The sequence below is a fragment of the Diadema antillarum genome, unplaced genomic scaffold (genome assembly GCF_040938485.1).
Source record: "Diadema antillarum isolate AM-2024a unplaced genomic scaffold, OU_Dant_1.0 scf00000024, whole genome shotgun sequence".
NCBI classification, from domain to species: Eukaryota; Metazoa; Echinodermata; class Echinoidea; order Diadematoida; family Diadematidae; genus Diadema; species Diadema antillarum.
Window position 1 is genome coordinate 582,350 of NW_027270913.1, and position 101,011 is coordinate 683,360.

At 41.6% G+C, this 101,011-nt stretch overlaps 1 protein-coding gene across 1 annotated transcript; it reads left to right on the plus strand.

The window, feature by feature from the left end:
• Positions 1–6,943: 6,943 nt before the first annotated feature.
• Positions 6,944–62,643, plus strand: LOC139732319 (homeotic protein female sterile-like). The gene is made up of 24 exons (XM_071643191.1): positions 6,944–7,078; positions 11,158–11,293; positions 31,184–31,342; positions 31,797–31,943; positions 32,646–32,826; positions 33,471–33,742; positions 34,175–34,483; positions 35,052–35,153; positions 36,321–36,449; positions 37,471–37,665; positions 38,676–38,962; positions 40,712–40,842; positions 41,827–41,994; positions 43,059–43,187; positions 44,122–44,259; positions 53,216–53,277; positions 54,295–54,451; positions 55,325–55,471; positions 56,096–56,707; positions 57,302–57,399; positions 58,127–58,264; positions 59,349–59,440; positions 60,729–60,852; positions 62,500–62,643. The coding sequence occupies exons 2-24, from the start codon at positions 11,279–11,281 to the stop codon at positions 62,563–62,565; spliced, it is 3,858 nt and encodes a 1,285-aa protein (XP_071499292.1). The 5' UTR covers positions 6,944–7,078; positions 11,158–11,278; the 3' UTR covers positions 62,566–62,643.
• The last annotated feature ends 38,368 nt before the right edge of the window (positions 62,644–101,011 follow it).

Here is a 101,011-nt window from a genome sequence, read left to right on the forward strand (position 1 = left end):
TGGGAGGGGGGCATATACCCCCCCCCCCCCAGCTCGCTTCGCTCGCAATACCCAGCACAGCCCCTGAAACCCCTCCTTTTTGAAAAAGCCGCTAGATCCGCCCTTGAGATCTGTTGGCAGTGCACATGGTGCACGAGAAAACTCGCCACTTGCCCAGAATTGTATCCTGTATACTGCAAAGAAGAAAACATCACATGCACTCGCAGATACTTTATGCTCATTCCATATCCTGATATACATGTATTATACTCTCTTCTTAAGACTTTTTTGGTTATTTCGACAAAAATGCAACATTTTCTGGATCGATTCTTTTCTTTTTTAAGTTTTGCAAAAGACAAACTTGGTGATTTTGTATACGGTATAGAATTCGTTATCTTTTTAAACTTTTTATTGGATGTAAACCAACAGGTAAACAAACATATTTACAATATTTACAGAATGTACACATAAAGTCAATATCAGCAAGGTCTACATAATATCACATGGTAAGCATACAGAATATTAATTATACGGAAGTTTCAACTGTCAATATCTTGTGGGAATTGGGAGTTATAAACTTATCAAATATTAATATCATCGCATGAAACGGGAATACAATTTAAGAGCTATATTATGGAGGGTTAAGTTTGATTGTCCATTTATTCAAATGGTTCAGTAATTTGTCTTTCTTTTCTGCAATTCTCTTTTCAAAATTTTGTTTAATTTTTGTATTCGTTATTTGCTTTCTAATCATAAGGCCCTATACTTCATCAGTGGCGGATACACTTTATTTTTTGTTAAAACAAAAGAAATAAAAAGAAAAATGGGGGACGCGTGGGCCTCCCCCTTCCCCTATTAAGGAATTCATGGATCCGCCCCTGCTTCATTCAGGTAAACAGGATTTACAAAGACCGATGCATGTTTATTTATATTATATGGAAACTCTCGATGTGTTCAATAATTATTATCAATTCATTGATGAAATTATTCATCATACACTGAGTTGCTAAAGTATTTCTTTGCACTACATTATCATTTATGGGCCATGCACCTGCCCCCCCCCCAACACACACACACACACACACACACACACACACATCTCAGTAATAAGATAGATATTTCTTTCCAGCTCTGTGTAGGCCCTATGGTACCCGATTTATGTTAACATTCAAGTTTGATGTCTCATAGATATTTAACAGGGCACAATGTACAAAGAAATCTAAATTTGCACAATCTGCATTTCATAGCGCCCAACAATATCATATATACCTTCCACTGCTATAAGCACGGCATATTTACTCTTATAATTGCAATGTTGATAAATACGATTAATGGAAATAACCAACGTTGTTGTTTTTTTTCTTTCACCGTTATTGACGCTTGTGCAATCTTCTATAGCTCAATACTGACGACACTGATAGAACTGACATATCGCTTGAACTGGAAAATGATAGCCGATGATTTCTTTTTATATATAACGTAACAAAGCTCGTAACATAAGCCATTATACAACGTGAAAGGCATGATATAGGATTATGGACAATGATTATGGTAATCAGTGATATGAAATAGTGATGAAGTACCGCAGCGTGCCTGTATAAACAATAAAACATCGGCGCGGAGGCCAACATCATTCAGCACCCACTATTGAAATTTGTAAGAAGATTTCAGGAGAAAAACTGCATGCTTTATTTTATTTAAACCGTCAGGAATGATATAAACATACCGCAACTAAATGTTTGTGACTTAAAATTTCATTTCATTTCATTTCATTTCATTTCATTTCATTTCATTTCATTTCATTTCATTTCATTTTATTTCATTTCATTTATTTCATTCTTTCTCTTTTTAGCAAAACATAACACATGGAACCGAATACGTGAAGTTATCATGCATGGATCGCTGAGAAAGACAAAGCCTCTGTGTTAATTTATTAAGTAACGCAACAAATTAGAATATAGATATATTTTCTTATCCCCTGCAGCTGCAGTTCAAGACGCCCATTCTGAAACTATGCCGAATCATTATTTTAGTATACCAAATTTTTATGTCTGCTACGAGTATTACACACGGCCGGCGCCACGTACGTTTTTAAAAGTGTGTGTGTGTGTGTGGGGGGGGGGGGTAGGGAGTTTGTCATTTCTGGTGCCACTTCCGGGTTTCATCAGCTAACAAGCAAAAACAAAACAAAACAAAGCAAAAAAGAGGCCTTACTCGCACCACTTCCAGGTTTCTACAACTTCCAGTGGGCCCTCCAATATAGTTGTACACATTCATGCATGTTTGTAAAACATTGAGTTAGTGCGATATTGCGAGGGATAAACACGGGAGGGGAGCAAGAGGATATAGTTGGGCAATTTTTTAATATGTATATAATACATTATCGTCTGCAAAGAACAATTTATTTGGACTTTCTCATATAGTGCAGCGGCGGATCCGGGATTGGGCCCCCTTTTATTTTGTAAAGTCGCCCCTCCCCCCCCCCCCCTTTACGAATTGGATCTGCCCCTATAGTTGGTACAAGAAAATACAAGAAAATAATAACCGATACATTATCATGATATGCCGCGTGATTGATTTTCCGTCGTGAATTAAGAGGGATCAAACTTGTCACAGCCTTGTTGCACAAAGAAGTCGACATCTAATAACTAATAGACGTGTGATTTATTATAATGCCATCAGTCCATGCAGTAGGTGAAACGTCTTAAACGCGCAGTCACCTTTAATAATCCCAAATTAGAGTTTTTATTCTTAGAATATACTGCAATATGGAATAATAAATGATATAGAAAAGTACCTACAGTTAGCAATGTCTGATCTATGAGAATATTATATCGAATATCAAACAAAGTACATTGTATAAAGATAACTAATTTGATTGTGCAATCAAGACTCAGTGACATTGTAGTAGGCTAATATGGACAAAAACGTATACATGCTGTGCCTGTACGGCGCAAGAAATTGTATAGAAATTCTTACTTACCTCAGGTTCGAACATCCTCCTAATACAAAAAGTCAATATTTTTTCAAGGCCCTCAAATCTGGAATTCTATCCACTCTAATGTGAAATGTATTTTACTTGAAAGGTATTCTGGAAGTTACCAATATAATTTTCAGAATTTTTAAGAGATTAGCATGTTAGGGGTGTGTTTGTGAAAATGGCATCTTGTGTATTGTTAATGTGCTGGTGTATGTTTTTTGTCAGTGTATGCATGCGTGTGTATAATTATGTGTGAGTGTATGTATTATAGAAAGAAGAGACATGAGACTGTATTTACTTTCCGGGGTTAGTTTTAAATAAGGCCCATTGCCTTCTCACTAACCCCTTCACTTGATATGTTTGGTTGTTTGTTCGTTTGCTTTTTGTCACGTTGTCATGTTATACTGTCTTGTCATACCATTGGCACATTTTGATGTATGCATGTTTTATTAAAGGGGATGGCTAGTAACCGATCAGTGGGAATCAGTGGGAATGCTGAGGGATGATTGTTCCAATCCTTGTGGGATTCATTTAAGAGTACGTTATATATCTACTGTAGTGTGAAAATTATTTGCTTCAGAATGGTCTCATATTCAAGTAATGTGCAGATTAATGCCCCGTCACTGACCAGGCACCCTAACCTGGAAACATTAAACTGCACATTACTTGAATATGAGACCATTCTGAAGCAAATAATTTTCACACAACAATAGATATATTATGCACTCTTAAATGAATCCCACAAGGATTGGAACAATCATCCTCCAGCATTCCCACTGATTCCCACTGATCAGTTACTAGCCATCTCCTTTAAGTGAAAACAAATGAAATGAAAATGAAAAAATGAATGTTTCACTTCGGGGACCCCCCTCCCCAACACACACACACACACACACACACACACACACACACACGCACACACACACATCTTATATACACGCAATGTTTTTTTTTTATCTCTCTCTCTCTCTCTCGGATAAGAGAACAATTAACATTTATATAAATACCAAAGAGCTGTTTAAGAGTGGTCAGTGATCGTTGGTGAGGCCTATGTATACAAAGAGACCCTTTTCCCCTCCGAGTATCCTTATTCGCGCCGAAAATGAGCATGCTGCCCTCTACGGCGAGAGGGTAGTAGACAAAATTACTAGTAATAATAATGATAATAATAATAGTGGCTACTTGTATAGCGCACAGGTCCACTTTTCAGTGCTCATGGCGCTTCAAAAATGAAAAGATATCATATATTTACATGCATATACATATTCAAACATTTCAACAAATAAGAAAATGGTAAACAAAAACAAATATAGTAAAGGAAACTAAAACCCAAAGAGCAATGTGGATTGAGTGAGAGTAGCAACATTAGTAGAACATATCAGTGGAAGTTTGAGGAAAATCGGACAATCGATGCAAAAGTTGTTAAGATTTGGTCCACTTTTTCTAATTCCCCTGGGCTGAACTTTCCTAGTTGCGGGCCTGACAGTCAGAGTGTATAATTAAATTAAACATGCAGTCGCACATGAAAAAATTGGGATGATACCAGAAGGGCAACTATCCACATTTTGATGATAACGTAACGGATCGTCCAATTAGAAAAAAAAAAGTAATAAGTAATCAGTTACCGACATGAGCACCCTTTCTTAAATTTTAGACTCTTAATCAAAATTCAAAATTTGAACCGGCTATAAAAATATTACATCTGCAGTAATGTACTGCCAAAATCAATATCACCGGCATTTTATCTGATATCTACCGAAAATTTACCGAAATTAGAGATACGCGACGTGATAAGCGATACTGGCACACTACAAGATTTCGTGCAGTAATTATGAATACTTAGATTTTTCTTGTGAGTCGTGGTGTGACATTAAATATGCGACTTTGTCACTTGTCGCGGTACAAGTTGCAGAGAAAGTGCATAACGAGTTCAAATTAATGACTGGCTCGCCAACCAAATAAGGAATTGTAGTGTGGACAAATAAGAAAGTTACGGCAGCATGACAAAACAACGGTCAGATCGTGTATCTGAAGGAAGATGGCGTCGATTCAACGCTATAGTTTCACTGCATCGTCCAACCAAGGAGGTATGAGAGAACCTCCTTGGTCCAACTATAAGGCCCAGTCGGCCGATACAGTGGGGTGGGGTGAAGGGTTAATGGTCCCCCCCCCCCCCCTTGGGGCCAGTAATTCTCAATCGACGGGAAGAATCTGCGGGATAGTCATGGGTTTATTTGATTTTCAAATTATTATTTTTTATTCCCCCAAATTTTTCATTGCTTGTATAGGCCTTTAGCGAGTGTACATGACTGTATAGTGTAGAACCGCGGGGGGTGGGGTGGGGGTGGGGTGATGAGGAGGCTTGGACGTCTCCCCCCCCCCCCCCCCTGCACCCCCGAAAAACATTCGGCGGCACCTGGTGTGTGTGTGTGTGTGTGTGTGTGTGTGTGTGTGTGTGTGTGTGTGTGCATGTGTGTGCGTGCGTATGTGTGTGTGTGTATACTTCCATTTTTTTCTTCGGTAATTGCTGTAGGTCCTGAAACTTTGCCATTTTTTTTGTTAGGCCTATATTGAAACTTTAAAATGTATCATTATTTCATTTACCTTTAAATGAATTATCATTTTATGTTTGCACAGTACCAAAGCAAAGCCTAAATTGATGTTTCTTGTATTACATGATTGGAAGTGAATACTTGAAAAAAAAAATGCGTTCAGTTGGAACTGCAGACCCCCCCCCCCCTGTTCCGCTGCTCCGCTATTATGCACATCAGTGTCTTAATTCTATAAGCCTAAAAGAGTGCATCAGTAATCAAATAGGCTTGTATTTTATCATCCGATAACCCTTTCAAATTCTGCAATAAACCAGGGAGGTGAGACTACAAACCGTCAAAAATATCCTTTTTGTATAGTTTGGAGGACAACCGACGAACTGCAGCGCGGATTCAAGAGGCCTTCGAATACATGTACTAGTAGGTACATGTATTGGTGGCCCGGGTTGGTCCCTGTCGATTCTTCTACTCAGCTGCCCATGTGCAAATGCCAATGAGTGAGCATGCACTACTGTATCAGATTACAGGACTATATATTTGCATTTCCCTGGGGAAAGTGACTCGGGGAAGTACTTTTTAACGCCCCAATAAGTTCAACTTCAAGAGCATTATAATGATGATGAAAAGTTTTGGCGGCCTGTTCCATTGCCGTCTGTCGGAAATAGAAAGGCAGCTGGGCAACGGGCTAGATTCATGTAATGAAAATAAATGAAACAAGATAAATACATATGATCATAATACATTACATCATGTATTGTCAGATTGAAACATTTCGAGTATTATAGACGATTATGACCGATGTCCTATAGGCCTACCTATTGATACAACTATCTGCATTTTATCTTCATTTAGTGAGGCATCCATATATGAGTAGGCCTATGTACAATGATTCTGGCTTGTTGATTTTGTTAGCAATGAGTAAAAGGGAGAGTAAATGATAAGAGCAACAACATGGGAAGGAGAAAGGGGAAAGAAAGAGAGAGAGAGAGAGAGAATCATGGCAGTATTCAGCAAGCACAGGAATACTATGGCCCGACGAACGCGAACGGCCGTGGTTGCAATCAACCAATCAACTCTCAGCTACTAGTATTACTGCCAAAGCGTCGCATATTGCATCAACTATCGCCGGCTGGCTTGCCCCTTGCGAGGCGCGTGAGCTGCTATACTGCTGCTTGTCGGCAGTGTAGACGAACTTGTTCATTTCCACTGCCGATTTCCATCGTCTTTTGGATATTTTATCCTCATCCAAAATCTTCAGCTCAATCTTGATGACATTCTGAGAGTCTGAGTATGAAAGTATAAGAATAAATACTGGTTTAAAGCCAACATTTTAAAGCAAATTGTTAGCATAAAACTAAACAGGGAAGCGGGAGAAAAATGTCATGTGACCAACGTTAACCAATAGTGATTGCCGTTTGTCTGTCTAAAAGAATGAATTTTCTGCTGATCCGCCATTGCTGTCGCTCGGAAAGCTCGGTGGTGTGAATTTGAATCTTGACTGTGGAATGGACACCAAGAGCCATCCGGCGCTGCAGGGCTGTCAGCAGCAAGTGCAGATTTCTTCTTGAGGGTATAAAGCTAATATTTTTGCCTTTTGTCCTCGAAATATATGTAAAAGTAATGAAATATAACACCAGAATAATGTCGGACCATGTCTATGACTGTCGTAGCCATGTAGTCTCGCGTACATGATAACGGAATCTGTGCGAGGCGTTCTGATTCCGAGAGAAAAATCACGAAAGTATTCCGATTGGATACATATTTAGGTTACCTACATTTCTCAGTGTATTCTATGAATGTTAGACAATAATTAGGTGTACTGTGTCGATCGTATTTATTGTGATAAAGAAGGATAACTTCGTTATTGGGTCAAGTCAGGAGACAATAGCGCATAGCTTTTTCTCGCCGTATATTGTGAACGGCCGTTGGCGCACTATACATCACACACAGACGTAGACCCGTGGCCATTGCCACGCCAAGACACGCTAAACCAGTGCAGTGTAGCCGCTGTACAACCCTGCCTTACGTTCATGACCTGCCCCGTCTAACGTTAGATCTACTTCAGTGTGAAGCTGAAATTGGGTTGGTCCTGATTACCTACAGTAAATAGAATATCTAGAGAACCTCTACATGCTGACTTTGTGACAGCCTGACCACCTGAAGAACTTGGGAATTCGTATTAACTCTGGCATTGCACATGTGGTAATGTATTGATGTGAAGATAGAATAAGTGACAATGCAATGTTAATGAGAGGTCTGACAACATGCAACAACGTTAAATTTATTCTATCTTAAAGTCTTTGAAAATGGACCTGGCTACTGTGGGGTTCTCCTGCAGTTTCAGTGAAATTTTTTACTTTGAATTGGGTGTTACTGTAGTGTTAGATTCTACACATCGGTAGATGTGTGTGTCGTTACCAGCCAGGCGCAGGCCACACGTGCGTGTGTGGTTGTATGATGATTGAGAGGATACCACCTAGTAGTGGCACCTGTCGTCGCCCTATTGAAAGATCTGCAGCTTGTTCATTCCAAAAGTAGAAAAACAAATTCGCCTAAGGTTTGCCTCAAATATGCAATAAATAATACTGCAGTTTCGAATATCGTGACTGTCTTGTTGATTCTCATGTTCTGGATCTCCGTAGTGAAATAACGCCATTTTACTTTATGCACACCTTTGTCAATGTAATGAAGCACCCCACTACCCCCGGACATGGGTGCATCATGGTCATTTTTTGACTGACCACACAGGGTTTTTGACGCACCCTCACAGTCGCTTTTTGATGGACCACACGGGGTTTTTGATGAACACCACAGTCACTTTTTTGACGGACAACACAGGGGTTTTGACGAACACCTCGGTCACTTTTTTTGACGGACATCCTCGGTACATTTGACGCACCCCCGTAAATACTGAAACGATTTTTGCATATGTTTTGTTCAAGCAATTTCATTTTCTTTCGGTTCGTAAACACAATTTGTACAAGTTTCGGCAAGTTTCCCTCACCCTGGCCCTGTAAGTACCGTACCGTCATTCACCGTACATCACTCTGCTGCTACGATTTTATGTATGTACTATGTGCATGCAATCCATACATGACTTGTCTGCAGATGCGCCGTACGTGCGCGGCCATTGCTAGTCCGGTACACATGGACGATGCGCGATGTAGTTTACGCTGCTCACTTGCAAATTGCACAGCGTAGCGAGTCTAGTCACGCACGCACCACTCGACTTACCTGCTACTTACACTGCAGGTACACACCACGCCACGGCATTCCCGCGAGCAGCAACAGCTGGTGTCGGAAAATGGCGGCGCAGTACAGCGTGTCGGCGACCGGCAAGTCCGACCGGCAAGTCCGACCGGCAAAATGCGTGCAGTTTTCCATAGCCAAGTGACGTACCATGACGCACCCCTCGGTTCAGAATAATGCGTGTTATTTTCCATAGCCAAGTGACGTACCATGACGCACCCCAATGATGGGATTTTGACGCACCCCTCGGTCAAAAATTTGACGGACATAACTGGTAAAATGACGCACACCTGGGTCACAAATTTGACGGACCAAACGAGGAAATGACGCACCCATGTCTGGGGGTAGTGGGGTGAGTCATTACATTGACAAGTGCATTAGAGTGCGTGCGATGCATTTTCTTTGCGCAGCTTAAAAACTTTAGAAGGTACTTGGGCCTACCTTGACATCGGCACCCCTTTCCTCCATGGGTAATAACTAATATATAAATACACGTGAATTTCATAGTCATACATCGCATTCGCAAGTCAATGTAACTAGAGTTTGTTAGTTTGTTTATGAGTTTGTTTTTTGTGTCTTCATTATTATTATTTTCATAGCTTATGGCGCTTAATCCCATGGCCACGCGTACTATTTTGTTCTATACGCGAACAGCTAGGGTCTAGAGGTATGTATGATACGCAGGCTGCCGATGTTAAGGTACCCTGCCGATACGTGGTACCCTTTATACATAGGCCTACATGTACAGTACAGTAGCCATTATTGCCCGAGTCACTGGATACAGATTACAGCCACACACAAGTGCAATGCAATGTACTACGATGGAAATCGCCTTTTTTCTTTCTTTCTTCTGGATGACTTTATTTTCGTTAGGTGGTTTCAAATTTATTCTCATCTTTTTTCTTTGCTTCTTCCAATCTTGTCACAAATGGTCATCAGTTTTAACTAGTAGACCTCTAGTGATCTACATTGTAGGTGATTTTTACAGGTTTCTCGAAGAAGATCTTACTTTGCAACCAAAGGCCTCGGGGGGTTTTGTGCATTGTAATTCCACAATCAACAGGCAGCCAGCCAGCTGCGCCGGCTCACAGCTTCATACCGCAGCAGTGGCTTGATGACAGCGCTAACTTGTGACCCTTGTGCAGTACACATGCTGTACATACTCGTACATAGTACAAGTACTTGGCGTGTGCACGCTCTTCAATAGTTGCAATACCAGTAATAAATGCTCATCCTTGCATTTATGTGTAGTGTTGACTCCATCCCGGGATTGCGATTGATCCTCGACAATTAAGAGTCCCCCAATCAGCTGTAATTACCTCCGCCAAGGGAGGAGGTTATGTTTTCATTATACCGTTTGTTTGTTTGTAAAATAACTCAAAAAGTTGTAAACGGATTGGAATGAAACTTGCAGGAAAAGTTGTAAATGACACAAGGAACAGATGATTAAATTTTGGTTGTGATCTGGAAATTTTTATGGATTTTATGAAGGATTTTAGATATTTTGGCCGGTAGAGTCAATGAACCTTGGAGTTCAAGCTGCCCATTTTTGAGGTTTTCATACGTGCACTAAAGTGCGTGCTCTAGTTTCTGCTATAGCGAGGCGCGCCGCCCAGCTGAGGGTTGTATATTGGGAAATCGGGCGATTTTCAGCATGCTTGCGTATTGTTGGAAATCACTGATCTCTATGGAAGAACAAGAACATTGGTTTAAATTAGCTGCTTGGCGGAGGTCTGCGCTCTCAAGGGTGCTCTCTAGTTTTCTACTGATTTTAGATCCGTCTCATCAAATGACACAATGAGAATGGAATAAAAACAAATTGTAGCAAAATAAAGTTGTGTAGAACCTAGAAAGTAAAATTAAGTTATATTCATCACTTTGATTTGGGGAGATGGTGGTGTGGTATGTAATGTGTTCGTTTATTGCGTGTTACTGGGCAGGCCCCAGTGATTCCAATACGGCACAGCGGTATCCAACTTCTCTTGTGTGTATTATTTATAAATGTGTGTGGCTGTATCCTCCAGCTTGGGCCATGGCTGCTACCACACACGTGTGGCTGGATGTAAAAACCTGCACCTACAGTATACATACAGTAGGTTCGATCTCATGTGACACTGCACAGATATATAGATCTAGTGAGCAGGCGGTCAAATTTTTGACAATGTTGTGGTCAAATTATGGGCGACTTGCTTTACTAGCTCACTTGCATTGCAAAAGTCTTGTACATTGTATGTTTAGAACAATAGATGCCAATGTGAAAGTTTGTGATTATGATGTCCTAGAGTAGTAGAAAACTACACTCATAATACTTATCATTATGACTTAATGTTTGTACTACATTGTTAGGAATAGATGGTTTGAAATTTAAATATTTTCACTTGGCCTTTTCTTCATTTGTAGGTAGAGCTACAAACAAAGTGCAGAACTGGCTTCGTCGTGACGCAGGTTGTGACCTGCAACCTTGCCATCGTTATTGGTGTCAGCAAATTTGATGCTCCAATAGGAAGCTCATAGCTCCGCCATGAAAACCGATTCTGTGAGTACATATTTCTTTGGCTCTCTGATGAATGTTCTTTTGTTATCTCTGACATGATTTTACAAGTATCAATTTTTTATTTTATTTTATTTTTTTTTTAGGTTGACAGTCTTTGGTAAGTGTTGTTTGTTTGTTTTGTAACAGAGATTTATTCACAAGTTTTTAGGGAAGAAATTCTATGCCTGTACGTTTAATGTTTTCCCAAGTCACAGGAATGAGCTGGATAACAAGCTTCATGAATGGTAGGATTTTCAGCACATGTCACAACAAATAGATGAAAATAAAGTGAAATAGGATAGATACATATGTACAACTTGTAGGTGTACCTGGTCCTTGTATCCTTGTGTTCTCACCACCTTATGCACTTGTCAATGTAATGACTCACCCCACTACCCCCGGACATGGGTGCGTCATTTCCTCGTTTGGTCCGTCAAATTTGTGACCCAGGTGTTCGTCATTTTACCAGCTTTGTCCGTCAAATTTTTGACCGAGGGGTGCGTCAAAATCCCATCATTGTCGGTCAAATTTTTGACCGAGGGGTGCGTCATGGTACGTCACTTGGCTATGGAAAATAACACGCATTATTCTGAACCGAGGGGTGCGTCATGGTACATCACTTGGCTATGGAAAATTGCACACATTTTTGCACGCTACTACCGGATACACGTATCGCGAGTGAAATTACAGTGAGCGCTTTCCCGCGGCAAGTGAAATTCAAAGTCGGGAAGCGTTTTGGAATAATTAAGAGGGAAAAATGCTTGCCAGAATCTGGCAAGCAAATAATTTAAAAGCCACCCTTTCTCCTCACACTTTCCCTCCAACAAACCCATGAAATCATGAATACTCGATCTCAAACCAGGGACTGTTCAGCGATGTAACCAGTTAACAATTTCAACCTTACTAAGTTACTGTCGAACACTTAGTATAGGTAGTGCCTATTGCATATTGCGATGCAACACCAACACACATTGCTATCGAAGAAAGTTCGTTTATATTCCAATACAATGTGCGTCTAAATAATGTTCTGTGGTGACAAAGGCAAATTTTTGACAGTAAAAGAAGCGGCAGCAGAAGAAACTGCCTGCCGCATGCCATGTTCTCCTCGCGGGATGCCGACCAGACGCGCGATGCCGACCAGACGCGCGACGCTGTTAGAGTACGCTGTGCGAATCTCTACGTACAGCGACTGGGCCGTGTATAGTTACTCGCGGGAATGCCGTGGCGTGGTGTGTACCCACTGAACTCAAACGTAGTGTTTGAGTTCAGTGTGTGTACCTGCTCTGCAGTATGCATCCACCGGACTAGCAATGGCCGCGCACACACAGCGCATCTGCACACATGTGATTGTCATGTATGGATTGCATGCACAGAATACATACTCCCTTACGGAATATCGTAGCTAGCTGCAGCAGCGTGATGTATGGTGAATGACGGCACGGTGCTTACAGGGCCAGGGTAAGGGAAACTTGCCGAAACTTTTACAAATTATGTTTACGAACCAAAAGAAAATGAAATTGCTTGAATAAAACGTATGCAAAAATCATTTCAGTATTTTCGGGGGTGCGTCAAATGTACCGAGGATGTCCGTCAAAAAAGTGACCGAGGTGTGCGTCACTTTCAACGTGTTGTCCGTCAAAAAAGTGACTGTGGTGTTCGTCACTTGCAGCGTTTTGTCAGTCAAAAAAGTGACTGTGCTGTCCGTCAAAAACCCCGTGTGGTCAGTCAAAAAATGAACATGACGCACCCATGTCCGGGGGTAGTGGGGTGCGTCATTACATTGACAAGTGCATTATGTATGAACTACTAGTATTACAATGCTGTTGTACGTGGCTAAAGGAAGTGAAGGGCATACAGGTAGTTGTAGTTAGTTGAGAGAACACATGTTCAATACTCGGCTACTGTGTATTGTAATGTTCATATGCATATCAACTGATGTTTAACCCCATTTCTGTCACGTATGCCGTAGCCAGACTGCTCAGACATTTTGCAGTGCACAGACACAAGATTGTTGATGGCCATTTCTGATATTGACATTATTGTATGTGTCATGTTATACATCATTTAAAAGCTTATGGTCTAAACTTTCATATTACATAATGATCCGAGTGAGGGCGCCCTTAAATTTAAATAGGACGCCCTCTTATGTCACATAATTATCATTGCAGACTTAGTTCTTCATGTTACCACCTCATTTCTTCACACAACATGCTCTTGCATCACAAAAAGGTCTCACAGATATTGTAGAGAATTTCTTCAGCTTTCAGATGATATATTTTTTTTAATCAATAGCATCAGTACTTTTCAGTTTATGAACAAAAGTCTGTGGAAATTACAACCTAGATTTCACACATTTTGTGTAATTTCTGATTTTGTGAAAGATGTTGGCCTGAAAGTAGATAAAGCGTGTTTGTATCTTGTCAAGCTGATAATACAGATTGAATTGTGCTTATTATTTTAAATTTAGATTAATCTAGTCCTAGCCATCTAGCCATAATGATAAGATAATCTAAGGATAAAAATTGTTGTTGAAAATATTCAGACTTCGGAGTGTCCATTCCAGGTGATCATATGGTAGTCTACGACTTTCTGCACTCTCCTCATTGAAACAGAATTAACTATCACAGCAGTCATTTTCTTTATGATAAACCTGCATTGAACTGAAGTTTCGCATAATGATGGTTTCCTATGTAATATTAATAAACAGTCAAACATACACCAACATCAAGACTTACAGCTTCAGGCGGCCAGCAGGAGGCTACTGTAACCCTATTGCTCCTTACACCTGCCCCGCTGGCCCCGGCTAACTAGAGACCCATTGCACTGCTGTTACAGTAGTGCTGAGTAAACAGTTACAACTGCTGCACTGAATGTGCAGTGTTCATCTATTCTACAGATCATTTATGAGGCCGATATTACTGGAACTATACCCCTTCACAGAATGTAAAGATGTTGAAATCCCTATCCTGGGTGTTTTCACTTCATATTTTACTGTTTTGACTTAGATAAAATAGATGAAAATTGACCCATGTGTACGAGCTTTTCATCGCACACGGCGATCTCTATTACAGTCCCACATATACAGATTCGTGCAAGTTCTCCACACAAGAAACCTATGGCAAAACTGTACACAATACATTACAGTCTGAATGTGAGTAAACTTGGGCGGGGCCACCACAATTTCTTGGACTTTGAGAAGGCTTTCCTGATTGGTTGAAGGTGGGGAAGCTTTTTTCACACTGGATATCGTTTCCTTACACTGTTAGCCAATCACAAATGAGTTTATAGAGTGGTAGTGTCATAGCTTTTGAAGTAATCTGTCAATCAAAATAGGGCCGATAAAATCGGCCGAAGCATTTATATGGCAGGCTTTGGGCCGATTAGATCGGCCCGTGACACAGATAGGGTTAAATCATGTCCTAAAATCATTCTAAATCTTCCAAAGTTCCAATCTTAGCAGAGCTGTTCAACCGGCATCCATTACACTACGCTCTATAAGAAAAAGTGAAAGGACAATTAATCCATGGTGATTTTGATTCAGAGAAAGCTGAGAGATTACATCAGGCCTCGAATTAACCGACGGCCACCGACGGCCATGGTCGTCGGTGCCCCTCTCGTTGGCCGCAATGCCTTTTGTTTTTTGATCAAAGTTACGGCCAAAAAAAATGTGCCCTTTTTCTTGGGGCCGTGGTGCCCTTTTAGAATGAAAGTTATCATTTATGACATATGATATGCCCTTTCTCAAAGTCTCTTTAATAAGCTTGAACAACTTTCCTGATCTCAAATATCATACCTTCAGTTCACTCGCGTCCCAATATATCTGATTCAAACTCAAAGTATCTTTCCGAGATACGAGACGACGTGTACGTACATGTACGCCCGACCGGCTTTTACCGTCCCGACTGCCTCCGCAGCGCAGCGGCCGAGAGTATGTACTAGCTAGGCAGCGCATATTCAGATAGAGTAGTAAAGAGTGAACTCCAAGTTCACCAAGAAAAAAGAAAAATCCCATGATGCCAAGGTGTGCCAAACTGGGGAATGGGGAGGGGTGGAGAGAGAGAGACCAATCAACATAAGAAACCGCGCGTACTGGCGCATTCTTGGAGGTCATGAACTGTCTGTCACAGACTAATCATAGCAATCTACACGCGCGCAAATTCCTTTGCCTTGTGGTTTTGCCAGCCAGCTGTCGGAATGTGCTTTGAAGTTTCATGGCAGCCTGGCCTGGCTGGCCTGAAAGGGTGTCGAGTTTCAATCAATACCTACTGTTGTTTTATTCCTGTTTTAAAAAATGACGTTTCACCTGATAGAAACGCGGAGATCGGGAATGTGTTACAGCTGTAGGGAAGAGGTTTTTGTTGTGTGTTGCACTTTGTGTGTGTGTGTGTGTGTGTTTTTTTTTTTGTTTGTTTGTTTTTCTTGGTTTGTTTTTCTTCTTTCTTTTTTCATAAACACCAAACATGCCCTTTCCAATGTGGCCTTGGTGCCCCTCTGACTGACTCAAGTGCCCTGGCCTCTTGGAAAAAGTGCCCTTTTCTAAATGGCCTTGCCCCTCCAAAATCCTATTTCGAGGCCTGTTACATGTATACTGCAAAGTATTGGTAGTGTTATGTGAATTTGTCAACCTATGTAATGTAATGTATGTCACATTGTTTGTGGCAACCTCATGTTTTCTACATGATAAATGCTTTTTATTATGATTTGCAGTACTGGTTGAGGTGAGGATTCAGCTTTTAACATTTTGCGAGATCATAATTTCAAAATCACTCTATGAAATGTTGAAGAGCATATAATTCTATGGGGAATCAAAAGTTTATTTGATGAAAATTGGTTTTGAAGTGACTGAGATATATCCAAAAACAAGGTAAAACAGAGAGATCCTAATAAAAGTCAAGGCCTGTCACATTTCATTAGGATCGCCTTTTTTTTTAAATATCTCAGTCATTTCAAGACCGATTTTCATCAAATAAACTGTGAATTCCTCTAAGAATTACATGTTCTTTCATATTTCATAAGAGGTTTGTCATTATCTCACAAACACACACATAAAAAAGTTGGAAACCTGCAGCCCCGTCCAAACCAAAAACTGTACCATCCCTTTAATTACAACTTGTTGGACATTTTCATGTGTTGTTCATTTCACGGTCGTAAAGGTCTAATCCAATATTAACAACTTTTAACTTGCACGGAAAAGTCAAGAAATCGTAATCAAAGGTGAGATCCACCTTCTATTAGCATCACTGTGTTTTCTTTTGTTCTTGGATATGTCTTGTCCATTTCAAAACAGATTTCATCAAATAAACTTTGAATTCCTCTTAAGAATTGTATGCTCTTTAGTATTTTATAAGTGATTTCCAATTATCTCTCAAAAGTTCAAATCTGAATCCTCTACCTGAACCATAACGGTACCCTCCCTTTAATGTGTGAAACATTACAAAGGCATGATAGTTGGGATACTACATGTGCCTACAAGACTAGTGGAAGTGAAAAATCACACACATGGTAATGCACATGGTGCCCGTACACACAAAGCGGATTTTCATCGGTATATCACTCATACACACTGATGGAACCCAAGTGAATTGAGCTTGGCGGAGGGCAAGATCGACAAGAACAGTTTCATGTGTATGACTCGTGTGTGTAATACATTTAGCACTTGCTCATTACATTGATTTAAGTGGAATTAAAAAAAAACAACAACCAATTTTGTAGGAAAATTGAAATGAATCATTGACAGAAAATTCTACATACAGTGTATGATGAAATCATTATTTTCCATAATCAAAGCTCATTGGACATTTTGATTTTTGTGGAAGATTCGGGCAGGTTTAACAGTATTATAACTTTCTAAAAGATTGAAGATGATGATTCAATCAAAGAGTTTTGTTTTGCAATTGCATTGCCAGGTCTAGATTTACATCCTGAACAATTTGCACAAGCAAGGCTCATGTGAAACAAAAGCCCTGTAAGGGATGAAAATAAAATTTCAGTTTACTTTCTTGCTGGTCAAATTTGAAGAAAATACATCAAGTCAGCACACTGTCCGTGATCTCTGCAATATTTTCACACGTCTCTCTGGCTTTGCCTTGGGCAGTCCTCCAATTTCAAGTTCAAAGTTCAAGATTAAAATCCAAGACAGTAACCAATCTTTTGCCAAAATTTAGTAAGTTGAATTGAAAAGCCTGTCACAGGGGGAAAAAAGTCTCCAACATTGAGACCATAGAATCAATGCATGGAAAAATCCAAATGGTAGAAATCCAATCTCAACAATTGAAGCAAGATTAAGAGACGTTAGCTGTACTCTAGTAGAAGAAGTCTGTGAGTTTATTATTATTTTCAATGCTGGTCGTGCCAATACTTCTCTGCATTGCTGTCATCCATGTCTTGGATGGTGTTAAGGCTTGCATCTGCCATAGCTCTGAGAATCCCGTCTCTTGAAACTTTTCATTGATGATTTCTGGCTGATGGCGGATGTTCTTATGGACTCTTATCATCCAAGTGGTATGGATGGGCTTGATTACCGATGTATGAAGGTCGATGTCCATGACAATCACGTTAATTGTGAGCCCTGCCTTTTCCCCATCAGCCACCTTTAGGGAATACCACTGACTGACTTGGGCTTGCATTTCCGTTTTGTACATTTTGATCACTGTGGTGTTAAAGGGCTGAAGGAAGTCTCTCAATGTAGCGGGATGAAGATATGAAGCCCATGCCACTTGTTAGTCACAAAAGTCCTTGGTTTGATTGTCTTGGTACACATTGAAAATGAGCAGCGGTTTTGTTCTGCGGGTGTGTAGAGTTTTCCATAGGTCTTCTTGACGCAAAAGCATGTGATGGTGTCCATGTGTACTGGGTCATGCTGACTGAGGTGCTCTAATGAGACTCAGTCTGGGTGATGTCCTAGTCGTCAGTGGAGGCAATGTTAGATGCCTCTGCTCAGCCTTGTCTTGGTTGATGAATTGTCATGGAAGGAAGTTGCCATCCAGAGCATAAGCCAGAAGTGCAGTTTATCGCCTCTTGTCATTACTTGCTTCTCTCCCTTTGGGTGCATCATTCAATAAGACCCTAGAACAATGCCTACAGCTGTTTGATCCCTATTGATCACGAGGATGTGTGGCACATCAAACTTCTGTACTCTCCTTCCTACATCTTGTATCCTCCCGCGGAATCGGCCTGATCTGTCATCCATGTCATCTTTGCTATGTTTGATACCTGCAGTTTCCTTTCTTTTAGAGCATCTGTAAAACATGGTGTGTATCCACATTTTGTCAATGATGATTGAAATTCCGTGTTCAGCCAGGATGGGTGGTTTCCGTTTGGCAGACTTCAGCAATCCGTTAGCTCCAGCAAGGACAAGCTTGGAGCTACACAGTGTAATGCAGCCTTCACTCTTCTGTACAACTTGGATGAACTGCTTGACCTTTTCATCCTACTCCTGCCCAAGGAAAAGAGGTCATCCCTGTCCTCGTGTAGGAGTTAATAGTGCACGTCATCAGGAAATGACTTCAGTTTCTTGAGATACATGTGTCCTTCATCCCCCTGATGGTGCCCTCATTCACCTCCTTTAATACCAAGTTCCATGCTGATATTTCTCCATGCTGCTTGCCACACTATTCGCTGCCACAAACCTTCCTATCATAGCTTTGAGTTCACCTCTGTTTGCCCCGTATGGGCTTCAAGGGTTTCTTTTGGGGGATTCCTCACCCTCAATTTTCTCATTCACAAACCTGACAGGTGCAGATAGCAGGCCATGAACAGAATTGGTAGGGTTAGGTATTGTTACTGGCTGGTCATGTAAAGGTTTTAAATTACAAAATATGTTGACAAACAAACGATTGGTAGAAGATGACAATTTCCTCGGTCATATTCATGAGTGAACATAATGGGCATGAATAGAAATTTGCATATATGAATAGAGCTACAAGTACTGCGCCGAGTGCTACATTAGCTGTGTTCAGACGGAGGAAGTTTTGGTCGGAGTAACTTCGGAGGAAGAGTCGGAGGAAGCTTGGTCGCAGTAACTTCGGAGGATAGGTCGGAGTAGTGCCCGTCTGAACAAGGTCGTGGTAACTTCCTCCGATCGGAGGAACTTACCACGACCTCTTCCTCCGAACGAGATACTCCTGAGTTTCCTCAGGAGTATCTCGCTACCACGACTAGCCAGTCGGAGTAAATTGCCAGTGCGGACAAGCCCTCGGAGTATCTGTGAACTTGCATGCCTTACGACCTAGGTAAAACTTCCTGGGTCAAATCGCAATGTTGACATTTTGCGACTACACGTGCGCGTGTAGTGCAATTCTAACCGAGCAGAGACTCCAACTCTCCCGTTTTCGACGGGAAATCTCCCGCCAAAAACCCATTTTTGCAAAATCTCCCGTTCTCCCGCTTGAGATTTAATTTCTCCCGCCCTGCCTCTGTGTCTCCCGTTGGAAAGGGTTTCTTACTTATTGCTATTGTATGTTGAAAAAATAAGCCTTAGATAGCACCAGAGAGCATCTAGAACCCTAGGAACTTGGTGCTTCGCACATATCAACTTGGAGTCTCCCGTTTGCTAGGGGTTTCAGGCGGGAGAATCTCCAGATCAGAAGGTGCTTTGGGTTGGAGTCTCTGACCTAGTCGATCGCGACAGGAAGCTAGCGCTTACCGTATTCGCCGGCGCAAAGGCTGCAGCGCCGTATAAGCCGCACCCCCGATTTGTGCAACGCAAAAAATATATATATATATATATACTAACAAGTAGGGTGAAAACCTGATGCTTGAAGACGAACGATGAAGACACTTTACGGTAAAAAAATACTTACATGGAAATAAACGAGTGGGTACCATACAAAATACGATGTTCTCGCACACACGTAGATACATCGTTCAATCGAAAAACTCGAACAAACACTCGAACAAAAACTCACCTCCAAATTTTTACCAATGAGGTAATAACTAACAAAAATGAACAAAACACGCTCAGAAGTACGATTGTACTCTGAAAATAAGGTAATGATACGAAAGCAAAAGAGAGAAAATGAGAGAAAGGGACAGGAAATCTAGAGAACATACGCCACAGATCGTACAACGATCTTCGATTGTGCGAGTCGCTAGTCGAGTCACATTTTATAGACAGGTGGTTGTCTGTACAGTCATAGACAGGTACATAATTGTAATAGACAGGTATTCATGTAATAGACAGGTAATCATGTAATAGACAGGTACTACGGTACATTGTCATAGACAGGTACATTGTAATAGACAGGTAATCATGTAATAGACAGGTTCTGACAAACACTATTAGTTAGCATAGTGCTACACATTGAGCTTAAAGTTCACATAAGAAGCCGATCGCCAAAAACTGGACTGTTTGTGTTTTTGAAAGGCTTATTAACCATACTTTCCTATCTCACATCTTTCAAACCCCTAAAAAGGTTGGTTTTTGAGGAATATGCGTTCAAATTTCGTCAAAATATCGAAGCCTTATTCCCCGTTGAGTCAAGACCCCTAGATTATGATGTCACGTAAGGGTATTCCCTCTTATGTCCACGCAAATGCAGTGCTGTCAAAGCTTTAAAATTGCGTCATATCGCTCTCTTATGATGGATTTTATGTTCTAATTTGTTTAAGAATTATTAGAAAAAAATGTTCTAGTGAACGATTTTTTGATACATCACATAATATTCAGAAAATTTAGAATTTTGAGAGGACTTTTTTAGTTTTATTTTGGTTGGAAAAATAACGTCCCGCGTAAAAGATTAATCCGCGAGTGATGCGACTCTGTACGTGCCAGCGCGCGGTACGGTGCGGACGCCAGATGCTGCCAGCAAAGAGCTACCTCTGTGTGTGTGTGTCACTACGTGTGTGTGTGTATGTGTTGTGTATGATGTGCATATCGAGGCAGGAAACTGGGCTGGTGTCGCTTGCGATAGCTCCTATAGGCCTACAACACGCATCACAGCATAGCACGCACCCTGTACTGTACATATCGGATACAGTCACGCTCACAAATCACGTACGTCTTGCAAAACAACCAGACTAAATTTCTGTCTACTATTATTAGTTTACTTGTGGATTGGTTATGATCTTATCGTTGTTCATTTATATGGCATTTATATTTCGAAAGTGCACTCGCGATGCTCGAGTCACTGGCACTATAAAGCCGAGAAGTCGGTTGTGAATACAATCATGTCCGCTTAGCCAAAGTGCGAACGTAACCATGCTCGCCATGCCGGCTGCCCTGGCTTGCAATCGCGATGCTCTCTCGTCCGCTCGGCTCCCCGAATTTTACCGGCGGGGCTGCCTAGCTGCTGCTAGCTAGCTGCGCCTGCATACATACGCGGGGTTCGTACGTGTTGTAGGGCGCTCAATACGGTACATGTGAATCGAATGTAAACTGAATACCGAGCACGTACGTACGCACGCAGCGCACACAGGGTATGACAACACATAGGGGGAGTGGCTTCTGCGCTTGTTACGCGTATTTTCTAACCGCTGTACGCTCATTATCTGATCGCTGGAGATCCACACGCGAATGCAGCTTTTCGGCGTTGTTTGCAAACATGATTTGGGTCACATTTTCATGCGTGCTCGTAAAAAAATGGGGTGATATTGCTGTGATTTCAAAGTTAAATTTCTCAAGATAGAAACATCATTTCGCCATGAAATTTGAAATATGTCTTAATGAATATGTCTAAAATCGAGACGAGGAGCATCCCCGTCGTTTGCCATTCCATCTCCATCGAAAGGCAGCGGCTCATAGGGTTGCGGCACCCGTGGCCCTGCCGCTGCTTCCCCGGCTGGATTGACGTCGACAGCACCTTGCTCTCCCACTTCTCCATCGTCCTCTCCCCAGCTTACATCTTCCCAACTTCCATCGTCCTCGTCTATATTCTCGTCCCCTTCTCTGCTTTTGTCGCTTCATTCCTCTTCACTAACGTACTCCTCAAAGTCCATAAAAAGATCACTCTGATAACTCACTGTTCTCGGCCATTTTCGGAAGGAGTGAAAGCTCAAAATTGATCGACGCGAAATTTCGAAACGAACCGCTATGAAAAAGTTACGATGATACAAATGTGAACCGCACGTACGTACGTACAATGCATACGATACGAGCTGCGAGGTGATACGTCATACCGACCGACGGCCGACCGGATCTACTTTCGCACCAAAACTATGAGGAGAAAATTGTGATAATTGTGTGAAATTTGGGCTTGTTGCAGATCATAGTAATACAAAATAATTGTTTGAGAAGAAGCAGTTCATGATAATACTATTAAGTGTAGACAAACAGTAAAGAGTTGGTGTCAAAAGTATAAATAGCAGAGATTTCAGACTTTGAAAAAAAATTGACAGAAATTCTTTCCCGATGCCAAATGCTTTTCTACAGAGCATCCGGGGCCCGTGGCTCTAACTACCCTGGCGTGACGTCACAACTTTTGGAGTCCCGTACTGTGGCTGGTTTTCGAGGGGGAGGGAGGGGGATGTTTGGGACTTGCAAATAGCGGATATCTAGATGCTTGCGGGGATTTGAGCCAAACTTTTTGCATAATTGGTCAATTACCAACATATATTTCATCTACAAACGAATTTTACGAACATTTATTCCCTTCATATAGGATCTTTAAGTTTTATTTTTGCCTCATTAAAATTTCATAGAAAAGACAAAGAGGACATACTGATGAGGAAAGTCAAGTTGTGAAACAAACACGGAATGCAGCTTTGCTTGTAAGATTTGTATACCGGTATTCATATCATCAGGGGATGGTTGCATCCTTGGTTGCCTATTGTGTAGTCCCATACATGTATAAATGTGTTAGTTTTTACTCCCGATTTGCCGGGTTGCAGAGACCAGTTTGGTTTTGCCGGCAGAAAGGCCGCACCCCGACTTTTCATTTTTATTTTTCTGAAAAATACTGCGGCCTATACGCCGGTGAATACAGTATGCAGAAATTTCCATCAACAAGAATGGAGAAGACAAATATGCCACTGGTAAAAAACAATCGCATGGTCGAGTGCTGCCGAGTGCTACTCGACGAGCGCGGCGCTACCACTTCCGGAAGTTTCTTCCCACGACCGTCGTGTGGACACACGGGTCGTGGTAAGATATGCATTAATTTGAATTTTGATTGCCGTGCCATAGAATTTTACTCCGGCTAGAAATACGTCTGAACATGGCTATTATCACATGACATGCATACATTGTAGGTGTTTTCCCAAGCTTTACACCCAGTCAGATACAATCGACCTTGCACACTTATTTGTATATGTACATACTTGTGAACATTTATGTGTACCTTCACAGCGCAACATACAGAAGATCTGTCATTAGTGTGTTGTTGTGCCCCTGGTATCATTATAGACATCATGGGCCACACAGTGTGCTACAGTAGACCATACATGTACCTATAATAAAAATACAGATCTATGTATACTCGTAATGTAGTTGTGTGCAATCCAGCACTGCTGGTATGGCTTTTTGTACTCCCGCATACACGAAGTGTATAAGGGAGTACATAGGAATCAGTGTGTGGTCGGTCGAGCGGTCCGTCGCAAATCTTGCGCCGCAAACTCCTTCTGCAGTTTTGAAACAATTTAGATGAAACTTATGGTACAACTGTACGTGACATTGAATTTGAGGTGTACAATGTAGATGTGCAAGACATGTTTTTTGTGTTTGTAGGAGAAATTATTGCCATGGTTACCACAATTTTTCATAAAAATTGTGAAGTGCATTTATTTCAAATTTGGTTTGTATAATGATTTACAGTGTAAGGTGTAGTTATGCAAGACACTCTTTGTGTTTGTACCCAACAAGGTACACTGTATTGACATGGTACGCTGTTGTACAATGTATGTCCTGCATATTTTCTTGAAAATCTTGTGGAGTGAACTACTTCCACAACAGGGAATAATTTTCCTGGTATCGCATCGCAATTCGCTATGCATTTTTATACTACTGCTACACAAAATAACTTTTGTGTTGCAGTTTTCTTCCATAGAAGTGTACAGAATACCATTTGAAATATCATTCATCAGCTGAAATTGCTAATCAAATTTGAGTCGGAAAATTATTCCCTGGACAATTGTGGAGCAATTAAAATCAAATTTGGGTGGACATTATGGCGTTGAGGTATAGATGTTGAAGACCTGATTTTTGTATTTGCCAGACAAAGCATTGCCATGGTAACCACAATTTTACCAAAACCTTGTGACGTTTGGATGTTTCTACATAAACTTCAGTAAAAAACAAGAAGGAGCGTGGTAGAACTGATCGAACTCACAAGGTACTCACAAGGTACTACTACACACACACACACACAAACAGAACCTTTTATCAAACCCTGGTTCAATTCTTTTTCATAAGAGTCGGAGCTGTTGGAGCGGGGATATTAATCACCTGAAGTGATAGTTTTATTTTTTAATTTTTTTTTTACTCTTACAGGCCTCAAAATAGGATTTTGAAGGGGCAAGGCCATTTAGAAAAGGGCACTTTTTCCAAGAGGCCAGGGCACTTAGGTCAGTCAGAGGGGCACCAAGGCCACATTGGAAAGGGCATGTTGGGTGTTTATACGTGATGTGAATGCCCCATAGAGCTGTATGCTATCGACCGTGCTGCTACACTCAAGCAGCGCACGCACACGTAAGATCTCTCCGCAGCAGACGACGTTAGGCAGTAGGCCATATGCAATACGATGTAGGTTCTGTAATACAGTACGTTCTCAACACGTACGCCGCGCTCGCTTTGGAGCACTTCCGGCGCCATTTTGCTTTGAGCATGCGGGCATGAATGCAGAGCGAGAGAGATGGCAATGCTCGCAGCCGTCCGACAGGCCTGGCATTTTTTAGCATGGCTTGCAACCACTTGCTCCGGCCCGCTACCGCTGCCTAGCTAGTAAATCTATGGCCGCTGGGCTGCGGAGGCAGTCGGGACAGTAAAAGCCGGTCGGGCATACATGTACGTAGACTTCCACACGTCGTCTCGTATCTTGGAAAGATACTTTGAGTTTGAATCAGATATATTGGGACGCGAGTGAACTGAAGGTATGATATTTGAGATCAGGAAAGTTGTTCAAGCTTATTAAAGTGTAGACTTTGAGAAAGGGCATATTATACGTCATAAATATTAACTTTCATTCTAAAAGGGCACCACGGCCACATGAAAAAGGGCACATTTTTGGGGGGCCATAGCTTTGATCAAGGAAAAAAAGGCATTGCGGCCAACGAGAGGGGCACCGACGGCCATGGCCGTCGGTGGGCGTCGGTTAATTCGAGGCCTGCTCTTAGGAATTATATTTTTGTGCCTTTTTTTCATGGTTCAAAGACGATTCGCAAAATTCACAGAAAAAAGCTCTATAAAAATTTCAGCTTGTACAGTGAGTGTTTCTAGACTACAATGACTTATTAATGTGTCAACAGCTTTTTGAAGCAAAATATATTGTGAGTACCGGTAGTGATTTTATTTCTCACTTAATTAGTATGTTATTAACAGTTCAGCGTAGTTTGTATGCATAATGTTTTTGAGTGCTCAATCCCTAGAGAGACCAGTGAAACTTGAAATTCTCAATGACAGTAAAATTGATTTTAAAATATCCCAAGCAGATGCTATGTGTCCTTTTGTGTCATTTTCTGAATTGATTGTAATCAAGGGATTGGAATTCTCTGTTTGACCAACCCAACAAAGTTTTGAAGAACTTGCTGGTTAACAAAAGTATTTAAGTGGATTATGATACATTGTACTAAAGAAAAAAGCTATCTTTACCAGTACTTCTTTTCTTAAGGTGTTTGTACACATGTAGTCCGGTGTGACATTGTTCTACTATTTTGAAATGATGTTGAATCTACTCTCATTTAGACTGGCTAACCCCCTGCAGGCCACATTTCATTTATTTATTTTTTTCATAAATTTGGACTTCATTGAATCTTGTTCTGAAAGTTACATTTCATGTTCACATGGATGGACCAAAGAATACATGTAGGTAAATGAATAATAAGTCAGCAGGCTTTGATTTGTGTGCCTGTTTAATCTAGCTTTAACTAATAATCAAATTGATAAGGACTGAAAATGTTGCAGTAATTGTATGATTGTTTACCCGATGAACCAAGAATACATGACTCTACAGATTTGAAGAGATGCTATGAAAAAGTATACAAGCTGTTGTTCAAATCCATTTGTACATGTAGAGAGTCTGTGAATGGTTAACCCTACAGTATCTCTGTCACATAGACGAAGCCAGAGTGCTCAGACATTTTGCAGTGCGCAGACATGGGATCGTTGTTGGCCAGTTCTGGTTGTTATTATTGACATTAATGTGTCATGTTATACATCATTTGAAAGCTTATTGTCTATACTTTCATATTACATAATAATCTGAGTGAGGGTGCCCTCAAATTGTAAGTAGGACGCCCTCTTATGTCACATAATTATCTTTGCAGACTTAATTGTACATGTTACCACCTCATTTTCTCACACAACATGCTCTTTATATCCCAAAAGGTCTATACAAATGTTGTAGAGAATTTATTCAGCTTTCTGATGATGTGATATTTTCGTCAGTAGCATTAGTACTTTTCATTTATGAACAAAAGTGTGTGGCAAGTACAACCTACATTTTACACACTTCGCACAATTTCTGATTTTATGAATGAAATGTTGGCATGAAAGTAGATAAAGTGTGCTAACATCTGGTCAGGATGAAAATATTAATTGATTATACGGCTTTTACTTGTAGTTTAGATTATTTGTGTCCTATAATACAGATCTGTATCGCCATTAATGATAAGATAATCTAAGGGTAAAAATTGTCACTGAAAATATTCAGTCTTCAGAATGTCCATTCCTGTCGAGTATGCTAGACTCCTCTGCACTCTCCTCATTGAAACAGAATTGAACTATCACTGCAGTCATTTGCTTTATGATAAACCTACATTGAACATAAGTTTCATAAAGTAATGGTTTATTAGATAATGATCGACAGTCAAACATACCTCAGCTTCTAAGCTTCGAGACCGAGACTGTGCAGCTTCGGGTAGGAGGCTACTGTACCCTTATTTTGCTCCTAGCACCCTGCCCCGCTAGCCCCGGCTAACTAGAGACCCATTGCACCGCTGTTAGTGCTGAGTAAACAGCTACAACTGCTGCACTGAATGTGCAGTGTTCATTTATTCTACAGTTCATTTATGAGGCCGATATCACTGAAACTACATTGTATACCCCTTCACAGAATTCAAAGATGTTGAAATCCCTATCCTGAATGTTTTCACTAAGTCATATTTTACTATATTGACTTAGATAAAATGGATGAAAATTGACCCATGTGTACGATCTTTTCATCGCACACGGCGATCCTCTTACAGTCCCACATATACAGATTCGTGTAGGTTCTCCACACAAGAAACCTATAGCAAAACTGTACACAATACATTGCAGTCTGAATGCAAATAAACATGGGCGGGGCCACCACAATTTCTTTGACTTTGAGAAGGCTTTCCTGATTGGTTGAAGGTGGGGAAGCTTTTTTTCACACTGGATAGCGTTTCCTTACACTGTCAGCCAATCACAAATGAGTTTATAGAGTGGTAGTGTCATAGCCTTTGAAGTAATCTGTCAATCAAAATAGGGCCGATGAGATCGGCTGTAGCATTTACATGGCAGGTTTTGGGCCGATTTGATCGGCCCGTGACACAGATAGGGTTAATACAGGGAGGTGCTAGAGAAGGAGAGACAACTACTGCTCTCCTTTGAAGTCATGCGCGGCACAGCCGAGAAGTTATGCTTTCAACTACAGGTGTGACCCATTTGCTTTGACAAAAGAGAGCATCAATAATCGGGACTAGCGCTCTCACATCTAGACTTGCCCCTACTGCAATTCGCTCTCTCTTTCAGTGTGATGGCAACAATGAATTTGTGTACCTTGAATTGAGAGTGCTCAGCGAATCAAAATGTAGTGTACAGTGTAAAACTGACAATTTTAACAGCCAATAGTTTAAAAGCACGCTGGAACACGCTTTAGCGGAGTACTTTATTTGAAAGATCAAAATATCCCAGATTAAAAGATAGAAAACTAACATGCGGAATTGTGCGCATTATACTTGTAGAAAAATATTAGGTTTTTTAAGAGGCCCTAATTTTCATTTCATTTCGATTTGCGCATTATGACGAAACTAGAAATACATGTTTGTAATATTGAATTCTTTCGTAAACTATTCTAAACCAATTCGAGTATTTCATTTGAAATTTTACGGTGAAATAAAGCTTGTAATTCAATGAAAGGTGAAATGCGTTCTTCGTCTTCGAACTTCGTCTTGCAACTAGAGCGGTGCCGAGCATGACGTAAAAGCGTAGTGGAATGCTAGACATCCCATTGTAACGCCTTGAACCCAAACATGTGTTTGCATTAATTACATGTAGTAAGTACGAAGAGTTGCCACTCCGTCTCTGTAACACCTCCCTGGTACTGTAGTTCATTACCACAGTATGCCACCGATTTGCAGTTTGTGAGATGTGCATTGGATTTGTGGCATGTACATGTACTGTACGCTGGAGAGGTACTGTGCCATTTTCTAGAGTTTCTTGAATTGTGTACTCATGATTTTGTGTTTATTATTCTTCGATTAGAAGACATGTCTTTATTATACATGTGTACGGTGTATCTACAACCCTGTATGGTCTGCCATTGCATCGCAGATTCTCAGATATTGAATGTATACAGTGTACATGTATGCTCTTCTTTTGCTTACACTTCTAGCCATTCATGCAACATTGTACCGTGATGTGCATACAAGTATCAGATGATCTGTACAATGCACAGGCTTGAGTTGATTGGGCAGAATTGGATCCATGAATTAAATATGGAATGGATGAAACCCATTCAGATGCACATACGTCTTAGATTATTTCCAAATTTAAAGGCTGATTCCGGACGCTGGTCAGTCAAAAGTTAGTCTGATACAATGTAGACAGTAAACTGTTATAAGGACGACAGTGACAATTTGTTCAAAATTGGATAGAGGTTAAGGAATTAATGGAATTACAGTATGAAGGTGTAGGTGTAAGCTAATTTTCTCAGAACAGTTCTTGAACAGGCGGATTAAAGTTGTGTGTACAGCACTGTATTACATAAATTTTGACTCAGTCATGATATACAGTGTACCTACAATTGTACTTCTTACCTATCAATGTGAAGGAGGGTCAGGTGTACAGACTGACCAGTGATCCTGTGTATGGCAATCATTGATAGCATTAGAGCTTGACAAGGACTTTCAAGATCTGAGCAAAACTCGGTACAATGTACATTGTAAATGGACATTTCCACATTAACATTTCAGGGATGTCACTTTCTTTTCTGTTTCCAATGTGCATTACCCCCCCCCCCCCCCCCCAAGTACAATACCATAATTTAGAGTACTTTAATGAGAAATAACTTTGCCCCAAAATTGCTCCAAAGAAGCCATTTACATGTATGTAGTGACATACTGTAGGAAGGTCAAATAATGAATGCTCATTGAAACTTTGTTGTTTTTGAACTGAATGGCCAAATATTGATTAGCTCAGCTTTAAAATTCAATTGAACATTGCATTAAAAAACCATTATATAGACTATAGTGTGTAATGTACTGTTGTAACATGGACAGACAAAATTGTTGCATTTTTACCTCCACCATGTGCCATGGTGGAAACCCCCTATGTGCCACATTACTCTGAGACATCTACGTTGTATGTAGTCATGCTTTGAGAAAACATTTTTTTTTAGTCTATACTCTATATAACTTCTATAGATTTCTATTCAGCTAGACATGCAGTGAGCAAAGTTGTAGAAAAAATGCCAAGCTTTGCTCTGATGAAAATTGCATGATAAGTCGATAATTTTTATGCCTCCGCCACGAAGTGGTGCCGGAGGCATTACCGGTATGTTTTCGGGCTGTCCTTCCGTCCGTCCGTAATGAATTTTGTGGACAGCGTAACTAAAAAACCTTTCGAGGTATCCTAATGAAACTTGACATGTATGTGTATTAGGGGGTGAAGTTGTGCCTATGTACTTTTGGGTGCACATGCTCAAGGTCAAAGGTTAAAAAGTTTAGCGGTCTGTCACAGGCAGAGCACGGTCATCTGACGCGTGTTAGGCGTTGGTATCACGGGTAGCGTGTGTTTAGCGGCTTATCACTGACAAATGGATTTTTCTGCGTACATACATGTGGCTGGACGTGGTTAGCCGTGCTTAGGCAGTGCTTCAGCAGTGGAACAGCCGCCAACGGCCATACCCCGTACAAAGCACGGCCAAACGAAAATTGACCAAAAATATACCACATGCGACCACGTCCACCAGATTTTCATAACTTTTTGTACGCGATTTAGACGTGGAGTGCTGTGTGACCGGGGTTAACATTTACGCTGAAGTCACCACTCGGGTAACAGTGGAGATGACAATGTTACTCTGCTTCTTTACAATATAATGATAACCCTTTTATACTGTATCTTCTGTTAGCAACACTTCACAAATGTATACAACTGTAGTAAGTAGACAATTGTTACTAGTCAGCACAGTAGTAGGGAGGAGTGGAAAAGTGAGACAGTGATGTCTTCCAGCTTGTTCACTTAGTAATGTGCCATGGTGTAGCACACTAAGTTTTGTGTTTGTGGATGAGTACAAGAGCAAGACTTACATGTACTGTTAGCTTTGATGGTAGAAATGTTCTTACACTATACTTCAGTGAATGAACTTATACATGATGCATTTCTTTATGCCTGAGTACTATTCATTAAACCAAATACCCATGTACAGTACACTGACTCTGTCGAGAGTGAGAAATGATGCAAGCTATAAGGATCACATTTGTTTTTGTGATGGTTTGAGATTGAGTGTACAGTATTCCGAAATGATTTATGATTAAAGATCTGTTTTATCTCTCATACAGACATCTGACATTGCCTCGGCCACTGGACACAGTAAGCCAATGGGGAGGCAAACCAATCAATTGCAATATCTTCAGAAAGTGGTCATGAAAGCACTATGGAAACATCAGTTTGCATGGCCATTTCATCATCCTGTCGACCCAGTCAAACTCAACCTACCAGTGAGTATTTTCAGCATTAAGCTTTCTACTTGATTGCCATTTGGTCAACTCCTACAGCTCCAATGGGGAATGTTTTAGAAGATTTGATTTGATAAGGGCTAAATCTGAAAATGTAACCAATACTGTAGACTTTTGTAACATTTTTTGACATAACTCAGTCGGATTTTAAACCCATGTAGCTTTGGCTTTTGCTTGATAGCGGTTTAACCTCGTAGTTTAACTGAATGATGGAATTAGCCATGGTAAACAAAGGAAGTACCTGTCGTATTTTATGCTATGAAAAGTTGAACACGCTTATCAACTGGTGACGAGAGTTGTTGATTACATGTAGGCAAACCATCTGACTATACATTGTTGAAGTACAATGTAACCAGGTAAAACTTGACATGAAGTGATGAAATATGTGTTGTATGATTCTGTTTAAACATAGCACATATTACGTTTTACCCCTTAGGATTACTTCAATATAATCAAGACTCCTATGGATCTTGGAACAATCAAGAAACGACTGGAGAGCAACTACTACCACAGTGCAAAAGAATGCATCTCAGACTTCAACTTAATGTTCACAAATTGCTATGTATATAACAAACCTGGTGAGGTAAGTTGGCAATATGTATCTCTCCCTCTGTTTCCCTTTGTAGCCTTTTTTTTTTTTGCGTACTGTATACGCTGAATATTTTGTAAGGTTTTTATTTTCGCGAATTTCGCAAGTCATGTGCTATTATAATAACGACTCTGATCCTGATATGAATGTGACACACGTGTACATTTCTCCATTCAGTACAGCACTCCACGATCGTGAATTTAACCACTCCAGAAATCGTTGGGAAGTCCTTATTCGGGAAAATTTAGACTCGCTAAATATATGGCGTATACAGTATTCTCATATTTGTATTCAAACGAAACATGTATTCAATGATAATTAATCAATTAGAAGCCCATGCAAGACATTTTAGTTATTTTTGTGAAAGAAGTAAGCGTCGGGGAAAACCACCAAAAGGCATTCTGTCATGACTTAGTTGTAAAGGATGTTACTGTGGTGCTGTCATACTGCTATTCTGTATGATACCTACCACCTGGTTACTTATAGTAGAAAAGAGTTAATTTTGTCTATTTGATACACCCCTCACTTGAGAGGGATTCAATATATTTTATGAATTATCTACATATTGAAAATAGAACAATACTAATGTTGATGTCATTGATCTTCGGTTATTTTAAAAGTAGTGTCTCCACTAAAATTGTGTCTTGCAGCAATACATTTCAAGCATATTGTTTGATGTGGTGTGTACGTTTGCAGGATGTTGTTCTCATGGCGCAAGCCCTGGAGAAGCTCCTCCTCACAAAAGTCGCCCAGATGCCACAGGAGGAGGTTGAGCTGGCACCCCCAACCAAGCCAGGGAATGGGGAGGACATAGCAGGTCCCGGCAGGAATCGGAGGAAAGGAAGGGGAGGCGGCAGGGGGGTTAGTGCAAATTCAAGTGAGTAATGGATGACTTACCCATTAGCACTTAACATGGGTGCCCATTTCATGGGGGCATTGCTTGATCTCAACCTTGTCGCCAGTTTTTGGCAGTTGCCTAGATTCAAGCCCTGATATAGTGAAGGCAGAAACCTTCCTCTGTGTTTTGCCTTCTTACCAGGCTTTGCATGACATGAAATCTGTTTAGCTAGAATTTGCAGTAGAAATGCTGTCCCTGTAATCTGAGTGGTACCAAAACAAGGAGATTTACAGTTATGTATGATTGATTAATAGAGTGACAAAAAGCAGAGCTGCCATTCAGTATGTTTTTATGATATTATGTCAATTTCTACTTCATGATATGGTTGTCCAGTGAAAACTGTGTATTGTTCCCTTCTAAGATTTGATACTGTATGCATGATATGTGCAATGCCCCCCCCTTTTTTTGTTGTTGGCAGAAACCTTTTCTGTTGCCTTCGCAATGTTTTTTTTTTTTTATAGTCCATCAATTTATTTTGAGCTTGTAGAGGTTGGCAGCCCTGCGAAAGAAAAGATTGTGTTTTTGTAATGTATATGCATAGTGTTTTCACATAGGCAACTGCCCCTGTGTGTCATATATGCGCATTCAATGAAAAGACTTCAATTATTTCTCTATTCCTGCAGGGCTTGGTATCCAGAATACCACACAGCCGTCACAGGTCCACAATGCAACACAGCCAGGACAGACAAAAAGCCCCTATGTACCACCCCTTGCCATGAAATCACCTACAGCAACACAACCTTCCACTGAACTTCCGGTCCTTCCGCCTGGAGCAGCAAACACACAGTCCACGCCGACTGCCATGTCATCATCGGCGCTGTCGACGACGGCTGCATCTACCACACCAACTCCAGGAGTTCCAACCAAGCAAAACTCTCTTCCAGGACCCCCAAAAGTAAGGGCCAAAGTCCAAGTATCAGTAAAGTCATGCTATATTCATCGTCCTAAATATTTCTTGAGGTCCAGACTAGCATTGAACAGAGCTCCCGTGGCATTTGATTTCTGTGATGAAGGTTTAGGGAAATGTTGCTTGCAAATTGCGTATTGATATTGAGACATTACTGGGTCTATTCATGGAAGATTTTACTATGACTGAATTCAAAGGTTGATGATATTTCAAAAACTACCTGACACAGCATAAGAAATAACATAGCATGATTTGTGCTGGAGTAGGAGTCAGTGTCTCTTTTTCCAGCAGCATTCAGCTTACATCATATCAAATGTATGTTTAATTTGCTTTTTGTCTTTATTTAGTCAGTCACTGTACTTTAATGAAAGTTCATATACATCGCCCTTCTACATATACCTGTATTCTTATTTGATCCAGGCAAAAAACAAAGGTGTGAAAAGGAAAGCTGACACAACAACACCCACAACTGTAATAGAGCCCCCTGAGCCCATCCTAGCCCCCAACGCAGACTACAACCTGGCCCAGGCCAAGCCAGCCAAGATCCAAGCCCAGCCGGCAAAGATCCAAGCACAGCAGCGGCGAGAGAGTAGTCGGAGGCACATAAAGGCGCCGAACCGGGAGCTACCTGAGTCGGATCAGCATCAGAAGGGAAAGAAGGGGAAACTGTCAACACAGCTCAAGTACTGCTATGGTGTCATCAAGGAACTGATGTCAAAGAAACATGCAGTAAGTAAATGGTTGCATGCCATGGTCTATGGGTCACACAGCTTTCTTCTCCTCTCGTTTGCTCTAAGGCTTGTTGCATCATATTAGCATTCATCGTGACCTTTTGGCTCAGCTTTTGAGTGATTCTCAGTCATGATGACTGCGATGATGTGGAAATGCATTTTCTTTTTAATGACATATATATTTGCCACTGTAGTATTTCTGCAGTTATGTTTTTCAAGCATGGGGTATTGATATCTTTTATAGCTCTTTAAAAAAAAAAAATCTTTTGCTGTCATTCGTGGAGCCTACAATGTGTAACTGTTTTCTCCTAAGTCAATGATAGATGTAAGGAAACAGGATGTTTTATAAATGTGTGTTGACTATTTTCAGTTTCACAAACACCCAATAGATATGCATCATTCATATGCCATTGTAAACAAAATGTCTATCATGTGCCCATACCAGTAAAAGATTGCAATTTCCCTGTGGGATACAGAATAACAAGCCTATTGTACCTGGCTTTCCGTATGTTGTCAATCTCATAGACTACTTTGTTTACCATCATTTCCTGCTGTACATTTTACAGACATACGCATGGCCATTCTTCAAGCCTGTGGATGCAGAAGTATTAGGGCTTCATGACTACCACGACATCATCAAAACTCCAATGGACATGGGTACTGTGAAGGTAAGAGAAGTGACTCGGGAATGAACCGTGGTGATTTCAGATGTTTCAAATGGCTTTCTAGATGTTAAGCTAACATATCCTTTGCTCTTCGTTCTTTAATGTGAGAGTTTCTAACAGGACTCGACAGACCACATCTCGTCCCTTTATGGGATTCTAGGAAGTGATTTTTATGCCTTTGCCTACAAAGGCCCAAATTCACGAAGGTGGTACAATCTTGTTCATGGTTTAAACCATGGACAAAAGACCGTAGTGTTGTGTGGGGCGCCAAGTGTCACATGACCTATTTCTTTACGAAATCGGTCATTTCGTCGACGAAATGACCATTTTGTTAACGAAATTATTTCGTCGTTAACATTTTTGATGAAATGACTGATTTCATAACAAAATAGGCCATGCGACACTTGGTGCCCCATACAAAACTATGGTCTTTGTCCATGGTTTAAACCATGGACAAGATTGTACCACCTTCGTGAATTCAGGCCCTTGGGTACCAGATGCATTGTTTTACTGTATTCTGTTTTGCCCATCTGTCCATTAAAACCATGTTAGGAAGGAATCCTTGACCCAGAGGTGAAGATAGCTGACTAGACTTGAGATCCAGTCCTCAAATTCAAAGGTCACTGAACTTAGGCTAAAATGCCATGTTCTTATTCTAAACTTTGGCAAGGAAAGTCCAATGGGAATACAAATTAGCATTAATTATGCAGTGCTTATATGACACAACAAGAGTTAAATGTTTAAGTTACATATCGCTGAATTTTTCAAAGTTACATTTGTGAGCTGTAACTGTAACCATTTGTGTCTTGTGGTAATATAGTTCTGTGGGGAAGAAAAAGAAATATGGTACAATTGTGAGTACAAGGCCTATCCCTAACTTTCAATAATCCCTCCCCCCCCCAAAAAAAAAAAAAAAGTCCTTGACCTGTGTGCTGATGGCACTTGTGATCATTAGTGAAAAGAACAGAAAATTATAAAGTTGCTGAATATAGTGATTTACTTTATGAGACTTAGACTTTCCATTGCATTGGATGCTGTTGACAAAAAATTGCTCTGGCCATTAATGTGCCTTGCCAAAGTAAATGGAAAAATAGTGAACCATCATTATATACAGTGTAAATTTTGAATGTACATCAAACTAATGCCTTAATGTATGCTCTATTTCTGTAGTTAAAGCTTGAAAACAGGGATTACAAGAACGCCAATGAATTTGCTGGTGACGTGAGGCTGATATTCACAAATTGCTACAAGTACAACCCACCGGACCACGATGTTGTTGGAATGGCCAGGAGATTGCAAGTAAGATGTTAAATTATGCTGAATTTTGATTGAAAATTTCAGCTGAAGCTCATTGTTAAAAGACGCTTACCAGTAGGAGTAACACTGTTTATAATAATGGGAAAATTTATTATGACAATATTTCAGTTGTTTTAGTTATTAATGTTATGATGGGGATTATCAAATTAGTGTATTTTTATTGTAATCATCATTTTTATTAATGTTATTACCTGTGGGAAGGAGGTTATGCTTATGTCGGTGCTGGTTTGTCTGTTTGCACAACAACAAAAGAACTCAAGAATATGCAAAAGGATTTGGATGAAACTTACAGGAAAAGTTGATAATGACATAAGGAACAGACAATTGAAGTTCGGTGGTGATCTGGGAATTTTTATGAATTTTTGAAGAATCTTTTAATCTTTTGGCAAATAGGGTCAATGAACTTGGGAATTCAAGCTGCGCGTATTTGAGGTTTGCATGCACGCACAATATCACATGCTCTGCTCGAGGCGCCGCGCAGCATGCAGGCAGCTGATAAGGTAAACACAAAACTTAAATGAGGCAATTTTCAGCAGCATGCGTGCATGGGTGGAAATGAACTGCTTGGCAGAGGTCTGTGCTCTCCCAAGTGCTTTTTTAGTTATCGTTGTTATTAATATCACTGCCATTATTATTATTGTTAACAATTGTTCTCCCGTATCCTCATTTGCATTTTGTATTTGATGTAAACTACTACCTGAACACGGCTCAACACTATTTTTTTTCCCTTGTGTCCGGACTTTTTAAACCTGAAAATTTGATCGTCCAAAAAAGAAATATAGTGGCCCAAAACAAACAGAAACATAATATACTCAGTATTTTGAATCTTAATGCCTGATTGGGCCAACAAAAATTAGCCATTTTTATTACTTTGGTGGCCCGACATCAATTTTACGTGGCCTCGGGCCACCACTAATGCTGAGCCCTGCTGGATATTTTTGGAGCTTAGTTGATGGTAAACTTGGACTGTGGCCTCATTGATTATTGTGTCTCTTTTTTCCAGAATGTGTTTGAAGTGAAATTTGCCAAAATGCCTGACGAGCCACTGGAGCCATCGGAGGTGGAGAGTGACGCCGGGGGCAAAGGGGACGCAAAGCCTGGTGACAGCGCCTCCGAGGCCTCCGCCACCCATAGCAGCTCAGAGTCAGAAGACAGCGAGGAGGAGAGGGAAAAGAGATTAGAAGAGTTACAAGCACAGGTGAGCATAGGACAGAATGCTTGCCCATTGGCTTGTCATCTGTCAATGTCTATGGCATTTGTATTCTCTCATGTGTATGTCAAAAGCACAGATTATGGAGAGCAACCATTCCTGTACCTTTAAATCTGTAATGTGTGTGATGTATTGTCATTATTTATTACTTGTAGTCTATGTCAATGTAGTTAAAACAACTACTGTATGTATACGCCATGTATTTAACTGAGTTTTTATTCTTGCAGACTTTGCAGGTCGAGTATGATTTGCAAATTTAACAACAATTGAAAATATTAACTTTGATCCATGATTGTGACAAGCACGTGTACACGTACTGGTATCTACAGAGCACTTGAACAAGGTGCGTGAATAATACAGTTTAGTAGGCCTAAGACTTGGCACACCTACTGTATGGATGGGTGCACACACTTCCTGATTTTTCATGTCCATTGCTCTACTCCCACCATTGCAAATTTAACCCTTGCAAAATTGTGAGGGAAGTCCTGATTTGGGAATACGTAGGTGCATTAAATATAATGGCACATCCAGTATTAAAGCTTTCGGGTACCATTACAAGACCTAATGCATACCATTTTGATGAAACATGTTCTGAATTATTATGTAAGTGATACTTAAGTATTCTAAGCAATGTTTTGCTGAAGGAGGACTGCTAGAAAGATTGCCACACTAAAAAATTTATTGGAAATGTGCAAGCTCACTAAATTCATCCATGCAATGGCCATATTGTAAATGTTTAAAAGGCAAGATTGTAATGATTTTTTTTTTATGCTATGGACAACACTGGTTCGATGCAGGATAGGTGTATTGCTTTGGGCATTATGAGAACAATTGTCTTGTTTTGTATCTTTGTTGCAGTTGTGCCTGCTGTCTTCACAAAAGTTCAGCTATTGTCAGAATGTGCTCAGAGTGGGTTTACTACTTCTCACATTCAGGGCTTCTTATTTGTTCTGTCTTTGTCAATTAATATCACTTTTGGCCTTTCTTTCTTGTTTCAGCTCAAAGCAGTCCACGAACAGCTAGCCGCATTATCTCAGCAGTCACATCGGAAAAAGAAGAAGAAAAAGAAGAAAGACACGCACGACGCAGAGAAGCGAAAGGAGGAGTTGAAGAAGGCCGAGGAGGCAGAAAAGCAGAAGAAGAAGGACATTGAAGAAGCATTGGCGAGGAAAAGGAAGGAGGAAGAGGAGGCCAAGGTGGAGCAAGAAAAGCCCAAACCTGCTGCAAAGAGGCAAAGAAAGACGGCGAAAAGCAATGAGGAGAAGGCCAAGCCTAAAAAGACAAAGTAGGTGTCACTGATTCAGAGAATTTCTTTAGCCTCGTCCAGTTATATTACATGAAGTGAACCTATTCATAATGCGTTATGTTGGATTCCTCAGTGTCAGAATCTGTCACCAGACCATACTCGTCAATTTAATTGCTATGAATCACTGAACGTTACCGTATGCTACATGACAGAATTCATTTTGCTTCATAGCTTGAAGATAATGTATATATTTTGTCATATGAAAGTAGAAAGTTTCAAACATGCCCTGTGGATGGTATTGGTTTGTGCCACTATAAGTGTTTGTTTGAATTCATGGTTGCTTGCCTTGTATGTTGATATGAAACTCATTTTCTATGTGTGTTACTGCTGGTTTCTTGAAAATGCAAGTAAGTATGGAATTTTGATCGTATTTGTAATGTTAAATTGACCTCAGCGGGCAAGAACCTGAGCTTATTTCCAGACATGGCTGTGAGCAGTGAAAGGGCACTTAAAATCAGCTGAGGTCATAGCAATCCATCCATGTTAATCTCAACCTTTCCTAAAACCCGATGGAATGAGTTGATTCATGCCATGGAAACATAAATTTCATTTTACTCTAAGCAGTGCTGCACACTGGCACTGATCCAATAATAATAATAATGATAATAGCTGGTTTTTATATAGCGCATTTCACACACTTCAGGGTTTCAATGCGCTTTACAGACTATTATTACCCCGGTCACTGGATACATTATTTTCAACCAGCACTAACAGTGCTCATTCTCCACTCCCTGGGGAGCATTCCAGCCAGTCGCAGCCATTTTACAGGCGTGCACATGCTAATCAACCAACATAAGCTTTCTCATCCTACCGGGTACCCATTTATACTCCTGGGTGGAGAGCAGCAATGTGGATAAAGTGCCTTGCTGAAGGGCAAACGTGTCGGGCTTGGCATGGGCTCGAACCCACGAACCATACCACGCTCATGTCATCCACAGACGAGCGCTCTTATCCACTCAGCCACGACACCTCCACCTGATGGTCCCTGACCAGTAAAACTCACTATCGAACCAATAATAATTTTTTTTTTTTTTTTTTTTTTTTTTTTTTTACAGGAATGGACCAGTAAGAAATAGAAAAATTGAGTACCTACTGATCCAACAGACAGGTCAGACCAGTAGAAAAAATGGGATAGTGTGCAGCCCTGCTTTAGGCCTTATGTCAAGAGTTGAATGTAAATTTCATTAACATGCGTATCATAATTTTTCCTTTTTTGCCACAGCTAATCAGGTCCCCATTTCATAAAAGATGTTAGGATGGCAACTCTTGCTGGAATGGCAACTTCCAATACTAACAGCCAATCAGGGAGCTGGATTCTTGTCGTTGTCATGACAATTGCCATTCCAGCAAGAGTTGCTATCATATGAACTTTTTATGAAACGGGGCCTAGGACTATCGATGATGCCTCCAAACACATAGTATATATGTAATGTGTATTACTGTGTTAATTTTTGTTTTCTTATGTGAACACCGTAAGAGCATTCCTAAGAAATTGGGAAGGTTTACAACACTACTTCCATCAGTGCAACTTCAGGACAGCTTGAAGGAAAGTCAGTGAATCGTAGCTGCACAAGAAGGAGAACACTTTCCCTTGATGTAGAGATGATCACTATCTTTTTATTCAAAAAAAAAAGTAAAAAAAAAATCTGAAGGCCTGTGCTTGGCATTACGAAGCATTTTACATCTGTTGCGTGATTGGTTTTTACATGATTTCTCTGTTTGTTGCAGTAGCAGAAGAGTTGGGAGGAAGAACAAGGTCGCTACAAGTGGCCAGCCAGAGAGTGAAGATGAGGACATGGCCAAGCCAATGTCATATGATGAGAAGAGGCAGCTTAGTTTAGATATCAACAAATTACCAGGTAAGTCTGTTCTTTGTATGTATCAGCCTTCACATCATTATACTGCTGTGTTTTCAGAGCCATGAAACTGTTTACAAGACTGTTTATGTTTAAAATACAGTATATCAAAAGGAGAAAGTCACAAGTATTACTTTGATGTCAATTCTATGGCAAAGCTATCGCTATGATGCTAAGGCATATACATATTTATTGATTGATTTTTGCGCTGTTGTGTGTGTGAGTAAAATGTGCAAAGTTGGCATCTTGTCAGCCAAGTCCGGCATGTGAATGTGGCATACAAAGAGTTGATGTGCTCACTGTTTTTTTCAGCCAGCATCAAGATGCTTATGTTCCATTTTGAGAAACGTTTAAAACTGAGGATATATAAAGGCAGTTGATTGTAGCGAAAGACTTCTTATAACAGCTTAACTGGGATTGTTGGACATTATTATAAAAATGGAATCAATTATGTTTACAGTATCCTCTGCCAAAAAAACAAGTAGGCATCGAGAGTCACCGTGGGCAAAATTCAGAAATGCCAACTGTTACTTTTTCTGTATTTTATATTGTTTTATGCTGAAAAATACTGTAAGTTTGTGGAGGAAAAATGCTTTAGAAATATGCCCTTTTAGCCCTCAGAAAACTGCAATGCTGTTTATGATGTTTGCATCCCTGAGAATGTCATGAAAACATGACCTTAGCATTCCATGATGGGCTAGTTTTAAGATGAGCATGGTCTAGCAGAGGGGAGTAAACACCAACGTGGCACATTGAGGAACAAGCTTGGCAAAGGCTTCGATGCTCACATACGATGCGTATTACTTATGGAGCTGTTGCATGGTAACTACTGCTGAAAGGTTGCCTGATGTGCATTAACAAATACTTCCCAAGTGTGAGTGAACACAAGTATCTCACATCAGTACATCATTCCTGTCATTGATTCTGAAAGATTGTTCCAGTTTTGTGATTAAGTTTCCTCTTACCACTACCCGTCCATTTCCCCAGGGGACAAACTTGGCAAAGTTGTACATATAATTCAGTCAAGGGAGCCCTCGCTAAAGGATTCAACGCCAGACGAGATTGAGATCGACTTTGAGACCCTCAAACCGTCCACGCTGAGGGAGCTGGAGAAGTATGTCATGCAATGCCTCAGGAAAAGACCGAAAGCCTACTGTAAGTCCACCAAGTCACTGTTTTCCCTTGTCAGTAATTAAGTTTGCATTGCCTTAAAGACATAATTTACCATTTGCAGATGAAACAAAGACCCAGTGTTAGTTCTTTAAAATAGTTCTAAAATGTGAGTTAGGGGTAGAAATAACCACTGTAAAAATGTGAATAGGTAAAATCAATATTTAGTATTGTTAAATATAATAAATGTGAAACAGCAGTTATAATAAGAATGTTTCCAGACTAAACCGTCTACAGTTCGGTTTATTGAGAAAAATACAGATATCTCCTTATATTTCAGGCATTATCGCAAAAAAATTTTTATCATAAGATGTTTTGTGGTACAACAGACCTACACATATGCATTAAATGTCACATCTTGAAAATTTTTTAAATCACTGTTTCCAAAAGTAAATAGGGACTTTGATATGATATAATGCCAAGACTTCTTAGTACTGGTAAGTGCATTGTTTTCCAGTTTGCCCTGTCATATGGTATCACTTCAGAATGGAGATTTTGTGATAGTATACTCCAGTATCATCAAGACAACAGGCATGTCTTTCGTTTGCTTCATTTTGTATTGCCTTTTCTGTTATTTTCCAGACTTATATTGTTAGCATCATGCTGAGTGAACCATCAACAAGCTATCACACTCTTGTTCCCATGCATGTCTTCTTAATTTTGTCCTCATTGTTTTCTGTTGACCATGCCAGATGTGCGAAAAAGCACCTCTGCAGTTCTTGGAAGAGAGTTTACGAATATGTGCACACATAAAGCTGTATCATTTAACTACTTTTATACTGTCCATTTTATTCATATGTACATGAAGACTTCATGCATGCACTGCAGTCAGTGCCTGCAGTGTTTACACCATCACTTTTCTATTGGTGACAGAAAATAGAAAAGCCCTTCAAGTGAAGATGGCACACCACCTTTCGTGAAAGCCTGAAAAATGATTTTTCTTTCACAGAGGCTATGTAGTTCACCTTCACTACAATACAAATCTCTGTTCTGTAGGTGCATGCTCTTCTTAGTGCAAAATTAATTTTAAAATTCCATCACCCACACAGCCAATAAGAAGGGCCAGACCAAGTCAAAACAGGATGCCCAGAGGGAAAAGCAGAAGGAACTTGAGGATCGCCTGAAGGACGTCACTGGACAACTTGGTGGCCAGTACAACAAAAAGGCAGCCAAGAAAGGTAACCATGTTTTGTGAGCAGAGAAAGTGTGAGATATAAAGAGTAACAAGAAACTAAACATATTTTTTTCTTTGCCTTTTTTCTTTGTTAACTCTAATTTCATTAAAGGAGCTTTCAGCATGCTGCTCAGTATTTCAACTTAGCAAGTCACGCATATGTTTGATGTTCCGTGGGATTGAGTGTAATGAAGCAGGCTTCAGTAGGGACCCAGACTCTGCCTCTGTCGGGACAGTGCAAACAACACAATTCTGTGTTCATGCTAAATTTCTTTGTTCTTTAATCCAAGTTTCATACAGATGCAGTGTACATAACAAAGATATGTACTTCAAAAAAAAAAAAGTGATCAGAAGTGAAATTCCCTAATAAACAAACATGCATGTAAACATTGTGTTCTTCATGAAAGCTAAGTATGTATTGCAACAGAGCCTACTCAATGCATTGTCACCAGCAAAATTTGATTTCTGCCAATTCTGCCATGTTTCAGTCATGTATGATAGGATTTAGAATCATACAATGAAAATCTGGCTTTGTGCTTATTTCTTCAAAGAGTATAACATATTTCTGTTCTGTGTAATACATGTAGGGTCAGGTTATCACTTGCATACTGCTATCAAGCTTATGGATTGATGGAAATTCCATGCATTGTTATCTTGAAGTAGAACTGCATTTTCCTTTTGATCTCATTGTGTCATGAAAAATAGAATATATGGCTGTAAATGTCAATGTCATTTTGTAGGTTTTCTTGATGCCTTAATTTCTGTATAGCTCATGTAGTTTGTTTTTGAAGGGAACAGTAAGTTCTGCAAATGCCTTTTCTCATTTGAGGGAATTAATTATTTCTGTGATTTATTTGCAGGGGAGTGTAGAATGGGTTACTACATCCATAACATATCTGACGCCACTAAAATGTTTTGTTTCTTTTCCCTCCACACAGCTCAACAGGATGCACTGATGAATGAGGGGGGCAGAACCGAGCGCCCGCTCAGCGCCAGCAGCAGCAGTGACTCGGAGAGCGATGCCAGCAGCAGCACGAGTGCTAGCTCCAGCTCCGACAATAGCGAATCGGAGTCAGGTAGCTAGACTCAATCCCTCCTCTCTGTCTCTCCTCCTTGCCTTCCTCTCTTCACTTTCTCGTTTTTTTCATCCCCCCTTTTTTTTATCCCCTACATCTTCTTTCTTCATGGGTACATATGCCATGTTGATGTAGTGTCATGCAAATGTTCATTTTTCAACAAAGGAAAGCACATATCAGCAGGATTGTTGCCAAAACTTGTGAGATGAAAATTTCAAAGCTGTAGTCAAAAGGTACCTGTAACCGCAGACTTGCGATTGTTTACCATTATATAAAATATAGACGACCAATGTGTATCAAAAAAAATGTTGCCGTTTGAACCGTTTTTCCACCTTGAATGTGGGTAACATACAAGCAAGTAGCAAGAGGAAGTCAGCCAATCAGGCTCTGTGTCAGCCAGTTCTAAATTTCAGATTGTGATAATGCTGGCTTTTGACATGCTGGAAGAAACCATTCCTTGAATCTGGCTGAAATATTGTCATAGTCTCGGAACTTGGGTGTAATCCTGCTGTCTGGGCTATCCTCGCATCTATGCATACAATGGTGAATTCACATATCTTTCTGTCAAGAAAAATATATTCAATGTGCTTTTTGTGATGGCAAGGGGCACTCTGAGAATCGTGCTTGTTTTTTAATGATGAGCACTGTCTATTTATGCATATAGATGAGACTTTATAAGGTTTGATGCTGAAAAGTCACACCTTTTAAGTCAATATTTTATGTACCTGTAAAGCAGAACTTTTTTCCCTTCTCAAGCTGTACCAATGCAATGTTTTGTTAACAACATTTGGTGAAGAAACAAACATGATGGCTCCTTGTTAATTGCAACACAAGCTGTTAGCCTCATTCCAAATGTTGTGTGCATAGCAATTTTCGCTGCTAAGTTTTCAGTAAGTTTTCTTGCAGAGTTAAGTTTGTAATTTGTCATTTAATGACACATTTGATTTGAAATTATCTGTCAAAATATGTCAGGCAGTCTGGTTTTTTTTTTTGTTATAATTGGCAATTTCTATGTGTTGACAAATTTTGTCATTGATGTTTGAATATTGCAAAAAAAAATTTACAGTTCAGTGTTTTTTCAAGGAAAACATCCAAAATTCATAGGAATCAGCAGCATTAGCCTTCCAAATTAGAAAAATTGGCAGTGATTTTTAAAGTTTCTTGTATAAATTTTATCAAGACGAATGCACATAACTGTAATTTTCCATATCTGTGTAGCAGAATTGTACAAAGAGAAGATTCTAAATTATCCTCTGTGCTCCTTCCAAATCGTTAAACTGCTTACACTATCTGTAGGAATTACAAACAGTAGGTGTGGAATGACTTCACTCTTTATTTCCAAGCAGTCTGATATTCCTTTGTGTGATTTGTGTGTTTGCTAGTAACGAGGACAAAAAGCATTTTTGCGTATTTATATGTTGATTTTTTTTATACATGTCTTAATCGTGAGTGTAAATTGTAAAATTGTTATAAATAGTGATTTGACATGGCTAAGGAAAACGTGCTTAATCCGATCATATGTATGTGACTTGACAAAGAGTTATTGGATGAAAGCACTAAAAGTTTTCAGTGACAGCCTCAACACACTGAATCATAACCCCCACAAAGCACAGTTCTTGGAATATGTGCACATGAACATTTAGACTTCAGGAGAGGAACGAAGGAAGGTGTGGGGTAGCCTGAAGGCTGCTAGTAGGAATTTATCAACAGGCCCGACTCCAGCCAAGGTGTAGTGTCATGTGTGTTTTAGTGAAGAGGAAGGGGGTATGGGGACAATCGCTAAATGTATTCAGCAATCACATCTACTCTGAATCTCAGTTGAGAACCAGCTCCTTCAAAGGGAAGACATTCTGACTCCAATAAACACCAAAGTAAAATTTTGGTTTTGCTCACCGCAAATGGAAACTTGGTAACTTGTGGGGAAAGACAATGGGAGGAAAAAAATACCAACAAACCATCAGCTGCACTTCCTCCATTCTCAAGTGTAGTGTCATGTGACTGCCTGTGAATGATTGTAGAGTGTGTGTCCTGTGCGTGTCGTTTGTGTGACTTGTGCAATGCAAGTGTACGTCGTGGCTGCGCCGGGCCGTGGAGAGCAGCGGCCACACCCCCTTTCTGGCGGTGTGAGCTTGTGCAGCATGGTTTCACGGCCAGACGATAGGCCCTGCAGTCTGACGGCTCGCACTCAGTTTCTCTCCTCTCTTGCTTGAAAGGAGTTTCTGTTACTTAACTCATTGAAGTTCTTTGAATATTTGTTAGCCAAGAGTTCAAGCCAACATTGGATTTTGATTGCAGTACACTAAAGTACATTCAAAGTAGAGTCAAATTGGAAGGATTTTCAGCCCCCTCCATAGGGGATTCTGTACTGCCTGTCAGCTGAACTGGGGATTGCAAAATTATTTTTGAACTCACTACAGTTTACGTTGTATGTCTGTAAGGCAGTCAGTCAATCGATTCTGCATTCTGTGAAAACCAGGTCGTAGGGTTAGGTTCATGATGGTGCTTCACTAAGACACACATCCACTCACTGAGCGCAGCCATTTAGAAATGAATGGTATGCTGATGGCTGGAGCAGGCAAAGCTGCCAAACTTTTCTACTCAATATCTTTGCTCTGTTCCCTCTTTTTTGCCTTTCCCTCAAATGCTCTTTGTCATTTTCTACTTGTTTTATAGCAACAAAAAGAGAAAACGAGAAAAACAGATCGGTTTTCTCTGTAAGCTCAAGAGTCAAACATGTTTTTCTGGTGTATGCACCTCGAAAAATAGTCTCTGGTGTAAATATTCTTTTGTTTTCATTATTGAGATAGTTATCCACAGCTAAGGCAGCACACATGCATGTTCCTACACCCCACATAAACCAAATTTCAGCCTCTCTCTCAGAATGTTCATCAGTATGCTCAATATTATGTCATTGTCTCTCGCCCTTTCCAAACCTGTATACAAAACCAATGACTATTTTTTGAATGGTATTGAGACTCCCACTTGTAAATAATCTTCAATGCCTTTTTACTAGCCTCTGATAAATAATGCTTTCGTACAAAAGAAAAATTTCCAAAAAAAAAAAGAAGGTCTTATTAATTTTGGTTGTTGGTGGTGCTACCATTGTCAAAATTATGATTTGTAGTTTGTGTATGAAGCAGTAAAGTTGTGCCGTTTCTGAATATATTCCTGTTTGAACACCTAGACAATACTGCAATTTTTTTTTCCAATTTGTTTTGTACCACAAAATTAGGACATGAATGTTTCTGAAAATAGCATGGGTAATTTTAGTGTAAATGGCTGTGTATAGTGTAGACTTGTCTTGTGTTTATGGCTCTGATTAGCATTCGACCGTAATCCATGCTTGTAAATAATAAAAGTGGTGACAAAAACCCAGATTTCTTGGCAATTTGTCAGAGAGATATGGCCAAATAAAATCAAATACTTTCCATTGAACATAATTCAGAGCAGTTTGTTTCCAGTATTTCTGTGTTTGTGTGCTCCTTATATCTAAACAAGTACTGCACATAAATCCAATGTTGGCTGAACTGTGTTGGTTACAAATATTTGATCTTTTGCCAAGTGTGGTATTGTAGTTAAGTGCGAGTGTTTCATGACTTGACATATGTGCAAACAGATACATTCTACATGTTGAATTCACCAAGTGTACATCTTTTGTGTAAAATGGAGATCTGCAATGTGTGGACTGTTGCCTGATGTCCATTGAAATTTTGTTTTATCGCATCTAATGACTCATTAATTAATTTTGCTTGTTTTGAAAGTGAGGTCTTGACTTTTTAGAAAAAGAAAACCATCAAAGAAATCTGGACTCTGAAATAAGGGAGAGGGGAGAAGCTTGGCATGTTACATGAAAAGTCCATGAACATCCGTTTTGTGCGGGATTTTTGTAGGCTGAATTACATTATTTTTTTTAGAACATTATGCTGTGCTACTGTTTCATGTTTTTCATTTTCATCGGCATGAGATAAAAACCATGAAAACTTGGGCTCCTTTTATTATTGTGTGATGCGATTCTGAACTTCACAAGATGAGGTCATTGGCTCAGACATTGTTTTGTTACACCAAGATCAACTTAAATGTATGCTGGAGTTGGATGTTCAACATTAATAATGATCCACAGGAAAACTGAAACCTTGGGAAGCAGGAGTTCAGGTTTCAGTAGCAGACAGATAACTGCTCTGAAGGCTTACATTGTAAGTTATTTAGTGTGTGTGTGTGTGTGTGTGTGTGTGTGTGTGTGTGTGTGTGTGTGTCTGAAGCAGTTTGTGTTACCCCTGTGTATGTCTTTTGATGACTGTATGTCTATGAATAGGTGTGACAGAGTGGTTTGAAATTATCTGCATGTGTATTTGAATGGCATTGTACAGTAAAGAGCTATCTTGTAATTTATTGATGGTTTTTTTTTTTGTGTACGTGTGTGTGTTTGTTTTATGGTATGGGTGTGTGTGTGCAAGTAGATAACATGGTTATTGATGTCTCAAATTATGGAATGCTGGTAGCAATGAAATTGTGATGAGAAGGCAGTCCAGTGCACTCCCGTTATAACGAAATTCCGGTTACAATAAAGTAAAAATTAGGGCCACAGCGTTATCCACTGTATGGGCTTTTATTGTCCCCGCCGAACAAGTTCGAGCAGGGGACTATGAAACGGGCTCCGTACGTGTGTGTGTCCGTGTGTCCGTCCGTCCGTCCGTCCGTGTGTCCGTCCGTCCGTCCGTCCGTCCGTGTGTCCGTGTGTGCGTCCGTGTGTGATCAAAATCTTCAATTTGCTACTTCTCTCTCATTTATGAGCCAATTTTGATTCTGTTTGCTTTATATGATAGGACTACATGGGAGCTTTGAAACTTCTACACAGAATTTCAGTCGTGACCTTTGACCTTGACCTTTGACCTATATTGTACATTTTGCTACAAAATGCTACTCCTTCGCCATTTCTAACCCGATTTCGATTCCGTTTGCTTTATGTGATGGCACTAGGTGAGGGCTTCAAAACTTCTACACAGAATTTTGACCTTTGACTTCTTTGACCTTTGACCTTGATTTTTTGACCTATATTGTACATTTTGCTACAAAATGCTACTCCTTCGCCATTTCTAACCCGATTTCAATTCCGTTTGCTTTATGTGATGGCACTAGGTGAGGGCTTCAAAACTTCTACACAGAATTTTGACCTTTGACTTCTTTGACCTTTGACCTTGATTTTTTACCTATATTGTACATTTTGCTACGAAATGCTACTCCTTCGCCATTTTTAACCCGATTTCGATTCCGTTTGCTTTATATGATGGCACTAGTTGAGGGCTTCAAAACTTCAACACAGAATTTTGACCTTTGACTTCTTTGACCTTTGACCTTGATTTTTGACCTATTTCGTGCATTTTGCTACAGAATGCTACTCCTTCGCCATTTCTAACCCGATTTCGATTCCGTTTGCTTTATGTGATAGCACTAGGTGAGGGCTTCAAAACTTCTACACAGAATTTTGACCTTTGTCCTTGATTTTTGACCTATATTGTACATTGGCTACAAAATGCTACTCCTTCGCCATTTCTAACCCAATTTCGATTCCATTTGCTTTATGTGATGGCACTAGGTGAGGGCTTCAAAACTTCTACACAGAATTTTGACCTTTGACTTCTTTGACCTTTGACCTTGATTTTTTACCTATATTGCACATTTTGTTACAAAATGCTACTTCCGGCGGGGACATATGTTACGCACCGCGTAATTTCTACTTTTCCTTGTTGTTTATTTGTTCGGTTATAACAAAATTTCGATAAAACGAAAGAAAACTGCTGTCCCGAGGAATTCATTGTAACGGGAGTCCACTGTATGAGATATTGTGCTCGCTTGTGACACCTAAAATGTGATATATGAGTCCCAGTGCTGGAAGCTGTTTGATGTGTGCGTGCTGTCACAGAAATGAGAAAGGAGGAACTGCAGCAACTTCAGAACATATTTGAGAATTTAACAAAAAAAAAAAAAGAAATTGATCCTCACGAGAGTCAAATATCACTAAAATCTGAATTCTATATCCAGTCCCGAAGACATCGACTCACTGGATAGAGTATGCAAAGTTCACTGTGGATGTGACAATACAGTGGGTATCATGGAGGTAGTAGTAATGTGCAGTAGGAATTACATGACAATGTACTCATTCAGTCTATGACATCACAGTTGAGCTAATGCACAAGAACAACACACACATTCACACATTCTCGTAGAATAAGAAGCTTCAACTGGGGGATATGAAAGTTTGCTTAAGATAACTGGACATATTCCATTGTATTTGTTTCTTGCTGGGAAAATTCTTCATTCCGAAAAATTGACCAGTACTTTAAAAAAACATCCCAAATAGTGTTTAAATTCAGATTAGCAAGAAAAAACAAATAAAGCATGTAGTGTATACATTGTAGGTGCTTGCCTGTAAATACAAAGGTGTATTTTACAATTTCCCCATTTGATTTCTGTGATATCCTATTCACCTATTTGCAGGCATTGAATATGCAGAATGGGCAAGTCATTAGAAACCCTAAGTACCCCCAGGGCCTTGTGAAGGCACTTTTTCATTTGTTTTAAATACTCCTAGCAAACAGACAAATGCCCGGTGTGAAATGTATCCCTTGTTGCCTGGAGTGAAATACTATAATAGCTGTAATCAAGCCTTTTATGAGGACACTCACAAACACATACATGTATTGTGGATGCATGTAGAGCCAGACTGGTAGTTAGTAAAGATACTTCAGTATTCTTAAGGAGAGAGTACCTCCAAAAGTCCATGTGAGATTAGTAAATAGGTAAACCAAATTAGAACCCCCCCCCCCCCCACCCGCCAAAAAAAAAATAAAATAAAATAAAATTAAAAACATCTGGCAGTTTTACTATCAGAATGTTGACCTTGTGTTTCATGGACTTTACAGCATTCTACCAATACATCTTTTGTGTTGCATTCCTCTTGTGCCTTTTACCAAAATCACCAAAATTTGATTTCTTGCATTTTCATGAAATATAAGGAGATGAGTAAGGCCTAGATGAACCTAAAGTGGAACATGAAGGAAAATCTTTCAGCAAGAACACAAATACTCTTATCTATGATTTTCTTACATTTTATTTATTCAGAGATAGCGTGTCATGTTTATTTGTTTATTCTATTTCAATTCGATTATTTTTTTTGTGTGAATTCTATCAATAAGAGGAAGTGCATTATACAAGGTGATACAGTTATTTAACTGTTTAACAATTTGAAAGGACAAATCATTGAATATAGTACAAAATATATACAGGTTGTACAAATGATATTGTAGCCAAAAAAGAAAAAAAAGAAAAAAAGAAGAAGAAGTGAACAATGCACACTTTGGCATTGTAACAAAAAAGTAAATATGGCAATGGAAAAGAGTGTTCCACTGAAAAGCAAAGCTAGTAGGACATGGCTCACTCAAAAAGAAAAACAGTAACACCAATATACCAATATATCATTTATGCTAAATTAAAGATAATATAAAGTTTTGATACCTCAAAAGTTTCCCCGAGTTTCCTTGTCTTAGTTTGTGTTTCAGGTTAAAGTACCTTTCATATAACTAACACTGTGAGACTTACTCACCCCAAAGTGCTCTCATGTCTTAGTAATCATGCAATAATGGTTTCGTACCAGAGCAGAGCGGGCTCTGAAAAATTCGAACGAGCCATTAATTTGCCTCGACGTGGTACCGCGACAATCAATATACACGTATTGTATGAAACCATTATTGCATGATTACTAAGACATGAGAGCACTTTGGGGCGAGTAAGTCTCACAGTGTTAGTTATATGAAAGGTACTTTAATTAACCTGAAGCACAAACTAAGACAAGGAAACTCAGGGAAACTTTTGAGGTACCAAAACTTTATATTATCTTTAATCTATGCACCATTGGAGCATTTGATCATTGATATAAAATGGTACTAATAATAGAAAGCATATTATTATCGGTACTTGTTTTGGAGTACAAACGAAATACAAACTCGAGATAAACAGCAGTGTTACGGCACAAATATAGACATTTATTCATTCATTTGATCTTCTGTTATTGTTTGCAGGAGAAGAAGGTGGACTGCTACCACATAGTGTGAATTAGCCCAACTACACATACAAAACAAACTTATGCTGTACGTCGAACTCGGGTAGTGCAAAGCTGTGCACCCTATAGGAACTGGTTACCAGTTGTACATCTTTACACACACATACTATCATTTGACACACGTCACATGCACACTCACTACAGTCGAGAGTCTGAGAGGCAACATTGGGTGTGCGCTATACAAGGGTGCAAGTTTAACAGCAGTAGTATGCTGTCACACCTATGATCCAGACACATACTCTCTCACACACACATACACCAAACACCCACATACAAGCCCTCAATGCACCATCTTGCGTGGTTCACTTAATGTTGTTGGTGCCACATGTCTTACGTCCAGCCAAATTAAGTTTGGGAGTACATAACTTACAATAAAGTTGGTGCAATATCATCCAAAACACATTTTCATTATTACTGTTTGATATACCCTTAATTTGATATGAAAATATGCCCTTGGCAAGTATTTTTAGTGAGCTTTCAATAGTTTATACAAAGTAAGTAACCATGGAAACTGACAGTCGATATTCAGTATGTGCTAAGTACACTGTATCATGGAATAGAAAGCACTAACCTGCTTAATCCAATAAATCAGCTCAAGAAATGGATGAGCTTCAAGACAAACAGATTCTGCACAGAAGTATGTAATGTCTGGGATACTTCAAGATGATAACCATTGATATTGCAACAATTTTAGATTGCAACACTGAATAGTTCAGCTTCAAAGAATTTGTACAAAAATTCTCACAGACACACAGATAGCTGAGGTCATCACAGAGCACATGGATAAAATTAGAAAATGAGAGATGATCAGTGAAAACCCAACTTTTCTCCCTGAAATAGGTACTCCCAAGAAACAAAGGAAAGGAGGGCGACCGCCTGCTTTGCCCACACAAGCCAGAGAGGTAAAAGCATATATGACAGTAAAGCTTGACGAGAGAGGCTCTATCACACCAGAGCATATGGCCAATGAATGCCCAACGAATTCGAAGACTTGGAAGATATGTTCGCATCCATTGCTAAACAGTTCATAACATGTTTGAACTTCTTTGTATTCATTACCTATTGGTAGGGATTCACAGAGATACGCTGGAGCTGATTTTGAAGATGTCCAAAATTTCCAGCAGATCTCTGCAAATCCCGACAAATAGCTTATGAATACAAAGAACGTCAGACATGTTACAAACTATTCTAGTATTAGCAACGGATGGGAACGTAACTTCAAATCTTCACATTCATTGATTGGCCGTTTATTTAGCATTTGCTCTAGTGTGATGGAGCCTTAAGCTAAAAGCAAGCAGACTTCATTTCCTGTTCTCAGTATTTGATTCCATTGTGTGCAAAAGCTTCATCCATGCCTGCACAAAAGATCACACCACTCACACATAAGAGACAATGCATTTATAGCAATCACAGTTTTAACCAAATCTTTAAAATGTCATGTTTCTCAGATTTATGTCATTCTTTTTTTGTAGATGAATATGTGGAATGAATTATATCTTAAAATTCTGTGTATGAGTTTTAGTCCAAAATAAAATCAACTTTTCTGGATTTTGCTATGAGACTGGAAGACCAAAAATTCGAACTGCTTTAAAAAGGCAAATTTTGATAATTTTGTTGCTTCTTTTAGAACTTGATAAGATAGAAAATTGTATTGTAATTATATAACAATGATTGATGCATAAAGCAATGTCATGGTAAAGTGTGAATGAATTGTGAAATTTTTACAGGAGAACCTTTATTCTTGTTTAAATGTAAGCATTATGTCACACTAGCGTATTTTATTCAACAGCCATTTGTGAGGATTATAGCTATTTTGCTCCTTTTCTTTTCCGTCTTATTCTTCCTTGTCTTTTTCTCATTCTCTCTTTCTTATCCTTTTAATTCTCCATTTTTCTTCTCTTTTTTATTTTGCTTTATAGAAGAGACCATCAGTGCAGGACCAGTCTCTTCATACACCCACTGGGCCTGGTCAGATGGTCAAGCAGACGATGGGACCAGAAGCGGGTTTTGGCCATGCCATGGGAAAGCCAGGCCAGCCCCCCATGCAACTGACCAATGGCCAGTCACAAATTCCAGGTGAGAATGATCAATGGTCAACTGTGTGGTAGAGACATGTAAAACAGGTTTAAAAAAATATTTAAAAAATCCAAAGCTTAATTAGGAGTAAAAAGGGACTGCAAAAAGGAAGGGATATCCAGAGATATGAAAATACTTCCAAGGAATTTCCCAGATGTTAACTTCAATTTGGCGTATTCCACAAGATATTCACGATGACTGCAGAATTGCAGTTTGTACATCACCAGTTTTGACTTGGCTTGGTAACTGACCATTCCCCACGCTAAAATTCTCAACAGTAGCAAAGCAGACAGGTAAAATGTGTAGGATATTGAACACCCCCAAGGAGATGTGCACGTATATTGTCACGTAGCAGTCAGACAGAGTAGAGTAAAGATTAGAGACCAACTATGATGGCTCACAAACATTTGCTTCAAAATAGGAACATAATGATTGTAAAATAAATACACATTGTACCATACAGTTTGCACCAGTACCTGGTCTTCAGTGACATTCTGCACTGTTTTCCCTATTTGTTTTACAGTACAATCAATGGGATTGAGTCTGCATAATTATCCATACAAAACAAATTTAATGTACACAGCACGATGATTTTGATTTTGATTTGATTTAGATAAAATTTATATTACATATTTGAATTTGAAAGTCTTTGATATCTTTATCAAAACTGTACTTCAGATTTGACTAGAGACTGAGGGAGATTCCAACATGTGTGTTGAATCTCAGATATTGGTCCCCACAAGTCTGTGCAGCCTCAATACACAGGAGGGTTTGGTCATCTTGCTTTCATTTTGTTCAAGTATTTTGAGCAATTAGGAAGAGATTTGTATTGACCTAAATGTCATGATGATTTTGTTCTCAAACGTTGTGCAGCTCCACGGCATAGTAGTCTGCCGGCCCTGCCCGACAGGCCGAGTAACAAAGCAGCGCCGCTGCAGAAGAGGAGCCAACGTCAGGTCCTCACTTCACCTTTGACCTCACCTCTAACCTCACCTGGAACGATGCAGCATGGCACCACAGGTTGGCCAGCTCTTCCTGTTTCAAGTTTTCATTCATCATTTCATTTCATGTACAATTAATGTGATCATGATGTCATGACAGAGCCCCAACTTGTTTTTTTTTTTTTTTTTTTTTTGATTCTTTGTTGTTGTTCGTTTTTGTTGTTGTTGTTGTTGAAAGGGGGGTACAATTGAAGTTGATTAAACTTTGTTAAAAAGCATTGTACTCTTATGTCTGTAGCCATTGTTGCACCCATGTATGGGTAGTAGCAACTAGTAGAAAAGCACATACATGAAGGTCAATTGGGCTTGCAATAGCTTGCGTGCGTTCACAGAGGAATTGCAATGAATGTGATTATAATCTCTAAAACTAAGTGCCTTGTATGAAACAAATTGATTGTGACACCGTACAGTGAATGCTACTAAGAGACCGCTTCAAGATAGAAGTAAGGAGCCAACTTTCTGGTCCTGATGAGCACTTGCCATTGTTTGAATCAATGAAGTGCATGTTTTTTTCAGGTTGTATGACTTCTTTGCCAAGATATGTCTGGAGGGACAAATTTGTGTACTAGTAGTTCATGCTGACTCATTACCCCTAGAGAACCAGGTTATAATTCTGTGCATGCTTTGTCTTTGTCATTTTTAGCTTTCCCTATTCCATCACCAACTCTTCCACAAGCCAAACCCCCAGCCCCTGTCACCACTCAGCCCCAGATAACACCCACATCTGCCCCATCATCAGTGCCACCAAAGGCCCCAGCACCAACAACCCCACAAGCTGCCCCACCAGCACCCAAGCCAGAGCCGGTCTCAAAACCCCCTAAACCCAGCTCCACCCCACCAAAGGCGTCCTCCCAACCCCCCGCAGCCCAGCCCTCCAAAACCTTGCCACCTCCTTCCCAACACCAACAACCACCAGCTACCCACCCAGCGCACCAGCAGCCCCCTGTGGGCAGCCACTCCAAGCCACAGGCCAAACCTCAGCATCTCACAGAGCCGCCAAAAGCACAGCCCCCTGCTACCACCCAGAGGCCAGCAGCACCGGAGGTCAAGCGAGGCACGCCTCCCACGGCTGCGGCTTCACAGCCTGTCGTGAAGAACGAGTTTCCTCCAGCCGGACAACCACCAGCGATGTCGTCGATACCCAAGGTTGAGGAGAAGCCAGTCAAGTTTATGGTCAGTGATGATGAGGAGGAGTCTCAGCCCTCTGGACCTACTCAGGCTGTGCAGAAAACAGAGGAGAGTAATGGAAAGACAGGTGAGTCACTACAAACACCCCTTCACTACCAAGCTGTATACTGATTGTCTTTGTGTTCTCCTTGCCTTGTCGCTACGGTGCTAAAGACATCATTGACAAGTAGAGGAAACTGCCTATATAGTGACACCACAGTTAGGTTCTTACAGTATGTTATATGTCATGTCTTAGATATTCAAACACTCAAGTCTAATTTTGTGAATATCACTCAACCCAGGGATTTCATGTGTAGGTCTGTACATGTTTGTAAAGACATGCTGCTAGCAGGAAACTGCTACTATTTACTGGATTATGTATTTTTTGCACAGCATGATAAATACTGTAGATAGATAGACATACACATAGATGGATTAATAGCTAAATGGATAGATATAGAGATAACAGTAAAGATATTGCAATGTGTTGATTAATAAGATGCATAACGCCCATTTGTGATAGGATTAAAAAGATAAGTTGAATTGATTGCTATTTGCCAAGAGTCTTCAATTTAAATTGTCCGGATATGTCTCGAGAGTGGAGTAATTTGATGTATGAAACTACAGTAGGATTGGCCGCTATAGTGTTGGTTAAAGGAGATATTCTCTTTTTCTATCTCAGCTGGAATGGGCCATTCAGAAGGAAGTCTACCATCAAGTGGTAGCTCAGAAAACCTCAGCAAGGTGGACCAAAAGCCCCCTGCTACTAAACCCAAGAAGGTGAGACAAAATAACCCTGCTGTCTACTTCTCCATAGTGACTTAAATATATATACATTTTTCTCTTTTCTTAATTTCTGTATGTTTTTTTTCTTCATATTTCATAAGCCACTTTAGACCAGGAGCAACAACAATTATTTTGTTTTATTCAAAATAGGAACCTATCCATCAAAACCATACAAATTATACCATGTTATGCCTTAAAACTCTTTTTCAACATGCAGTGTTCAATTGTCTGTGCGATCACAGTGTTAGATCGATGCTGGGACGCTAAGACCTTATATCTACAAAATGTCAAATGTTCAGGAGAACACAAAAACATGGCAGCAATGCACTACATCAAATGGGAAAGCCTTCCCTTTGACATGCCGTGGTGGCTTCATTTTTGGGGTAAGACAGCTAGTATATGGACAGGGTATCACTTAACCCGTTCATACTGAATTCTGAAATCCCCATAGACTTGATATTCAGGCCACCAGGTTCCTGTACAGAACGGGTCAAGTGATTATCTCACCATTAATCAAACAAAAAAAGTCATTTTCGCCAAAATTTCAGATACGAGGTCGTGTCACCCCAGCGACGATATGCATTTTGTTATCCTCATCGCAGTCATTGGTTGAAGGAATAGAAATAATGTCTTCTGTCAATCATTTGAGCAAAAATAATGCAAGCGTTGATGAGATTTGAATTGTTTTAGTAATTGGTAATACTGTCACTGCCATCACTAGGACATGAGGATAGCCAACGCTGGCTCCTGGTCCAACCTAGCCAACACATTGACCTCTGCCAAGCCGTCTACCAACCAGACCAGGACAAATCAGAGTTTTGAGCTCTTCAAGAAAGCTGCAAAGGAAAAAGAGGAGAGGGTAAGTCATCACCTAGGTTTGAGGTCAGCAGATCTAGCAAAATCATTTGTAAGATGTATGAGACTAAAATATGCAACCCAACAAATCTTCCTATCGCATATAAATGAAAATATTTCATCACTAGCGATTGGGTCCTTATGCTGGCCATACACTACGTGCAAATGAATGAGATGATCTTACACACCCATGTGCTACACTTGGAGGTCAATCATGTTCACACTTTTGAGTTCACTTGTGCACTTCTGGTAGTGCGGAGTTACTGTGAATCGGGCACGGGCAGAGCATATGTGCCATAATCACATCTAATTTTCCCTGTTTTATCATGGCTCAGACATTGTCACTTCACGATAAAAATGCATTTTTTTTTTTTGAGCTTGCATCATGATATTTCTTTTACTACCATGTAACAATTCATTGGTAGTTTGGAGATTGAGATAGTGCACCATTTTTTCATGTACAATGAAATAGAGATCACTCAGTGCACCGCCACAGCATTGTCGATGTTAAAATGTTACGGAAATTAAATAGCACTGCCGCCATATGAAAGTTTATAGTTGTATGTGATAGGCAGAATTTAAACTGTCTAGTATGCTTCTGCCGCCGTGATAAATGAATGAAACAAAATGAAAAGGATTAGAATAACAGTGATGAGGGTAATGATAATACAACAACAACAACATTGTCCTTAACTAGGCAGGGTAGTTAGATCAGTGTCAGTAGTAAGAGCTGTTTCATGAGCCACAAAGTGGCTCTTGTGTTTGTACACTTGACAAAAAAGGCACTTAGATGGAAAGTGACAAATGCTCATCTGATTTGTGGCGGCATAAAACTGTTTACCCTTGCTCTGAACTTGCTTCAAGGAACATGCCGTGACTGTGGAAGTTGCTGTTGCTAAAATGAGTTAATTGAACACAAACATCCAGTAGGATATACAGTAGATTGTCGCCTATATTGGCCACAGGGGGCAGAGATGCTTTTCAGGTTTTATACCTCATGCTCTTAACAGATGCTGTGTGTTAACCATATACACAGTCGTTTTCCTCCTCAATGTTATTTTTGCTTCGTATTTCCTGCCTCCTTACAGGCTCGTGCAATGAAGCAACAGGAGGAGATGAGAAAACATCAAAAGCAGCTGCAAGAACAAGAGAGATTACGAGTGGAGAGGGAAAAGCAGAGGTAATCCATTGGCCAGGAGCATCTGTCAACATACCACCATCTATTTCTATCACAGGAGACAAAGCCATCGAAAGATCTTATCAGCGTGGTGGTGTTATATTTAAAATTGTATCTTTTTAATCTGACTGATACAACTCTTGACGTGAGTGCATTGTTCAGTGCTGTGGCAAGTGACTCATGTCTTGTTTGGTTTGTGCCTGAAAAGTGAGTGAACACTTGTTGCATCAGGTGGCTTTTCATGTTTACAGAGAGAAAGAAACATGAGGTCACAATGAAAGCGTGACTTTTCCCTTCCCACCTCTGCTTTATTTCTGGACAGAGCTTCATCTTCCATATTGTCTTTTGTCCCTTTCCCCACATACAGGCATCTAGTGTCTGCATTGATGACAGAATAGAGATGATGTGTATGTCAGAATGAAGTGATATCAATTTATGCCCACTTGTATGAGGGAATGTTTCATGGAGGGAGAACACCTGGTCTCCTGTGGGCCATTGTGAGACTAATTTACACACCACAAAGCAGCTGCTCAGCACAGTCCTGTACCTGTGTATGACTGGTTGTAACCTTTTATGTACCATGAGTGCCAATTGCCACAGAAAACCAGGGGGGCGTTTCATCAACGAGTTCGTCGGAGGTTTTCACCAACAAATTTGCTATCAGCCAATCAGATGCAAGGATTTCAGTAGCTTTTAACAGTTGTCAGTGTAAATCACCGACAAAAAGTTTCATGAAACGGTCTCCTGATAGTGTTGTACACAATGTCCAAAGTCCCTGGCACAAAAAGGCTTAATGAAGAAAGAGGAGGAGTAGGCTTAATTGTATTTAGTGCTTTAGCAATGATTGATGGATCATAGCATCAACAGAATGCTGGTTTGAAAGGGTATATGTGGGCATATCCAAGTAATCTCAAGAAAAACAGAAAAATTATTATGGCATGTATTTAGATATTGGCCACATAAATGATGTTCAATCCTGTTTTAACAAGCACAATTATAATGAAATTCACGTTTCATCAAAGTTAAAATCAGATCCCAGAATTATCGTGTATATACTTAATATAATACTTCATTGTATGGCTCTAACAAAATTTTGATATAACGACAGAAAATTGCCAGTCCCAAGGACTTCGTTATAACGGGAGTCGTCTGTATTATAGATCAACACAAGTCAACATGCATTTGTATTGCATAGATTCTTTGAGTCATTACCATGCCCTTAAATGATGCCACTCTTGAAAAGCTGTGGCTGATTACCGTACTCTTTGTCCATCCCCATCTCATGTTACAGGGAGAAAGAGGAGGATGAGGCATTGGAGAAGGCCCGCCACGCCCAGCAGGAAGAAGCCAAGAGGATGCAGTCTATGAAGGAGAGAGAAAGGTTACGGGAACAGGAGAGACGGAGAAGAGAAGCTGTGAGTACTTCCATCCCCCTCATTTATTACCTCCGCCAAGGGAGGAGGTTATGTTTTCGTTACTGTTGGTTTGTTCGTTAGTTAGTTCGTTCGTTAGTTTGTCCGTGTGCAAAATAACTCAAAAAGTAGTTAACGGATTGGGATGAAACTTGCAGGAAAGGTTGAGAATGACACAAGTAACAAACGATTAACTTTTGGTAGTGATCCGAGTTGGGGAATTTATGAAGGATTTTTGATATTTTGGTAGGTAGGGTCATTGAACTTGGGAGTTCAGGCTGCGCGTATTTGAGGTTTGCTTGCGCGCACTATAGTGTGTGCTCTAGTTTCTGCTAGGGCGAGGCGCGCCGTGCAGGTGAGGGTTTATGACGTAACAAAGGCTTCTATATTAGGAAATGGGGCGACTTTCAGCACACAATGCTATAAATACGTATGGGTGGAAATCACTGATATCTCTATGGAAGAACAAGATCAGTGGTGGAAATGAGCTGCATGCTTGGCGGAGGTCTGCGCTCTCAGAGTGTTTTTCTAGTTCATTCTGTGTAGAAGATTGACTAAATCGTTTGCCTGTCTCTTCCACTCATAGCCTTTTGACAAGGCCTCATGGCTGAGGCTTGGAGGAGAGACAAACTGCAACTGTTCACCCATCTCTCGCAATGCTTGGTGTGGCAGGATGGTCTCATTCCTCAGCACGAGGCCTTGTCAAAAGGCTACTAGTATTCTACTCATGGCAGTAACTCATATATTTTGCTCTCTTGCTGGAATCGGTTGTGCTCCCATCTATGAAGACATCTACATAAAATACCAGGTACACAGGATACGTGGTCCGAACCTGGTTAAATAGATGGTTATAGGTTAGGGAAGAAGATTAAAGCATACGTAAGGTATATAATGGAACAAATCTATATACACATCCATAGATGTAGAAACACTTGTACATGCTGCTAGAGTGCCAGACAATGAACTTCCTAGAGGAATAAAACATAGAATACCTCGTTAGTCTTCCATAGTTTTGAGCCAATCTGTGCTCAATCCATTCTTCTGGTCCACATCCTTCTTCTTTCTTTCTTTTTTTTTTTTTTAATGGATGTTGCGGGGCAAAGTGATTGCTGTCTTTGTAACATTCACTGTCCCACATATACTTGATTAGATTTACAGAGCAAAAGTTTCTGTGTACGATTGTACTTGTTCACTTTTAGAGTCAGAAAAGACAACTTTGGCGCCTGTTAACAAGACACTAGAGGATTGTCTCTGCCAGAATCAGTTCACTGCTGCCGTCCATGAATAATGGTCTAACCTGTCTGTCAGATAATATCTGTGCAATTTTATACCTCTCAGTTAAATAGTGCTGGAGTCATATAAAGTGGATATCGATTCCCTGCAAGAATTGTAGATTGAGAACATTGTACCCAGTTGAATGATTAAATGACCTGCAGATAAAGCAGGGCTGCACACTAACCCATTTTTTTTTATTGGTCTAACCTGTCTGTCAGACCAGCATGTAACCTGTTTTTCCATGTTTTTATGGTCCATTCCTGAAAAGTTACTGGTCAGGGACCGTTATACCAGTGCCAGTGTGCAGCGTTAGATAAAGTCTGTACAGAGAGAGTAGGAGATATGACAACCTCCTTTGATTGTCTTCTTGTGCAGATGGCTAATCATATTGACATGAACCAGCAGAGCAACATCATGGCGACATTTGAAGAGACCTTGTAGCACATGGCAGCCACAGCCCTAGACCACAAGGTACTGTCTCAGCCTCAAGTGCAAGGAGCCATGGAGAGACACCCGACGACGGAAGCCCCCTGCCGTCAGCAATAAAATCTTTTCACGAAGACGGCAGAGAGCTGTGTCAGACACACTAAAATCTTTTCACGAAGACGGCAGAGAGCTGTGTCAGACACACGGCCAAGACTTGAGCGGAGACTAGCTGTGTGACCCATAGAAGGAGCACTTTATGGTTGCAGGCTCCAGCCACCTGCCCACTCTGACTTCAACGTTGCTCTTGCATGACTTGGCTCAGTAGAATAGACAGCGACACGCCATCGACGTGGTTGTTCATGTACTATTTCCCGTATCCTTGTGTCTGAGAATACGACAAAATCATCTTCAGTGTATAGTGATATGTGTTGTAAATTCATTCAAATACAGATAGACTACGAGAAACAAAGTATATTCTAATTTTTATACTTTCTGCTGCCACGTGGCGGAAACAACTTTTGATATTGACAATGATCACAGGTAGAAATACATTGTACATATGTACATAATAAAGAAAGCAGGCATTCAAATTCCATGGGCTGTTAGTGGTTGAAGTATGAATACTGAATCCAAGCAACGCTGCACAAATGTCTCGTGCTGTAATTCAATGTTGAAATAGTCGCAATCTAACTTTAGTTGTAGGGCAAGGTGTACATGTTGTGTATGAAATTGTATGGTGAAGTGCTCTGCTCGGGTAAACAATCATGCCGAAATTTAGCCAGTGAAAGACAACGCAAAGATGCTGTACATAGTGCAATCGTGAGAGAGACCAATTTTCTTTTCCTTCCTTTTCAGGGAATGCAGAGGAATTAGCCAATCTGTACACATGCTAGCCATCAAATAGGGTCTGAATGCTGTAATGGGGGATTTCCCATGCTCTCTTCTTGAGAGCTGTACCCCATCCCTGGATTTCTAGAGGATGGCTGGAGCATATTACATTCTTATTAATATCAATACATGAATGACAAAGCATCATGACACACATGGAAAGTCTGGGTAAAGATCAGTTTGAGGCAGACCAAACTGCCTTGATGACTAAAGGCTACACATATCCTCCAGGCCATGCCAGAGACCACCAGAGCCAGCTAACCGAGTCAGGAAATGCAGTTACAGATCACTCTTGTTTCCATGGCAACTTAAGATGATGATGCCCCCCGGATGCTGTCCCTGAATAACAGCTGAGACTCACAAATGTGGTGTGTCTGAACTTGACTGTCAAATGTGATGTGGAAATCCAATAACGACTTTGTCATCCAGTGGCAATGTATACTCATTTAGTCTCTTTCTACACCCCCTTCTTTCTCCGACTCCTGTACTTCACTGGCTATTAACATGAACTCTCAACCAGACTTTTAATATAATTGTATCATTATCACCTCACACTATATCACAAGTTGGAATTGAGGTCCATGCAGTTTTTCCTATTTACATCATATACTTGGTGCTCTAATGCGAGGACCATACATACTATGATCATCATATAGCTTTTATTGAAAGAGGTCATTTGCTCGAGAATCATATCGTCTTAGAAACAAGTATGAGAATGAGTCCTGATGTTCAGCCAGATATCTTGTTTTTGATGTATGTCAATTTAAGGGGTAAAAGGAACAAGTGCAGAAATCGAAACTGAAACCAAGTTTGTGCTTTCCGTCTGCCAAGTGCCATGGATGATTCTTACCATTATCACACCCAAGCAGCCTTGATTTGCTGAGGCGATTCTCTCTCTCTCTCTTTGTGAAGAGAGCATTGATGTATGTCTACTTACATGCTGAGAGGACATCTTGTGTGTAATTACTTTACATAAAATCTGATCTCTTTGTATTCGAAAATGACTGTTGTAAAGAGATGTTTTCGGCAAAGATACAATGTTCAAGTGAAACTGGCGCATTATGACATAATTTTATGCGAGGTGGGGATGTTAGACTTACATACAAGACGTGTGACAGCAGTGTCGTTGATTTCATGTTCTCTTTTTCTCTCTGATTTGTGTCACATGTCGTGGTTTTGACATGTGGTGGGGTGTGTTTGCCACAAGGTTGCCATTTCGCTGTGCACAGCTTCATTGTGTACATGGAGGAGGGGGAAAAAAAACAAACCTAGTAGTATTTATTAGTTGTGCCTCTAGGTACCCAAATGAGAGAGAAGTGGGATTTATGAATATGAGATGTTTCGGGGCATGGAGTTAAATTATCATAGAGCTTGTGTATTGTACTATCACTAGATGGTGACGTTTATTTAAAGTGAGTGGTATCATGAAATGTGTGAATGTAATGGACAGAATGACTTGCTCTATGTACAGACAGAAACCCCACTTGGGGAGCTCTTACGTGAGAAAGCATTCACCTTCTGTTGTTAACCTTCCATTGTGTTGACACGCGTTTGTAATATGGTCCGTTAGAAATGCCCGAAAGGGAATCATGTACATATGTGTATATTATGATTTTGTTCTCTACCCTTGAAGCCTTTTATGAAGTTTTGTTTTGTGTAGTATTGATTCTTACATTGGCAGGCAAGATGAATAGGTATATATAAAGCACCTGCATTATATTGACAAGAAATGTTTGAACAGTTGCCAACATTTGTTCTGTTTCGTCTCTCAGTTGTCTAAATATTCATGTAAAATTTTCTATTCTGTATAAAGAGTAATATGTATTGCCAGTTCTAAGAACGTATTTCTCCATTTTGTTAGTTCTTGTCTTCACACTTTTTTGCTCTCTCTAATTGTTGTTTCTCGTTTTGTATATCTGTGTCAACCATTTTTGTTTTGTTTTAAATTCTGCCATGTTGTAGGGATTTGACATTTTGTTGTAATTCTAAGTATTTTTCTTTCACAAAAATATCAAAATGGATTGTATGGCTCTCCCACACTCCGAACTAATGCCAACTTTCTGTCAAAAAAAAAAAGAAAAAAAAAAGATATGTTTGTGCTTCTCCAGATGATCTATGCAAATGGAAGGAACACATTTTGAGATGTGGCAGTAGTAGAGTTGTGTGCAACGAGTAGCGGCAAATTTAGCAAGTGAAAGCCATGAATGTGATCTGTCCAGTGTAATGATATGACACATACTATACATTTATCTTCCACTGAAAATCTGAACTAGCATCATATCTCTCTGTTAGGGGTTTCTTCTCATTGTATTTCAGAGTCTCTTCCTTCTCCCTCTCTCTATCTATCTCTCTCTTTTCAACAAAAAACAATAACAGCAACAGAGACAACTGTTTACAAAGCACAATTATGAAATCATGGTTATTTTCAAGTACCCTGAAATTGGTCGCTGTATTGGAAATATTGTATTTATTCATTCCTATCAGATACTCAAATGAAATTAGTCTCGATAACCTGTTTGATACATGATAAACTGAAAGTTGTTTATAGGGCCTCCTTTATTATGTTTATTTTACTCATCTTCAGTTCTGTAGTTGAATATTGTATAGGGACGATTTGTTCTGAAAGATGTGTGTGAAGCAGAAAATGATTTTAAAAAAAGAAGACTTTACTACCATGTCAGAACACATATGAGTACACACGATCACAGTTGATATTTGAAGATTTAGCTGTTTCATTCTTCTGTTTTGCCACCTTACAACTTAATACTTGTTATACCATAAAGTTTTAGCAGATTTCATGACATCCTCGTATACAATCAGTACCACCCTGGCATTGTTCACCTTTGGTCTCTTTTTACCTTGCAAAGTCTGTGTGTTTCATGTTTCTAGTGTTACAAAAACTAGGCGTTAGTCATATTTCCACTCTGTTGTGGAGAGGACAAGAATGTGAGATGTGAAGAATCTGGGACTCGTGAAAGGGACATTATCTAACAAGTGGTGTGTACTGTGGATGTCTATAATGAGGCTTACTATAGCTGTATGGCTAATGGGGGGGGGGGAGGTATTGAACTTGAATATGTATTATTAAGTAATAGCAAACCAATATTTTCATTTTTTTTTTCTTTTTTTGGTCTCCATAGGGGAGCAGAGCCCATAAACCTGACAAATTACAATCTTCTGTGAAGCATTTGCATGCATAAGGATGTGGTAGAGTTGTGATTAGTGGTCTATGATTTCTACAGCATCTCTGGTCATTGTGTATTGTTTGCTGGACAAGGGGGAGGGGCAGTGTGTCAGTTTAATCAGATCTGCTCATTTCAATACTAGCAAAAACATTGATAATCATCTAGTCTACATTTTGAATGGGAGGCTGGTAGACTCAGACTAGGGTACTGAGTGGCAGTTTATCCTGTGTCTTGCAAAATTGAACAAAACAAAGCAAAAAAATATATATATATATGTATATGTATTCGAATTTGTGTTTATGTAAATGCTGGTATGTGGACGGTCCTGAGGATATGTGTGTGTTTGTATATGTCAAAGAATGTTGATAATTGTAATGTATCATCTACCTGTTACCCGTATAGTTGTGTATTTATGGTCTTGAGTGTCAAACTGACATTAACTTTGCATCTCAGTTCTTTTCTTTTTTTTTCTTCACTTTTCTACTTGTACCTGTAAACTTCTATGAACAGACAAGCGACAAGTGTCATGTACGCGTAGTGGCTTAAGAGCATCACAGGTCCATCTTGGCTGCCATGGCTTATAGTCCATGTTTCAAGATAAGGGTTGTCATTAGCCTAGTATAGACTAGTGTAAGAGATATGCTATTTTCGTATGTTGGTTCTCAAAACACTGATACTACAAACGCCACGATGACATATATGCCTATTTACAGCTCTCTGCCTACGAATGATGGTATTTTCTTGGAACATCTGGCTTCTTTTGTAAGGAGCTACGTGGTATTAGATGTCTGGAGAATGAGTATTGACTCTGAAGGGGGGTCACTTTCGAGACCTCAGAATTTCGTTAGTTGGTTTTGAAACTGGCAAGAGTATATTTCTCCAGCCAGACACTAATAGTATTTTCTCTATTCTTTCTCAAGTTTGTGTTTGTTTTGTCTTGCTTTGTTTTAGGACAATGTGTTTGGTTCAGAGAGTGTTTGGTGAAAGATTTTTGTCTTCTCTGTAATATGCTGCAAACTTAGCTTGGTCAACAAACCCTTTAAAAAAATTTTTTTTTGTAATGCTACTTCTCTTTATTCATATGTGATTACCGGTAAACTTCAAAAGTTAGCCCACTGCCCCTTACTTTTATTTGAGAAAAAAAAAAAGAGGTATTAGTTAACAGTTATTATATTTCGTGGAAGATGAACTTTAGCTTTGTTGCTGCATTTGTTTTGCACGATTACTACATGTTCTCATCTCTTCTCTTGTACTAACTCGCTTTGTAAGTTACGTCCTTTTGCTTCTTACTCTATGTCATTATCTCAACCTTCATTATAAACATGTTTGCGTTTGTGGTTTTTTTTCCCCAACTCATGCTGAACAATCTATTCGTAGTGATAAATCTCATATTGGTCCCTATGTACTATGTTCTGGCCATTTTAGGTATACTGTGTGTATTTGATGCATCTCTTCTGCCACTGAAATGCCATTTCATTGACTTTCCTGGGCCCATTTGCTACTCTTGTGACAGACGTTTAGGAATGCTCTTCATGCACTTTTTTTTCCCCATTTGTAGGAGGTACACTGTAATTGTTCAGATTCTGTCCCAACTCGGGTCTGCATAATCAATCAGGATGTCGAGTTTCACAGGAATGTAAACACTTCCAGTGACATCCTCCCCTACATCCCAGAATGTGTCAATATTCCAACTATTCATGTCTGATAGATGGATTACGAGTTTTGCAGAAGGAAGCCAACACAGTCGCTTCATCTATCAATTACGTTCATAAAGAGGTGGGAACACTTTCCCACCTCGTTTCTAGTCAGAAAGTGGTGTTTTTCTTGTCATTCCTGTCAGAAGTTGTTACGCATTATCATATATTGTCCATTGTGATTTGTATGTATTTTCAGCTTCTATTCTTCTATTGTCAACTTTGCAACAGTCTTGTTGATAAAGAAAAAAAACAGCCAATGTTTGGTCTGGTATTGCACATATCAGATTTTGTGAATATACTGATACCTGTCACACAGTGTTGCTTCGTATTAAATTGGTTGTTGTTATTATTATTATTATTATTATTATTATCTTTCTGCATTCACTTTCTCTTTTTTTTTTTCCTGTTCACAAAAGACTATTTCTCTAGTCAGAGATTGTATTAGGCATGCTAGTCTCATTAACCAGTCTGTACATACAATTTCTTGTCTTGTGGTGATTGTAACATATTGTAGCTGTCTTTTCATTTTGTCAGGTATTTTGTATTTTTGCCTTCCCTCGTTGCAGTCATTGGTTGGTATCGCACTATAAATAGCACGGAAAAAGACATGTGAGCAGGTGATTGTAAATGACTGGCAGGAGCTCATGTATATGTATATCATTATATTTGACAAATTCTTCTGTCGGGTCTTGTATAAATGACATTCATTTAAATGTTTTCATTGTTTTTAAGTTGATAATAAAACAACAACAAAACAAACAAATCTTCAATCAATGTAACTACTAACCTTGTTGACACATCAATTGCATGTACTTTTTGTATGTATGGTTAGCGTGTTATACTTTCAAGTTCTTATGAACGTGTACTACTTCTACTCTACTTCTACTACTATACTGTTGTTTCTGGAGAATGATAATGCAATATTTTTTATGTATGATTCCAGTGGAGGCAGGCAAGAAAGAAAGCGTGTTCGAAGTCTCATAAGTAAATAAATAAAATCAATTACAGAAATGATTTGAACTGTTTTGTTGGTGGTCAGTGACAGTCACATCAGTCTTGCTGGTATGCGCTGAGAAGTGTGAGTGCTGTGGTCATTGACTTTTGAACTGGCATTGATAGTGGCCAACCAGCTGTCTGAATGATTTCAGGCAGATTTCAGTTTAGTGAACCCTGCATTGCTAAATATATTATTGGATATAAAAAAGAATTGTACAAATGTATTTTTTGTTAATTATTTGCCATCAAATACAAAGGGTTTATTAAGAGAGGGGGGGGGGGAGGGGGGGAGATGACATGAAGACAAGATGTATTGCATATCTACATGAACTACTTTTTATGAGCAGGTGTGATAAACCAGGGAGGTGGAAGAGGGCTTCCACCTCCCTGGATAAACAATGAAACAACATCTACAATCGGCTGTTTCATTTACTCTTATGCAAGTTAACAGCATATTGATCATTGTGGTCATTCTATTCTATTCTTTTCTATTCCATTCCATTCCATTCCATTCCACCATTCCATTCCATTCCATTCCATTCTGCCATTCCGTTCCATTCCGTTCGTTCCATTCCGTTCCATTCCATTCTATGTATTCTATTTTATTCTGTTCTGTTCTATTCTATTCTATTGTTCTTTTATGGAAATTTCTTTTGTTTGCATGCATTCACATTACATCGGTACATACATAGAATGAATACATGAAGAGCAATAAACATAGATACATGTTCATAAATAATTACGGTAGACATACTAGAAATACATGTATACAGCGATATAATATCAATATCTGACGATACATATACATAATATTCAAGGAAATTTAATCCGCATTTTATTATGTATAAATCAACCTCTTGTTGAGTGTAATATCCAAATGCATAGATATATGTCAAATTTATGATAACGACTGATTGTATATACAAATTTTAGACAATATCCAAGCAACATATTTATCAAAAAATGTGTTGAATGCTTACTTTCCTTAAATTGGGTTTTCATATTAAATAACTAAATTGTTGAAAAAAGCAGATCAAATATGGGAAATTATTTCCACATGATCTCGTATCTAATTCATGCAAGTATAACCTGGAGGAATCTGAAATACATTGTCGATTCTTAAAGAGGAAATCCAGTCCAAAAATTAAAAAGAATAGAATAAAAAATAAAAAAGAGTAAAATCTTATTTGACTCAAATCGGATGCAAAATGAGGAATAATAATGATAATATGAACACTTGTATGCGCCGGTATCCATCATGAATAGATGCTCATGGTGCAAGAAAGAGAGGCAGAAAAGAAAATACCAGTGAAAAGGAAGCTATGAATTTTCAAGTTTTGCTAATTTCTGCAAAACAGTTCTTGTACAGTGGATATAAATATGCAAATTAGTGAGCTGAACATGTCATAACCTAACAATTTTCCATTGATCGTGTACACACAAAAAAAGACGAAAATTTAATCTTTTTGTCATTGAAGTCTGAAACAGGATGTTATTCCTGGTTGAATAACTTCAGAAATGAACATTTTCACTCTAAATTCACTCTTTTTGTTATTGTTAGTGAATATTTTCACTCGATTTTTTTTTTTTTAATTTCACACTTTTTTTTTGTTATTCACTCCGTCAAGAGTGAATATTTTCACTCTATTTTTTTAAGAGTATAGATAATTTGTGTGTCACGCAATTTCGCTGTTGGGTGGTGGGGGTGATGTGTGGTTGCCGAACGTTTGGGGTGGATGGTGATGATTCACTCTTTTTGTTATTATTAGTGAATATTTTTCTCGATTTTTTTATTTCACTCTTTTTTTTTAATTCACTCCTTCAAGAGTGAATATTTTCACTCGATTTTTTTAAAGAGTACTTGTGTGTCACGCAATTTCGCTGTTGGGTGTTGGGGGTGATGTGTGGTTGCCGGACGTTGGGGGTGGATGGTGATGATGGTGATCTTGGGTGTGTCTCTTTCTACCATGGGTGTGTGTCGGCGGTTGCGTGGGGAGCTTGTGCTGCGCGTCCACTCATGGCGACCACCAGGGAGAATTTCACCCCACCATCCGGGGTGTGCATCTCTTTTATTAACTCTGGTTGTTCTGCATGAATGATATCTGAGTATCCTAGTCTTTTTCACTAGCCGCTTTCTCTAAAATCAAGAGAGGACAGTGTCCAAAACAGCCCACCCACATTGAGCCTATGTTAGATTATGTGAAAATGGCTTATATACAAGTGAAGACTAAACCCTTGGATCAAGTGTCCACGATGAAGGTACAGAACAAGGAATTAACCCCCTCGAAACCACAATCCCAGAGTTCTGGTGATTCTGTATACAACAGGTTGTGAATAGGGATTGCAGCCCTAAATACACCTTTTGGTATAGTGGCCACCAGTCGCAGAAAAGGAACTTTGACATCAAGTTATTCTTTTAGAATGGTGAGGATTAAAGTTTTAAACACCGAAGTGGACAATTACCGGATTTTCTACTCGGATTACGTAAGAATACCAAGGTTTAGGGCCGAGGCTTTCTGCCCATATTTATTCACTGCGCATTTAAGGCAAGGCAGGTATAGGTGCGAAATGCAATAATACAAGAGTCACGCCCCATGCATACACTAAATGCATACGAAGCAAGGCTCAAACTGCCCCTGTCTTAATTTCAGCACTTGAAGTTTGAGATTCAACGTGCACCTCACTCAAAAACCGTAAACAAGATGAGCAGCTATGAGCTCACTCAAGTTCATTAGAATGTACTGTTTGTGCCTGAATATCCTCTTGAAGACATAATTTTCCTTTCCTAACATTGGTCATTCTTCGATGAACTCTTGGACACATCTTTTTTGTTAAGAAATCACATTACCAAATACAGACAGAATATAAAGCAGAATATTTCATTAATTCAAACTTTTTTTAAAGTAGTCAATGGAAATGCCCGTGTACATAGATAACAGCACAGTACGTCGTGATAAGAATTATGTTTGTTTGCTTTTAGGTGGTATTGGCATTTTAGTACTGTAGACCTAGTTTACCATTACAGCTGGACGAGAATATATAGTGATTTATCCTCACTGTTTGCTCTGCAGAATAGACTGTAGGTGAACAGAAAACTGACTGCTTTTAGACCAACGGCGTAGCCAGGATTTCATCTTAGGGGGGGGGGGGGGCGGTTAGTCTGCGAGGGAGCGAAGCGACCGAGCCCGAGCGAGCGGAGCGACCGAGCCCGAGCGAGCGGAGCGAGCGAGGGGGGGGGGGGGGAGGGTGTGGGAGGGGGGTGTCCCCCCCTCCCACGGTAAGAACTTTTTGCATTTGAGGTACACTGAGGTACACTGTAATTGTTCAGATTCTGTCCCAACTCGGGTCTGCATAATCAATCAGGATGTCGAGTTTCACAGGAATGTAAACACTTCCAGTGACATCCTCCCCTACATCCCAGTGTGTCAATATTCCAACTATTCATGTCTGATAGATGGATTACGAGTTTTGCAGAAGGAAGCCAACACAGTCGCTTCATCTATCAATTACGTTCATAAAGAGGTGGGAACACTTTCCCACCTCGTTTCTAGTCAGAAAGTGGTGTTTTTCTTGTCATTCCTGGTATTGGCATTTTAGTACTGTAGACCTAGTTTACCATTACAGCTGGACGAGAATATATAGTGATTTATCCTCACTGTTTGCTCTGCAGAATAGACTGTAGGTGAACAGAAAACTGACTGCTTTTAGACCAACGGCGTAGCCAGGATTTCATCTTAGGGGGGGCGGTTAGTCTGCGAGGGAGCGAAGCGACCGAGCCCGAGCGAGCGGAGCGAGCGAGGGGGGGGGGGGAGGGTGTGGGAGGGGGGTGTCCCCCCTCCCACGGTAAGAACTTTTTGCATTTTGATGTTGTAAATGGTGCAATTTGATGCATGTTTTTGCGCGTTTTATCGACGTGAAACAGTCCCACTTGTTTATGGTAGCAGTTTATTTTGATGTAGATTATTATTGAACAATTTGCCTATAAAATGGTTTAATTTAGATACACTTCTTGTATTGATTCTTTTCACTGAATATCATGAACGCGACTGAACCCGAGCGAGCGGAGCGAGCGAGAGGGTAGGAGAGGGTGTGGGAGGGGGGTGTCCCCCCTCTCACAGTAAGAACTTTTTGCATTTTGATGTTGTAAATGGTGCAATTTGATGCATGTTTTTGCGCGTTTTATCGACGTGAAACAGTCCCACTTGTTTATGGTAGCTGTTTATTTTGATGTAGATTATTATTGAACAATTGCCTATAAAATGGTATGATTTAGATACACTTCTTGTATTAATTCTTTTCACTGAATATCATGAACGCGACTGAACCCGAGCGAGCGGAGCGAGCGAGGGGGGAGGGGAGGGTGTGGGAGGGGGGTGTCCCCTCTCCCACAGTAAGAACTTTTTGCATTTTGATGTTGCAAATGGTGCAATTTGATGCATGTTTTTGCGCGTTTTATCGACGTGAAACAGTCCCACTTGTTTAAGGTAGCAGTATATTTTAGTGTAGATTATTATTGAACAATTTGCCTATAAAATGGTATAATTTAGATACACTTGTTGTATTAATTCTTTTCACTGAATATCATGAACGCGACTGAACCCGAGCGAGCGGAGCGAGCGAGGGGGGAGGGGAGGGTGTGGGCCCACAGTAAGAACTTTTTGCATTTTGATGTTGCAAATGGTGCAATTTGATGCATGTTTTTGCGCGTTTTATCGACGTGAAACAGTCCCACTTGTTTAAGGTAGCAGTATATTTTAGTGTAGATTATCATTGAACAATTTGCCTATAAAATGGTATAATTCAAATACACTTCTTGTATTAATTCTTTTCACTGAATATTATGAACGCGACTGAACCCGAGCGAGCGGAGCGAGCGAGGGGGGTGTCCCCCCTCCCACGGCGAGAACTTTTTGCATTTTGATGTTGCAAATGGTGCAATTTGATGCATGTTTTTGCGTGTTTCATCGACGTGAAACAGTCCCACTTGTTTAAGGTAGCAGTATATTTTAGTGTAGATTATTATTGAACAATTTGCCTATAAAATGGTATAATTTAAATACACTAGTCTTCTTGTATTAATTCTTACACATGAACGCTGTCTGTTCAGCAATCAAACAGAAAAAGCATGCACACGAGGGTGTAGATATAGGGGCATATCCCCTCCCACACGAAGGTGATTTTGCGTTTTCAGACCTGAAATTCAGCGATCTGGTGCAAATTTTTGGTGCAATACTTTTTCATCGAAGTGTTAAAATCACGGAATTTAGCTCTTATTCCGAATGTGCACCATCTGTGCGTACGTATAAAGTCTAGTGAGGTATAGAGCTTAGGGGAAGGGGGATTCCCCTTCCCGCTCGCGGAGCTTTTGCGTTTTTAGAATTGAAATAAAGCGATCTGGGTATAGCCACAGTCTACTTCTTTGCATGGCGGGGGGGGGGGGGGGGGCGAGCAGGGAGAAGGCATGGGCGAGTGTTATCTCCACCCTTCCCTTCCGATGGAGCTTTTATCTTTTTAAGGTTGAAATTGAGATATCTTGTATACGCATATTTGATGGAATCAACATTTGATAAATCACCAAAAAAAAAAAAAAAACTGATTTTTTTTTTTGGGGGGGGGGGGGCTGAGGGAGGAAAGGGTCGATTAAAAGGGGAAATTCCCCTTAGGATACATGAGGGAACCTTCAGTTTTCGGAACATAAGTGATAAGTCTTGTGCACTCAGAATTATTCAGAATTTTTAAAAAATCTAAAAAGTGTACTTGGCTAGGGAAAGAGGCACAGAGGGGGAGGGTTTGGGAGGGGGATACCCCCTCCCAGGCACGAGAGATTTTGCATATTTTGAATTGAAATTCAACGATCTGGTGCACACTTTGAGTGAAATATTAAAAAAAAATATCTTATTTGATGAAAGGTTGCAAAGGAGACCCGCTTCATGTGCATGCATACAGTATACACGCATTTTTTTTTTTCGCCTCCCAAATCCCCGGTCCAAATCTTAGGGGGGGGGGGGGGGGGCGACCGCCCCCATCGCCCCCCCCCCCTGGCTACGCCAGTGTTTTAGACCACTGAGTTTTTGTCCAATTAGTCTTCCAAAGTTATATTAGACAAGAATGTATAGTGATATGAACTTGGGATGCATATTTCTTTGTCGATCTGTGATTTTGTTTATAGGCTAATAAAGTTATTTTAATTATTTTAATTCCTCAGTGGTCGCCGTGCAACGATAGGTTTCCACCGCCGAAGCTCCCGGGGGTTTTAGGTCTCGCGAGCTGTATATTATCACTTGATGCGTAAATCAGTTGGTATTTCGGCTGACAGAATGTCAAGTCTTACAACACGGGGCTACATCAAAGTGCAGTGTAAAGACTTACTATCTGTATATCGCACCAAAAACCTTCAAAAGTAGGTAGCTTTCCTACTCTGTTAATAATGGCTTCATGCGCTTCCATACCAGACAACAATCAACATTGGGCTACTCATTAATGATCATCAGGATAATGATATAAAATACAATTTTTAAAATCATATTTCAATGTAACTTTCAACTTATTGTGTTATTTCCTGCTTATTATGTTCGCTTCTTTTAAATTGATTATTTTCATTATGTTTGTTTTCTCAGCCGCAGAGTGTTATTTCATTAATGTGACTTTGTTTTTAGAAACGTTTAGTTTTTAGAAATTAAATAGGCCTACATGTTGGTAACGATCATAGGAATGATAATGCTAATGATGACAATAATAATGATTTAAATAGTTATAAAAAGCAATGATAATGATAACACACGAATTACTGTTTGGCGTTACGTTGGAATGGGGACCTATTACGTGCTAACTTTATGCATCCAGTTATCATTATCTTTGTCATGGCGGGTTTCCACAGTAAGAAAAGTTGATATTGCACATTGCAGATCATGTAACCCGTCTTGTCCGAGTATGTACACTGTACATCAAGTGGGGTTCGATCTAACCAGGGAGGTCACCTCCCTGATCTAACAATGAGTAACAACTCTTCCAGCAGTTATTGAAACTACATATTTGAGTGTGTGTGTGTGTGTGTGTGTGTGTGTGTGTGCGCGCGCGCGCGCGCGCGTTTGTAAGGACCGTCAATCCGGGATATACGTAGTTTCACACACCTTCTAACCGGGGATATTTAGGAAAGCGGGCATATCCCCTTTTCTGAAGGTGCTTGGATGATCTTCAAATGACGTCAGGAACCATTTTGGCCTATTCCCAGTGCTCTACGTGCAGTTTCAGAAATTGGCCCCGTTGCGGTAGTAACTGACCAGATTTGTGTGTAAGGTGGTGTGTCGCCCCGCGCAGTTTGTGTAAGACATTTTCAGCGGCTCCCCGGTTGCAATGAGAAAAACCCCACGGCACGCTCGAGGTTGGCACATGTGAATCCCTAGTCCTACCCTATCGTGTGTGTACACTCACATTTCTCTGGGAGCGTTGGTCATGGGTAGAAGAGAGCACAATTACACGAAGGAATTAGAAAACATTTAACAGTTAAATGTTAAATTATTTATTTCATATTTATTTCATCAATCAAAATATGGAAGATCAAATATGAAATATATATATATATATATATATATATATATATATATTAGGACCCTCAGACCCATGGATTTCCACGGTAGCTACTAGTTAAATATGGAGTTTTCGCTACACGACGGGAAGACCAAGAATACGCGGAAGCAATCAGCTGTGACAGTCCCCGTACTCAGACTCCCGTCCCCATATCTGAGCAGTTTCGCTCTCCTGTACAGGACGGAGGCGTGGGGACAAGATCGCTGATTGGCTGGCTGGCTGACTGGCTCACTCGCTGCCCAGCATCGGGACCGAACGCTATAAATACCGTACTCGATTTCCCCAGGACGGGACGCGTGTTTTTTTAGACGGCACAGATTGGGGAAACTAAAAATCTATCGGGGACCCTATCCCTAAACCTAACCCTAATCCTAATCCTAACCCTAACCATCAAACCCTAACCCTAACCCTAACCCTAACCCTAACCCCAACCCTAACCCTAACCCTAACCATAACCATAACCAAAAACCCTAACCCAACGTTTTTCTCGTAGGTTTAACACGCGCCATGCCCCAATCTGTGCCGTCTTAAAAAAAAACGCGGACGGGACGTTTCTCGGATTTGATCATGCGCAGAAGCAAATTTTGCACACGACACGCTAAAATCCCGACCGCGTCGTGCTTGCGAAAACTTCCTAATATCTATAAGCAGGTAAACGCCAGTGTGCAGGTACATTGCCCTTTCATTGTGGTATGCTCCTTTTCTTCTGTCTGTCCACGGAGGTGTTCAATACAGAAGGAGAAGAGGCAAAAATCTCTCCTTTGTACTCATGCTCCGTGCAGGGAAGAATTAATGAGGTCTATCGCAGGTGTTGATGAGTTGCTTTGACGAAACACAGCATTCCTGTATAAATATGCATCGTTCCTCAATCACAGCGAACCGAGCGAGCAGCAGTTCGATGCCCCTTTCAATATTTTCTGCAGCAATGTGTATAGAGAACAAAACACGTGAACAAAAATCAGTTTAAAAATGGTAGGGCACTGCTTTATCCATTTATATTTCATAATCAGAAAGATTTCACATTCAACTTCTAAACTTCGCAAACGAAGCCATCTTGTGCGCAAGGTATTTGATCCATTTTTATTATTATTATTACTTTTTTAATGAGATTGATATTTCTCTTATCAGTTCCGGGGTTTCAATAACAAATATTATGAAGAAAAACTGAAGGGATTTGTTCCGTGCTATATTACCCCCAAGTTCTACACAGGATTTCCACATTTCTTCTGAACGAATGTCTCCATAATACATATCCAAACTCTGTAAAAGAGCGGCTTGGAGCACGGGAAGTCAAAGACAATGGAATGTCTATAAGCATTCAAGAATATTGTCATGCAATGAACCTACGATAAGAATTGCACAAAGTGCAAAGAGATTTCGCTCCAGGCCTATCGAGACAACGAATGCCCAACGAATTAAAAAAAAAAAATGAAGATGCGTTCGCATCCGTGTGCTAATCATAATGATCACCAAGTTTGACGTTCTTTGTTTTCAGTAGCTACGTAGTTTTTCAGAGATACGCTGGAGCAGGGTCTTGTGTGTGTTACGTGTGTGTGTGTGTGTGTGTGTGCGTGTGTGTGTGTGTGTGTGTGTGTGTGCGTGTGTGTGTGTGTGTGTGTGTGTGTGTGTGTGTGTGTGTGTGTTTGTGTGTGTGTGTGTGTGTATGTGTGTGTGTGTGTTTGTGTTTTAGCATGTTCAAAATAAAAGTGGGTTCCGGCGTATCTCTGCGAGTCTTATACAGCATGGCAACAGCCCCGAGCTTAACATGCATTTGCATGGTATTCGACGGTCGAAAGGCTTCATTTGACTAAAGAATCATTAACGTTTTGGCGAATGACACAATTACTGCCGGGATTACACGTCATTGACATAGCAGGGAGGTGTCAGAGAAGGAGAAGAAACGAGAATCTTTTCTTTCGCCCATGCTCCGTGCCGCCGAGAAGTTATGCAGGTGCTAATAAATTGCTTTGACAAAAGACAGCACTTCTGTTTAAGTATGCATCATTCCTAGAATACAACATACCTAGCCAGCAGCAATGCGCTGTCCCTCCAATATAAGAAATGTAGTAAATATTGTACTTGAACTGTAAAGTGCTATTCAACAGGCAGAAACACGCAATCGCCAAATACTAACATCGAAAGATTTAACAATTAAGTGCTAAACCTGGCAAACATCATTATCATGCACATGGTTAAATATTTCCTCTTTTATGAAATATCAATATTCAGTCCGGAGGTATTGATAACAAGGAGATTTGAAGAAGAAAAAAGTTGCACACAAGATTTGAAATTTCTACTTAATACGGTTCAAAATTCTTAAAATAAAGAACCCTTTTTTATCCCCATATCCAAACTCTATGGAAAAGCGGAGCGGAGCGTGAAACATCAAAGCCAGTGAAATGCTAAGGGTTTATAGCGTTAGGGTTAATCATGCTATATCCATAATTATGTATGCTATTCGCACAAATTGCAAAGAGACTCCACTTCTTCTCTAATATAACACTTCCCTGGTATAGTAGTGGAGAGCTTAAGCTGTTACTTTAGACGCGGACGCTATAACAGAGTTACATTTGAATACGAAACTACACTGTGTTGTATACAGTACCTCTTTTTTTTTCCTCAGTCCCCCTGACATTCATAGCGCTCCCAAATTCAGGAACTACTCGATTAACAAAAGACATTGGAATGCACCTTCACAGTATTGTGGGCATGTTTACATGTTTACTTGCAATGTCGTTTGGACATGGAAGCATCAGTTAGGCTTAGCTAGGGAATATTAACATTCCAATTTCTTTCATTAATCATTTACTACCTAATTGACTGACAAATTGATATAGAATCTTGTTTTTGAAGTGGGTTTTTTTTGTGGGCGTGTAAGAAAAATAATGAAAAACTAATATGAAACACATGACATGTATTCAGGCATTCATTTGGTCATGCCATCACATGCCGTCGAGTGTATTATGAATCAACGCAAAGTCTACAGCATTTACATTATAGGACCTATAGTTCTTTTAAAGGAAAATCGAGTCTTTGTTCAACATGACTTTTGATAAGAGAAATAATTACATCAACAAAAAACACCTTAACGAAATATATATATTTTTTTAAATCATGGAAAATTTGGAAATCAGGGGTTTTTTTATGAATGAACAACCATAGACAAATCAGATGAGATGATGAATCCGTTAAAGCTCATATTCCTCTCCTGCATAAATCTTCACTGTTTTTTTTTTATTATTTCTTTGTTGATATGGATAGACGGGTTCTGGAATGTATTAGGATTTCATGCATGCTTATAGTTCACAAAAGTTGCAAAGCTTACCAGAGGCTTGAGCTACCTATAGCAACAACTAGTGAATTCTTGCCTGTGGAACTTTAATGGGAGGTAGTCAGGTTGGTAGCATAGGCAGACAAGTGAATGAAACGCTCCGCTACCAGGTTGTAGGAAAGAAAACATCCATTGTAATACATTAGAGAAACGGTAGGGGGGAGGGGGGGGGGGTCAAATCTTGCACTTCACTTTTTTTCTCTCTCTCTCAAACTGTACTCTTTCAGAAGTAATGAATTTGTAAAGGTAAAGAAACGGATTTAAACGGCGAATACCAGTACCTACTGTGCGACCTAAGCCTCCGAGCTGGTGCGAGCTGTATGGGCCGCCAAGTGTCGCATGGCCTATTTCGTTATGAAATCAGTCATTTCGTATAACGAAATGTTTATATTTCGTTACGAATTGTCAACATTTCGTCGACGAAATAGGCCATGCGACATTTGTTGCCCCGTACAGCTCGCACAAGCTCTTAGGCTCAGGTCGCACAGTGGACATTCGGCTTTACAATGTTGTTTGTGAATATGGACAGGGAGGTGTCATATTGAAAAACAAAACAAAACAGAAAACCCAGTTTTATCAAATATCTGTGTGGTTTTTTTTTTTTGATAAACAAAGAAATCAGATATCAATTTTGAGGCAATGACAATGTCCTCGTCACGTACTACTAATGTGCTTGTGACGGCCATTGCAGTTTTGGAAAATGCAATAAACTCCGATAGTCAAAAGCTTTCCATCCTTTAATATCTGGATTCTGGATTCAACTTCTGCCAATATCTGCTTGTTTGGCCTTACTGTTCTACCTAACAATACCACATTACTCGTAACAGATAGTTTATAGCGATGTTAGCACTCCCGAGGGCAAGCCGCCTCACATGGTAATAGTGTAGATAAATCTGACTTCAGAGCACTGTAGCTTATGGCAGCCATAACTGGGGGCTTCCAAAGAAGAACAAACGCACTTTCAATGGGTTACGAGATATTTCAGTTGCGTTGCAATGTCAGTGCATGAATCATCTTTTGTTAGGCATACTTGAAGCCACCGGTTAAAGATTACCATAAAAACAGTATCAGTCAGTCCGCAGCGCGTGCGATAATGAGGCACGAACGACAATTTTATTCAGAATCACGTTTGCGCAGTTTGTGCCCTTGAGACTGACGAGATTTCGCGATACTTTGCGAGAGTTTTTGCAGAGGTCGCAATAACAGCTTTCATAGCTTTCGCAGTGCATTGTTTGACCCAGGATGGTTGGGTAGGTTATAGAGCTGATTATGCTAATTAATTTGATACCTAATTTCCCTATTTTTGATCTCAATATAGTAGTCCATTTTAGCATCAAAGTAAACGATTATTTTGCCAGTGTTCAAGAAGCTTTTAGATCATATAGTTTGATGTTTTGCTAGTTCCTGACTGGTATTGAAAATAGATCTCCGTAATTTCTTCGATTTCACAATCGTGAAACTTGAGCGAATATGATCAATTAAAAAACGAAGAGGGGCATCATTTTTAAGGTTGTGAATTTTCCTGTTGAAAACAAGGCAAATTATGTTTTCTTACCAGATGTGGGGTAGTGAATGAACACGCGTGGAGTGTGTTGTTGATACCCAGACAATGGTCGTGACAATGACCAGGATTGGAATGCTTCATGAGGAATTCCACTATCGCAGCTAGTCTTTGTTCATTCTGAAATGTGGTGTGTGCAAGCACATGGAAACATGTGCTTACTTCTTTCATGTGCATGTATTTCACCCTGTGTCAAGAATTCAGACTAGCAGTGCTCAGGGCAATCCACATGAATAATTGATAAAGCATTCATGTGCCTTGCAGCAGAGCTCGGGACAGGTGATAGCCAGGTCCATTGTTCAGGGTCATTGTAAGTGCACACTCACATACACATCATTGGTTTCTGTGTAAAGTTCAAGTTTTGTATAGAGAGTGAAAATTCGATCACAATCTGGAACCAAACATTTTAAAAAAATCAAGGATTTCATAAAACTAATATAGGCTTTCATTTTCAAATTACCTCCAACTCAGTTGTACACTATTCAGCTATTACTATACTCATCTTGACACTTCTATCTGATACATAGTTTTTGAACTCACAGCATTGAGTCAGCAGCCATTGGATACTGCGCAATGCGACACGCCTTGTCTTGCGACAGATTTCGACCAATCACAGACCCAGAATTCCGGTGCGAACGCGAGGATAATCTTTTTAAACTCGACGCTAGACATGTCTCTGAATTTTGCTAGTTCCTGACCGGTATTGAAATGAAGATGAGAAAACTTGCCCTTATTGTGATACTATATACTTTAGCGGACATAGTCTTCGCCATATTTTAGAAGGGCATGAAAGATTTCAGGTTAGTTTTTTGGCGTCAAACGTGAAGGAATATTTTTGAATACAATACCGAATTCGATAGAGATTTTGATATTCTATATTCTTCTTTTCCGTTTTATTTTGATCATGAGCATATTTGCTAATGTTTTCTCTTTCAGTCGATATTAAAAGCGTCGAAAACTGACAAGAAATACTCGTTCTACACGGATTTATTCATGACCATGTATCTGCTCATTACGTATGCAAGCACCGCTCAGCCGTGCATACGACTTGAATAAATACGTGCGTTTTCGCTCACGCTGCGGACTGACTGGTATCCAGACCGAATTGGTCTATACGAATGCCTCACGTAATGGCAACCGAGAATTAGTGAGCATTGATTTCGCATGATATCAAAGAATCTATTCTCCGTATAGAATCTTTTATGGCATATGACATTGCAAGAGTCTATCTGACAGGGGTTTATACCATACATGTGCAGTATGGACTGAGTGACGGAAAATCTAACGGAATCGTTGATTTATTAGGTCTTTGAATGAAACAAGTACCGTAATTAGTCACTTATACACTGGAACGATTTATTCCAAACTCTTATACACTGCAGTATAAATGGACGAATAGCAAATGGAAATAAATGGACGAGTATCAAAATGGACAATTAGAAATGGTGTGTTTGCTTCAAATGTTTATTGCAGACTCCTCATGTCTGGAAAAGTACCAAATATAGCACGTTTGTTAGGCATTATAGATTCAGGAATTCATGCATGCTGTTGGTATGTACATGTATAATAAGACTGGTAGTGGTGCAGAATATGTAGCTGTAATGGTCGAGATGCTTGCATCGGCGGAGAGTATATGAAATTTTGTTTTTAGAGGTATTCTGGGCAGTGGCGTATCTAGGGAAAACGGCGCAGCGAGCGAGCCGAAAATTTTTGTATTTCAGCTTACAAAACATGGAATTCTTGTAACTTTTTGCCTATTAAATCTTACAGTTCTAATCAAGATATAGTGACGGCCTTATAGATAACGATTTATACCAACAAACTGAGGCGAGCATGTTGATAAATTTTGGCGAGAGCGAGCGCAGCGAGCGAGCCGAAAATATTTGTATTTCAGCTTACAAAACATGGAATTCTTGTCATTTTTTTCCTATTAAATCTTAAAGTTCTAATCAAGATATAATGACGGCCTTATAGATAACGATTTATACCAACAAACTGAGGCGAGCATGTTGATAAATTTTGGCGAGCGAGCGCAGCGAGCGAGCCGAAAATGTTTGTATTTTAGCTTACAAAACATGGAATTCTTGTCATTTTTTGCCTATTAAATCTTACAATCTTAATCAAGATATAGTGACGGCCTTATAGATAACGATTTATACCAACAAACTGAGGACTTGAAAAATTACTCTAAATTAGTACGCACGAGTGAGCCGAAATTTGTGTATTTCCGCGCCATCATCGATCACGTTTTGTTCTTATCTTTTTTTTTTGATAAATTTTGGCGAGCGAGCGCAGCGAGTGAGCCGAAAATTGCTGTATTTCAGCTTACCAAACATGGAATTCTTGTCATTTTTTGCTTATCAAATCTTACAATTCTAATCCAGATATAGTGACTTTTTTTTTCTTCTTCTTCTTCTTCTTCTATTTTTTTTCTTCTTTCTTTCTTTTTCTTCTTCGTTTTTTTTTTTCGTTTTTTCATTTTCGGCGCCCCAAGGAGTGGCGCCCGGGGCACGTGCCCCCCTTGCCCCCCCCCCCCCCCCCTAGATACGCCACTGATTCTGGGGGCGCTGGTTTAAAAACAAAATGAAAAAAATTGCCGGAACCAAGAGACATGACCACTGGGTCGGCCGCCATCCTGAATTCCAATATCATTGCCGCCATAAAGAAACAATTAGGGCTTAAAGATTCTTGTCTTGGCTTCTAAATGACGTGTGCCGTTGATTTTTCGTACACAAGGGCTTTTGGACATGCTGAATTCAAATTCATGTGACAGATGGATTTGAAAGGTCTGACGAACATATCGAAAGGCCCCAATTTTTAATTTCAGTGTGCCGCCTCAACGAAAAGTTGAAAATCTTAAGTTCTAAATGACAAATGTTGCTGAAAATGGTTGCACATAAATATTATAACAAGCTTGGTTAGAAAAATGGAATAATGCAATCTGTCTGACGAACTGTTTGCCCGCCATTTTTAATTCCAATATGACTGCTAAGACCAATATTACGACTAATTACATGAAATGTAATAGGAGCTGGGAGGGGGACTTTGTCATGAGGGCAGGGAGTAGGTCTATACACATCTTGCCCCTTTGGTTCTGTCTACAGAAGTTGGCCTCAAAGGCAACAGGCGCCGATAATTGCTTGAGTAATCATAGAATTCAATTTTTCACAGTGTGCAGGATTCATATGACAGGCGCTATGTAAAGCACAAGCTGTTTTTATTGCGTAATATAGTGTATGAAATCTGCTGAATCTCTGATGTGTTAGCACTGAAGACGACAAGGAATTCGTCTTGAAGGAAGAGACTTGTTTGGTGTTTTTTTCCTTTGTAATGCTCGCCGTTGCTTGCCTCACATAGCAACAGGCAGTCAGAGTTTGCATGCATTTGAATAAAATTCAGCTTTTGAAAACATTGTTATCTGCACTCAGTTTGGTGGCGCAGGCAGGTGGTTACTAGAAAAGAAGCAACATCTCTTCGCGCTTTTGCAAATTTATGGGTAGGCCCTATAGCATAACAATTGAAAAAGTATTATTTCTTCTGGCTGTGGCGTTCCATGTTCCAAAACCGCTCTATAATGCCCCTTGCTTTCCTTCAGACAGGCTGTCGGCGGTTATAATGGGATCCAAGTAGGAAAGCATGTTTGAAATATTATTGTAACGCTTTTGACAGAAACTGCAATTAACGGGTGATGAATGTCCATGGTCAGAGCAATTCAGTATAAAACCTGCGATAGAGAGTGCAACTTCTTTGCGACACGGAGCAATCTGGGGGTATAAAAAAGAAAGGATAGATTGTTTAAATAATTGTTGTTTTTTTTTTCTGTAACACCTCTCAGACGGACGTCGTGATAGGCATCTTTCAAGAACGGCTGATTTCGATCGCACCAATGAAGACACGGGGAATTGTCCATATAGGGCAACCAGAGGACATCTTGTTCTTTTTGTATTGTTCATAGTGCTTGCCTCACATAACATCAGGTGGCGGGAGTTTGCATGCATTTGAATACGATTCAGATTTTGAAAGGAAACACTTGACTAGAAATGATAACCTCGCCCAGTTTGGATACTTGGGTGACATTGAGAAATGCTGATTTCGATAGCACTAATGAAGACACGGTATTTTGTCATTAGGGCAGCGAGTGATAACGTTGCCCCTTTTGTAATGCACGTGGTAGCTTGCCGCACATAGCACCAGTAGTCCATGGGCCAAGACCCGAAAAATGGGTTGTTGGTACCATCTGAGGTGGCACAACCTTTTTGGTGTCATTTTGTTTGTCGGGCATAGATATGCTTATCAAGCTATGATAGCATTTCCAAATGAGTAGCTTAGTCATAATAAATGAATTTTTAACCAATTTGGGCTCGTATTTATATCCCTATACTTCTGAATCGAAACTAAACCGCTATACAAAGAAGAGCACTGCCTTCTGTATGTCCATAGGTGTTCTGTTGTAAACGCGGTGCGCTTAGTCTTTATTCAAGGCAGCGAAGGGAATATCCAAAGGGTTATGATGTCCACAGCTGTCACGCGGTGCGCTTAGTTCTTTATCTAGACCAATAGTACCGTTATCATATCTAAAGTTCCTCATAAAAGGGATTATCTATACTGTTTTTATACTACCCTATCAACAAATACATCAGTTTTAAACAAAAATCACTCTGTTCATTTACAATATCATTCATTATAATGTATCGTAGTGTACCGGTACATTGTTTTTGCATTATCTTATATTGTTGGAGGGAAATAAAGCGACATTGGCGTGGTATCAGCATTTTCACCGTAGCGTTTTCACCGGAAAATGATAAATGATTGAAAAATACGGTAAAATTCACTAGGAATTGCTTTTGTTGTTGTTGTTGTTTTTAGATAAAAGGATATACACTGTATCATACGCTTTGGATATTCCCTTCGCCGTCTAGAATAAAGACTAAGCGCTGTGGACATCATAACCTTTGGATATTCCCTTCGCTGCCTTGAATAAAGACTAAGCGCACCGCGTTTACAACAGAACACCTGTGAACCTACCATAGAGCTGCATTTTACAGCTCTATGGAACATAGAGAAGACTGTGCTCTTCTTTGTATGGCGGTTAGTTTCGATTCAGAAGTATAGGGATATAACAACGAGACCAAATTGGTTAAAAATTCATTTACTATGACTAAGCTACTCATTTGGAAATGCTATCATAGCTTGATAAGCATATCTATGCCCGACAAACAAAATGACACCAAAAAGGTTTTGCCACCTCAGATGGTACCAATATCTGGCCTGGCCCATGGACTACAGGTGGTGGGAGTTTGCATGCATTTGAATAGGATTCAGGTTTTGAAAGGGATCATATGATTAGAAATGTTAACCGCACGCAGTTTGGATTCTTGGGCGACTTTTTTTTTGTTGAAAGAAACTGCGTGATTTCGATAGCACCAATGAAGACACGGTATTAAGCCAGGCTGACACTTGCACGATTCTGTGGCACGCATTGTCACGACTCGAGTCGTGCCAGTGCGCAAACTAGTCGTAAACTGGCGTGAAGTGTGCGTAGATCCGTCGTGACCTGCGTGCCATGTCGGGACGAGAATTTTGAATTGTTCAAAATTTTGGTCACGACTTACCACGACAAAATTGTGGCCAAAAGTCGTGCAAGTGTCAGCCTGGCTTTATGTTCATGTGCCAGGGAGTGGTCACGTTGCCCCTTTTGTAATGCTCGTGGTAGCTTGCCTCACATACCACCAGGTGGTGGGAGTTTGCAGCATTTGAATACGATTCAGGTTTTGAAAGGAATCAACTGACTAAGAATGTCAACTGTACCCAGTTTGGGTCCTGTGATAGGCTACGCCTACTTTGAGAAACTGCTGATTTTGTTGGAACCAATGAAAACACGGCATTTTCTCGATAAGGCATCGATCGAGTGGTCAGGCTGCCTATTTTGTGATGTTCGTAGTAGTTTGCCTCACACAGCATCAGTTAGCGAGAATGCGCATGCATTCGAATATATCTCAGCTTTTGAAAGGAATCATTTGACTAAGAATGTTAACCGCACCCAGTTTGGTTCGTGTGATAGGCCAAGCCTACCCTAAGAAACAGCTGATTTTGTTCGTAGCACCAATGAAGACACGGTATTTTGTCAATAGGGCAGTCAGTGGACATTTTGCCCCTTTTGTATTGTTTGTAGTATAGTCTGCCCCACATAACATCAGTTGGCGGGAATTCGCATGCATTTGAATAAAGTTAAACTTATGATTGGAATCACTTGACTAGGAATGTTAACCGCACCCACTTTGGGTCGCGTGACAGGACATATTGAGAAACTGCTGATTTTGTGAGAACCAATGAAAACGAGAGATTTTCTCATTTGGGCGTTGAAGAGAGTTTTTACTCCTGTCATTGGCTAGGGGGTAGATTCAGTGAAAACAGGGAGGTGGGAACACCTCCCTGGTGAAAAGTATTAAAGGGGACAGCGTGGATAGAGACCAGCCTGTATCACCGCTGGAGGACATGGAGGAGTCGTGCATGCTGAGGAACGAGTCATTAATTTTTCCTGCAGCAAGGCATCCGACATCATGCCGGTGAGGAGCGGAGAGGACCACACGGCCGTTTCGTGGACATCACCTCTCCCAGGAGTTGGGCAGCTGTCTACTTTGGCTCCTTTGTACCGACATTCAAAGCAAATATAAGTAAAACACATTTAGCCCTCTATTTATTTGCTTCACGAAATATCTGTAGACTACAGTGTAGATCTATGGTCTTAGTGAGGGGAAAAAAACTACACACAATGTGTGCATCCAATGCTTTTTTTACGGTTACAAGTTATGTAACATTGTTTGTGTGGAAACTGTATTAACTGGTTACCTTTTTTTATGCCTGTCGTATCAAAGGTGAATGCTAGTCGACAAGCCCACCCAGTGTCCCAACAGCCTTTATGGGGGACGCGCACCCAGTGAGACCAATCCAAGCTCGGACACCTGCTGGACGACCACGGAGCCATCCCCGGTAGCAGATACCAGTCCACCTGTACCCGCCATGAATGTGCCATTGGTAGTTTAGTCTGTCTTTTAAATCTATGCTTGCAATATGATATTGTGTCACTTGTGTTACGGTATAGGGCGTGTCCAATATGCCACCTTTGTCTTGGCCGTAAGCTCTCGTTGCCTTGGGTTTTTGAATTCCATATTTGGGACAGAAATTATAGAATATTGCTATGCTACTACGTGCCATGTGCCACGATTTCATACCTATATCCCCTACTTCCATTTGATTTTTTATTTGAAAAAGTAAAACGAAAAACAATTAGTACCGATTCTGATCGTGGTATAGTGAGATGTAGATTGCGGAAACGTTTATGATCGATGTCGTGTTTATGTCTCCATAGATCTAGACTTCTACAGGTTACTTCTCCAGTCTACGACCCAGAATGCCGAGCATCCCATTGCCTTGGTGGGGCATACAACCAACGGGACTAATCCACGCTCAAACAACCCATGGCATTACTAGAGCTGACCGTAGAGCCACTTCGACGGTCGGGGCCTCACCTCCCGTTCTTCACTTTGGTCAGCACGGTGCAGACGACCTTTACGATCCTGGGTAATGCATCTTAGGTCTTATTAAGTGTCTTGACTGTTTTCGGGTGACGGGCTGCCTCTTTGCTCCATCCAACAATAACTTTATCATTTCTCATGATAAAATCTAAATGATCTTGGAAGGCAAATGACTGCCAACCAAGTTTTACTTTTCAATTGTATAGTCTTTCGGGTGGAACTGCTGTTGAAACTATTTGTACAGTAGGCAAGTTTAGATAATATTTAGATCCACTATCAATTTTGGTATTTCCTGACAGACAGTATTAATCTACTAATATCTTGAAGCATAAGACTGAATGGAGGCTCTCCTATAAATGTATCTAGACCCTTTTGGTTTTAATTCTCTTCCCGAGAAAGCGACAATATAGCTTTGTAATGTATGCCGTATAATAGTATTTCCCGTTGCCTCGAGACATTTAGCTGAATAACATGACTTGCCCTCTAATGACGCCAGCTTCATCTTGAGACTTGAAAATCGCCAAATATCAAACCTGGTCAAACATCAAATCTTTAGTGGAATTGTTTCATGGACTTCTTCTATACTTGTACAGTTGATTGGAATAAAAGAAATAACATTACGAAATGAAAATAAAGTTATTTTCACAACCTGTTTTGTCTTTATTTTCAGAGTGCCCAGATTGAAAAGTGACATCCATCTCATTTTGTATGCAGAGTATATAAGATAAAATGTCAAAAGTGCAGAGTGTACAGACCCTAGGGGGTGTGCTGTCACAGTGCCTATCCAGTCAGCGCTGTGACAGCACACCCCCTGGGGTCTGTACACTCTGCACTTTTGACATATTTATCTTATATTGGCACACAAAATGAAATGGAAAATTCATTTATTCAGGCTTACAATTTCGGGAGTGTTGTGAAGGTGTGAAATGTGACATCCACTTCACTTTGTATAGATACATCACAGTATACAAAATGATTTGAAAATAAAGTGTATGTTGGTGTGACTGCGTGGCGTGTCCCATATCACGTAAACTCTTAAGACTCTACAAAACCATATAGAAAAATTAATTTCTTAAAAGACACAAACACTCCACCAGACAAGACACAGTATCATGTGCCACATCCAGGGGATGGAGTTTAAACAAGATATTCTTGTTTACAACCCATCCAATAGGTGTGGCACATTCTTGATACTGGGTCTTGTCTGGGAAAGTGTTTGTGTCTTTCAAGAAATTAATATATTTCTATACCGTTTTGTTGTGAAAAGTACACAGGCCCGGGGGGTGGGGTTCGGAGCAAGAGTACACAGGCCCGGGGGGGGGGGTGGGGTTCGGAGCAAGAGTACACAGGCCCGGGGGGGGGGGTGGGGTTCGGAGCAAGAGTACACAGGCCCGGGGGGGGGGGTGGGGTTCGGAGCAAGAGTACACAGGCCCGGGGGGGGGGGTGGGGTTCGGAGCAAGAGTACACAGGCCCGGGGGGGGGGGTGGGGTTCGGAGCAAGAGTACACAGGCCCGGGGGGGGGGGGGTGGGGTTCGGAGCAAGAGTACACAGGCCCGGGGGGGGGGGGTGGGGTTCGGAGCAAGAGTACACAGGCCCGGGGGGGGGGGGTGGGGTTCGGAGCAAGAGTACACAGGCCCGGGGGGGGGGGGGTGGGGTTCGGAGCAAGAGTACACAGGCCCGGGGGGGGGGGGGTGGGGTTCGGAGCAAGAGTACACAGGCCCGGGGGGGGGGGGTGGGGTTCGGAGCAAGAGTACACAGGCCCGGGGGGGGGGGGGTGGGGTTCGGAGCAAGAGTACACAGGCCCGGGGGGGGGGGGTGGGGTTCGGAGCAAGAGTACACAGGCCCGGGGGGGGGGGGTGGGGTTCGGAGCAAGAGTACACAGGCCCGGGGGGGGGGGGTGGGGTTCGGAGCAAGAGTACACAGGCCCGGGGGGGGGGGGTGGGGTTCGGAGCAAGAGTACACAGGCCCGGGGGGGGGGGGTGGGGTTCGGAGCAAGAGTACACAGGCCCGGGGGGGGGGGGTGGGGTTCGGAGCAAGAGTACACAGGCCCGGGGGGGGGGGTGGGGTTCGGAGCAAGAGTACACAGGCCCGGGGGGGGGGGGGTGGGGTTCGGAGCAAGAGTACACAGGCCCGGGGGGGGGGGTGGGGTTCGGAGCAAGAGTACACAGGCCCGGGGGGGGGGGGTGGGGTTCGGAGCAAGAGTACACAGGCCCGGGGGGGGGGGGGTGGGGTTCGGAGCAAGAGTACACAGGCCCGGGGGGGGGGGTGGGGTTCGGAGCAAGAGTACACAGGCCCGGGGGGGGGGGGTGGGGTTCGGAGCAAGAGTACACAGGCCCGGGGGGGGGGGGTGGGGTTCGGAGCAAGAGTACACAGGCCCGGGGGGGGGGGTGGGGTTCGGAGCAAGAGTACACAGGCCCGGGGGGGGGGGGTGGGGTTCGGAGCAAGAGTACACAGGCCCGGGGGGGGGGGTGGGGTTCGGAGCAAGAGTACACAGGCCCGGGGGGGGGGGGGTGGGGTTCGGAGCAAGAGTACACAGGCCCGGGGGGGGGGGGTGGGGTTCGGAGCAAGAGTACACAGGCCCGGGGGGGGGGGGGTGGGGTTCGGAGCAAGAGTACACAGGCCCGGGGGGGGGGGGTGGGGTTCGGAGCAAGAGTACACAGGCCCGGGGGGGGGGGGTGGGGTTCGGAGCAAGAGTACACAGGCCCGGGGGGGGGGGGGTGGGGTTCGGAGCAAGAGTACACAGGCCCGGGGGGGGGGGGGTGGGGTTCGGAGCAAGAGTACACAGGCCCGGGGGGGGGGGGTGGGGTTCGGAGCAAGAGTACACAGGCCCGGGGGGGGGGGGGGTGGGGTTCGGAGCAAGAGTACACAGGCCCGGGGGGGGGGGGGGTGGGGTTCGGAGCAAGAGTACACAGGCCCGGGGGGGGGGGGGTGGGGTTCGGAGCAAGAGTACACAGGCCCGGGGGGGGGGGGGTGGGGTTCGGAGCAAGAGTACACAGGCCCGGGGGGGGGGGGGGTGGGGTTCGGAGCAAGAGTACACAGGCCCGGGGGGGGGGGGGGGTGGGGTTCGGAGCAAGAGTACACAGGCCCGGGGGGGGGGGGTGGGGTTCGGAGCAAGAGTACACAGGCCCGGGGGGGGGGGGTGGGGTTCGGAGCAAGAGTACACAGGCCCGGGGGGGGGGTGGGGTTCGGAGCAAGAGTACACAGGCCCGGGGGGGGGGGGGTGGGGTTCGGAGCAAGAGTACACAGGCCCGGGGGGGGGGTGGGGTTCGGAGCAAGAGTACACAGGCCCGGGGGGGGGGTGGGGTTCGGAGCAAGAGTACACAGGCCCGGGGGGGGGGGGGGTGGGGTTCGGAGCAAGAGTACACAGGCCCGGGGGGGGGGGGTGGGGTTCGGAGCAAGAGTACACAGGCCCGGGGGGGGGGGTGGGGTTCGGAGCAAGAGTACACAGGCCCGGGGGGGGGGTGGGGTTCGGAGCAAGAGTACACAGGCCCGGGGGGGGGTGGGGTTCGGAGCAAGAGTACACAGGCCCGGGGGGGGGTGGGGTTCGGAGCAAGAGTACACAGGCCCGGGGGGGGGTGGGGTTCGGAGCAAGAGTACACAGGCCCGGGGGGGGTGGGGTTCGGAGCAAGAGTACACAGGCCCGGGGGGGGGTGGGGTTCGGAGCAAGAGTACACAGGCCCGGGGGGGGGTGGGGTTCGGAGCAAGAGTACACAGGCCCGGGGGGGGTGGGGTTCGGAGCAAGAGTACACAGGCCCGGGGGGGGGTGGGGTTCGGAGCAAGAGTACACAGGCCCGGGGGGGGGTGGGGTTCGGAGCAAGAGTACACAGGCCCAGGGGGGGGGGTGGGGTTCGGAGCAAGAGTACACAGGCCCGGGGGGGGGGTGGGGTTCGGAGCAAGAGTACACAGGCCCGGGGGGGGGTGGGGTTCGGAGCAAGAGTACACAGGCCCGGGGGGGGGGTGGGGTTCGGAGCAAGAGTACACAGGCCCGGGGGGGGGGTGGGGTTCGGAGCAAGAGTACACAGGCCCGGGGGGGGGGGTGGGGTTCGGAGCAAGAGTACACAGGCCCGGGGGGGGGGGGTGGGGTTCGGAGCAAGAGTACACAGGCCCGGGGGGGGGGGTGGGGTTCGGAGCAAGAGTACACAGGCCCAAGAGTACACAGGCCCGGGGGGGGGGGTGGGGTTCGGAGCAAGAGTACACAGGCCCGGGGGGGGGGTGGGGTTCGGAGCAAGAGTACACAGGCCCGGGGGGGGGGGTGGGGTTCGGAGCAAGAGTACACAGGCCCGGGGGGGGGGTGGGGTTCGGAGCAAGAGTACACAGGCCCGGGGGGGGGTGGGGTTCGGAGCAAGAGTACACAGGCCCGGGGGGGGGGTGGGGTTCGGAGCAAGAGTACACAGGCCCGGGGGGGGGGTGGGGTTCGGAGCAAGAGTACACAGGCCCGGGGGGGGGTGGGGTTCGGAGCAAGAGTACACAGGCCCGGGGGGGGGGTGGGGTTCGGAGCAAGAGTACACAGGCCCGGGGGGGGGTGGGGTTCGGAGCAAGAGTACACAGGCCCGGGGGGGGGGTGGGGTTCGGAGCAAGAGTACACAGGCCCGGGGGGGGGGTGGGGTTCGGAGCAAGAGTACACAGGCCCGGGGGGGGGGTGGGGTTCGGAGCAAGAGTACACAGGCCCGGGGGGGGGGGTGGGGTTCGGAGCAAGAGTACACAGGCCCGGGGGGGGGGGTGGGGTTCGGAGCAAGAGTACACAGGCCCGGGGGGGGGGTGGGGTTCGGAGCAAGAGTACACAGGCCCGGGGGGGGGGTGGGGTTCGGAGCAAGAGTACACAGGCCCGGGGGGGGGGGTGGGGTTCGGAGCAAGAGTACACAGGCCCGGGGGGGGGGGGGGGGGGGGTGGGGTTCGGAGCAAGAGTACACAGGCCCGGGGGGGGGTGGGGTTCGGAGCAAGAGTACACAGGCCCGGGGGGGGGTGGGGTTCGGAGCAAGAGTACACAGGCCCGGGGGGGGGTGGGGTTCGGAGCAAGAGTACACAGGCCCGGGGGGGGGTGGGGTTCGGAGCAAGAGTACACAGGCCCGGGGGGGGGTGGGGTTCGGAGCAAGAGTACACAGGCCCGGGGGGGGGTGGGGTTCGGAGCAAGAGTACACAGGCCCGGGGGGGGGTGGGGTTCGGAGCAAGAGTACACAGGCCCGGGGGGGGTGGGGTTCGGAGCAAGAGTACACAGGCCCGGGGGGGGTGGGGTTCGGAGCAAGAGTACACAGGCCCGGGGGGGGTGGGGTTCGGAGCAAGAGTACACAGGCCCGGGGGGGGTGGGGTTCGGAGCAAGAGTACACAGGCCCGGGGGGGGTGGGGTTCGGAGCAAGAGTACACAGGCCCGGGGGGGGTGGGGTTCGGAGCAAGAGTACACAGGCCCGGGGGGGGTGGGGTTCGGAGCAAGAGTACACAGGCCCGGGGGGGGTGGGGTTCGGAGCAAGAGTACACAGGCCCGGGGGGGGTGGGGTTCGGAGCAAGAGTACACAGGCCCGGGGGGGGTGGGGTTCGGAGCAAGAGTACACAGGCCCGGGGGGGGGTGGGGTTCGGAGCAAGAGTACACAGGCCCGGGGGGGGTGGGGTTCGGAGCAAGAGTACACAGGCCCGGGGGGGGTGGGGTTCGGAGCAAGAGTACACAGGCCCGGGGGGGGTGGGGTTCGGAGCAAGAGTACACAGGCCCGGGGGGGGTGGGGTTCGGAGCAAGAGTACACAGGCCCGGGGGGGGTGGGGTTCGGAGCAAGAGTACACAGGCCCGGGGGGGGTGGGGTTCGGAGCAAGAGTACACAGGCCCGGGGGGGGTGGGGTTCGGAGCAAGAGTACACAGGCCCGGGGGGGGTGGGGTTCGGAGCAAGAGTACACAGGCCCGGGGGGGGTGGGGTTCGGAGCAAGAGTACACAGGCCCGGGGGGGGTGGGGTTCGGAGCAAGAGTACACAGGCCCGGGGGGGGTGGGGTTCGGAGCAAGAGTACACAGGCCCGGGGGGGGTGGGGTTCGGAGCAAGAGTACACAGGCCCGGGGGGTGGCCCTTACGAAAAAAGTCCTGTGGTACTCCTGTGGTAATTACCACAGGACAGTACCACAGGACAGTACCACAGGAATTGTCCTGTGGTATTTTGGGACATACCACAGGACAGTACCACAGGAATTCCTGTGGTATTTTGGGACGTACCACAGGGCAGTACCACAGGAAAGTACCACAGGACCGGTACCACAGAACAGTACCACAGAACAGTACCACAGGAATTCCTGTGGTATTTTGGGACGTACCACAGGGCAGTACCACAGGAATTCCTGTGGTATTTTCTGACGTACCACAGGGCAGTACCACAGGACTAGTACCACAGAACAGTACCACAGGAACTGTCCTGTGGTATTTTGGGACAGTACCACAGGACAGTATCACAGGTCGATCATTACCACACAGCATTACCACAGGGCAGTACCACACAGCATTTCCATGGTACCACAGGAGAGTACCACACAGGATAGATCGAAAAAAAAATCTGGGAGACTTTTAGCCACATTTCAAGGAATATTCCTGATGGGTGAGTGATGGATTTCAGGACAAACATGGCCCTACTTAATAACCTGTCCTACTCCTAACATATAACCTCAAACGAGAGTCTAATGGCCAAGTGCCAATCTAGTCCTATAATAGATCTATATAGTCATATTCTATTCCTAGGTAGCCATCGACCCTATCAGTACATATATATATGGCCGTCTATCCGTAAAGCATTAAGGCATGGTTACTAACTCGATTATACTTTATTATCAAGATATGAAATTACACTTTCATAACAATATCTATGATATTGGGAATAACATAACATAATTAGACAATCTTTCATAAAGTTCAAAGTAAGTTCCATCATTAATACTTTGACTTTTTAAGTCATATATGTATTTTCTAAAATCTAGAGTGTTTTTTATGAATATTCATGAGCTATGTAAAAATTTGTACCACAGGAGTACCACAGGAGTACCACAGGAGTACCACAGAAGTCCTTATGAAATTTCTCATGCTTTACATCAGCACTTTAACTAAATAGGTAATACTGTAGGAGTATAGGACAGGATAAGTAATGGCAAATCAATTGTCATAATTCACAGCATAACTCATCTATCAATTAATTGAGGAATATTAATATGTGCTTTTTTGTTTGTATTTTTGTTATAAATTTCAGTTGATTCTGCCTTACAATTTTCCTGTGTGGTACTCCAGTGTGGTACTGCTGTGTGATATTCTCCTGATGTGATAGTCCTCAGGTATAAAATGTTAAGAAAAAAAAAAGAATATCCTGTAGCATTTTTCTGTGGTACTTACGAATTTAATTTGCTGTGTGGTACTTCTGTGTGGAATAGCACCATATTATGATTTTCCTGTGGGATTTTGGACAGTTCCTGTGGTACTCTCCTGTGGTATACATCGAAAATTACCACAGGAATTCCTGTCGTACTGTCCTGTGGTACGTCCCAAAATTCCACAGGACAATTCGTGTGGTACTGTCCTGTGGTACGTCACAAAATACCACAGGACAAGTCATGTGGTACTGTCCTGTGCTACTATCCTGTGGTACTTTCCTGTGGTATTGTCCTGTGCTACTGCCCTGTGCTACTGCCCTGTGGTACTGTCCTGTAGTACGTCCCAAAATACCACAGGACAAGTCGTGTGGTACTGTCCTGTGGTACGTCCCAAAATACCACAGGACAAGTCGTGTGGTACTGTCATGTGGTACTATCCTGTGGTACTGCCCTGTGGTACGTCCCAAAATACCACAGGACAAGTCGTGTGGTACTGTCCTGTGGTACTATCCTGTGGTACTTTCCTGTGGTACTGTCCTGTGGTACTGCCCTGTAGTACTGCCCTGTGGTATTGTCCTGTGGTACTGCCCTGTGGTACTGCCCTGTGGTACTGTCCTGTGGTACGTCCCAAAATACCACAGGACAAGTCGTGAGGTACTGTCCTGTGGTAATATCCTGTGGTACTGTCCTGTGGTATGTCCCAAAATACCACAGGACAAGTCGTGTGGTACTGTCCTGTGGTACTTTCCTGTGGTATGTCCCAAAATACCACAGGACAAGTCGTGTGGTACTGTCCTGTGGTACTTTCCTGTGGTACTGCCCTGTGGTACTTTCCTGTGGTACTGCCCTGTGGTACTGTCCTGTGGTACGTCCCAAAATACCACAGGACGAGTCGTGTGGTACTGTCCTGTGGTACTATCCTGTGGTACTGTCCTGTGGTACTGCCCTGTGGTACGTCCCAAAATACCACAGGACAAGTCGTGTGGTACTGTCCTGTGGTACTTTCCTGTGATACTGTCATGTGGAACTGCCCTGTGGTACTGTCCTGTGGTACGTCCTAAAATACCACAGAACAAGTCGTGTGGTACTGTCCTGTGGTACTATCCTGTGGTACTTTCCTGTTGTACTCTCCTGTGGTACGTCCCAAATACCACAGGACAATTCATGTGGTACTGTCCTGTGGTACTGTTGTGTGGTATACGTCCCAAAATACCACAGGACAATTAAGTGTGTATACTGTCTTGTGGTACTGTCCTGTGGAACTTTCCTGTGGTAATGTCCTGTGGTACTGCCCTGTGGTACATCCCAGAGTACCACACGAGCCTGTGACACAGTACCACACAGTTCCTGTGTTAACATATATTTGTGTGGTACATTGTGTGGTACCAACCAGTACCACAGGGAGTACCACATGAGCCTGTAAAACAGTACCACACAGTTCCTGTGGTAACATTTATTTATGTGGTACATTGTGTGGTACTGACAAGTACTACAGGGAGTACCCTACAAGCCTGTGGTACAGTACCACACAGTTCCTGTGGTAACATTACAAGTGTGTGGTACATTGTGTGGTACCGACAAGTACCACAGGGAGTACCACAGGACTTTTTTGTTAGGGGGGGTTCGGAGCAAGAGTACACAGGCCCAGGGGGTGGGGTTCGGAGCGGGGGTGGGGGTTGGGTGGGAGAGTTGGAGTCTCTGTTAATACCATGAAACCGGGCATATGGCTACAAAGTGTGTGAAATGTTGTACCGTGAAACCGGGCATGTACGCCCCGAAGTGTTTGAAGTATACTACCATACCATGAAACAGAGCAAATGCCCACGAAATGTGTGAGTGTTAATACCATGAAACCGGGCATATATGCCTAATGTGTGAGTGCTATACCATGAAACCGAGCGTATGCCTACCAAATATGTAAAATGTTATACCGTGAATCCGGGCATAGGCCAACAAAATATGTGACGTGTTATACCATATGAAACCGAGTAGTTCCCACAGAATGTGTAAAATGCTTTGTTAATATATGCTCGGTTTTAAAATATAACGCTTCATAAACCTTGTGGGCATATGCCCGGTTTCATGGTACAAATTTTCACACAATATCCCCGATTTCATAGTCAACTTCCCGGACCATGATTCCCACGGGGCACATAAACACTGTGACGCTTTCAAGTTTGCATTTCTACATGATATACCCGGTTTCATGGGCAGAAGATCATTTTGCACACACATTTTCTGTATTTCCATTTAGTTGGTAAATGATTCAAATCTCAAATAATTACAATTTAGACAAAAAAAAGCCAGTTTGGTTGTCAGTGAATTATATCAAACATATTTTAGCCAATCACGTTGCTCGAAAACTAATTAATTAAAATGTCCCCGTTTGAAGGTGAAAAATCCATATCCCCGATGGAAGGTCCTTACAAGAACGTGTGTGTGTGTGTGTGTGTGTGTCTGCGTCTCAGATAATGAGAAATCTCTTACGAAGTATGAAAGAACATGTAATTCCAAGTGGGAATCAATGTGTATTTGATGAAATAAATGGTGGAGATATCCAAAACGGAGCAATCCTAATGAAAGGTGGGACCCACCATTTATTATATAGGATCGCTTTGTTTTACTTTTTTTATGTCTCAGTCATTCCAAAACCAATTTTCATCAAATAAACTTTGAATTCTTCTTAGAATGGTATGCTCTGTCATGTATGTATTACTTCGTGATTGCCTTTCTTATCTTGCCAAAAAGTTTATAGTCAAATCCTGATCTACACCGATAGGATCTCTTTAACCACATCTAAGAAGACTTTGATGACCTTGACTTTGAACGCCTTGACATGAAAGTTTTTGTTGGGGCAACAGGTGAATAACACTGTCGATAAAGGCAAATCGTACACAGGGTTGTTTCTAAGAAAGATTACAGTGCTAGAAAAGTGAATTTTTGTGGAATTCCCTTTCTATTTTCTTTATATTTATATACTTTCACTGATGTGTAATACTAGAGTTGCTGCTTTCACTCAATCCACATTTCTTTTTGGGTTTGAGTTCCCTTTAACAACTGTAGCCAGAAATGCAGTGTGACTTGAAGTGACACGTGATCAATAATCACCGACTTGGTGTCAGTTGCTGAGCTCTATTCCTATAACAACCTCACATAAGAGACACTGTTCGGATTGTTTGTTTCTTGTTGGTTGCGCTGTTAACAGATGCGTCTTTTCGGCTCCACGTTTCATTTCTTCAATCGACGTATAGTCTCCATTTTTGTCTTTGCACATCAAAGAAAACATGCAGCATGTGTATGATCTTCGCCTCTGCTTTGCACGATATGCGACTGCGATATAGCTGTCACTGTTTCTCAAACAATATCTTTAATGGCACTGTAATATTTCCTGTTTTTCTTTCTTTTATGGGACTTCTTAACTTAAACTTTCCATGTTTGATTTGAACGATTTCACTCTATGAATTGAAATTAACTTGAATGCGAAGTACTAGGTGTTACAAAAAAACATTTCCCACTTTTGATGCTTAATGGCTCAAAAACTATGTATCAAATAAAACTGTCATTGATATGAGTAATAGCTGAATAGTGTACAATTTAGTTGGAGGTGATTTGAATTTGAAAACCTATATCAGTTTCATGAAATCCATGACTAATTTCAAAGTTAGGTTCCAGAGTTTGGTCAAATTTTAACCCTCTGTACAAAACCTGAACTTCACACAAGAACTAATAACATTATGTGAGTGTGTACTAAGACCAGGCGTCCACTAGGGCGCGGACAAGACACGGACAAGCCCCGGAATGCAAATTTGGTATTCCGCACTCCTTCGGGAACCTGTCCGCACGTTCCTGAACGTGTCCGCTCACTGTCCTAAACATGTCCGGGCGTTTCCGCACCTTCGGGAGAGAGAAAAATTTCCGCGTCCAAATTTTGATCGAGACCAAAATTTGGACGCGGAAATGAACTTCCTGACACCTTCGGCGACTTGTCCTGACGATGTCCTGAGGATGTCCCGCTTGTCCGGAACCCTTCCGCTCCTTCCGCACACGCTCCGGAAAGAATCCCGCGGTGTGGGGAAGCTTCCCGAATGAAAGCGGAAGACACCAGGAATGTTTTAGGACAGCGCGGAGCCGATGCGGATCTATATATGCAAGTGTCCGGAACCTATGCGGAAATTTTGTGATCCAGACACGAAAATGTCGACACTTTCCGCGAGCGTCATGCCAATGAAACGCAAAATGAGCAAGAAGGGAGGCGAGGCCCCCATGCAAATATCTCCATCACAGGCACACCTTTCGTCTAGTGATGAAGAACAGGTAAATCTAAGGAATTTCCGGTCCCAAAAGGCAAAGAAGAAG

Coding starts and splice junctions, on each gene's coding strand:
- LOC139732319 (XM_071643191.1), top strand. Junction 34,484..35,051: donor TGATGTCAAAGAAACATGCA/GTAAGTAAATGG, acceptor TACATTTTACAG/ACATACGCATGGCCATTCTT. Junction 38,963..40,711: donor GCCAAGCCTAAAAAGACAAA/GTAGGTGTCACT, acceptor TGTTTGTTGCAG/TAGCAGAAGAGTTGGGAGGA.